This window comes from Pan paniscus, chromosome 1 (assembly GCF_029289425.2).
Source record: "Pan paniscus chromosome 1, NHGRI_mPanPan1-v2.0_pri, whole genome shotgun sequence".
Taxonomy (NCBI): domain Eukaryota; kingdom Metazoa; phylum Chordata; class Mammalia; order Primates; family Hominidae; genus Pan; species Pan paniscus.
In genome coordinates this window covers 118,926,672-119,070,850 of record NC_073249.2, presented here as the reverse complement: position 1 = coordinate 119,070,850, position 144,179 = coordinate 118,926,672, and the positions used below count along the sequence as shown (strand labels likewise).

General features: G+C 39.8%; 1 protein-coding gene across 2 annotated transcripts; it reads right to left on the bottom strand.

Moving 5' to 3' along the window:
* Positions 1-61,824: 61,824 nt before the first annotated feature.
* Positions 61,825-128,071, bottom strand: LOC100990756 (mitochondrial adenyl nucleotide antiporter SLC25A24). 2 transcript variants are annotated; one of them, XM_003822238.5, is made up of 10 exons: positions 125,471-128,071; positions 111,335-111,461; positions 107,446-107,533; positions 86,645-86,756; positions 84,488-84,646; positions 82,018-82,170; positions 75,303-75,410; positions 70,565-70,732; positions 66,059-66,209; positions 61,825-63,839 (listed from the first exon to the last, which is right to left on the bottom strand). In XM_003822238.5, the coding sequence occupies exons 1-10, from the start codon at positions 125,651-125,653 to the stop codon at positions 63,655-63,657; spliced, it is 1,434 nt and encodes a 477-aa protein (XP_003822286.1). In that variant the 5' UTR covers positions 125,654-128,071; the 3' UTR covers positions 61,825-63,654. The 2 variants fall into 2 exon arrangements, with proteins under 2 accessions (XP_003822286.1, XP_054971282.1); XM_055115307.2 differs by lacking the exon at positions 125,471-128,071 and adding an exon at positions 118,001-118,432.
* Between the last annotated feature and the right edge of the window lie 16,108 nt (positions 128,072-144,179).

Genomic DNA, 144,179 nt, shown 5'->3' with positions numbered 1-144,179 from the left:
TACATTTCCTCAGTTCTAAGATGTCAAGTGCAAGACACATTTTTCATCTAAAAGTCATTTTAGAGGGTTTGGTGAGAAACCCAGCACACTGAAAGTACACCAAATTGTAAGGTGCATCTTTATTTCAGAGATATTAGCTTATTAACAACTACTCATCTTAAAATTGAGGAAATGTGATTTCCTTTTAACTTTGAATTTTTGTCACCTATAACAAAACTTCCCTTGTTGCAAACAAACCTGTAGAAGGGATAGTGTTACTGATATGGCAAACAGACATGCCACAACTCTAAGATCCCAAACCTTCTAAATGATGATCAGATCGGTATGAGTACTTCAGTCATGTTGTGGATAAGAGAAACTTCTGTGGACCTTTCTAAGATCCCTATCTGATTCTCTATCAGTCATGTTGTGGACAAGAGAAACTTATGTGGACCTTACTAAGATCCCTATCTATTCTCTATTTATAAAGCGTTGTTTGAGTGAAAAAAATTGTTTCCAGGCAAAGAGAAAATAACCTTCTTTCCTGATCCTCTAGAACTCTCTTTGTTACTTTGGTGACAGTGTCTGGAGTATATGAAAGAAGGGAATTCATGATACAGAGAGGATTTCACTCCCATCTGTTAGATTGGTGGTTCTCTAGTGCATCAGAATTACCTGGAGGGGATGTTATCCCACACATTTTGGACCCCACTCCAGAGTTCCAGAAGTGGTTAAGGTAGAGATGGGACCCCAGCATTTGCATTTCTAACAAGTTTCCAGGTGATGCTAAGGCAGCCAGTCCTGGAACTACACTTTGAGAATCACTGCTGTGGAGGCTTATTGGCCACAGGCCACATGGTTTGCAAGAGGATAGAACTCCCTCTCTTGGGGACATCTGTCTTTTAGATTTGGTGATAAGCATAGGTTGACCTTTGTATGGATAAGGCATTTATAAGTCAGATTTTTCCATCCTTAAGGACCCATGCTTATCTATCCTATAGTTTTAACACAGTTTACCTATTTGCTTGTTTTGTTGTTGTTGTCGTTGTTGTTTTTAAAGAATGAGTTTTAGATGATCGTCTTCCATTACTAAACTTCAGAGGAATAAAGTATAGGTTGCTTTTATCCAAGGGAAGAGAGGATGCTTAGCCAATTATTTCTTCTAATAGCTTTTGTTTTTATTATCTTGTCATTCAATAATCAATAGCCAGTGAAGAAAAATGAAAATTGTTGACTTCTGGAAGTCAGGAGTATTTTTATTATTACATACTGTTCATGACAGTTTTTAAAACAAATCTCATACAGTAACAAATGATCCCACTAGCTGTGTATAACCCCTAAATTGTAGGAAGAAATAGGCAACCACAGGAGATTTGGAACCCACACGTTTCCCTCACCTCCTCTCCACAGGGCTTTGCCTTCCAGTGTCTACTTGGCCTTCCAGTGTCAGACAGCTTCTTGCACCTGACCCACCCAGCTGAGGACACAGATGTCAAAAAAAAAACCATAAATACAGAATCCCAGAAAATTTTACCAATATGTTATATTTGCTGTGGTTGCTTTATAGATTTTTTAAAATTATTGGTCCAGTAACAGGTCTGAAATTTAACCCTTCTCCTGGTTTTGAAGCATTTTTTAGGTAAGTAGTTTTCATGCTTTGATGTATATCATCAGAATTACCTGGGTGGTGGATCTGGAAATGTGTATTTTTAAAGTTGCTGTTTTTATTAATAGACTTTATTTTTTAGAACAGTTTTAGACTTACAGAAAATTAAGGCAATAATACAGAAGGTTATCCACACACACACATAGAGTTTCCCCTATTAACATCTTACATTAGTATGGTACCTTTGTTGCAATTAAGGAACCGATATTAATATATTATTATTAACAAAAGGCAATAGTTTACTTCAATTTCCTTAGATTTTACCTAATGCCTTTTTTCTGTTCTAGAATCCAATTCAGGATCCCATATTGTGTGTTTAGTTATTATGTCTCCTTATGCTGCTCTTGGCTGTGACCATTTCTCAGACTTCCCTTGTTTTTGGTGATCTTGACAGTTTTAAGGAGTACTGTAATATTCAACTGTTTTGTAGAATTGCCCTATATTGGAATTTGTCTGATGTATTAGTCTCGGGTTATGAGTTTGGGGAAGGAGGATCACAGAGGTAAAGAACCACTGTCATCATAGTCTATAAAGGGTACATGTTGTCACATGACTTATGGGTGTGGTTGACCTTGAGCATTTGGCTTCAGTAGTATTAGACAGATTTCTACGTCGTAACGTTACTCTTTCATTTCCCCTTTTCATAACGTATTCATTGGAAGGAAGTCACTATATGCAGCCCACACCTAAGGAATGGGGAGTTATGCTCCCCCTCCATTAGGATGTAATCTACATAATTTGGAGTTTTCCTGCATAGGAGATTTATCTCCTCTCTATAATTTATTGATTTATTCAATAATTTCTTTATGTCAGTATGGACTCATAGATATTTATTTTATACTTTGGGTTATACTCTAAAGTGACTTTATTTATGTTGTTTCTCAAAATATGCTAGCTTTGGCCAGTGGGAGCTCTTTCAGTTAGCTCATGTACACTTTTGACGTACCCCATCTGTGTCTGTGTGTGTGTGTGTGTGTGTGTGTGTGTGTGTGTTGAGTATTTACTTACCTTCTGGCACTACAAAATGCTCTAGAGTCATTTCATGTAGTCACTGCCCCAGTCCTAGAATCAACCATTTCTCCAAATAGCCCTGGTGCCTTTTATTGAAGAATAGTATAAGAAACCAAGATTTGAGTGCTTGGTGTGCTCCTTACTACTGGATGTCATTTCTTTTACACCTTGTCAGCTCACAGAGCAAAGAAATACATGTGCATATAAGAAGCTGTGTGTGTAAATATACAGCTTGGAAACACCTGTATCTACTTTAAGTTAAACATGAGTTCTTACCGATGTCATTAACTCTACTCCATTACCACATGGATCATTCTCTCACTTACCTATCATCTCCCACTCAAACAGTAAGAAACCTGGCTCCCACCATCTGCAAATTCTTTTACAAAAAATTAATTGTTCAATTCCAGCAGACATGTATAGCAGTATCAGAATTGTTAATACTTCCATGAGAAACAACTTTTTAAAATAAAATACACTACTTAATGTGCCTTTAGCCTTATACACCCCATTCATTTCCAAAGTTACCTATGTCAGTGCCTTTTCTCCCTTCAGGGAATGAAATATTATTATGATATATATAATTATAATAAAAATATTATATATATAATTATAATAAAAATATTATTATTATTTGTTTTTTGAGATGGATTCTCACTCTGTCTCCCAGGCTGGAGTGCAGTGGCACAGTCTCGGCTCACTGCAATCTTCGCCACCTGGGTTCAAGCAATTCTCCTGCCTCAGCCTCCCAAGTAACTGGGATTGCAGGTGGCTGCCACCACGCCCAGCTAATTTTTGTAGTTTTAGTAGACACGGGTTTCATCACATTGGCCGGGCTGGTCTTGAAGTCCTGACCTCAGGTGATCCACCTGCCTAGGTCTCTCAAAGTGCTGGAAGTGAGGACGTTTTATACATTTATAATACAATTAGATTCTCTTGCCACAGTCTGCATTTTCTCCTGGGATCCCTGACCTCCTAAATTATTTATTAAATTTGCATACATTAAGGCTTATTCTTTATGTTGTAAAGTCATATGGGTTTTGACAAATGCATAATATCATGTATACATTGTCACAGTATCATACAAGATAGTTTTACTGCCCTAAAACGTCCCTGTACTTCATGTATTCATGCTTTCTCCCACCCCAAGCCCCGGACAAACCACTGATCTTTTTATCGTCTATACAGATTTGTCCTTTCCAGAATGTCATACAGTTGGAATGAGAAAGTAGCCTTTTTAGACTGGCATCTTTCACTTACCTGTATGCATTTAAGCTTCCTCCATGTTCTTTTGTAGTTTGATAGCTAATTTCTTTTTATTGCTAAATGATATTCCATTGTATGGATCTACCACAGTTTGGTTATCCACCCATCCATTAAAGGACATCTTTATTATTTCTAGGTTTTTACAATTATAAGTAAAGCTGCTATAAACATCTGCGTGCAGGTTTGTGAACATAAGCTTTCAACTCAATTGAGTAAATACCCAGGAGTATGATTGCTTAATAGTATGATAAGATTATGTTTAGCTTTGTAAGAAACTGCCTGTCTTCCAAAGTGGCTGTACCATTTTGCATTCCCACTAGCAATCAATAAGAGTTTCTGTTGCTCTGCATCCTCACGAGCATTTAGTGTTATTGGGTTTGTTTTTTAAAAGATATTAGTCACTCTAACATATGTGTAGTGATATACCATTGTTTTAATTTGCAATTCCCTAATGATGCATGATGTTAGAGCATCTTTTTATGTACTTCTTTGCATATATCCACTTTTGTAGTGTCTGGAAATTTGTATTTTTTAACGATTCTTCTGAATGATTCTGATGAAGACCAAAATTAAAGGGCCATTATTCCAGACTCATCATTTGCCACTCACCTCAACTTAGCCACTTGCCTCCAATTATAGCATCTTAGATACCAATAGGGACTCTTTCCCCTTTACCTCACTTCACAGCGCAACATTTTGGTCTTTAAATTTTCACCACTTATAATGAGCAATCTATTTGACTAGGAGGGTGATCTATTCCCAAAGGCCTAAAAGGGAGGTAAACATGAGGATGCCTATATCTGAGGATGGGCTAAAGTTTATACTTTCAGCTTATGGACTCACTAATTTTTACAATTTGATGAATTCTTACTCACTGAAGTTTGATTCTATGGGCCATGGTCATCTGGCCCACCTATCCAGGATCTCTCCATGTGAGGATAGCGGGTGCCATAGCTTTTGATTCACAATTCAGAACACATGATTTTTCTATGAAATTATAGATCTTTAATAAATGAGAATGTTTAAGTCCATTTGTAAACAGCATAGCACACAATCTAGAATAAGGCTTAAAACTGGAGTAGAAAACAGGTAGTTTCACTATAAACATCAATCGTTGGACATTGACCACTGAATCCAATGCTGTTTCTCTTTTTTCTTCTAAGAAGAAACTTTCTACTTTCCTTCATGCTTCAGATGTTTGAAATCTCAGGGCCTGTGCAACCCACAACTTCCTGGAGACATCACTTCCTACACTCTTCTCAGGAGCTTCAGAGCATTTTATTGTTTTCATAAAGAAGGGGTCCTTTACCTTCTTAACTCTCCTGATCACACAACCTGGTGCTCTGATATGTACCCAGGTCCTTCTGGAGGGGATTAGTAGTTCTATTTGCCTCATGTTTCCTGTTTACTCTCTTTGAAAGTTCAGAACAGACAATCTTCATCATCATTATCACCTGGTTATACCATGTATACCTAAACATCTGCAGGTATCATTAACTGCCTTTTTCCTGCCCCCGAAAAAGACAGGGTTTGTATCCTTGGCAATCAAGTTCCTACTCTCTCACTTACCATCTCCCATGTTTGGCAGCTCTGGGGAGCTGTGATAATTTTCACATTAATTCCTTAAAATCACCTAGTAATTGGCCCTCCCCTAAAACCACCTCTGGGTCGTTGTTTTTATTCCAGGTTTTGACCAGTAATTTCTAAAAAAAAAAAAAAACTGTTTTTAACCTCTCCAAAATTTTAAATAGGTTTACAATAGAAACATTCTATGGGTTATAATGTAGTTTCTTCACAAGGTCTTAAAGAATCCAGCAAAGGAAAGCAAGGTTATACCTACTGCCTTTCCCTAAGGAAGATAACCAATCTTCTTTCTTTTCTGTCTTCGGCCTTGGTTTATGTGGAAATCCATTTGAATGGGGACTATATTTATCTATATGATCTGTCTTATGTATTCAGTTTGGGCTCACTGTGAGAGATGTATATACACCTGTCAAATTATGGCAATTGGTTATTCTTGGCTGCAATGCTGACTTAAGTGATGACCTTCCTCAAGTCTCATAGATTTCTCACCTTGTAAAAATACTAGCCTACTTAAATAGAAACACTGTGAGGATTAACTAATAGGTTGTTCTGAAAATGTCAATGTCTATAAACATTATTATTAATGAGTTAAATTATAAATATACATGTTGAAGTAAGCAAGCCCTTGATTTTAAACTCCAGAAGAATGCTAGTTTGAATAGTTTAATGTTGTTACTCCAGTATAACACTAGATTTTTAAAAATCTAGGACTACATTTTGCCCAAGACTATGGCCAATACACACCAAATTGGTTTTTTGTTGTTTTGTTTTAATTACCTTTAATATTCACATTAAAGAATTTTCTAGAATCCAAGACTAGGCAATCTTAAAGATCATCATACTTTTACCCGGAGTGGGGTTATAATTGTATAACCACTTAAAAATCTGGTCATTCAACCTCCCATTAAACTCTAGAATAGCATTCTACTTCATATGAAGACCCTTTGAAGTGTTCAGTGAAAACTAATTGTTAGAAATGTCTTTCTGTAAACTGAGATGAATTCCATTGAATTCCTAACCTTTGGTCTGTGTTCTGGAGCTAAATCTTATCAATCTTCTCCATGACAGCCTTTTAACTATTTGATGACAGTCGTCAGAGCCACACGAGTGTTTTTTTTTTCTCACAGCCCCTAGCTCCTTTTTTCATCCTTAATGTGACATGGTTTCCTGAACTCAGCCTTCATCCTGTTTGCCCTCTCAAGACAGGCTGCAATTTCTCATGGTCCCTTTCAAGCATGGTGCAGAGGACTGATGACAGAACCCTAGAAGTAGCCTCCGAGTGGGAACTAACACTGGGGCCCGCCTCCCTTCCTGTCCCCCTCCCACCTGCACAGGAGCCCAGCTGCAGGCAATGATAAGATGCTCTGCTTCTGGGCCCCGCTTCATTTCCTGCCTTCCAGCCAAGGGCTTCAACTGCAGACAATCAGAACTGTTCAGATCCTGGGGCCCCACTGTACATCCTTCCCCCTAAATCCCTGGGTGCCAAAGGTAGGTGCCAGTCAACACCCACCCCCTCACCCCCAGCAACTGGAGGCCCATGTCAGCTTCAGCATAAAAATCTCCTTATGCCCAAGGGCTCCTTGTTCACCAGTAGTTCACCATCCTGACTGCACATTAGAAATCCCTGGGGTCCTTTTAAAAATATCAATACTGCTATACTACCCACAGATTCTGATAGAATTGGGCTGCTGTAGGACCCAGGCATGATACTTTTGAAAAGCTCCTGGGGAGTTCTAACGGACAGTCAGGGTTAAAATCCAGTGAGGAAACCCGGATTCCTCCTGAGGCTATGAAAATGTTTTATCTCCCCTGCCCGACTTATCACCAAGTCAGTGGTGATTTCTCAGTCATCCAGGTCATTACTGTAGGCACTTAATATCAAATATTGAATGAATAAGTAGCCTCATGTTCCTTTGAGACCCACACCCTCTGTGAATGATAAGCTGTCTGCTTCGTCAACCTCGTCATTTGGTGATCTCTTGTCAATTCTCTCATATTCATCATGAACTTTGGCTTGCCATCCTTCTCCTCCATCTTTTCATCACCTGCTTGGGGACCAGCACCCACACAGACTGTGTTTCCACATCCTGGCCTCCACTTCCTTGATCTCAACTCCAGTGACCTTCATCACCACCCCACCACAGACACCTACACCCAAGACCACACTCACACTTTGTCATCATTCAGAACATCTTCCCCTCTGAAATATTAAATCCCACTGTTCCATTCTAACCATTCTCTGTCAAGCTCTCACTCTTTTTACTCCATCTCAATCATTCTTTTTTACCCCCTGGTCAAGCTTTAAGAAAGAGTGCTTTTCACTTTTTCCAATGCTTTCACTCTTTTCGGTGCTTTCCAATGCCCATTTTGCTATCTTCCACCTACTCCTCAACTCACTTCACTCTGTCTTCTCACCTCATCTTGTCACCAAAACTCCTTCTTCTAGGGATACTTCTAAATCTTCATTTACTGGAATGCTTTACAGCATTTAGTGCTGAATATAGTCACTCTCTCTTGAAACCATGTCCTCACCCAGTTCCTGGAGCCACACTCTCCTGCCTCACCTATCATCACCTATCTCACTTATCATTACTTTTCAGTGTCCTCTGCAGGCTTCTCTTCTTCCACCAGACTCCTAAATGTTGCTGGTCCCTAAGACTCCAGTGTGGTCCCATAATGACATTTACATTTTTAAAAATCATGCCCATAGCTTCAAATACTGCTTTTAACAGGCAACTTCCCCAAATAAATATCTAGCCCAGACCCCTTTCCTGATGTATGAATTGAATTTCAGTTCACTACATATCTCCAAAAGAATATCCCACAATTCTTCTCAAATCCAGTGTATTCAAAACGGAACTCATCATCTTCTCTGATAGGAATTCTAAATCCAAAAGGGACGGCAAAGTCTATTTGGTTCAATTTTTATCCTACAGCTTCAAGAACTCTCTAAGAACACAAGCATTGCTGCCCAAGAGCTACCTTGTGGTCCATTTAACTCAATATCTTCCTGATGAGACTTTTTGGATTAATCTCTCTCCTGAATTCCCTTTCTGAGCATATGACACCATCTTCACCCACTTGCCAAAGCAAAGAACTTGAGAGTCCTACTAATTTCACCTTTCTTTTAAGTCTACATCCAATCACCAAGTCCTATTACTTCTACCTCCTAAAAATCTCCCATTGTTCAAAAATATTTCTTGAGCATCTACTATCTTCCAGGTACTGTTCTAGACTCTGGACAGAGTGGTAAATAAGAAAGTGAAACCTTGCCCTCACCATGTTCGTACTCAATATCGATCAGGGTTTGATCAAAAAAGCAGAACCACTCAGAGTGATAAGAGGTTTGGCATATGGATTTGACCTTATACAATCGTGGGAGCTGGTTAACAAGTTTATGTACAGCTGTTGCTTCTTCATTTGGTGCTGGCCTGAAGTCATCAGGGTAGGCAGTCAGGAAGGAAAGATGGACAGGAAGTGGGGGAGAGCAAGGACAAGCTGGAACCCAAGAGGACAAACTGGAATGAGTGTCGGTCTCTCATCGCCTCCAAGCTTTCAATTTCAATGATGTGGGTGACCTGCCAAAGATGCTGGCACCGTTTGTCAGGAATCTAAACCCACGGCTGGCCCAGGAGTTGGACACACTGAAAGAGGAGAGCTGGCAGTGGTCACAGTAGCTGCAAGCCCAGCGGCTGCCTCATGCCAAGAAGGTGAGCCAGCAGATCCTGGACTATGCATGTGAGCTGCAGTAGCTCCTGATCCTATGCTGACTTCCTGTGACAATGTGGCTGCTGCCTCACTTCCCCCTTCCCAATCCTAACCATAGCCATCCAGGGAAAGGAATTCTGGGAAATCTGTTTTCAGTTAGCTAAGCTGACCTAGTGCAAAGCCACTCCCTGCATCGTCTCTCCCCTGAATCATGTGGCTCTACCTGCTGGTAATTGGTCCCACTCTAATCAGTCTTTCCCAGTGTCTTCAGGAGATGGTTCTAACACGCAACTCTGATCATGGTGCTGCCCATGATCAAATTCTCCACCACCTGTCCATCAGCAACAGCATGAAATCTAAACTCCTTTGCTTAATGCATTAAAATTAGATATATCTGTAAGAGACAGAAAACTCAAAATAACAGTTGTTTAAACAAAACAGAAATTTTTCTCTCTTGGGTAGAAATCTGGGTAGTGATTTATGGCTGCAAAGTTTTTCATGGCTTCAGGAACCCAGGATCTTTCTATCTTGTTTTGTATAGCCAACACTATTTGCTTTCCAGAATTTAGATGGAAATGGGGACAAAGACAAAGACGAGTAGAGAGAGAGAAAGAGGGAGAGATGCTGTCTTGCTGTCTGTCTTTAAGGGCAGACTCCCTGGAGCTGCTATGTGACACTTCCCTTTACAGAATTTAGTCAACTGGCCATGCCTATGTTCAAGGGAGCTTGGGAAATGTAGTGTTTAATGCAGGCAGCCTTGTGCCCAGCTAACCTGTCTATCACCAATTGAAGAGGGGAGAAAACAAATAATGGAGACAATTAACAGTCTCTCCCACACATGACATATAAGATTCCTCATCTCCTGTTCCTGCCAACGCCTCTAACCTCATTTCCTGCCCATCTACCTTTCCTGTTTTAATAGCAAAACTAGAATACTTGATGTTTCACCCTACACTCCATAAACTAGTATAGTTTCCTGACTTTGCACATGCTGTTTTCTTGCCTAGAATCCCCTCCACTCACATGCTGGGCAAACACCTACTTATCCTCCAAGAGCTCATTGGCTATTTGCCTCAGATGTTCCATCCCCCTACACACCTCCTGTTTTTGAACAAATACCTATTAAAATTATTACATCATCCTATGACAATTGTTTGCCGCCATATCTCTCTCCCTTCTGCCTGAGTTTCTAGAGTGTAGGGACTGTCTTTTTAGCCCTGAATCTTAACATGTGGCCCAGTGTCCACTGCGTAATACATAGGAAATGTTTGCAGAATGAAGATATGCAGAGTACAATGGGATTGTACTTTAATCAGTCCATATGTTGTATTTCTATGAATGTAGTCTGAAGCCAGCCACAGTCTTCTATGGCTGTGGAATTGCTACATATCTTTTTCTGTTTACTGAGACAGGATCAAGACAGAGACTTCCTGACAAACAAAAGAGCTTGCCTGAGGAGAGAAGTAATTGCTTATTTATCTCTTAAACACAGTACTGAGGGCAAGCACAGATGGCTCCCTAACTCTCCCTGTGCCTTTAGGAAAGAAGACAAAATGTCACAAGTCTAGAGCCAAAATACCATAGGATGCTTTAAGAAGGTTAAAAAAAAAAGGGTCCCAGGTAATAACCAAAAAATCAAAATGACAAACATCTCTCATGGGTAAGACACAGAATTCTTCTTAAGGATGTGATAATGTTGGGAAAATGACCCTACGTCCCCTGGTAAATAATTTCTAACCTCTCTATAGCATCTCCTCTGAAACAGGAGGGCCTTTGAGATACAACTCTGTCCCCACCCTCACCCCACCATATTTACTGTTCTTTTGAAAGGATATAAAAGCTCTTCCTTTGACCTCCAAATACTCAGAGGATTAGGGAAAACCCTTCCTGGCAATTATTAGTATTATAGCTATCATTATGTTTTGCTGAAAAGGAAATATGAAAAATATATTTAATAAAAGACATTTTAAGAGAAAACAAAAAACAGTTCAGAAAACTAAACTGTCCTATCTAATGTGACATTCAGGGGCTCAAAAGTAGAGTGTTCAAGCAATTCTAAGCCTTGATTGTGTTCTCTTACAGACCATTTAAAAGAACAGCCACAGGAGAACATCTTCTGAATTATTTTAGGTAACTATTGACAACTCTTTGCAAAGCCGCAGAGGCTGCTGGTGTTGGTGTAAACCAGAGGGCCCTTTAAACCAGTAAATGCCACTTGTAGGCAATTACCCTACAGAAATCATCACTCTACACAAAGCTGCTTATAATAAGATATTCACCTCATCATTATTCATGATAGTGGCAAAACTGGAAATAAATATCTCATAATAGAGAATCAGCAACATATACCATGCAGCTATGAAATGATGCCATAAAATATTTATTGTTATAAAAAGATGTTCGTGATGTTAAGGAAAAACATGAAGGTTATAAAAGAGATGATTTAGTATGATCCGAATTTTATTTTTAAATGAATTATTACCATAGAGAACAAAATGCTTTCCTGGGCAAGTGCTGGCCCTGATTCAGGAGGCTGGTGGATGTGCAGGCCCCTCACCATGTACCTATTTGCATTTCAGCTTGAGAATTACAGAGTCTCTGGCCACAGTATTTATGCGCCCTAAATCGAGAAAGAGAGAAAAGACTTAGAAAATCCCAAATACTTGTGAGATTCAAAGTTTTTGTAAATTGTCTGAAGGATTGGGGTGAGAGGGCAGACCAAAAGAGTAGTGAGAATTCTGAATGGAAATCCCCCTGTGGGGAGGAGGAATCAGGAGTAGTAGACGGGTCCTGGCCTCAGGGTTAAGGATCAAAGGGAGCCTGGTTCTAGGTCAGGATGGTGGCCTCTCTCAGAACTCTCCCCAACTCAGCTGTCCTGGAGACAGATTTGTATCAGAAGAGCTTTGGCCCTCAGGGGCCAGGGCCTATTTCTGTGAAGCTCAGAAAGTAAGTCAGACAAGTACTCCTTCATTCTAGATGTCCCACCACTGTCGCCTGCCCCAGCAATGGTGGTCGATGGAGCAAGTAATAGGGCCAGCAGGAGGTGAGGTCCAGCTGTCCAGATCCCTGAGGGGATGCCAGGGCCTCTGCAAAGTTGGCAGTGATACCAGCTTGTCCCAGTGGTCAGGGCAAGGGCCACTTCGCCATTGACACCAGACTCACTGGAGCACAAACAGCTTTGCTTTCGAGAAAGAGCCACTCTCACCCTGTGAGAGTGACATTTGAATCTCGGAATTAATAGGCAACATCAACATTATTGTTCTGCAACTTCAGAGCCAGCTATTCCCAGCTAGTGATAAACTCTCCGGGGAACTGGCCCCGTGACCAGTGGTGGCCTCCAGAAGGTGTCTGAGTTCCAACACTGCCTACAGATACAAAGATCAGGACAACTGTTAGGAATAAACGAGTGGCCTCTGTAATTCTCAGAAACACCAGTGGAAGAAAGAGGCTGGGAAAAGCTGGCCTTCCTGCTAATTTGGCTAAAGAGAGGTCTGGAAGTCATAAGTGTCAATGTAAGCATGGCCAAGTCTAGGGAAACTTGCCTATCTACACTACTTATACTTGCATGGGGGATGGTGCAGGGGGAAGGGGAGAAATAGTGGACAGCCTGTCCAGAATGATGATGAATCTTTCTCCAGTACACACTTGCCCCACAGACTACGTACTATATCTAGAACAAAAAGTATCTGATGTTTGGCCTGCACTGTTATTGTACAGAAAAAAGTATGGATGCACTCAGAAATGGGTGCCAGTGAAACTGAAATTCAAGGGACATTACAAACTGCTTTGAAATTTTTACTTATAAGAGTTCCAAAAGAAACAAAAAGGCAAATTTAGCCTGGTATTCTGGAGGGCTTAATTGTGACAAGCGACCATAATTCCGAAATCATCTTATGATAGTCCCCTGAGCCCCTCCCCTTGTAAGCATTACGTGGACTGGGATTCCATGCCCAAGTCCAAATGCTTCTGTCTACTTGGGGTATGGGAAGGTGGAATCTCCTGAAGAAGGGGTAGGGATAAGGAAGAGATGGTTACGGCAGCAATTGCATGCCTGGATTGGGGATGGATGTGTAAGGGGTGGCCCACGAATGGAGTACAACCTCAGCCCATCTAAAGTACTTGCTCAATACTGCAGGTGAGAGGCTAGGGACTTTCTGGATTTTTTTTTCTTGTCCTCTTCCTGAGTGCAGATCCTGCCAAAAGACAGAACCTGCTTCCTCTCCTAAAGCTGTCACAACTGGAACACCTTGTTTAAATCTTGGAAACTTTTATTTTGAAGTGTGGGAAAAGAAACTGAGGAAGAAGATCAAAGCAAGGAGTAACATTATGCTCTTCTGAAGTGTAATACAGTCTGTGTCAGGGAAAAGGCATAAAATAGAGAGATAGGAAACTTCACCCTGAAAATAACACCATAGAAAGAGTACTCTGCTTAACGTTAACAGCTGATTAGAGCTAATGATTAAGTGTATCATCTCTAGGGTGACCATGTGCTTTATTGTTCAAACCAAGATAACTTAGGCATGAAATGGAGTCCTACTAATTAATATTTACACCTGAATAATAGGCATAAAGCCAGGACTGTCCCAGACCAACCAAAATGCATAGTCACCTAATCATCTCTAAATCCTATAGTTCGTATGCTTCTTCTATTGGGTTATGGAAGAAAAACAAGGCAAAATTTAGATGTAATATGAACTATGGCATTCTGAATAGATGCACCAAAATAGATCTGTGTAAAAAAGAAAAAAAGCTACAAGTCAAGGATATTCCCGACTAAATGCTAGGAAGCCAGGTGTTTTAGGTGACTGTTTTAAGACATGGGTATTATCAAATGCATATAGGACTAACCAAGATAAAGAAAAGATGGCATTCTTCTGTCTTGTAGGGGTCCAATTTAAAAGTATGGCCCCAGGGATCCTGGGGCCACTGTTATATTTTAGAAATCAATGGGAAAATGATTAATGGCATAAATTGTATGAAAATGCTAGTTTGTCTATATGACCTAATTTTATTTGGCAAGACCTTGGAGGATCATGAACATAAAATTGCTCCCCATTTGGGAGAAACAGGCTTCCTGTTACACCTTGACAAACAGCAACCCTATTAGATCCTTAGTTCAAAAACATGTAGGACAGACAGAATTGCAGCAGGGGCAAAAGTATCTCTGCCACTGTTGTCAGCCCAGTTTCATCAATGGCAGAGGATCCAAAACCTTCTTCAAGTTCAGGAGTCTGAACTGAAGTATTCAGGTGAGAACCATGGCATTACTGCAGAAAGGAAGACAAAAGGGACAGCCCGTGGACAGAAAATCCTACAGGAACCCTGTCACCCCAGACCTCCTGGAAACTCTGTGGGGAATATTTCTGAATATTCATTCATGTCCTTGGCAAACTCCTAAATCTGAGTTCACGAGCAGGCATCTGTTGACACATCTCCTTCAAGCTCTTTATTTTACACCCTAACCTAGCTCCAGAGGTTAGGAGCCACGCTCTGCCTTTGCCAACTATTCTATCCAGGATTGAAACTCAATACATTCATCAGAATTAAACTTCCTGCTGCCAAAGTACAAGTACACACAGCTGAGAGTCAACAATGTGTTTATGGAGTTCTTCTCTGAGTATGGACTAATAACAGGCCCTTAGGGTACAAACATATTACCAGCATCGACGTAATATTACTGGGAGATGGCAGAACAAATCACAGGCAAAAGGTGAAATAGCTGCTTTCACAAACACAAAGGGAAGATAGAGTCCTAAAATTGCTTTAGGACTCACCCAAGAGCATATTACACCACAGTCCGTGAAGCAATTCTGCCTACTTCATCTTAGACAAGATGAACAGATGCCTTATCGAGGACACTGGCACATGAGGGGCTATGGCCCAACAAAACATGGTCACAAGGAGATAGACCACCATCAGTGGGAGAGAACTCCACAGCAGAGGGAAATACCTGCCCAGGACTTGCTGGTCAGCTGCAACCTTTGCAGCACACAGCGCCTGAGAAGTTAGCTCCAGAGCAGCAGAAGAAAATGGCATATGGGATGAGATAGCTGAAGCTGCCGGGTTCCCAAGCACCTAGGAGACATCCCAAGGGCTCTGCAAACACATGTAAGCTTCTTTCAAACAAGCTGGAGATTCAGAAAGTGCAAGAAGGGTAGAATATTCTGCTGATGTGGCTTAGAAAAGACAGGTTCCACAAATAAGACACTGTTTTCTTTGTTTTTCCTCCAACTTGTGTGATTTTATGAATGATGTTTTTAGCTACAATTATATTCAACAAAAGAATTATTTTTGATTATAGTACTTGTTCTTTTATCTCCTATTGCCAAAACAAAGGCAGAATACAAAACAGTATGTGCACTGTTATTAAAATGATCTAAAAATACGCAAGCAGAAGGACAAAGAACACAAGGTAAAAGATATTATTTTTAGAAAACTTAGAGACATCTGATATTTAAAACCAAGATTTGTTGTTTTTATACATTTCTAGTCATGATAACTCTTAGTCACTGATATTTCAGAATGTTTTATTCAGAAATATTTTTTCTTATTTTTTAAAAAATTATTTTTGGTAGAGACAGGGTCTCACTATGTTGCCCAGGCTGGTCTCAAACTCCTGGACTCAAGCAATCCTCCTGCCTCAGCCTCCCAAAGTGCTGGATTACAGGCGTGAGCCACCATGCTCAGCTAATTCAGAAATACTTTATCAAAAGAGTTTAGAAAGAAATAAGGTTATTTTTCTACCTAAAATAATGTCAGATTTGGCAAGTAATAATATGCTAATATCTCAGTGAGTCTCCCCTATTCTCAAAATGTTGCATACTAGTTTCATATGTGTTAGGAAATAGGTTGTATATCTGAGTGGCAAAGCGACAGTTCTTAGAGAAAGAAAAACTTTTCTCTTGGAATGTCATCTGTTCAATATTGGCAGTTACAAAAGTATTATCCAGAAGTGGGTTGAAAAATGTGGCTCAGAGTCAGTCAGTTATTAAATGAAAAGGAAAAGCTACCACTCTGGTCTCCTATCTCCTAACCCAGTGTCCTTACAAACCCTTCCACTTCTTTGAAGCACAGCTAAAACCTATGCTGTATGTATAATCTGAGAGCAGAAAGATGCTTATTGCAAAAGATGTATACATTCCTCATTGGACCATGCCCAAATAATATTTAACAGCCAAATATTTCAGAGGAAGTTCTTGTACCTTTCACAATAAGAGATGGATAGAAATGAAATACACTCATTCACTCTTAGTAGACCAACTAAAATGAGAATGAATGGACAATTTTGGATATTGGCATACTGGGATATATGGGAAATCCTCCAGAGATGATGCAGTGGCAGGAAGATGTTCACAGAAAACACAGCTGTTTTCAATATTAGAAACCCAGTGCACTGACCTCATGAGAAACAACTTGCACCACTTTTTTTTTTTTTTTTTTTTTTTTTTTGCTTTAACAAATAGTAAGGCCCAAAGGTTGGATCAACAAATGGGATTCCAAGGAACTGTTTTACATCAGTGTAGGGTCTGGGCCTGATGACAAGAAGTCATCAAATGGTTTTTGCACTTGGAAGTCTAGGATGTAAGACAGCATGAGCCCCGATTCCCTTGCCAAATAGGATTACATGCTCCTTCCCTGATAGTCTAGGTTCCTCAATATCCTTTTGAATATGGGATTCAAGAGATTCCAAAAATTCAAGAATTTAGGACAAAATATATTACTTGATCAATGAACTATATTTGATTGTATTCAACTCCTGTTACAAACATTTAACTTTAAGGAAATGAGAAAATATTCCTTAGGAAGAGAATACAAGATTGGAGTGAAATCAAAGCTATTTTCAGAACAGTGAGTGGCAAGGCACCCATCCTTTCATCAGGTAGATACGCAGTGATCCAAGGAAGCAGGCTGGGAGGATGGGAAAAACAAAATATTTTTATATTTATGTATAAATTAATCCCAAACCATATCTCCATCTAACTCCTCCTTCCCTCCCCATCCTTGCATCATATACCTACCGATAGAAAAATAAACAGTGGAAGGGAGTTAAAATTAATCTTCACTGAACACCTACCAAGTACCAGAAATCCTAATAAGTGCTTATTCATGCATTCATTTACTAAAAATAAAATATTTTAAGCATATTCCAAATGTGAGGCTCTGTGTTAGATGCTAGGGATACAACCCTGAATAACATATAATCACTGACCTCTTCCCAAGACACTTGGGAAGGCTAATAGGCAAATACGCAATTACAATACAATTAAGGCTTGCTTTCTTGGAGGTATATACAAAATATGGTGGGGGCTTAGTGGAGGCAGTGCCTGAAGCTGCCCATGAGCAGTCAGGCAAGACTTCTCAAAGGAGGTAGAATTTGAGCTGATATTTAAAGAGTGAGTAGAAGTTTTATAGGAGTTGACAGTATTTATTAATATTTCTAAATTTAATCCTTATAATTCTATGAAATACATGTTTATCTTCCCCATTCTTCAAGTGAGAGAACTGAGACTCAGAGATATTGTCCAAGTTCACCCAAGAAGGTAGCAGAGCTGGGATTTGAAGCCATATTCATATGACTTCAAAGTACACATTACTTCCACCAGGGAAACTACCTCTCTTTCTTCAAAAATATGTTTTCAGGCCAGGCTTGATGGTGCACACCTGTAATCCCAGCTCCTTGGGAAGCTGAGGCAGGAGGATAGCTTGAACCCGGGAAGTGGAGATTGCAGTGTGAGCCAAGATTACGCCACTGCACTGCAACCTGGGTGACAGAGCAAAACTGTGTCTTAAAAAAAAAATATATATATATATATATGTATGTATGTGTGTGTGTGTATATATATATATGTTTTCAATTATATACCCTTGTTTTTTGTTTTTGTTTTTTTTCCTCTACCACTGCTATTAATATTCATTTTAATCTAATTTTACTTTATACAGAATAGAGGAGTAGATCATCATGAGAAAATGTATTGTATGTTTTATCCAAGCTATATATACTAAAGATGACCCAGGACTCTCTATCAACCAAAGTAGGAAGGTCTTGAATGAAATATCCCATCTCACAAAACAAAAAAATATCCGACAGTGTCAAGGAAAATTTTACTTGCTCCATTTCTCTACCTGGGTACCCCATGTCTAAAAGTTGACTTCACATAACTCTTGCCTAAAATCAACAAAAATGTAGGACATAAACTCTAGCCAATTTTCCCACTTCCCAAAAAAGCAACTATTTAAATTTCCTCTTATATCATGAGGTCAATAACATAAGATATTTAATATAACAAGTTAAAAAAAGAGGTAGTGGTGATATGCCTTCTGTTCTCCCAATAATTGCTCACGTAACTTCTACTTTGAGGTTTATGTTGCCTTCATATTATTTTCAAGTAATTTTTTCTAACCCCACATGTCTAAGATTTTTGTCAGCTGATCAGGACCTTCACTTTGTCACATGGATCAAGAACTACTCTAGTGACCTCTTAATTTGGAAAATGAAACTAACCAAACATGCAAGAGACAGGCATGGTCCTAAATTATCACACAACTCTTAGGATAATGAATTTCAAGTCTTGATCACATGGGTGTTACTAAAACTCCTACCCAAGGATTGCTTTAAACTGTTTTATAATGATATGCATTTTCTTTGCACTTAATGTGAAAATCCAATATGTAGAAAGTAAAGACAACTCTTTTCTACTCATTTATCCAGGACAGCTAGCCACACGTTAAAGTGGGCAGCTAGAGGCAGGCATAGAGTGAGAAAGAAGAAACGGCAGACTAATACTGGACATTCCCCCACCTTCCTCCTTCTCCTCCTCTTTCTCCTGCTCCTTTTCCTCCTCCTTTTTTCTTCCTTTTCCTCCTTTTCCTCTTCCTCTTCCTCCTGCTCCTTCCTCTTCATCTATTAATCCCAGCTGTCGCATAAGTCAAGATTGATGTCAACTTGTAGGGAGGCTTCCTGTAGTACGGCTTAGTACTCATGCCCACAAAACTTGTCCCTCTTTAGTCTAATTTTAAGAGTAATTTCTAACCTGAAAATACCTGCATATACCCTGACTCCTCTTCCATGCCTATCTCCACACAAATAAGAATCCTGGATTCCACCAAGCCCTTCCCCAAATAAATGGAGAGAATACTGGCAAATGGTTACTTCCTCCAATTCACTCTATGCCTCTCAGCTACCTCGGGCACCCATGATTCCATTTGAAATAGTGTTGCAATGACCAGCTAATCCTTCCCCTTAATCATCTGGGATACCGAAAGACATCTCATCAACAAAGACTGCTCTTTGCTAACATGAAACCTGTGTTACCCTTTCAATCTCAGCTGCTCATGCCAAACCCCTAGTCTAGTCTATTTTAGTCCAGTATAGATATAGTATAGTATCTATTGTATAGATATGCCTAGGATAGAATAGACAACCCATGACTCCCATCTCATTCTTAGGCATCCTCCACCAGCAATCAGTTCTCATGCTCTAAGAGCACCCATACTGTTGAATCTTCTCCACATCCACCTACACACTCCAGCTTTTCTCATTACCTTGTCATTTAATTCCCATACCTCATATTCCACAGAATACTTTTCTGTCTCTCAGCTGCAACATCCATACAGTTCCCTTTCTACTATCTTCCCCAAACTTTTTCTTCCAGGATATACATGCCGGCTGTACTGCATTCTATTCCTCTCACTACTTACTGCCTTTTACTGTTGCCAGGATCACCAACCCACCGTTTCATATTGAGAACTTTGGAATTTTGTCATCCTCATGAATAATGTTAACCTCCCTGTGATCATACATTAGATTCAAAATTTATTAAGATTCTGGATGGTAAGAGCCTTCATTCACACTCTACTTCAACAACTCACTCGTAAGAATAAGAATATTCTAAATGCACATTTGATTCTGAAGCTCTAGCAAAATAAAATTCTCGTTCCTAGCCTACCTCTGTCCTATCTTTACCAAGAACTACATGGGGGTACAAGATGACAGATCAACCAAGGAGTCAGGGCCTTGGCCCTAACAACAATCTTCCTTCTGTTAAACCATATAAATAATCCCTTCAAGAAGAGGCTTTCCTCTTACCAACATAATTTAATCAGTCATCAAAGTCCTGCTGGCTTTACTGCCCAAATATTTCTTTAAAATTTTTCTTGCTCACTATCCCTACTTCCATACAGTCAATTTAAGACTTCATTATCTGTTCACCTACACTACTTTAATAATCTCCTAATTTATGTCCTGCCTGCATTATGTCCCCTTAAATCTATTCTCCAGTTAGCTAAAATGGTGTATCTAAATTGTAAATCTGACCATGTCACTTCCTTGCTTCAGTGTTGATATGGAAAACCTAACCCTCACAAGACAAAAAAAGAATAATTGTAAATATTAGCAGGAAAAAGTTACCGTGACTTTCAAAGTATCACAGTTGTCTATCAAGAAAATAGAATCAACTGATGAACTATTATAACTAATAAGAAGAGTGACAATTTGGCCAGTTAAAAGCATAATATATAGGAACTGATAATTTTCTTACATACAAGTAGTAGCCAGATATAAAAAATAATAATGAAAGGGTGGTACTATTCACACTAGCAAAATAAAATATAAAATATCAAGAAATAAATTTTAAAACAAATGTGCCTAATGTGCATGAGAAAATAAAAACACAAAACTGCTTGAAAAAATATAAAGACCCAAAGAAATGAAGATTCAAGCCACATTCCGGGGTAGAGAGATCTGATACATAACAATATTAACTGTCCTCAAATTCATCTGTAAACTGAATGTAGTTCCATCAAAACTCCAGTAGGATGGAAGGAGGAGGAATAGACAAAAGCTCAATAGAATAAAATTTAGAGCCTACACACAGAGCTACAGATATACGGGGATTTCGTATATGAAAAAGTAAACATCTTCAAGACAGTGGGACAAGAAAAAATAATCCAATGGGAAAGCAAGTAAATAAATATCACTAAATCCCCATCTCACATCATATACAAGAATTTATTCCAGATTGATAAAAAACAACTTAAAAAAAAGTGACTACAAGAAAATATATAATATTTTATATTGTGAGATGTGGAAGGGCTCTTTCCACAAAATATAAAACCCAAAAGTCATTAAAAATATATATATATAGAGAGAGAGAGAGAGAGAGAGAGAGAGATTTCACTATGTAACTAGAATTCTATATGGCAGAAGACACTATAAGCAAAGTTAAAAGGCAAAAGTACAGATTGAAAGTAAAGATTTTCAACAAGTTTAACAAGCAAATAATTGGTATCCATAATATATAGGAGCTCTTGTAAATAATAGGAAAAAATTTAAATTGAAAAATACACAGTACATAAATATGAAATTTATAAATAATTATGGTGAATAAATATTTGAAAAAACAATCATTCTCACTATATTAAGCAACATTATAACTGAATGTGAGTTTTGCCTTTATATAGGTAAATATTCTTTAAAAATTTATAGTACCCTGGAGAAATCAGTAATCACATACTATTGATAGGAAGACAAATTGATAATCTTTTTGAAGAGCAATTTGATTTTTCCTTTTAAAAAGTTCATATTTTACTTATATAAATTTATTTGTATTCCCACAACTACCCCCCAAAACACACATTTTAAAATCTTCTTTACAACATTATTTGTAACTGCAAAACTTGGAAGCCCGACTAATATTCATCAGTATGGAAGTGGTTAAATACACTTCAGTACATCCACATCATGGAACACCAGGCGGTTTTTCAAAAAGTAGAACCATGTGTTGTAATGCAGAAAGATACTCAAGAATTATTACTTAATTCAAAAAGAAAGCTGAAGAACAATGTATATGTAACATAATCCCATTGTGATAAAATTATAGCATGTACAGAAAGTAATTGGAGGAATGGGAGCTGAAGTGTTGACAGTAGTTATTCTGGAGTTGGATTTGGTGGAATTTATTTTGATATTATATTTTGCTAATGTTTGGATACCACCAACCTATGTATTATATTTATAATCAGCAAAAAAACAATTGGCATCATGACTTAGGAAATCCTTCATGATCTAGAAACTCTCTAGCTTTCCAATCATCTTCACTTCTACCTGCCTGTCAATTTATTCTCTCACCACATGGAATTATATGTTGATTCTTGTTTACAACTTGCATATATTGCCTTGGTGATGCAGTGACGACCATCCCCCAGGCCATGAAGCCTCAGACACAAAAACACACCCAACTCTTATTCATCACTCCACACTCACCTGAGCTATCTCCATCTCCAGAAAACCTCACTTACTCCCCAACTCCCCACTCTGCTGGCTTAGGTGCTCCTCATCAAAGCAATCCCAGCATATTTCTTTTCTTACATTCAATGCTGTATTATAATTACCATTGAGTGTGTCAATCTCTCCCACTAGACTAGAGCTCCATGAAGGTTTATCTACACAGTGCTTGGGGCTCTGAGTTATAAACTTCATGAAGGCATAGGCCATAGCACCATTATGCACTGCTGCTTTCCTGGTAACTCCCCAGTTATCTAGTAGACAGTAAGCAAATTGATGAATGAATGATAGATTGTGAATGAATGAGCTTCCCACCTGGCTGCAACTTTGCAGTCATTTCTTTGGTGGACCTAATTCAATGCCCAACCCATATTTAAGAATCTTAGTTTCAAGAATTTATATTCTAGGCCTCATTCAGCAGAGACAAAGAAAAACAGATGCACAAAGATGTTCATAGCAATATTTTAAACAATAAGGAAGAAAAGTGTAGGTAATCCTCCAACAAAAATGTCTAACTTTAGACATGGATCTCTACTAAACACACATTTATTAAATATCTATTCTGTAGTAAAAGATAAACGAGAGGTAATTTCAGTAATTGGTTGAATTGTGCCCTCCAAAAAGAGATGTTAAAGTCCTAACTCCCAGTATGTCAGAATGTGGCCTTACTCAAAACTAGGGTGGCTGCAGATGTAATCAGTTAAGATGAGATCATGTCGGAGTAGGGTGAACCCCTAATCTAATCTGACTGATGTCCTGATGAGAAGATAAGAGAGACACACAGGAAGAACACCATGTGATGATAGAGGAGAGACTGGAGAGATGCAGGCACAAACCAAGGGACACCAAGGATTGGCAGCCACTACCAGAAGCTAGGAAGAAGCAAGGAAGGATTCCCCTACACATTCCAGAGGGAGCGTGTTTGCAGACTGATAAGACTCCAGAGCTGCAGAACAATAATTTCTATTGCTTTCAAGCTACCCAGTTTGTGGTACTTTTGATAGGACAGTCCCAGGAAATTAATACAGTCCCTAACTTCAGAAACTTATAGTCCAATAAGAGACAAACATACAACATGGAGTAATAAGACCAAAAAATAAAATCATGCATAACATTCAAGGGTAGTACAGAGCAGTGGTTAACTCTACTGGGGATCCAGGTGGGGAGAATTTGGGTAAAACTTCACAGATAGAGCAATGTTGATTTTGAGCATCCAGGATAGCTGCATGAAGACCATTGAACAAGGTGGGGGGTGGAGGATGAGAAGATATTCTTCCGGCATAGGAACCAGCCTCTGCAAATCCTGGAAGGTGTGAAAGGTGCTTTGGGTCCGAGAACGGCAAAGAAATAATTCATTACTGCTGTAGGCAAGTGCAAGTGAAATGGGGTGAAAAAAATCCTAACAGTCCCACACCCCCTCAAAGACAATGCAAGAAGAAAGAACAAGATCCCGCAACACCTTATATGCTGTGCCAAGGAAGCTGGGATTTATCCATTCCATGATAGGGAGCACTGACATTTTGAGGGGAGCAGCTTGGTCAGAGTAGAAAGGTCACTCTATGGGCAGAGTGAAGAAGGAATCAGGACAAAATAGCAGATGTCACAAGCCTGAGGGAAAGACAAACTGAGAGGCTGACTTTTTTCTTTTATCCCTCATGACTCCCTTTCTTTCTACCCACATCCTCTACCTCTCCCCCACACCCAGTCCAGACATCAAGTTTTATGAAAAATGGAGATTAGTCATTCTTCTCTGTGACACAGGGTTATAATTAATACTAATTGGTATAAATGTGAGAAAAGAAACAAAAACAACATTTCACTCATTATTAAGAGTTCTATAATTATTGCAGCATTTTCCCAAATATATCCTCAGAAAAAAAATATATATATATATATATATATATCCTCAGAGCACTTCTGTGGAGGGGAAAAATGTCCCATAATCAAATGCTTGGAAAACTCTGGGTTAAACAAAATAGAAAAATTCCCCTGCCCCATGCTTTTTCAGAGCTCTTATTATGCTCATTTACACAGTGGCTCTTCAAGAGGATACAGTTTTGTAAAATATTTCCCTAATGTATCTGACCTCAGAAACTTTTTCTGCAAATGATCACTTTCCAAACTGGAGCACACTTTGGAAAATGTTGAGTTGAATTAGAATTTTCTAATGAAGTAGTGATTTCTCTCAACCCCCTTTTCTGGAATGTTTAGTGAGAGATCAGCCCTCTTAAGAGTGATATGAGATTTCTCTATTGAGTGGTATAGATTAAACTACCTCTGAGGTCACTTTCAACTCAACATGTCATTACTCTGCGGCTATTGATGATTTCCTCATGCCTGCAATCTGATTGTTCTATCTTCAATATTTCATTTTATTATTGATTTTTTAAAAGGGGGAGGAAGTTTTCCCATTAATTAAATGGTAAACATAACTGGGCAATAAGGATTGGATTTTTTTCCCCCCAACCTACATAAGGTCATTCACTCCCAGGATCAGACTACAAAGAGTTTTCTTAGTCGAGAAATGCAATCTTTGGCCCCACAGGGAACTTCCCGCTCCAACACCGCACTCAATTGTGTGGCTCCCTTTCAGACATGCACCTATGGGACTCATAGTACTTTATGCTACTCCTGATTTCTTCCAAAAATGAGAATCAAATATTTTCAAAGGAATGCTGTCACCGATGATGCTTGGAGGAATAGGGGGAATGGTGACAAAGACAGTCATTGTGTAAGGGCATGCTGGGGGGACACACCTGTTGCCACTAGAGTAGCCAAGAGGATCTGTTGTGGAGCGGACTCATTCAGAACTGAGGATGAGGGGCAGGAGGAAACCAAGGGAGAAAAATAATTCACTCCTGCTCTATGGCAAAAGAGGGGGGAAATACACAACATTTTCTGATCATTTGACAGTTTGTAAAGAATGTTTATGGAGATCGTGCCACTGCACTCCAGCCTGGGCGACAGAGCAAGACTCTGTCTCCATAAAAAAAAAAAAAAAAAAAAAAAAGAATGTTTATCCATTTCTTATTTAATTTTTAAAGCAATCCTACATGGTAGATAATATTCATCTCATTTTACAGATGGAGAGGTAAGTGGCTTACCCAAGGTCCTAAAAATCAGTGTAAGAGTTGTCATTTGGACTGAAATCTTTTGATTACAATTCCAGTGTTCTTTCTACTATATTTTAATATCCCGATAAGACTTCTTGTATCAGGTTAAAGTTCACTGTATACAACAGGACACACTCTAGCCAATTTAAACTGAAAGATAGCCATTTCCAAGTATTAGCGTGTCTTACAAAATCCTAAATATGGGTGGATTGAAGACCTGAGACACCAGAAAAAACTCCCAACTCCAGAAGCATGCTGCCTCTGCAACAATCTCCAGAAAGCTTCCCCTTCCAATGGAAGAAACTTGCCAAAGGAGTAGACCGCTGACCAAAGACCCCTGGTACTCCATCACCGTCCCTTTCCACCCAAGAGATGCTGGGCAGAGTTCTGCATCACTCAACTGCACCTGATGGGAAAAACCTACATTACAACCAGAACCCTTAGCCATAAGGGAGTGATAGAAATGTGGTTTTCAGGTTTCTAGGCTCTGCTGTACAGGAAGGCATACTAAAAGGACATTAGAGTGGATGTGGAGGGGTATCTGCCATGCCATGCATAGATAAAATACTTAGAGAAACATGTATTTTTTAAAAACAAACAAAATACAAAATAAAAGAGCTAACTGGGGTTCAATGACAAGTTATAAGTGAAATGAAAGCTCCTGGTAGTCCACTGACCCTACCAGTCATTAATACCCAGTTACATGTAGGATGAGTCTAAGTGAGGATGGAAGACATAGAGTGTGCATCCTTCTACCTTCCCTTCCCAGTCCTGTAGCAGGCATTAGTAATCAATCACATCACTTTTGTGCTATACCTGGATCCGACCTCAGATTCCTTTTCAGGACAACGCATCCTGCAGGTAGGAACATCAACCAGAATGATGGTAAAATTGAAGTTGAAGTTGAAAATCATTCCTTTAGAGACTTCACAACATCTGCTGGTCTCAGACAGTTATTACCACAAAAATTATATTTAAAAAAAACACAAAATTCAGTGGTTTAAAGCAACCCTCATTTGTTATTGTTAACACATCTACAAGTGGGCTGACCTAGACTAGGTATGGCTGAGCAGCTGTGCTCCCCATGTCTCTCATCCTCCTTGGATCAATAGGCTAATCCAGGCATGTCCTTCTCATGGTGATGGCAGAGGCACAAGACGGCCTGTGGAAATGTACAAGGCCTCTTATGGCCTACGTTTGGAATCAGTACGCTGTCACTTCTACACACATGACATTAGCAAGAATAGATCACAAAGCTGAGCCCAAAGTCATGGAGTAGGGAAATACATTTCAGCCACAATGAAGCCATGGCAAGAGTATAGAAGCAGGGAGCAGCAAAGAACTGGATAATGCAATCCATTAATGCAATCTACCATAAGGCCCTCATGAAAGATCATTGTCAGCTTGTAATAAAATCTCTAATTTTCGGTGCCAACAACCTTGAAAAATTCTGCCTTATTTCATAAGGCATTTACCCATGTCAGCTAACAATAGAAGTGAACAATTGACCCTAGGAGCATTGAGGTGAGCATGAAATCCACTGGTTGCGGAAGTGTTACCCTTGGGACTCTAAGCCAACACATAGAACTATAGCAAGAGTGGTGGTTATGTTAAAGTGGCTAAGATCATCATCCTAACTGAATTAATACAGGAACAGAAAACCAAATACCACATGTTCTCACTTATAAGTGGGAGTTAAACATTGGGTACATCTGGACACAAAGATAAGAACAATAGAGACTGGGGACTACTTAAAGTGGGAGAGGGGAGGGGAGCAAGGGCTGAAAAACTACCCATTGGTACTATGCTCACTACCTGGGTGATGAGATCATTTGTACCCCAAACCTCAGCATCATGCAATATCGCCATGTAACAAACCTATATGTATACCCCCTGAAATCTAAAATAAAACTTGAAATTGTTTTTAAAAAATTACTATCCAAAGGAAAATATCAGTGCTATGCATCTGAAACCTAAGAACAATGTTTTATTAAAATTACAATGACAAAAATAACTATCTATTCAGTTATTTGCTCTATTTGCTCCCTGAGAGGCACTTACTATAATCTCACAGGCATTCAGTGACAGTCACTTTCATTTAAAGGCTCCGATTTGCTTCTGTTACTCAGTTCTATTTATGAAAGAGGCTACTATGTTTACTACGTGAGTTTGATAGTCTTAAAAACACAAATATAACTTAATGGTAATCATAAGTACTAAAGAATTTACGGTGCTGTAAATTTTTGATTTATTGATGCAATAAAAGAATTTCTAAGAAAGAATGTTTCAGCCATACAATACTGTGAAAGCATGCCATTTTAACTACAAATCTTCACAATGTGAACAGCAATTGTATAATTTGATGGTATATATTGTATTCATAAGCAACATTTTAACACCAGTTAGAAGAAAAATATGAATACATTTGCTGGCTTCACCAATCCTATAAATGACTTTGAATAATTTTTCTACCAAGAAAGCCAAATTTCTTGAACTGTTGTTAAACACCATCAGCATATACAATTTGTATTTGTCCATTTAAGAATAAATTTTTAAAAAGATAGCTAAATTTCAAAATACTTGTATTCCTGATTCCTTCCAATACAGCTTAGTCTCAGAACTTCCAATAAAGATTTTTGTGCCTTGCTCTTTCTTCATGCTCTCATCTACAATCACTAAAGACCACATGGGGAGGAGTGGAGGGAGAAGAAAGATCGTTTTAAAAACTAGGTGGCAGAATCCTTTTAAAACAGAAGGATCATTTGTAACATATTGGCTTTTGATTGTAAAAAGATCCCCCTTAAGATGGGTTCAGGATAGGCCACGGATGAAGTAGAGATAACTAAATTGTTCTACATAATAAATAAGTTTTTGTGGAAGAGGTAGAGGGAATCTGAGAACAGTGTAGAAACTAAGGGAGAAGATAAGATAGAGAGACAAGGCAAGTACAGTGGCAGGAGGTTGATACCAGAGAAGAGATCGCTATGGAGAAATTCAAAGTTGTGGGCATGGTGGTCCATCTTGATGAACAGGGACAGCTAATATTCTATTTCATATTACTCTCTGGGCTCTGCTGCAGTGTCACACAAACCTGACATCAACCTCCAAACCATCATCATCTTATTTCATTGAAATAAGAAAAAGAAACTGTTCCCTTTAGGTTGACCAAGAGCAAAGTAAGAAAAATATTCATGAAAGATGAAATACCTCAAGGAAGAACTTGGTGGAAGCAGAAAATGTGAGCAAGAGATGACTAGGAGAAATGCAAATAGGATTGCCAGATAAAGGATCCTTAGTTAAGTTTTAATTTCAGATAATATTTTTTATAAAAATAAAGTACATCCCAAATATTACCTGATAAGTTTTTATGCTAAATACAATTATATTTTTATTTGCTAAATCTGGAACTCTAAATGCCAGCCTCCTCCTCCCAAGAACCTTCTGCTCTACTGAAGGGAGTGTATATTTCTCTTTTTAATTTCAGGTGGGGCTTCAAGCCAGTTGTATTTAAATTCGTTAAATATACCTTCTACCTTTCAGCAGACAGGAGGACCTGAGAAATTTTGGACAACTGATAAATAGGTAAGTGTATCAAATTACCTTGTTATTAGCTAGTAATCAAAACTAACCCAGTCATCCACAACTAAGCACATTTTCTATTGCCCATGTCTTTTTGGTGGTGTTGCAGCACTTTAAAAAGAGGACTATTGTCCCAGTGAGTTTTGCTCCTGTGCTACAGAAAGAACAAAAAGTAAACTAGATATAGTCTTCCTTTTGACATTATGGACAACTTAGATATCCTAAACAACTCTCTCAACTGAATCAACTAGAATTCAGAAAAAAAATGTGGTTTAAAAAATACTTTAAATGCATCACTGAGCAGGTATAAAAGAATCTGTAGAATCCAAAAATGAGATGAAAGCAGGAACCCTGAGTGGTAAGCAAGTACCAAACCCTGCAGCGAGAGTTTGTGCTGAAACCTGGAGACCTGGAGACACATTTAGAAAAACTGCACAGTACACAGGCAGGAAAGATAAAAGCACAGGTACTATGCAAAGCAGAGAATCAAATGGGAGACCCCTTTATAGAGCTGAATTTGCAATGGTCTATACTCTGAGAATAAAGGTAATGAAATATAAATGCCTCCATGCATGCAGAAAGAGACAATCTGCCTCCACCTTAATGATGCATGAAAGGGAAAAACAGTATTTTTATTGAGATCTCATAGCCACACAGGGCTCTCAGGGGGTTCACAGACTAAATTCATATCAACTATGCAGCCCAGAAATTCAAGCAGAAAATTTTAAGTAGCCCCAGGGGACTCTCTGGAAAAGAATGATGGCAGCAACCAGGTGGACATGGGCAGTTCCAACTACTTTGGAGGTTGAAACAGGAGGATTACTTGAGGCCAGGAGCTTGAGGCTGCAGTGAGCTATGACTCCATCTATGAATAGCCACTGCACTCCAGCCTGGGCAACATTGCGAGACCCTATCTCTTTAAAAAAAAAAAAAGGTGCTAAAAGAAAAATAATGACAGCAATCTGAAGTTATTGAAGCTTCCCAAAACTCATCCTGAAAACCAAATATAACAGCCTAAAAATGATGGCAAATGCTTGCTACCAAAAGAAGAGCCCACCCAAGTGGCAGCCCAGGAAGCACACCTGAGAACAACTGGTGAAACTGAGAGAAGTCTTCATAGGCATCAAGTCATAGAGCAAAAACTACACGGGGGAATGAGAGAACATCCACAGTATGACAGTCATCAAGTCATAGAGCAAAAACTACACGGGGGAATGAGAGAACATCCACAGTATGACAGTCATCCCAGTCATGACAAATCTCAGAAATTGTCAATAATTTCCAACCAGTACCTCCTATTAGCAAACCCACCAAAAGCCAGCTGACATGGAAACCTGTGAAACAAGGTGTCAATTTCCTACATTACAGAATAAGGCAAGGGAGAGACAAAAAACAGATCCATGAGCAAAAAGCCAAATGACCAGCACAGCCATCCTTTTCCTTACCACTACGCTCATGGAAGCACTTGTCAAGGAGTAACAATTAGCAGAGCCTCTGCAGACCTAAATTGGACTTGTATTGTGTTAAGCCATGGAGATTTTGAAGTCATTTGGTTCTGCAGCACGACTTAGGCTTACCTTCACAGGAACAAAAATTGGTATCAGAAGTGGGATTCTGCTATAACAAAAAAAACCCCTCAATATGTGACATTGCCTTAGTGGTCCATTGGTCAGGAGCAGATAAACTGTAATTAGAGGCTAGAGTGGCCATTCATTTTATGCTTTGTGGGAAGCATTTGATAAAGCTGTCATTATAGCAACCTGGAAGGCAGATCATATGTCTAGTGAATTTATAACCCTAGGGGAAGAGTTCAGAAAACAAAATGTTATTTATATGTTTTGGTTACGATTGTCTACATTCAACAAGGAGCCATAGGGATGGTGTGAGTTCACAGCAGATTTGGCTGGTTTGCAGAAAGGAGGAAAAGAGAATTCTGGGACTTATACAGTACAGAAGGCAATCTTCTCAATCTTAAACAGTAAAAGATAACATTGAAGAAGTTTGGGCACAATAAGGGCCAATTAAAATTCAGTTTGGGGGCAAAAATCCAGACAAAGGTATGGACAGCAGAATTCAGGGATAAATACCTTCAAATCGACTAAAGGCTGGGAGTAAAGGTTGAATTAGCAGTGTGGTAACCAAGAAATGCTTCACTGGAATAATGGCTCAGGGGAAAAGATACTGTATCTGTCTAGGATTTGAGGCTGTTTTTTAAATGCAAGTTATACATATTTGCTCATGTTTGCAAAAAGAAGGATAAACCAAAAAGTTTTTTTAAGTAGTTAATTATTGGAAGGAGAAGGGGACAGTGTTGGAAGCAAGATTTATCTCAACATACTATATTATATGGTTTTATTTTTGAATCATATAGTTGTTTTATATATTGTAAAATACATAATTAAGTTAAAGAGCAATCCTTAGAAATTGAATAGAAACAGAAATGAACTTAATTGTATGTCAGTTGGTTACATAACATAGAGAAAAGTATTTCAAGTGACTTTAGAATACACTGATTTGATTGTAATTATTTAGTAGAATATATTCTAAGGATAAATAAGGATGCAAAGAAATCTTTAACCTCATCCAATAGTCTTATGGTTAATATAATATTTGCTATTATTATTTTGAAACAAATTAATATCTTCTATAGGATAAATCAAATAAAGACATATTAATATTATGAGGAACCAGAATTTTCACTGTGAGATTTTAAATATACAATTTAAAAAGTCAAAGAAGTAAAAATACTGGGTGTTAAGTTGGAATTAAAATCATCAGTTTGAACTCAGAATTTTTGCAGTGTTTTCAAAAAACACATTTTTCTTAGCTGTGTCCCTGAAATTGCTTAAAGGCAATAACATTTTAGTACCAATAAACACTGCTTGCACCTTGATTATGGTGTCTCCTTGGAAGAACAGTTGATTTCAGGCCTGAGACAGGAAACATAAAGATGCTAGAGGATATTGTGAACAATTTTTTTTTGTAAATTTGAAAGCCATTTGAAACATATCAACCCCCAGGGAGAAAAGTCCTTGCCAGCAATAACCAAAGAAATAGAAAATCTGAATATTTCTATAACCATTAAACAAATTTAATCAACATTGTAAAACCTCCCCACAAAGAAAACTAGACCCAGAGAGCTTTATAGGCAAATTCTAGCAAACATTTAATAAATAATTATTCTAATCTTACATAAACTCTTCCAGAGAACATTTTTAAAAAATTCAACTCAAATTATGGGCTACTGTTACAATTGCACACCCAAACCAAATGAAGACAGCACAACGAAGGAGATTTATCACCAAAGTCAGGCTCTACTCAGGAACACAACTGTAAATATCTTAAGGAAAATATTAGCACCCTGAATCTCAAAGCATGTAAAATGATAATACAACATGATTGAGTTGTTTTTCATTCTCGGGAATGAAAGTTTTATTTAAAATTAAGCGCTAATTACTATAAATTAATCTAAATTTTTTTATCTCATTTGACATAAGAAAAGCATTTAATAAAATTCAATATTTATTCACGATTAAAAAGAATAAAACTCAGCATACTAAAAATAGAAAGTCTCTAACTTATTAAAGGACATCTGAAAACAACTAATAGCAAACTTCATGCTTAAAAGGAGTGCTTTCAGCTTGTACTATCAGGCACCTTTGACACAAATCATGAATGTCCATTTACCACTATTTCTATTTAACATTGTACTAGAGATCCTAGCCTGTACAATAAGATAAGAAAAATATGAAATAAAATAAAGTAAAATGAAGACTTGAAAGGGAGACACTTGTCAATATTTGCACGTTATATGACTGTTTGCATACAAATCCAAAACCAGTACAAAAAATTAGAGTAAATAACAAATTTTAGCATTGCTATTTACCAAGTCCATATAAAGATGTCAATTATATTGCTCTATACTCTCAGCAGTCAGAAACCAAAATTTAAAAGATATATTTGTTACATGTTTTTAAGAAAAGATACATTTATCTAGGAGGAAAAGCTAACAAAAGATGTAAAAACCTTTTACAGAAAAAAATATAAACCTTTATTTCAAGACCTTGTGAAAGATCTAAACAAAGGAGAGATCTGTCATATTCTTGGATGGAAAGAGTTAATATTATAATGAAGTTAATAAAATGATCTTTAGATTCACTTATGTACTTTAAGATTTCCAAAATATTGTCCAGAGAAACATACAAAAGGAAACAGCCATAGGAAGAGAATAGCTAACAGAAATTTCAGGGGAGTTATGTTTGGGTGGGGGCTGGGAAATGAATTAAACTGGGACAGGGGTCCCAGGAGACTTCTGAAGTTTAGTAATATTCTGTTTCTAAGCTGAGACATAGCTATTCAGGTATTTGTTTTATGATTTTTTATTAAACTGTATGCTTGAGTTTTAGACACCTTTGACTGCATATTTCAAAAATAGTGATTTTTTAAAATAAAAATATTAGTAATTTAATTTGCCCAAACTGCCAACTAGCTACGGTTGTCTACAAAATACCAATAATGTTAGTCCATTAGACTTGGAAGTACCAAAAGGGTAGGCAGTTGATCTTGTTCTTCATCCCATTTTCCATTGTCTAGTACAGCACCTGGATGGAGAAATAGCTCCATAAATATTTTGTAATGAGTGTATAAACAAAGCCTCATTAATTCTCTATAATGGCATACATCCAAGCCAAAGCCAATTATTCTCATCCTCAGAACTCTGCTTTTCTTGTTCATTTATCTCTAAGCCGTGCTGGTGCTCCTATTATTTCCTGCCCACTGTCTCCTGGATTTCCTTTCTGCTGAAACGCTTAACTCACTTCCTTATATATATTTAATGAAGTTGTCAGCAAAGCCCTTTTTCATCAGTCAGCCTGGCTTGTTTGACTTAAGGTCTTATTAGCATGCCTAATTCCATTTCCAGAAAACACAGTTAATTAAGCTACCAAATCTGTGAGTATGGCCCAGCATCACTCTTGGCATTTAATTTATATTTATACACCAAGGGAAAATAGTGAACCCAATCCTCTTCCTAGGACTTGAGTAATATGGCAAGAGAACCAGGACTTTCTTGGGAGTCCATGAAAAAGAAATGGAGGTGGTAAACAGAGCACAAAGGAAAATTAGGCTCTGGCATGAGTAGCAAGAGTGCTAGGAGCCCCTTCACCACAGCCCCCAGCAAAAAAACCTCATGAGCCCATCCTGAGACTCAGGGCCCCCGGATCAGTCTCCCTGAAAAGCTTCCATAGCACAAATTATTATAGCTCAGGAGGTTACTACATTTTTTTAAAAAATTATTATTTTTTAAAACTTTTGTGGGTACATAGTAGGTATATATATTTTTGTGGTATATGATGTGTTTCATCAGAATATATAAGGGACTCAAATAACTCTATAGGAAAAAATCCAATTATCCAATCAAAAAATGGGCAAAAGATTTGAATAGACATTTCTCAAAAGAAGACATACAAGTGGCAAACAGGTTATTACATTTCTAAAAACAGCCTTACAGTGTCATCCAGCCTCCCAGGGACTTATGCTCCTGAATGATTTTGGGATGAGGTGTCTTCTGGTGACTTTGAGAGTAGCACTAAGTGACTTGGGGATTTCCATGCTGTTCTGAGAGGAATCAAGAGTCTGGAGAATATGACACAGAACTGACGCACAGCCAGGCTAGGCCACTCCCAGGAAGCCCAGGGACCACAGGACTCCATCTGAGGCACCTCCTGCAACTCCTCCCTATCTTACCCTCCAGGGTCCGGGGCTACATGTGGAAGTGAATTTCTGCAATAGGCCCAGAATTCCCCAAGGAAGACATACAAATTAAACTCTACATGTGGCTCTGGGTTAATTCGATATATTAATGTAACAAATTCAAAGTAGGAAAATAAGCTAATAAAATTATAGTTCTGGAGTCTCAACTGCTTCCCAAGGCAGTTTTTTTTTGACAGAATTACAATGTTGAAGCAACTTCTGGTTCTAAGAGCATGTCCCTCTCTAAACAGCACCAGCAATTTGTGGCCCTGGTAAGAAGGAAATCAGGTGATCTTACTTTGCCTGGCAATCAGGCTGCTTTCTGGACTTTGGAGATGTGTGGCTAAGAGAATTTCATGCAACTTCTCTCAGCCTTACTTTTTCCATCTGTAAAATGGGGGTCACACAGCCCTCCTAGAGTTGTTGAGAGGGTTAATAATATGATATATATAAGATGGGCTTGTAGGAGATCAAAATATGCCTCTCCAAAATATGTCACTTTGGCATAAGAATTATTTTGAGCTAAAGGCAGCTGAGAAGAAACAGACACAAGAAAAGCTCTCTGCCCTCCTCCTATTTGCCACAAAGCAGGACATAAATTTACAAAGGTATCCCTCCTCCCCTCTCTCCCAGGGAGGGCAAATTTAAACTTTTATCAGCCTAGGGATGGCACCAGAGGAATCTATACAACAAATTTTAGTAACAAGCCTTCATCTGCTATTAGTTTACCATATATTTGCCATCCCACAATTTGCTTCCCCTAGAGACTCAAGATCCTTTTCCTTTGTCTATCACTAAAAATGAGTTGTCCTTTTGCTAAGATTTTGTAAAAACTCAAGTTCTAACCAAACCTTTGAGTTACTCATCTCTGGGTACTCCTATGGGTTACATATGTGATATACATGTTAATAAACTGCTGTTTTTCTCTTATCAATCTGTCCTTTGTTACAGGGGCCCAGCTGAGAATTTAGAAAGGTAGAGGGAAAATTATTTTTCTTCTCCTATAGGTTGCAAAGAGTAGGTACCCAATATACTATAGCTATCTGTATACTAATAATAATTTATAACATTAATGTGTCTTTATTATTCCATCCCACTCTCACCAGATTCTGGGTCTTCCTCCCCCTGCACCACACCACCAGCCCTATTTTTCCAGACGTGTTCCATAAAACTAAAGCATCAACTCTGGAATCAGAACATCCTGGGTTCCAATTCCAACTCTGCCAACTAATAGGGGTACAACTTTAAGCAGTCATGTCCTTCCTCTAAATACCATGGAATAGTAATAGGACCTCCTCAATTCCTCAACTCAAATTCCTGTTATCCCAATGCTGATTATCTTCTCCAGGACTTGGAAAGAGATTACCTTTCAAAACCTGCAATTTACCCTAAACAAATAAATTGCTAACAGCTTTAACCCTAATAATAGGTTGTTAACAAGACAAATCTCTAATTACTGGAGATACTGTAAAAATATTCTTGAACACGGGGTTCTCCCTGGCTCTTTGGTCCCTCTTTCCACACTCTTGTGTTGTAGAGTTGCTCAATAACTGCTCCAGACTTCTGAGAGGAGTCCAACACCCGCTCCAAACTCTCAAAGACCGAAAACAGTGTTTCTGTTCATATTCTTAAAAGAATAGGACAGTGTGGGGTTATTCAGCAATTATTTCCTTGATGCAATTTCTTTTTTAATTTTTCTTTGGCAGTTGTTCCCTCATCTCTTAATTTTGACAATTTAACATATCTCATTAAAGATATTTCTGTAACCGAGAATCACTATTAGCCTATCTCCTTTGTGACGAAGGATATTGCTCAGACTCACTTTGCACGCGTACCCTAGGCCTTGTGGGAAATGGGGTGTGGGAAGGCTATATGACAGCAGGGTAATCTGGCTGAGTAGCAACAATGACTCTTGTAGCACTTTTCCTCCATGGTAAAATTCTTTAACATTTGTAATGAATTAATTGGGGAATCGCCTGCTACCAACTCCCCTCCTCCCCCACCACCAGCACCACCACCACGCACACACACACACAAACGCTGGACTATTACCTCCATAATGCTGGATTTGATCACCACAATATATCCAGCACCTAGAGCCATACTATCCACTTAGTATTCACCAATAAATATTCGTTAAGCAAATTTAAACTTTCCTATAGGAAAAGATTCTATTTCTCTTTCCTTGGAAATGAATCCCATTTTAGGTTGGGATTTTGATAACCAGGGGCCAATAGTTTAGAACATTGAGAAAAAAAGGAATCAGATAGCTTTATTACAATAATAATAAAGGGAGGCCTCCCTGACTGGTCAGGCCGTATTGTACACAGCAAAAAGCAAATCAAAATAAGTCTGTCTTGTGGACAGGTGGCTCTCAAAGAAAGTGTATTAGTTCATTCTCTCGTTGCTATAAAGAAATACGTGAAACTTGTGTAATTTATGAAGAAAAGAGATTTAATTGCTCACGGTCTTGCAGTCTATACAGAAAGCATAACTTTCTGTATAGACTGGCATCTGCTTCTGAAGAGACCTCAGGAAGCCTCTAATTATGGCAGAAGGTGAAGATGGAGCAGGAGCAAGGGAGGGGGACGGTGTCACACTCTTTTAGACAACCATATTTCGTGAGAACAGCACCAAGGGGATGGTGCTAAACCATTCATAAGAAATCCACTCCAATGACCCAACCACCTCCCACCAGGCCCCACCTCTAACACTGGGGATTACAGTTCAATATGAGATTTGGGCAGGGATATATACCCAAGCCATATCAGAGAGTGAAAAGAGGAGAGTGGGCTGGGTGTGGTGGCTCACACCTGTAATCCCAGCACTTTGGGAGGCCGAGGCTGGTGGATTGCCTGAGGTCAGGAGTTCGACACCACCATGGCTAACATGGTGAAACCTTGTCTCTACTAAAAATACAAAAAAAGTAGCCAGGTACAGTGGCACACACCTGCAGTCCCAGCACTTTGGGAGGCCGAGGAGGGCAGATCATGAGGTCAGGAGATCCAGACCATCCTGGCCAACATGGTGAAACCCCATCACTACTAAAAATGCAAACATTAGCTTGGCATGGTGGTGCATGCCTGTAATCCCAACTACTCAGGATGCTGAGACAGGAGAATCACTTGAACCAGGGAGTCGGAGGTTGCAGTGAGCCAAGATCGCGCCACTGAACTCCAGCCTGGGCAAGAGGGTGAGACTCTGTCTCAAAAAAAAAAAAAAAAAAAAAAAAAGAGTAGGGTGATGGCTGAGTCACACAGGCTCAGCTCCTCCCCAAGTAAATCAAGTTGCCACCTCCCACCCTCCACACTTGGGGAGAAATGAGCTAAGGGATGGATTAAGAACAAGGCCAGAAGTGCTAACTGAGGTAAAGTCTTCCCACTGGGAAACATGAGGCTGTGAAATGGAGGTTCCCCTAACAAAAATTAACAGTATGTCCTTTCAGAGACTGTACAATATCCCTCAGCTGTGGCCAGCCTCTCCTTTTGGCCTAATGGGTAAAGACACACCACTTTATCCTGGAAAGGCCCAGGCTCGTTTGGAACAGCAGTCAGTCAACCGGGAATCTAGTGAGCCCCAAACAAAGGTTATGATGCTCAGCCTCCGAAGAGCCAGCCAACTCAGTGTGACATGGGACCAAGAGAGAGTCCTCCAGACCTGGCCCTCCAGCCTGCTCCATCAGGGGATGGGGAGGATGTTGGCCTCCACGGCGCCATCAAAGTCGGAAAGGCATCCATGAGGGTGCTTGGGCACACACATATACACAGAGCACTAAAAAGTTGCTAGGCCTCTGCCCAGGCAGCTTGGGAAGTTTCCCCAGGTTCTGAGTGAATAGCAATGGAGCCTCTCACTGGAACCAGTGAGAAACCAGGCACATCCTGAAGGTCAAATAACAGCTTGAGCTTGTCTGGAAATGGGACTCGTCAAAAGGTTGCTGAGGGTCGGGGAGCAGGCAGGTCCTACACACTTTTTACAGCAGTCATTACTCAGCCTCTTTCTCCTGCTCCTCTCTCTCATTCTCCCCTTTCCTTCTGGCACCCTATTTCCCCACGTGAATTCCCAGTGCCCTTGTACCTCATGTTCTCTGGTGTCCCAGAACCCACCCAGACCTGCCTCCCCTGAAGTGTCTCAAAAATCACAAAATTAGGTCATTTTCCCCATGATTACTCACATTCCCAAAACTCAGTCTCCCTCAGGGAAGCCAAACTAGAAAGGAAGGAAACATCTTAGTGAATCAACACATACAAAGGTTCCCCTCTTTTTGTCCAAACCATAACTTAGTAGAATTTCACCAGGTGAGTAAATGGGGGCAGGAGAGCCTTTGCCATAGCTTTTAAGGCATAGTATTTGTTTCTCCCTTGAAATGGTAGGAGATAGGACCATCTGTGTGGTTTCTAGGTAACTTCTCTTCAAAAGAAAGAAACAGAACTTCCTGTATGTCCACCTTAGTCTTTACCTTTTAACTCTCATTGCACTGCCCTAAACTAACCATGGCCTTAGAACCCCCCAAGCCTGGTCTCCTCATGTGTCCCAACTTGAGGGCAAGGACATCTGTCACAGTGGAACACCTGGGCCAGGGTAGAATCCTGCCTGAGAACAGGAACTCCAGAAAGCTACAGGGCACCTCTTTGTCCTTTTCAGTTTATTTTTTCTCCTTCCTCTGATTGACACGGCAATTGGATCAGGTGAGTTCCTTGAATCCATTCTGCTGCCTTCTGAGCCCAGGACCAACCCTATACCTTCGTTCTCCTGAGATTGAATAATGACCTATGGGGTGCACCTGACCAAGGATCCCAGTCAAGCTGGAGTCAGACACAACCAGGAAAAACCACCTTTAGCCCCAGCCTGGTCCTCCATGGACCACACACACCAAGGGAGTTGGAAAAGCGGCTGATAATAATTTTTAACGAGTATCTACACAGTGGCATAGTAGAAGGAGCATGAAATTTGAAATTCTGCAAAATCTGGGCTTGAATAGCTGCTCAGTCACTTGTTAGCAGTTGGTTCTTTTTTTTTTTTTTTTTTTTTTTTTTTGAGATGGAGTCTTGCTCTGTCGCCAGGCCAGAGTGCGGTGGTGGGATCTCAGCTCACTGCAACCTCCGCCTCCAAGGTTCAAGTGATTCTCCTGCCTCAGCCTCTGGAGTAGCTGGGACTACAGGCGTGCACCACCACGCCCAGCTAATTTTTGTATTTTTAGCAGAGATGGGGTTTCACCATGTTGGCCAGGATGGTCTCCATCTCTTGATCTTGCGATCTGCCTGCCTTGGCCTCCCAAAGTGCTGGGATTACAGGCATGAGCCACCGCACCCGGTCAGCAGTTGGTTCTTAAATAAAGTCCATAATGATTTAAAGCCTATGTTTTTTATATTTAAAATAGAGTAGTGTACACTTTACAGAACTTCCAGGATTAAAAACGAAAATATGTGGAGTGACTTAAAACAGAGCAGGAGTTTAAGAAATCTTAACTCATTACAGTACTGAACGTCCAGGTGTCATATCACACAAGCCTTTCCACAATGCCATGAAATAAAGCACCAGTAGATGTGTCCCCCTTTAGGCTCTGGATGTGATCTCCTCTGGATGTAATTCCTGGGACCGATGCAGCGAGCTGCAATCCCACTGGGAGCCAGCCTGGGGCTGAAGCTGATACCGAGGATGATGGAACAGAAGATGAAAAGAATCTGTCTCTTGATGGTATCATCAAGCTCAGGATAGCAACATGCCTGGGGCCTGTATTTTTCTCCCTGTGGATTTCTTTTTATGGAATACAGTAATTCCTTATTGACTAAGCTGCTTGGCAGGACCAGGATTAGGGTGAGGCAAGTGAGGCAGGATTGTGCAAGTGCAGGACTGAATTCTGTCTTCATTTAAAATTTTAATATTTTGTTCATCATGGGTTTCTTGCAATGATTTTTATTTAAAAAGAATATTATATCAAAATAATACTTACCTTTCTTGTTAAGTTTGTTGGTGTCCCTCCTAAATTTTTCATCCAAGGCTGGTCCCTCATTCACCTCACCCTACTCTTTACCCAGTTACTTTCATTTGCAATTTTCTTTTTCTTTTCTTTTCTTTTTTTCTTTTTTCTTTTTTTTTTACTTGCAGCCAAAATCATCCCCAGGGTGAAAAAAACACGGTCAATTCAATAAAAAAATTTGGGGAAAACTAGTTATCCATGTGGGATAAATGTTAAAGTGAGAGTTTGACTTTAGAACAGGCCCAAGGAAGAGCCTATGGGCTAACACTTCATTGCAGCAAGAAGGAAGGGCAAATTACTGAGCTGGCCACAGCTTTGCCACCAACACAGCTCATTGCTTGCTCTCACAGCATGTCTTCGGGAAGGCCATAGGAAACCACTGCATCTTGGAACACCATGGGAAAAGGAAGCAATCTAAATGCTGGCTTTTCCCTTCTCCTCCTTGCTATCATTAGCAGAAGCCCACCTGCTGAGGCTTTAACTCCCTGGCACTTCCTGGTTATGTTTCCTGACCCCTTGGAGAGCTGCTGAGGAAGTTAGAGGCTTCACAGGTCCCATGTGGCCTGTGTGGCAAACTCTGCTTGTCAGTCAATGCTGCACAGGGGGCTCTTCGGTCTGTGGCACTGGGGGCCATAACTTTACGACTATGAATGAACCATTGCCAGGGTTGCTCTGGTCAGGAAACAAGGCAGGTGGCCAGGATCCAGGGCAGTTGGCAGACCCAGACATATCTGGGGTGGTGCATAAACTGAGTTTGCTACAGATCCCCACCTCCTACTTTATACAAAAATAAATTCTGGGGCATTAAAGACCTATTTTTTTCTAAAGAAAAATGAACAATTAAAATACTAGAAAAAATAAGATACCTTATTCGTGGGTAGGAAAGACTTTCCCAAACAAGACACAAAAAGCAAAATCATAAGGAAACACCTTATCAATTTGATTGCTCTAAGAATTACACTTTGTGTAAGTCAGTTGTTCTCAGCTGGGGCAATTTTGTAACTCAGAGGATATTTGACAATACCTGGAGACATTCGGGTTGCCACACTCAGAAGGGGAGGCAGGGTCTGACTGGCATCTAATGGATAGAGGCCAAGTATGCTTCCAAAAATCCTACAACACACAGGGCAGACCCCACCCCACCCAGTCAAAGAATTATTCAGCCCCAAAGTCAGTAGTGCCAAGGTTAAGAAACCCAATCATAACAGTTAATAAACAAGTTAAAGACTGAGAGAAGTTGTTTGGCATATATATCCCAGATAAAAGATCAGACTCTAATAGAGAGACTTACAAATCAATAAGAAAAAGTCTCAACAGAAAAATGAGTATCATTTTTCATCTTTTCAACTGGTAGCAAAAAAATAAATCCATTACTATCAAGTGATAAAGAGAACATAGAAGATTCTCATATTCTGCTGGCAACGGTGTTAACAAGTAGAGTTGCCCAGTATGGAAAGCTGTTTGACAGCGTCTATTAAGATATGAAATGTCCATGTCCCCCCAATAGCATATCAGGAAAAGCGCTGTGTACCTTTTTGGGGTCTGCTTCTGAGAACACCACCAACATGAGCTCCTCTATGCATTCCTCTTTACTTAGGATAGAATTTGGAACTACCTTCCACCTAGCTTCAACCCTGCAGACATGGCTAAAACATGATCTATGGCCATGTGAATGGAGCCAACGTTCCTCTTCAACTGCTCACATTGGGACTGTTCCATGAGAGAACATAAACTACTTTGTTTAATCAGCTATATTTGGGGGTCTCTTTGCTGAAATAGCTTGTTCCTTCCCTGTTAGTATTAGTACACAATTGTATTAGTACACAATTCAGTGACAAGTATACCTTGTGGTTAGAGAATTAGAACATTCCCCTCTGTGGAGGGCAGCGGAGCTAAAGGTTGAGTTCATCATCAATGGCCAGTGATTTAATCAATCAAACCTATGTAACAAAACTTCCACAAAGACCCAAAAGGGCAGGGTTTGGGGATCTTCCAGGTTGCTGACCTCACAGAGGTGCCTGGAAGGTGGCACTCCCTAAAAGGGCATGGAAGTGCCATACCCTTCCCACATACCATGCCCCGTGCTTCTCTTCCAACTGGCTGCTCATCTGTATGCTTTATCATATGTTTATTAATATAACATCTGGTAAACATAAGTGTTTCCCTGAGTTCCATGAGCCACACTAGCAAGTGAACAAACCTGAAGAGGGGGTTGTGGAAACCCCCAGTTTATAGCCAGTCAGTCAGATGTTCTAGAGGCTAGGAATTGCAGTTGGCATTTTCAAATGGCAGGTAGTCTCATAGGACTGAGCCCTTCACCTGTGGGATCTGACTCTGACTACAGGTAGACAGTGTCAGAATTAAATTGAATGACAGAACACCCCCTTGGAGTCCAGTGGAGAACTGCTTGGTGTGTGGGGAAACTTCACGCACATCCGGAGTGAGAAGTGAAGCAGGATGCACTGTGTTGAGTAGGATGTGTTGTGAGAGTAGGAAAAACACTGTCTTTTTTCTATCCCTTACAGTGGTCAAAGAACTCTCTGTGATGTTTTTCTTTTAAATAAGAGAAAGTATTCACACAGTGTGCAATTTTTTTAAATTTTACTTTAAGTTGTGGGATACATGTGTAGAACACGCAGATTTGTTATATAGGTATACATGTGCCATGGTGGTTTGCTGCACCTATCAACCCATCATCTAGGTTTTAAGCCCCACATGCATTAGGTATTTGTCCTAATGCTCTCCCTCCCCTTGTCCCCCATCCCCTGACAGGCCCTGGTGTGTGATGTTCCCCTCTCTGTGTCCATGTGTTCTCATTGTTCAACTCCCACTTATGAGTGAGAACATGTGGTGTTTGGTTTTCTATTCCTGTGTTAGTTTGCTGAGAATGATGGTTTCCAGCTTCACCCAGGTCCATGCAAAGGACATGAACCTATTCTTTTTTATGGCTGCATAGTATTCGATGGTGAATATGTGCCACATTTTCTTTATCTAGTCTATCGTTGATGGGCATTTGGGTTGGTTCCAAGTCTTTGCTACTGTAAATAGTGCTGCAATAAACATACATGTCCATTTGTCTTTAGAGTAGAATTATTTATAATCCTTTGGGTATATACCCAGTAATGGGATTGCTGGGTCAAATGGTATTTCTGGTTCTAGATCTTTGAGGAATCGCCACGCTGTCTTCCACAATGGTTGAACTAATTTACATTCCTACCAAGAGTGTAAAAGTGTTCCTGTTTCTCCACAGCCTCACCAGCATCTGTTGTTTCCTGACTTTTTAATAATCACCATTCTGACTGGTGTGAGATGGTATCTCATTGTGGTTTTGTGCAATTTTTAAAACTTCTTTAAAACAATTGATGAACATTTTGTTGCTAAAGTACATTCAAGAAATGGTAAGTACAATTAATAAGAGTCCCGTGCAAGACAACTAAGGCTGCACGCTCCTGGTGGGCCCAGGTCTGCAGGCCTGTTCCAGTGTCTATTTGCTGTGGGACTTTAGACCAATTGCATCGTCTCTGAGGTTAAGTTTCTTCAGGTAGATAACATAAGGGCAATCATGCCTCATTCACCTGGCTGTTGTGAGGAATAAAAGACATAATGTATGTGAAATTCTTAGAATGGTGCCTGGCATTTTGGAAGCACATAATACACAAAAGTAATTATTATTAGTAGTAATACTAGTATTAGTATTATTAAAATATGTGTAAAAATCTCTCTATTCTAATTAACATATTTTTCAAAATAGAAATGAAAAAGTTAGATAGCTGATGAGGGAAAGAATAAGACAAAACTCAGCTCCATTTAGTATGTATGTATTGAGTGCCTATTATATACTAGACATTAAGATACAAAGATGTGTAGGACCTAGTCCCCTGCCTTTAAAAAGCTCAGAGTCTAATTGTGATGATAGATTAAACTAAACCTCTAAATATGATGTAGAACCTCTAATCTGTGCAACAAGAGGAGTAGAACAAAGAAACTAGCAATTCCTTCTTCAGCTGGTTGGAGAAACTGGACTAGGAAGGCTTCAAAGGGAAGCTGACATTAACCATGAAGTTCTGGCAGCAGGAAAAGCCATGTACCAAGGACAGTTTAGGCAAAAATGGAGCCACCACATTTGTGGGGATCTATTAATAGATGTGAAAGTAAAAGGGATGACAGACCAGACTCCAGAAGCATCTGAGGCCAAAAACAGGAGGAACTTTGAATGCCAGGATGCAGAACTTCACCCTGGCAGCAGTGTGTGGATATGAAGGGAGTAGGCTGAAAGAGGAGGAGTCAGCTCATGAACACAGCAAGAGCAAGGGGTTACAGAAGACAGGCTGTGGAGGAGGCAAAATCCACAGTCATTGATGATGCATGGGACATGGGGGAAGAAAGAAAAAGAGGACTGAAGATGGTTGTCAGGCTTCCAGCTGGCGCAACTGGTTGTGCCTCTGAAATACAGAGTTCAGGAGAGAGCTGTGCAATGGGTGGGTTCATAAGGCTGATATTATAACAAGCCAGCCAATTCCTGTGCTGCCAGGCCTGAGGGTGTGAACGGTTGGTGGCGTTGCCAGATCCTGCAGGGTGATCTGATGGGCAAGATTAGGAAGAAGCTAGAGGTAGGGAAAGGCAACTGCTAGCCTTCTGCTCTCCACAGAACCCTGGAAAATGGCATCCACCAGCCAGTGATCACGTGCTTCAATATGCCCTAGAATGGCCCAGCCCCACATCTGACTCATCATCTTTCGCAAGCATTTCTATTTAAATCTTCCAGGCCACAAGTGCTGCAGACACAAAGGATGGAAGTATGTAATCCTGTATTAGAATCCCTGGTATCTGTGTGCTTAATCTTTCATATTTTCAATTAAATCATGAGGAAATAATTGTGCAAACCATAAATTCACCATCCACAGGGAAGTGATTCGTTTATTATCCTTGAGAGGTTTGTAGCAGGGCATCTAAAAGCTTTAGATAAGGAGCTAATTTAATTTTGGTTCTCCTTTTGCTAAGATTTCTTACTCTGGGGTAATATATACAAAATAGGAAAAACATGTGAGGTCTGTAGGTCAAGAATATTAGCATGATTATTAATAACCAGAAATGTGACTTTCATACTGTTTTACTTCTTCAGTCTCCAAAGTTCTTTCTCACCTACTACGTCAATTCTTCTTAAAGGTAATATAAATAAAGCAAAAATTCCAAAAATGAAGTAGCTAATTTATGAGGGAAGCAAACTGTACTTTGGGAAGAGTCTTACCTTCAAATGTAGATATTGCCAAGCTTACAATACTTTGAATCATAGAATTCTTTTGCTGAAGGAAATCATTCCAGAGAACTTGGCTTGTTTGGGAGGTGAAACAGCGAAGGCGCAGAGCAGATTGATAGCTTGAGGACACTCCCAGTTGGTCAGGAAAGGTGCAGGGACCAGAACCCGGGTTTCCTACCCTCAATCCAGCATTCTCCCCTCCACCCCTTACTGCTTCCCTAGCTGTCACTTACTCATTCTTTCAAAAATCAGATTTCAAACTTCAAACTAAAAACGGTATCTGAATTGTAATTATCTATATTTGAGTCCATCTCTCTTATTCCATCTCTCCCTAGTGACTTTAACCTCTTCCCTCGCTGTTTTTTTCTCAAATTCATAAGCCTACCGCCCTTGAAAAAAAGCATCCCTTTGATCACGCGTCCCTCTCAGGTTGCCTCCTCCCCTTCTTCCCTTCAAGCCCAGCTTTTGGAAAGAATGTCTACCCTCCTGAACGCCTCTTCCTTCCCTCCCCTTCACTCCTCAGCTCACTGCCATCTGGAGTCTGTAGCTGCCACTCCACCAAACTGTTCTCACTGAAGCCTCAGACCTGGCACAACTCAAGGACCTTGCTCTTTTTGGACATCTGTACTACATGGGACGGTGTTGATCACTCCTTTCTTTTGGAAACACTCATTCCCTAACTACTGTGATATCAGCTCTTTGGTGTTTCTTTCCTTCTCAGTCTCCCTAATTGACACTTCACTTTTATGAGCCAGTGAAACCATGAGGGTCATGGGTTGACAAATCTGGCAGGGGCAGAAGAGAGGCACAACTCTCCCAGATACGGCTCCCCCCAAAACCTTGCATCCACCACCCCAAATCAGAAATTTCATTTTCCTTCTTTCAGTTATTCAACTAACAAATATTTATCAAGTACCAACCGTGTGCCAAATAATGTACACAACGCATGGGGATACAGACATGAGAGAGGTAAGGGCTTACTTAGCCTCTGCCTTCAGTCCACACCTGCCTCCCATCCACTCCTCTCCAACCCATCCACCTTTCGGAAAGATGCAGCTAAGCATGCATTCCCCTTTGATTAAATCCTCCAGTGGTTCTCTTATCAAACCCAGTGCCTCAGCGTGGCATATAACTGGTACTAACCTATCTTTCTAACCAAAGCTCTCACCACTCTCCCCAGGGAGCACTCCAGCCTCACAGAACATCTTTGCAATTTCCCCAGATGTACCTATCCTGCCTGCCTGTATGCCTTTACATACGCCGTCTCCTTTCTCCAGAACATGTTTCACTTACCTTCTTTGTGTGGAAATATTCTCCATGTCCCCCAAAGACAGCAAAAATTTCATCTCACCTCTCACACCTTGTCGACTGCCCTGCCCATTGTTCTCATAAATCATTGAACACGCTTTTGCTGCAGCACTTAGCGCTCTGTACTATTTTCTCATGTCAGCCTTTCCAGCAGACTGTGAGCTCTAAGGAAAAACAGCATATTGTTTACCTTTGTACAAGCCTCCCGCCTAGCAAAGGCTCTGCTAGATGGTTAGCAGGCATCCGCAAGAACTTTCTGAATTAATTATTCTCAGTGGTACCACGAACACTTGGTGCTTGTGCATCCCCATCTGCATTTCATATTTTCTGGGTTGATTTCATGTTCTTTACAATTGACTACATGTCATTACTTCTTTCTATTCTGTTTATGCACTTCAAGTGGAAAAGACAAAACCCGACCTCTTTTCTTATCCCTCAGGCTCCTCTTTATTAAGTTGAAACCGAAAATATTAAACCACAAAAAAGACTTGGTTCAAGGCCTTCCTCCTGTAGACAGCAAAGAGGTCAGATTTCCTTTCAATGGATTTGATTTATTCCTTCATAATGGAATAAAAATTAACTTCAGGGAAACAGTACCTGCAGCCAGAGGTAATTCAATCACTAATGAATGAGATATTACATAACACAATAGGCTAATTGGCTATTCTTGATTTAAAAGGCACAGCCTCTGTATTTGATAATGTTTGGTTTCCTTCTTTTCTTTCCAACCTTGTCACTGTTGTAGTAATTACTGCATAGCCCTCTTAGGAAACCGTGCCTTCCGCTCATCCCATTCCTGCCCTTTTAGATGCGCCTCGCCCACCCACCCCGGACTTCTTTGGGACTGAATTGAAAAAATCACCGCACAAAAATGCCGGTACATGCCCGACCTCCAGGATACTCCCAGGCCCGCGCAGCCGGCCCTTCCAGCTACCTCTCCCACTCGGCTTTCCAGATTTCTCCTCGCTCCCGCTTGTGGTTTGTGCCGCGGGCCCCTCACTTTCTTAGTAACACGGATGATGACTCCATTGGGACTTAGTGACCAGCTGATCTTGGCATCCCGCCGGCAGGGGGCCTCCAGATCTGCCTTGCGCTCGTCCAGTGCAGCCAGAGGCCGGGCCTGCTCCTAGGAGAACTGCCTGGAGCAGGAGCCTCAGGAAGGGGAGGGGACTGGTGGGGCACCGGCACGGTCTCGTACCTGGCCTTTTTCTGGGTTTTAGAGACGGGGTCTCATTGTGTTACTCAGAGTGGATTCTAACTCCTGGGCTCAAGCGGCCCTCCTGCCTCAGCCTTCCGAGAGCAGCTGGGACTACAGGCGTGGCACCAGTCTTCACTGGACCCTCCTTCCTCAGCCCTCAAATCTCTGCATCATAAAGGTCCGCCCAGCCCTCGCCCAGGTGCCTCCTCCCAGCCTCCCTTCTCACTGAACCAAGGCCTCCGAGGAGGACGCCCCTCGCCCTCCTCAGAGTGGCAGGCAGCCTGTGTGTGCCCCTCACTGTCCCCCTCCTCTCCCTCACAGTTCTTCCACCCACCACCACAGACCGTCGTGTGAAACCCCTGCACCGTCGACGGTCCCGTGTCTGACCGCTTACCCACCCCTTGTTGTTACATTCCCCCGTGCTGCTCACCCCTCACCCCTTAAAGACTTTAAGGTAGCTGGGTCACTAGAAATTCTCATCACCCCAAACTGTTTCCTGTCAGCTTTATGATTCAAAATCTGTCTGGCCCAAGGCTTCCCTTCCAATTTATTTGCCAATCATTCCCAGCCCTTTGTTCGAATTCCTTGGGACCGCCCTGTCCATCGACCACTACACTTCTCTATGCCTCCACCTCCTCCTAACTCGGAGTCAATGGCTCTAACCAGAGTCCCTCCAAAGCACTCTCAGTCTCCCTCCCCTCTGCTCTCAGCACTTACCCGGTTCCACTCTGGGCCAATCAGGCACCCGGCTTTGTGCTCACACCTTGGATAATATCAGTGCTGCTGGAGAAAATCCAGTGTGGTGGAGCAGGACTCTCCTTCCTGCCACCGGCTTCTTTTCCTCCTCTCCTTCCCCTGGTGACCTCCGAGGAGGAGTGTGAGGCAGGTTCGGTTCTGGGTCCTCGTCTTACCTGATGTGGCCCCGGCCCATCCCATTCCCCATGTTTTCCTCCCACTTTGCTGGCTTCTGCTTCTCAGCACCTCCACGGCTCCGTCCTCATCTCTGGCCGTTTCCTAGAGGGGCCAGCCTTCATCCCCTCCTTATCTATCCTCATTCCTTAGAGAATCATCTGACCGCATGGCTTTCAACACCATCTAAATGCCGATAACTGTCAAACGTGTGTGTCTACTAGCCTGGACCCCTCCCTGGATTCCAGAACTTCCTACTTGAACTTTCAACCTGGATATTTCATGAGCATCTTAACGTTCATGTGTCCAAACCCAATTATCCATTTCCCACTCTGCCCACCTTGTTATTCATGCTACCTTCCCATCTCAAAAGCAACTTCGTCATTCTGTCTTTCTTGGGTCAAACAATTACAGTCATCCTTGACTCAACAGCTTTATTTTTCTTCTTCTTTTTTTTTTTTTTTTTTTTAAGACATCGTCTTGCTCTGTTGCCCAGGCTGGAGTGCAGCGGCACTATCTCGGCTCACTGCAACACCTGCCTCCCAGGTTCAAGCGATTCTCCTGCCTCAGCCTCCAGAGTAGCTGGGATTACAGACACCCACCACCACACCTGGCTGATTTTTGTATTTTTAGTAGAGATGGGGGTGTCACCATATTGGCCAGGCTGGCCTCGGACTCCTGACCTCAAGTGATCTGTCCGCCTCGGCCTAACAGCTTCTCTTAAACCTCTATCTAATTGGTCAGCAAATCCCGTCATCTCTCCCTCCTGGCCTCCTCCACTTGGGAGGGCACTGGGAAACACTGTCCTTGTATTTATAGTCCTTTAATCCCAACCATTACTAACATCATGTGTAGACAGTGGTCAGAATGAAGCCAGACTGCAGTGGTTCTCAAGCTTGGCAGCAGTTGGAATCACCTGGGGGACTTTTAAAAATACTGGTGTCTGTGTCCCACCCCAGAGATTCTGCTTTAATTGGTCTGGGATATGACCTGAGAGTTTTAAAAGCTAACCCCAGCTCCCGCCCAGGTGGTTCTAATGTTCAGCCAAGTTTTCAAACAGCTGTGCTAGGGCTTAAAAAAGACCCAGTGAAAATCATTAGCGTTAATCAGTGCTTAAATGTCAAGTAGATTTTGGTATCACACACTAAAAAACTTTCCAAAATATTAGTAAACAATACAGACAGTCCCCAACTTAGTGACTGTTTGATTTATGATTTTCAGCTTCATGATTGGTTTACTGGGGTATTAAATGCGTTTTTGGCTTATGCTATTTTCGACTTACTATGGGTTTATCAGGATGTGACATGACCCCATCATAAGTCATGAAACATCTTGCAGTTAAAACTGGGAGATTATATAAGTACACCCTCGTCTCTTTGAATGAGCCTTATAATTTTAATCTTCACTTTGATAATTTTTTCTCATTTTAATAAAATATTTTAGTTTTCAATATTGATCATTTAGTGAGAAAATCCCAGCACTGCCTAAAATATTGGGCAGAATATCACTATCTCAGCTCCATTTTACATCCTCTGTGTTTTTCTTTTCTTTTTGTGGGGAGGGGATGGGGTCTCACTCTGTTGCCCAGGCTGCAGTGCAGTGATGCCCTCTCAGCTCACTGTAACCTCTACCTCCTGGGCTCAAGTGATCCTCCTGCCTCTGCCTCCCAGCCTGTAGCTTGGGACTACAGGCATGCACCACCACACCTGGTTAATTTTTGTTCATTTTTTTGTAGAGATGAGGTCTTACTATCTTCCCAGGCTGGTCTCGAACTCCTAGGTTCAAGCAGTTCTCTGACCGTGGCCTTCTAAAGTGCTAGAGTCATAGGCATGAGCCACTGCGCCTGGCCCGCTGTGTTTTCTTTTCAAGCACAGTAATTTTTTCTGTGAATTTTGGGGAAACTGAGCTGAGAAGCTCACCTCTGTTTTTGGCAATGTTGAAGGAGTTTAACAGATTAATGAGGCCAGTTTTATCACCTTAATTTTCTTTTTAAATTTTCTAGCGCTTTTCCTCCAGAGGCATTCATGGGGGGTCATCACGTCACAGTTTTTTCATGATACGTTAACAAGCAGGGGAGAAAGAGACAACTGGTAAGTAAAGAATGATATCTAAAAGCAACTCACAGAGTGGGGGGTGAAAGGACAGGGGAGAGGAGAGGCACCAAAGGGCCTGCAGCGAGGGACGCCTCTTCTCAGTTCCTACCGCCGGGAGAGAGCTGGGAGAACAGACAGCTGGCTCATCATGAAGGGTCACCCACATCACCGCAGCAGAACCCAGCTTTTCCCTTCCACGTCCTGATTCCTACTTTTCTCAACTCAAAATTTCTATTTCCACCTGTTTACTAGAATTGAAGGAAATTCCTGATTAATCCAAAAACACAGTTTGGGTTGCCTGATTTTCCTATTAACTTCTTCCTCTGATGTGTATTGTTCCAGAGAGACAGCATGCAAACTGTGTTCATCTGAAACCCAAAGTTTATTTATTTTAAAACGTGTCAGCCGGGGTGTCACACAAATCAATAAAAATAACTCTTGTAAAAAAAGAAATCCCTAAAAGGGAATGGAGTCAGAAATTTTGTGGTGCGTTTTATTACTTGTTTATTTTTGCTCTCATTTTACCACTACTCTTGTATTTCAAGCTTGAATTATGATTATACTTCTGAAATTATTTTAAGCAAACAAAAATATTCATCACACTATGAAAACAAATATCCAAAAATATGCTCTATGGTCACAATTTTTGTATCTGAACATTTACCTACGACTCTGTATATGAACAGTGATACTTGTTTTTCAATCATTTCTTATTTGACTTGTAAAACAGAATTTTTCTATTTTTGGAAAATATCTTAAAAATTAAGAACAAGCCCTTCTCCTCAGTGCTACACATAAAGGACCTTCTTTGTCACCTTCTGTCCTGGAATGACAGGACAGGTTGACCCTAATTTCACTCCTCTAAACAAGGTAATGATGGCTTGTGCAGGAAATCTAAATCTGGCCTCAGAGGCAGCCCAGTGATTTTCCAGGTCAAGGGAAAGGGAGAAAGCAAAGATCTGAAGCTCTGCACTCCTCTCCTGGGTATCTGCCGTCCACAGAGCTGGGGAAAGTCTGCCATCTAGTGGAAAGTAGAGGGCACTGACAGTTACTTGCAATAGTGGTTTCCCAGGACCGCTTGAGCATCAAGCGTTTCTGATCCGGGGGCATAGCTTCCATCAGGGACAGGGTGGACTAGCAGAAGAATATTCAACAACAGCAAGTAACATTCAAACCCAATACACAAATGTTTCTTTATATATATAAACTACACATAGTGCCCTATACAAAGTGCTTCTTCATAAAGTAGTGCCAGGTGAAGTGCTAAGTGTTTTAGTTAATAAATCTCATCTCATTTCTACAGTGATTATCAATGTATTCTGCATGACTTTTCCTATACAATGGCAAAAACACAGGGTGGGAAGTATACTTAATCCCTAACACAGTGATTACCATTATACTTTTAAAATTGCTGTACAGAGAATATTTTCCATCTGTTCAGATCCATACAATAATCGATTTCAGTTTATGCTTGTCTTTTGACAACGATTGACATATTCAGGTAACAACATTAAGGGGGCTGGGGGACAGACCTCAGGCCAGGTCACTCAGATATATTTGTGCTCTCTCCTTTTGATTTCATTTGTTACACTGTTCCAATTTGCTTTAAGTGACTGTTTTTAATTATGTTAAAGTAGCACATGCCATGCATATATTTAAAAGCACGGTCTCCTCTTCCGCCCCTTCCCACCTCTAGTCTTGGTCCCTAGAGGTAATGACCTGTAGTTCTGTTAGTTGCTTCTTTTCATATTTTCCTCCATAATCTCTAAATAAAACGCTCTGCTTCTATTTCCTTGTCTGTCTGTGGTGGATTGACTGCCTTAGTTTGGGTTCTTTCAGAGGCAGACCCTGAAATGGATGATTCAAGGACAGGATGGGAAAGTAAGATGAGGAGAAGGCCATCAGTAAAGGGCAAATCATCACACCAGCTGCCACCATAGGCACCTGCACCAGACCCAGTGTTGAAATGGGAGCCAGTGCGAAACAGAGCTCACGACCACTGGTTTAGAGCTGCTCCTGTCACATGGGCAGCAAGTAAGCTCCAGCACCAAGAGCAACCCCAAAGCAGATGCTGGCAATTGCACACAGAGCTGCCTTGTGCAGCCGTGGTCAGGGCCAGGTGTGTGGGCAGGGAACTGCCAGTGTCTGCTACAGCCATCTCATCTGTCGGGTACCCAGGTAAGCAAGAGCCTTGCACACCCCCACCTTCCTCATCCTTCCCTTTTCACCCCACCTCCTCTCTCCTACTGCTCAGCTTCTGATTACATTTGCTTCCTTGTTTACATTCTTCTATAGCTATATTTAGGCCTACAGTTTGATTCTGAAAGCACATTGATGATGTGACTTTGCAGTATTTTTCACTGCCGAGCTAGTGTTCACTATAATTACATTTCTTTTTTTTTTTTTTTTTTTTTTTTGAGACAGGGTCTCGCTCTGTTGCCCAGGCTGGAGTGCAGTGGCACAATCACAGCTCACTGCAGCCTGACCTTCCAGGCTCAAGCAATCCTCCCACCTTAGCTGCTCTCCCCTCAATAACTGGGACTACAAGCACAGGCCACCATGCCCAGCTAATTTTTGTATTTTTCGTACAGATGGGGTTTTGCTACGTTACCAAGGCTGGTCTCAAACTCCTAGCCTCAAGCGATCTGCCCACTTCAGCTTCTCAAAGTGCTGGGATTATATAGGCATGAGCCGCCACACCCAGCCACATTTCTTTTATATTAGAGCTTTTTAATTTTTCCTGAAGTTATTAACTGCCTTTTAATTTTCTTGCACCTTTTGCCCTTGTTTCACATTAGTGTTTTTCCTTGACCTCTTCTGCCAATTAGGGATCAAGTGTTCCATGGAGACTCTTTCTTTTTTTATTATTATTATTTTTTTTTTAATTTTTTTTAAATGGAGTCTCACTCTGTTGCCCAGGCTGGCATGCAGTGGCGCAATCTCAGCTCACTGCAACCTCCACCTCCTGGGTTCAAGCGACTCTCGTGCCTCAGCCTCCCGAGTAGCTGGGATTCCAGGCATGTGCCACCACACCCAGCTAATTTTTGTGTTTTTATTAGAGATGGGGTTTCACCATGTTGGCCAGGATGGTCTCCATCTCCTGACCTTGTGATCCGCCCACCTCAGCCTCCCAAAGTGCTGGGATTACAGGTGTGAGCCACGGTGCCCAGCCCCATGGAGACCCTTTCTATGTAGAGTTTCTCTGCAGGGCCTTGTCTCATACTGTGGAATGTTCCTACAAGGGAATACTACTCTGCAAAACAAAGAATAAATTATTGAGACATGCAACAACACAGATAACTCTGATTAACTTTGCTGAGTGAAAAGCTAGACATTTACATAAAATTCTATGAAATACAAATGAATCTACAGTGATAGAAAGAAAGAAATCAGGCTGGGTGCGGTGGCTCACGCCTGTAATCCCAGCACTTTGGGAGGCTGAGGTGGACAGATCACGAGGTCAGGAGTTCGAGAGCAGCCTGGCCAATATGGTGAAACCCTGTCTCTACCAAAAATACAAAAATTAGCCGGGCATGGTGGCACGCTCCTGTAGTCCCAGCTACTCAGGAGGCTGAGACAGAAGAATCACTTGAACCCAGGTGGCTGAGGTTGCAGTGAGCCGAGATCGCACCACTGCACTCCAGCCTGGGCAACAGGGCGAGATTCCGTCTCAAAAAAAAAAAAAAAGAAAGAAAGCAATCAGTGGTTTCTTGATGTACTCAGAAACTGGTATGTTCACCATCTTTTGTTCATGGGTATGTACATATGTCAAAGCTTATGAAATTATATAATTTAAACATGTGCAGTTTATTGTGATTAATTATAATAAATCCAGTTACACTCAATAAAGTGTTGATGATGTCAATGGTACCATGAATAAAATAGAAAGATTATTAGTTCATGCTATGTGAATAAAATAGAAAGAACATTGTTGAACAAACCATTTGACCAATGAATGTTTCTCACTGCCTTATAAAAAGAGTAAGTGAATTATTAAGGCTTGGCAAAGTAAAGAAAGTCTCCCACAGTCTCTGATTGGAATTCCATAAAACAATAGTCGTACATTTTTACTAGACAAAGAAAACATACATATAAAATAGCTAACTTTTCAAACTCCAGCAAAAGTCTCCATTCATTTACTTTTTGTTCGCCTTAATATAGCTTTATTACCTTATAGAACATTTCCCTATATCTTAAGGGGGAACATCTTTACAAAGAGTAAAGCAGGAAGCGAATAAAATCAGGACAAAAACAAAGATCACTAAAGGATGAGCTTTAAACCATGTTCCTCATCTTCTGGTAGAATTCCACCAGATTCTTCTACTTAGAAACTCAAGCACCCAACTCATCAATTTCACCTCTAATTCTACACTTGCAACTTTATCAGCCATGTCTTCTGAGAGCTTGCACTCATATTCACCAACACATCCAAAACCAAAACAGATTTAGAAACAGCTCTAGACTCCTTGCAGAGAGGGAGTCTCACCTTATCATTCTTTTCAGCATTCCAAGTAATTGTACCCTCTCCCATCCTTCCCATCTCCTCCCCAGGCCATTGAAAAGTGTTGAATTTTAAGTACATAGTTGACCCTTCAACCTGGACACCGTTTATTGAACTGTCTGGTTGTGAAACTGCATTGCCACATATCAATATAGTTGTGGGAACTTGGAGATTCAATAGGTATAACAATCTGTTTATGTTAAAACAAACAAAACAGCCATCTCCTTTTATGTGCAGAGCCTACTGCTGTAAGGCACAAGGCTTACTCCTGAGACAGAGTACCAGGAGACAGGAGGCAATTTGAGAGGCTATAGCAAGATAACTGAGTAAAATACTAACTTGTATTTATTTCCCTATGTTTTCCCTTTTTTCTCATTTCAGGGCAGGAGTCAGGCCTTTAGCATTTCCTTCCCTTGGTGATTTTTTAAAGTAGAAATCAGAAGTCACTTTTGATCAAAGTCTCTTCTGTCTTTTGCAAACACTGAAGCTACCTGCAGAGAGGATGACAGGGGCCTCAGAGGGAAGAGGAGAGGGATAATTTTAAGAGCAAAGAGAAAAAGAGGTGGGTCGGAGGTTTGGAAGAAGACAAAGGTTAGTGGGTCCCAAGGCTAAGGGAGAGCCACATTCTACTCATCACCCTTTCAGCATGGAAAGGCCAGACCCCAGACACAGACGCTCCATGTCTTCCCAACTGCTCCCATCCCAAGCATGGCACAACTGCTGGAACCAAGGGACCATGCAGGCTAGAACAAAGGGCGCCTCAGCTGTGAGTGGTGTAGACCATGGCCAGTGTCCAAAGGGGCCAACATCCTAGATCATTGGCACAACACTGAGTGGTTAAGGAGCTGGACTTAAGTTGATTTAAATTAAAAAAGAAAAAACCACATTTTTACCATCCCATTTGCTGCAGTAAGATGGATGTGGGGACCCCCCGCAGTACAGCAAAGACTGGCTGGGTGACACATAGCTACAGAAGGCACTGATTACAGGTGCTGGGATTCAGGCCACTTCATCCTGAGCCCGTGGCTGAGATTGTGTGGTAGAATCGGTGTAATCAGATGAGTGTAAACTCATGCTGACTAGGGAAAACTGGGAGTCTGTAATAAGCTTAGGTTCGAAGCGTACTTTAGAAAGCTTTAAAATCCCTGGACAAACCAGCCTCTCTTTCTGGAGTAACAAAATACAAATCACTTGTTTGTTATGGTTATCTTGACTTTGTGGAAGTGAATTTAAAACAGGACATTATCAATGAACACAAAACAAAAAATCAAATAAAAGGATTGTTTCCAACATTGTCAAACTTGTGTAAATTAAAAACAAATAAACAAACAAACCAACCCTGGGCAGATACAAAGTGATCAGAGAAGGAAGTGAGGACAGTGGGAGCCTTGTTAGTTTGCTAAGATTAAAATCCTCTGTAATTCTCAGAAAATATCTAGAAAGATTTTAAGGTTTCTAAGTTAATTCTCTTTTTAAAAATTACAATTCTCCCTGGAGGAGGAGAGGCACAGAGAAGCCAATAGACATGCTATCTGGGGAATGGGCCCACGTGTCCAGGTAGCAGTAAGCTATTCTGTCTGTGATGGACATGACAGTTCCCAGAAACTGAGGTATTTTCCAACATTTCCAGTGATACTACCCCAAGTGGCCCCCACCCCCCGAGGAGAGACATTTGAATCTTATTTAGGGAACACCCTCAAGAAACTGCTGCTATTGCAGAACTAGAAAGCAAGAAATGGAGAAATGAATGATGATGTGGCTCCCTCAGAGTCCCCTCTGCTTCCTGGATTGCTGCCTCCCGGGGCTTCCTCTCCTGCAGCCACACGGGCCTCCTGCAGGTTCCTCCCTCCTGTGGCCACTGCTTCTGCTTCCCTCTGCTGCCTGGCTGCTCTTCCCAGACTCAGTATAGAGCATTCCTGCACCACCTTCAAACAGCACCTCCTCAGTAAGGCCTTCTCTATCAATCTCTGTACAACTGCAGCCCTGGCCACAGCCCCAGCTCTCCCTTCTGCACTTAGCACCATCTGACACACTACATGTTTTACTTAATAGTTTATCATCTGTCTCTCCCCACTAGACAAGAAGTACTGAGTCTTTTGTTCAATGTTGTGACCTCAGCCCACATTGGCTGCTGTATTAGTCCATTTTCACACTGCTGATAAAGACATACCTGAGACTGGGAAGAAAAAGAGGTTTCAATGGACTTACAGTTCCACATGGCAGGGGAGGCTTCAAAATCATGGAGGGAGGCAAAAGGCACTTTTTACATGGCAGCGGCAAGATAAAATGAGGAAGAATCAAAAGTGGAAACCCCTGATAAACCCATCAGGTCTTGTGAGACTTATTCACATCACGAGAAAAACATGGGAAAGACCTGCCTCCATGATTCAATTATCTCCCCCTGGGTACCTCCCACAACATGTGGGAATTCTGGGAGATACAATTCAAGTTGAGATTTTGGTGGGGACACAGCCAAACCATATCATTCCACCCCTGGCCCTCCAAATCTCATATCCTCACATTTCAAAACCAATCATGCCTCCACCAGTTCCCCAAAGTCTTAACTCATTTCATCATTAACCCCAAAAGTCCACAGTCCAAAGTCTCATCTGAGACAAAGGAAGTCCCTTCCACCTATGAGCCTGTAAAATCAAAAGCAAGCAGTTACTTCCTAGATACAGTGGGGGTACAGTTATTGGGTAAATACAGCCATTCCCAATGGGAGAAATTGGCCAAAACAAAGGGGTTACAGGGCCCATGCAAGTCCGAAATCCAGCAGGGCAGTCAAATTTTACAGTTCCAAAATGATTTCCTTTGACTCCAGGTCTCACATCCAGGTCATGCTGATGCAAGAGGTGGGTTCCCTTGATCTTGGGCAGCTCTGCCCCTGTGGCTTTGCAGGGTACAGCTTTTCTTCCGGCTGCTTTCATGGGCTGGTGTTGAGTGTCTGCAGCTTTTCCAGGCACACAGTACAAGCCGTCTGTGGATCTACCATTCTGGGGTCTGGAGGATGGTGGCCCTCTTCTCACAGCTCCACTGGGCAGTGTCCTAGTAGGGACACTGTATAGGGGCTCCAACCCCACGTTTCCCTTCTGCACTGCCCTAGCAGAGGTTCTCCATGAGGGCCCAGCCCCTGCAGCAAACTGTTGCCCGGGCATCCAGGCGTTTCCATACATCTTCTGAAATCTAGGTGAAGGTTCCCAAACCTCAGTGCTTGACCTCTTTACACCCACAGGCTCAACACCACATGGAAGCTGCCAAGGCTTGGGATTCCACCCTCTGAAGCCACAGCCTGAGCTGTACATTGACTCTTTTCAGCCACAGCTGGGACACAGGGCACCAAGTCCCTAGGCTGCACACAGCATGGGGACCCTGGGCCTGGCCCACAAAACCACTTTTTCCTCCTGGGCCTCTGGGCCTGTGATGGGAGGGGCTGCCATAAAGTCTCTGACATGGCCTGGAGACATTTTCTCCACGGTCTTAGGGATTAACATTAACAGCTCCTTGCTACTTAAGCAAATTTCTAAAGCCAGGTTGAATTTCTCCCCAGAAAATGGATTTTTCCTTTCTGTTGCATAGTCAGGCTGCAAATTTTCCAAACTTTTACACTGTGCTTCCCTTATAAAACTGAATGCCTTTAACAGTACCCAAGTCACCTCTTGAAGGCTTTGCTGCTTAGAAATTTCTTTCGCCAGATACCCTAAATTATCTCTCTCAAGTTCAAAGATCCACAAATCTCTAGGGCAGGGGCAAAACGCCCCCAGTCTCTTTGCTAAAACATAACAAGAGTCACCTTTGCTCCAGTTCCCAACAAGTTCCTCATCTCCATCCTAAATCACCTCAGCCTGGATTTTATTGTCCATATTGCTATCAGCATTTTGGGCTAAGCCATTCAACAACTCTCTAGGAAGTTCAGAACTTTCTCACATTTTCTTGCCTTCTTCTGAGCCCTCCAATCTGTTCCAATCTCTGCCTGTTACCCAGTTCCAAAGTCACTTCCACATTTTCAAGTATCTTTTCAGCAACGCCCCACTTTACGGGTACCAATTTACTGTATTAGTCCATTTTCACATTGCTGATAAAGACATATCCAAGACTGCACAATTTACAAAAGAAGCCTCATAATCATGGCAGAAGGCAAGGAGGAGCAAGTCACATCTTAGATGGATGGCAGCAGGCAAAGAGAGAAAGAGTTTTTGCAGGGAAACTCCTGTTTTTAAAACCATCAGATCTCATGAGACTCATTCACTATCATGAGAAGAGTGCAGGAAAGACCCACCCCCATAATTCATTCACCTCCCACCAGTTCCTTCCATGACATGTGGGAATTGTGGGAGTTACAATTCAAGATAGGATTTGGATGGGGATAAAGCCAAGCCATAACAGGTGCCTACTAAATGCACACTGCAAGAACAAATGAGTGAGTGAATGCTGGTGGAATAAATGCTGAAGTGGCCTGGGGTTAGTGGCTGTGGCTTAGTGTCTGGATATAGGACTCTGGGGCCCACTGACAATCATCTTTGTTTACACTGTGGTCAGAAAGCTGGTCAGCTTGGACTTGAGCACAGTGGAAGGGGCTAGGCTGGGAGAACATCATAGGATGTGCTCTCCCAGAGAGTGGCCTAAATGACTTCAGACTGCTCCACATGTCTCCCAGTGAGAGCATACGGCAAAGGAGGGTTGCTCCCTCCACAGTATTTTACTCCTTTGGTGCTCTTTTCAAAAAAGGAAGTTCCATGAGAACAAAAGGGCTGGCAAAGTTCCTATTGGGGGATGAGGAAGCCATGCCACATTTTTACAAATGCAACCTAATGCCAAGCTCAAAGACAAAATACTGTAAAGTACAATCTCTGCTTGCATAAATTTATTCTCTTGACTGGGAGACAAGACTAATAAGTGAGAAACAAATATGGCAGCATTTTTCTAACAAAGATTCCCTGAGAACAGAGGAGCAGATAGATGCTGGCAATTGCACACAGAGCTGCCTTGTGCAGCTGTGGACAGGGACAGGTGTGTGGGCAGGGAACTGCCAGTGTCTGCTACAGCCATCTCACCTGTCAGGTATCCAGGTAAGCAAGAAGCTTACAGAAATAACTGATAAGTTATTTCTGAAGTCTGGATAGTATTGGAGTTGAAATGCAGAATTTCTCTGCAGTCTTATGTTTTAATTTTTAAATCAAATTTTGGATGTAATCTGCATTATGAAATTTTAAAAAATTACTTACCAGTGAATTCAACTTAGAATTTTTTCCCACAATTTCAGGACAAACTGATACTCCACGGCAAAATGAGCCCGGCCAATCCTGAGGCTCTGGATTGTGAGGCTCTGAGCCTTGGTACTATGAACCCCAGGGCTGTAACTCTAATGGGTAAATGTAGAATTTTGAGATCACAAAAAATATCATCTTGTGTCAAAATGCATCATACAGACAATATCTACAAAGGCTGCTCAGGAAAGGCCAAAATGTTTGGAAAGACTACATGGAGCCAGCTGTAAAAAGCATGATTCAAACTGGTGCCAAACATCTAAGCTAGCTAAGCTGTAGGATACAATTTTTGCTTTATTTATAATTTTTTTTTCAATTAGGAAACTGAGACTTAAGAATTTTCTCTAAAAAAAATAAAAACTGGAAAACAAGTAATTTTAGAAACAAATATATATTTTTGATAGAAACTGTAAGTAAATATTCAGTACTACCAGAAATATACTATCTTCAACTCTCGGCTTTTTTCCAAAAGATACAGAATCATTTTTTGGAAAAGATACAAGATGTACAGACAAATCACATTCATACCTTACAATTTAAATTCATAATGAACAATGAATATTTTCATATTTTCCAGAAGTTTGAAATTTCAAAGTTGTTAGCAAAATTATTCATTTCCATAATTTTTACGAGTAAAAATAGAAAGAGCTGATCATGTACCTTAATATTGTCACTTTATATATTACTCAAAAGTACAAATAACCCTAAAAGTAGAATCCCAGGCTTATCATATTATAAAAATACTGAGACATTTATCAAACATAACTAATATAAATGAAACTACATTTTTAAAAATGTTTCACAAACACCAGTCCATCTTTCTCTTTGGTTCAGAAAATAAAAGAGGTAGGTTCAAATAAAGAAAATGCCTATTACATCATTAGATTTTCATTAAAATGCTGGCAATTTATAACAGAAATTATTACAAGTGAAATGAGTTTAAGAACTAAATTAAAAACTGATAATAACTTCAACTAGTAAATATTTTTCTAAGTTCTAATCACACAAATAAGAAAAGATAGTTGACTATAAAAATGGCTTTAGTAAAATAAAAAAATGCTCTCATTATTATAAATTAAGTCTCCTATATCCTAACATGTTCCTAAAACTTGGGGCAAGAGAGAATATGAATGTATATGTTTACAAATTGGGCCTTTCATTTAAATATAGGTATCTAATGTATAAGAGTAATACATACTACTATTAATATGTATCTCTCACCTTTGTGCTGCCCATATTGAAAACAGCAAGTTCAAAGATATTCAACAGTGAGGGAGAAATAAGCACATCATTTGCCCATGATCAATCCACTTCATGCAATTAAAAAAGAAATTTCAGGTTACTAAGAATGGTCCCAAGAAGTCTTCCTGACTAAAACGGAATCTGATTCAAAAGGTAGGAAACAAAGGACAAAGGAAAACAAAGATGCTCTTCAGAAGCTGATACAAGTCAAAGGATTTCATTTCCTGCTGCTTTTCAAAGCAATGGCAGGATAAACGGAATCTTTCAAATAAGTTGCCTTGTGTTGATAATTTAACAGTAATATACTGAAAATTAGTGTATAACTCCAGGAACCAAATAATGGTACAGTGGTAAAATGGAAAAGTGCCCACTGAAATAAATATAATTTCATCACTTCCCTTCAGAAATTCCACCACTGTGTTCATTCCTATTCCGCTGAAAGAAAAATAAGGACATAAACCCTACACTTATTTGGATGCTTTTGCTGTAAGGTATATTTTAAATGTAATGATTTTCTATTAATGGTTCTACAAGGAAATTTAAAGAAATCTATAAAGACATTCAAAATATATGAAACAAGACATTTAAATATAAAGGAACTGGCATAAACGTAAACCACCCGAAATAAAGATTAACGATTTATAACTCTAACACACAAAACAAATTTTGTTCAAGCCAGTACATTTTCAGATTTCGGATTCAGGGCAGAGATTTGCAGGATTATTAAGAAAAGATAAAGTATAATTGTGTGGCCTTTTCAAAACACATTAAAACTATGATTTTGAACATTTCTGTGTACATATAATTGAACCCAAAAGTTTGAAGTGACCATTGTTATCATCTTCCCTTTTGTGAAAAAAATGCAGCTTCTTTTGCCATAGACTTGTTTCAATTCGAGGAGAAAAAGTCACTCCAGGGATTGTTGAAAGTTTCAATTATCAGGCTGAAGCAAAAAATGCAACATCATTTCTGGGTTACTCCTAAAGTTTGCTTCATATTTTCATAAACCACATAACTGATGCCTACAGCAGGGAGCACCTTCATGAAGTTTGGGGTGATGCCTCTGTAAAGTCCTGGTATTCCTTCTTTGGAAATAATTCGTCGAAAGAGGCCAACCATATTCAGCTGTGGGGAACCTTCTAACATGGCTAAAAAATAAAAAAAGAGGGTAATTTAATATTCAAGTATGTTTCATTATTATGACAACAAACAATTATGACTCAGAATGATATTCTAAAATACAGTAAAAGGACAACATTTATTCCAAGAAGCCCAAGACAATATCCCTTTTATGATCCTCTTTGTATAGCACCTAACAGTGAGTGTCCTAACTATAGTAATGATGGTAATAATAGTTATTTATTAATTACTATGTTCTAAATACTGGGTTAATTACCTTCCATACCAATCTTGCAAGGTAAATATTATATCAATTTTGTAAGTGAGCAATTGGAGGCTTAGAAAGATAGAGAAATTTGTCCTAAAAAATCTAAGTAGAAAATGTTAGGGCTGAGATCCAATGGTCTGACTCCAAAGCTGGTACACTTTCCACCACCCCACAGTGCTGCTGCTGCCTCCTTCTTACTAGACAAGCGCTGAAGAGAGAACAGTTAAATCTCAGGAAGTAAGGGGAGTATGGAAGAAGCTCTGGGAAGCTTGGGAAAAAGCACAAAGACCTGGGCCTTGGAAATGACCTCAACAAGCAAGAAGAGACAGCGAAATCCAGTGTTGCTGGCACAACCAAGACAACGGGAGGAGTACCATGTGCTATGGAGATGCAGCCAATTGTTGTATGTGGTTATTACACAGAGAGTGAACAAAGTGGGGTAGATTATTAAAGGCTTTGAAATTCCCACTAACAACTTTGGAACTGACACCGAAAGGCTGCAAAGATGTCTGAACAGATGTAAAATGATCAGACTTTTAGGTCAGAAATGACAATCTATCAGCCATAGACAATCTATCAGCCATATCAGTCATGCAAAGTTCTGGATCAGAGCTGGCAGACAGGAGGGTTGGAATCAGACTGCATGTGTCTGAATTTCAGTCCCACTATTTACCACAGGTATAATCTTGTGGGAGTTACTTAAATTCTCTCTGCCCCAGTTGCTCATCTGAAAAATGGGGATAATGTTAGTATTCCCATCCCCAAGATGGTTATGATGGTGAAATGAGAGAATACACAAGAAACATGTAGTTCACTACTTTGTGTTTTTCTCTACAGCCATGACTGTCTCTCAGCTCCTCAAATACACCATGTTGGTGCCTGCCTCAGTGCCTTCACACATGCTTTCCCTCAGCTGGAATGTTTTCTGTTCCCACTCCACTGGCCTGTGCCCAGCTAACTCCCACTCATCTTTCCAGTCTCAGCTTCACTGACAGCATTCTGCAGCGCCCAAGTTAGGTTATAGCTCCTTGCTCTGTGCTCCCCTAACAAAAGAGGAGTTGGTTTAACCAGGTTGTTTACTTGCTGGACATAACGTCTTCTCTACTCTACACTGGCGGGGCCACATCTGACTTGTTGACTGCTCTACCCCTAGCATCTGGCAGTGTCTAGAATGGGACAATGGCTCAGGGAGTATTTGCCAATTAGTGACTGACTGCTTGGCTGGGCTTGCTGTGGCTGGCACTTGGAAGGGAGGTTGGGAATAGAGCTGTAGATGCCCAAGGTGTACTACTTAAGAAAACAATGGATAAGACTGACCAGGGAAAGCATCAAAGAGAAAAGAAAGGCATTTGAATGCATACTTTAATACAGTGGGGATAGCAATAAAAGCCAGCAAATGGTAAAAGTTATCAATGGGCTGGCAGAACAACCAGGATGGTACAGTGTAATCAAAGCCAACAATGGAGACAGTGTCACAGTGAGGAGGAATCACAGCTCAAAACTTGTAGGGTCTACGCAACACTAAAAAATGATTCCAACCACCATTTACCAAAAATTTAACAAACCCAAGATGCTTTATTTATATTGTTGGTAATTCTTACAACACTGTACAATTTTCATTCCCATTAAAAACCCCAAGAAGTCTGAGGCAAGGATCTGAACCCAAATCCATCAGATACTAAAGCTTATAATCTTAAAACGTGCATGTAACACAGTCAAAAAAATAGTACTCTGTTTATGTATAAGGCATATGTATGCATACAGTACATATGCAATGCTTCTGTCACATTAAAATTTCATGACGAGGGAGCATTTAGAAAAAGAATTTCTGAAAAGATTCCTTAAGGAGGCAATAATGAAAAAAAGGTTGAGAAATACTGTCTTAAAACTACAGTCTGCATCTTAGTAGAACTTGGAGTTCTAAAAGCACATTACTGGTGCAGCACTTTTATCGGTGTGGTTCTGTAATCAAAAATTCACCTTGAGCCTGCATGCGAGTTCTCACCAAAGCCAATGGGTAGCTGGCCAGCTGACCACAGGTGCTGGATAAGGCACCGCATCCCAGCAACACCATGACTCCAGGGTTTACAGAATCTTTTGCAAAATTATCCAGCCAATAGGACTTCAAGAGCTGCCAGAGAAATAAAGAAGAAAATAATTAACAAACTCTACAACTTCAACGTAAACATTTTCACAGCTATTCTCAACCTCATGAGAAGCCCCATTTCTGCAGGATGAGGCCACGCATTTGCAGAAGCAGCAGGCACTGCAGGAGGCAGTGACTCTGTGGAGAGGTGGGAGGCCACTGGGGATGCAGAACACATGAGGTTTGCACCGGTTACTGACATTCTTCTAAACAAACGTGAACTGTGTACCAAACGCTGCAGGATCTAAAGAACACCTCTTATGGTGAGTATTAATAAAATAATATAATTCTACTACTTGTATCCCATTTTACACGTTACATATATTTCATTTGAGCCTTACAAAAACTCTTACATAAATCTATTATTCTTATTTTAGAAATGAGAAAAATTCATCTCAGCGGAGTTTTTGTTTGTTTTTTTGAGATGGAGTCTCGCTCTTGTCACCCAGGCTGCAGTGCAGTGGCCCAATCTCGGCTCACTGCAACCTCTGCCTCCCAGGTTCAAGCGATTCTTCTGCCTCAGCCTCCTGAGTAGCTTGGATTACAGGCACCCACCACCATGCCCAGCTAATCTTTGTACTGTTAGTAGAGACAGGGTTTCACCATGCTGGCCAGGCTGATCTCAAACTCCTGACCTCAGGTGATCCGCCCGCCTCGGCCTCCCAAAGTGCTGAGATTATAGGCATGAGCCACCACACCAGGCCCAGAGTTTTTTAAGAAGGACTCAGAACCAGGCATGCTAATCAAAAGGCCATACTTTATCCCCTATTACTCTCGGTCCCTGTATTTCATTAGAAGGCAATAATTAGGAGAAACTGTATAAAATATATATGATAATCAACTTTTTAAACATAAGATACTTTAAGTATAAAATACATGTTACTATGTTATATAACTAGATTAATTTTTTAATTTTTTAATCCTGTAAGGCTAAAAATTTTACATCTTATGGGATTAAAAAATTATCTCAATGGATTAAAAAATCCATTGAGTGCATTTCTCAATGGAAATCTTGCAGGTTAGAAGGAAATGGAATGTTACATTCTATGTTTTGAAACTTAAAAAAACTGCCAAACAAAAATACCATACGGGCAAAACCGCCCTTCAAAAAAGGAGAAATTAAGACTGTCCCTGACAAACAAAAGCTGATACAGCTTATCACCACTAGACTGGCCCTACAAGAAAGGCTAAAAGGAGAAACAAAAGGATGATAAATAGCAACACAAAACCACAAAACATGAAACCCTATAGTAAAGGTCAATATTTAGAATATTATAAAATCCTATAGTATTGTAATGAAGGTATATAAATAACTTTGAAATCTAAATTTCAAAAACAAAATTTAAACAGAATTTAAAGAAGAAAAGCATAAAAAGTAACTATAAATTTATGTTAAGGATATACAATATCAAAAGACATAAAGTTGGTGGGGAGGAGGTGAAAGATGTATAGAAATAGAGTTTTATATACCACTGAAGTTAAGTTGTAAACAGCTTAAAGTAAGTTGCTATAACTTGAGTATGTTTTATGTAGTTGCAATGGTAACCACAAAAATAGCATCTATAGAATGCAAACAAAGGGAAATGAGAAAGGAATCAAAACATGTCACTACAAAAAAAAATTAACAAAACACAAAAGAAGCCAGGAAGAGAGGAAGGGAAAGACAGAAAAGCCACAGGACAAAGATAAAAAGGCAGCTAGCCAAATGACAACAGTAAGTCCTTCCCTATCAGTAATTGCTTTAAGTGTAAATGGATTAAATCCCCCAATTAAAAGATATAAATTGCTGAGTGAATAACACATACAGAATCAACTATACCTTATCTATGAGACTCACTTTAGATCTAAGGACACACATAAGCTGAAAGTGAAAGGATGGAAAAACATATTCCATAAAAACGGGAACCCAAAGAGAGCAGGGGTGGCCATAATTACATCAGACAAAATAGACTTTAAGACAAACTGTCACAAGAGACAAAGAGGGACATTACATAATGATAAATGGGTCACTTTACCAGGAAGAAATAATAATTATAACTATATATGGACCTAATATTAAGCTCCTAAATATATGAAGCAAACACTTATAGAACTGAAGGGAGGAATAAACAGCAACACAGCAATAGTAGTAGACTTCACCACCCCACTTAATGGTGTTGGGGAGGACATGGAGAAATTGGAATCTTGGTGTACATTGATAGAAATGTTAAAAAACAAAAAGGTCTACTTACTATGGAAAATGACATGGAGGTTCCTCAAAAACTTAAAAATAGAATTACCATTTGACCCAGAAATTCCACTTCTGAGTATATGTCAAAAAGAACTGAAAACAGTATCTTGAAGAGATATTTGCACAACCATGTTCACTGCAGCACTATTCACAATAGCCAAGATGTAGAAACAACCCAAATGTCCATCAACAGATGAATAAAGAGAATGTGATATACATACCCAACAAAATATTATTCAGGCTTAAAAACAAAAAAGTCCTGTCATATGCTATCATATGGATGAATCTTGAGGAAACTATGTTACATGAAATAAGCCAGTCACGGAAAGAGAAATACCACATGATTTCACTTATACAAGGTATTTAATGTAGTCAAACTCATAAAACGAGAAAGCAGGTTACACAGCGCTGGGGTGAAGGGGAAATTGGGAGCTGTTGTTTAATGAGTATAGAGTTTAAGTTCTGAGAAGTGAAAAAGTTCTAGAGACCTGTTGCACAACAAATCACAAACAGTTAACACTTAGTGTACTATATATTTAAAAATGGTTAAAATCGTAAACTTTATGTTATGTGTTTTTAATCACAATTTTTTAAAAAACTCAGCACAAGAAGTAAAGTCCTAAACCATGATACCACCTCACACCTAAGAGGATGGCTATAATAAAAATAAGCTTTTTTAAAATGGAAATTAAGTGTTAGTAAGGACGTGGAAAAACTGGAACCTTTGTATGTTGCTGGTGAGAATGTAAACGGTGCAGCCACTATGGAAAACAGTCTGAGAGTTCCTAAAAGCTAAACACAGAATGACCATATGGCTCAGCAATTCCATTCCGAGATATATACCCAAAGGAATTGAAGGCATAGACTCGAACAGATACGCAGATGCCAATTTCACTGCAGCATTATTCACAATATTGAAAAAGTAGAAATAATCCAAACGCTCTTCAACAGATGAAGGACTAAACAAAATGTGGTATATACACATAACGGAATATTACTCAGCCATGAAAAGAAATGAAGTTCTGATACATGCTACAACATGAACAAACCTTAGAGACATTATGCTAAGAGTAATAAATCAGACACAAAAAGAAAAATACTGTATGATTCTACTTATAAGATATCTTGAATGGGTAAATTCCTAGACATAGAAAGCAGATTAGAGGTTACCAAGGGTCTGAGTTACGGAGGGTAGGAAGTTATTGCTTAAAGGTTAAGGTGTTTCTGTTTGGAGTGAGGAAAAGGATTTGGAAATAGTGTTGATGGTTGCACAATATTGTGAATGTAATTAATGCCACTGAATTGTACACTTAAAATTAGTAAAATGGCAATTTTTATATTTTATAATAATTTTTAAAAATTATGTAAGAAGCCAAAAACCATTTGCTTGTACACTTCAAGTGAGTGAAATGTAAGGAATATGAACTAAATCTCAATAAAGCTCTTTAAAAAAAAAAGTCGACTCTTCTTTTCATTACACATTCCACTCTTCCTCTACGCTGTAGCTTAGGTCCCATCCTAACATGCACCCTGGCTCATGTCTATCGCAGCACAGATAACCACGCTGAGTTTTAGTCGTTTGTCTCCCCCACCAGACCTTCAGTTTCTTCAAGGCACACATTGAGTCCTTTGAATCCCCAGATCCAGTGTCTAACCTAGTGGTTTGTATAGTGTGTGCTCAATAATTGTTTGTGAGATTCATAAATTATTAAATGATTTAGATTGCAGGGTTGATCCAAGATTTGTATTCTTCCGTACAAGGAATGAAACTGTATTACTCATGTTAGTCACATTAGTCACTTGGCTTAATGTCAGATTTTTGCAAATCCAAAACAAAGGAAAAAATCTCTAGAAACACCTTTTAAGGTGAACAACTATACCTAACTTTGAGTCTACTCTTCATTAACAAAAGCAATTCCCAAGAAAATCTAATACAAAAGTGACCCCATGCATATTCACACTCAAGTTACTTGAAAGTTCAAATAACACATGCTTGAATTTACTTCTGGTCACACACTGTTTTCTGGTATATATCTACTTCTTCATATAAAGTCCAATTCTAACAAGATCTAACTGCATTTTCCAATTCAAAAGATGTCTATAAACTCACCTCATACACAGCAAGATCTATGCCTGCATAAGGTATGATACCTAATAAATTGGGAACATAGCCTTTGTAAAAAGCTCCCAAGCCTTCATGTTTCAAAATCTTCTTGGCACAATCATATATTCCAGAGTACTGCCCAGTTTTGCCTACAGCCAGCCTGGTTTTCATAACCTGGATATAAAAAACAACAAAATATGATTGTTCATATTAACTCTATCATCATGGAATTCAAATGAAGCAATTTTACATGGAACAAATACCTAGCACATATTGTCATTCAAAAGACTGTACGATTTGTTGATACATTCTCTTTCATGTATTACCTCTATTGGGGGGCTAAGACCAAAGCCAGAGAGACCCGTTTACTGCAAGGAGGATCTGATGAAGGAAGTGACCAAGGAAATGGAAGCAAGATAATCTATTGATGTCTTAACAAAACTGACTGGTGACCACCTGCATCTGGAAGGTGAGGGAAATGGTAGTATAAAGGATAACCCCAGTACTTCTAGCTTGGAACACAGGATGGGGCAGTGGGGAGTTGGGAAGGTGATACTATTAACTGATATGGAGGATATGAGAGGAAAAATAGGTATTAAGATTTTTTTGAGAGGTGTGTGGAGTAATATAAACAATCATATTAAGATGCTTTAAAAAAGCTGTATTAGCATGCATACCACATATCGGTGAAAATTGTATTTATCTTGCTTAAGTCATCAGTTACTAAAAACCCCTCTGCTATATCAATAAATTCCACATCTACAATATTATTTTTGCTATAAAGCAGTAGTTGGAAAACTTTTCCTGTAAAGACTAAATAGTAAAATATCTGTCGTTGCAAGCCTAAAATATTAGGTCTCGGTTGTATATTACTTTTCTTTTCTTTTGTTTTTGCCTACTTTTTAAAAATTGTACTTTAAGTTCTGGGATACATGTGCAGAACGTGCAGGTTTGTTACATAGGTATACACGTGCCATGGTGGTTTGCTGCACCCATCAACCTGTCACCTACATTAGGTATTTCTTCTAATGCTATTCCTCCCCTAGCCCCTCATCCCCAAAAAGGCCCCAGTGTGTGATGTTCCCCTCCCTGTGTCCATGTATTCTCATTGTTCAACTCCCACTTATGAGTGAGAACATGTGGTGTTTGGTTTTCTGTTCCTGTGTTAGGTTGCTGAGAATGATGGCTTCCAGCTTCATCCATGTCCCTACAAAGGACATGAACTCATCCTTTTTTATGGCTGCATAGTATTCCATGGTGCATATGTGCCATATTTTGTTTATCTAGTCTATCACTGATGGGCATTTGGGTTGGTTCCAAGTCTTTGCTATTGTGAATAGTGCTGCAATAAATATACGTGTGCATGTGTCTTTATAGTAGAAAAATCTATAATCCTTTGAGTATATAACTAGTAATGGGATTGCTGGGTCAAATGGTATTTCTGGTTCTAGATCCTTGAGGAATTGCCACACTGTCTTCCACAATGCTTGAACTAATTTACACTCCCACCAACAGTGTAAAAGCATTCCTATTTCTCCACATATTTGCCAGCATCTGTTGTTTCCTGACTTTTTAACTAACTGGCGTGAGATGGTATGCCATTGTGGTTTTGATTTGCATTTCTCTAACAACCAGGGATGATGAGCCTTTTCTCACGTTTGTTGGCTGCATAAATGTCTTCTTATGAGAAGTGTCTGTTCATATCCGTCACCCACTTTTTGGTGGGGTTTTTTTTTCTTGTAAATTTGCTTAAGTTCCTTATAGATTCTGGATATTAGCCCTTTGTCAGATGGATAGATTGCAAAATTTTTCTCCCATTCTGTAGGTTGCCGGTTCACTCTGATGATAGTTTCTTTTGCTGTGCAGAAGACCTTTAGTTTAATTAGATCCCATTTGTCAATTTTGGCTTTTGTTGCCATTGCTTTTGTGATTCAGTCATGAAGTCTTTGTCCATGCCTATGTCCTGAATGGTATTGCCTAGGTTTTTTTCTAGGGATTTTATAGTTTTAGGTCTATGTTTAAGACTTTAATCTATCTTGAGTTAATTTTTTTTATAAGGTGTAAGGAAGGGGTCCAGTTTCAGTTTTCTGCATATGGCTAGCCAGTTTTCCCAACACCATACATTAAATAAGGAATCCTTTCCCCATTGCTTGTTTTTGTCAAAGATCAGATGGTTGTAGATGTGTGGTGTTATTTCTGAGGCCTCTGTTCTGTTCCATTGGTCTATATATCTGTTTGGTACCAGTACCATGCTGTTTTGGTTACTGTAGCCTTGTAGTATGTTTGAAGTCAGGTAGTGTGATGCCTCCAGCTTCGTTCTTTTTGCTTAGGATTGTCTTGGCTATACAGGCTCTTTTTTAGTTTCATATGAAATTTAAGGTAGTTTTTTCTATTTCTGTGAAGAAATTCAATGTTAGCTTGATGGGGATATCACTGAATCTATAAATTACTTTGGGCAGTATGGCCACTGATTCTTCCTATGATATATTGATTCTTCCCTTCCATGAGCATGAAATGTTTTTCCATTTGTTTGTGTCCTCTCTTATTTCCTTGAGGAGTGGTTTGTAGTTCTCCTTGAACAGGTCCTTCACATCCCTTGTAAGTTGTATTCCGAGGTATTTTATTCTCTTTGTAGCAATTGTGGATGGGAGTTCACTCGTGATTTGGCTCTCTGTTTGTGTATTATTGGTTAATAGGAATGCTAGTGATTTTTGCACATTGATTTTGTACCCTGAGACTTTGCTTTAAGTTGCTTATCAGCTTAAGGAGATTTGGGGCTGAGACAAGGAGGTTTTCTAAATATACAATCATGTCATCTGCAAACAGAGACAATTTGACTTCCTCTTTTCCTATCTGAATACGCTTTATTTCTTTCTCCTGCCTGATTGCCCTGGCCAGAACTTCCAATACTACGTTGAATAGGAGTGCTGACAGAGGACATCCTTGTCTTGTGCCAGTTTTCAAAGGGAATGCTTCCAGCTTTTGCCCATTCAGTATGATATTGGCTGTGGGTTTGTCATAAACAGCTCTTATTATTTTGTTATACATTCCATCAATAACTAGTTTAGTGAGAGTTTTTAACATGAAGTGGTGTTGAATTTTATCGAAGGCCTTTTCTGCATCTATTGAGATAATCATGTGGTTTTTGTCACTGGTTCTATTTATTGATGAATTCCGTTATATTGATTTGCATATGTTGAACAGCCTTGCATCCCAGGGATGAAGCCAACTTGATCATGGTGGATAAACTTTTGGATGTCCTGCTGCATTCAGTTTGCCAGTATTTTATTGAGGATTTTCACATTGATGTTTATCAGGGATATTGGCCTGAAATTTTCTATTTTGGTTGTGTCTCTGCCAGGTTTTAGTATCAGAATGATGCTGCCCTCATAAAATGAGTTAGGGAGGAATCTCTCTTTTTCTATTGTTTGAATAATTTCAGAAGGAATGGTATCAGCTCCTCTTTGTACCTCTGGTAGAATTTGGCTATGAATCTGTCTGGTCCTGGGTTTTTTTTGGTTGGTAGGCTATTAATTACTGCCTCAATTTCAGAACATGTTATTGGTCTATACAGGGATTCAGCTTCTTCCTGATTTAGTCTTGGGAGCGTGTATGTGTCCAGGAATTTATCCATTTCTTCTAGATTTTCTAGTTTATTTGCATAGAGGTGTTTATAGTATTCCCTGATGGTAGTTTGTATTTCTGTGGGATTGGTGGTGATATCCCCTTTATCATTTTTTATTGTGTCTATTTGATTCTCCTCTCTTTTCTTCTTTACTATTCTGGCTAGTTGTCTATTTTGTTAAACTTTTCATAAAAACAGCTCCTGGATTCAATGATTTTTGGAAGGGTTTTTCGTGTCTCTATCTCCTTCAGTTCTGCTCTGACCTTAGCTACTTCTTGTCTTCTGCTGTCTTTTGAATTTGTTTGCTCTTGCTTCTCTAGTTCTTTTAATTGTGATCTTAGGGTGTCGATTTTAGATCTTTCTCGCTTTTTCCTGTGTTGCCCACTTTTTAAAAATGTAAAAGGCATTCTTAGGTCAAGGGCTGTATGAAACAGTCCGTAGGTCTGTGTTTTGCCAACCTATGCACTAATGAAAGGATGTCTAATTAGGATAATCACCATATAATCAAATCCTGAGATTCCATTATTAAATTTATGGTACAGAAACTCTTTGGACAGGAATGGCAGCCAGCCTCTAAAGTGGCAGCCAGCCTCTAAAGTGACCCCCAGTGATATTTGTCTCCGGTTATTAACACCATTATACCAGCCCCTCCTACACTCTACCAGGGTTGGTCTGTGTGATCAATGGAATACAGCAGAAGAGGCAAAAGATATCAGCTTTCATCTTAGGCACTCTCTCTCTCTCTCTCTCTCTGTTGGACCACTGACTCTAGGGAAGCCAGCTACTGTGTTTTGAGGATACTCAGGCAGCCTACAGAAAGGCTCACGTGATAAGGAACTGATGTTTCCAGCCAATAGCCAGTGAGGCCTGGCAGCAACATGAGTGAGCTTGGAATCCGCCTCCAGCTGATTCCAAGCTCTGACTACCATCTTGACTGTGGGCTATGAAAAACCCTGAGCCAGAGGCACCCAGCTAAGCTGCTTCCAGATTCCCGACCCAGAGAAACTGTGCGATGATAAATGCTTGTTTTAAACTGTTAATTTTGGGATAACTTGTTAGAGAGCAATAGACAACCAACACGAACACCATCACACAGTCAGACTTGACAATGGTACTCACCTCCATTGGATATATAAAAGTCTGTGCAGTTGCTCCAGCCATGGAACCAGAAATAAATCTCTCAAATGTTCCTATTTTTTGTCCTTCTTCAGTAAGTAACTTCTTGTACTGTATAAACAAGTTTTAAAATGCACATTACTACCTGCTGTGGACTGAGCTGCACCCCCACCAAATTCATATGTTGAAGCTGTAACCTCCCATGTGATGGTATTAGGAGATGAGGCTTCTGGAGGTAATTAGGGTTATGAGGTCATGAGGATGGAGCCCTCATGACAGGATCAGTGTTCTTATAAGAGCAGACACCAGAGAGCCCACTCTCTCTCTCCCCCTTCACATGTGCACCAAGAAAAGACCATGTGAGCACACACCAGCTGTCTACAAGCTGAGAAGAGAACGCTCACTAGAAATCAAACTGGCTTGGCCCTTGATCTTAGGCTTTCCCGCCTCTGAAACTGTTAGAAATAAATTTCCGTTGTTGATTCCACACACACTGTGGTATTTTATGGCAGCCCAAGCCAACTAGACAATCCTAGAATACAAATCAGCTCCTAGAAATCAATAAATTGACAAATGTGATGATGTGTCTCGAAATGTATACACTACATTAATAATACATAGCAGAAGAGCAAGGCCTAAATGCTAATACACGCAGTGACTGGACAGTGGTTTTCAAGTCAGATTTCCACAAAACACAGATGTCTCCCAGATTGGACCAAGTTGCTCCTTTGCTGAAACAGCATAACAGCATTCTTCCCCAGATGTACAGAAAATACAAGGTTAATCAAGTTTTCACAACGTTTGGATATTTTCCCCACAGTTTTTAAAAGATGAGTTTATTTTCACCAGTGCAAATAAAATGAATAAATAGGTGACAAACAAATATTAACAAAACAATTTATAAAAACAGTTTTTGTAGGTAATACATACAATTATACTAACCTATCAAGCCCAGCATCTCCCTGGCTATCAGTACTAAAGTGACCCAACATAGCTAACTGGACCAAGGGTATAAATATGACCCCAATACAGCCAAAATAGTGACTGGCCAGTATATTAATATCATGGGACTGAGAGTCAGGCAGACCTGAGCTGGAACTCCAGAGCCACGTGGCCTCGAGCAAGTTCATGAACAGGTCCACATTGTGGTTTCCTTGTCTGTGATAACAGTACTTACCTCACAGGGTTATGGAAAGGATTACAAAAAAATAATACTTGTAACACGGTTAGTGCAGGTCTGAACACCTAGCAAATGTTCAGTACATGTTATTATTATTATTAATATATGAATACACTATCTTCACACAACTTGCTAAGACATTCTGCCCAAACATAGGCCATGGGAATTAGCCAGGCAAGCCAGATTCCTTCTCTCAGAAATGTGAGGGGGTCTCCAGAGGTAAGCAGCTGCTGTCACCAGAGGGACAAGGGGAAAGTCAACAGAGAGAAGTGGACTCATGCATGGAGAAGGGAAGGGGGAAGTCTCACCTCCTGGACTTCTCCAGGGATCCTTCCCCTACATGATCCATCCCCACAGTGATGCCCATTCCTGTGCCAGCCAGTTTCTGTTCCCTGGGATCTGAAGTGCCCAATGCAACAACATACGATGACTTTCTCCTAGCAAATCTGTGTTTTGCTGCTCATGATAAAAATTAAGTATATTATCATTTCATGAGATTCCCAAATACCAGACATTCCTCCCCAGAGAGATCACTGCTTCCAAGGGCTCTGTTTCCTGAACTACAGAGTGTTACATAAAACTCCTCTTCTGCATAGGCCCTATTAATTTTCCTGCATGTCAGATTGTCAAAATCATTAAACATAATTTGCTTAAAAACCTTCCTGCACTTTAACAGTAACTTTGAAGGTACCTTTTATACCTTGGACCCCCACAGCACCTGTCAAAAGTACAGAGTAAACATTTAGTGACTGATGGAGGATAAATATTTAAAGGATAAGTGCTTGAGGCTCCTATTCCCCGAAACATACCATATACAAAGGGAAGACTTCAGGACAGAGCCAAAAAGTCAGGCACTGTGCCTGGTATGTAAAACTAAGTCACCAAGCTTAATCCCCATCTTAGAGATGAAGTAATAGTCACAGAGACTTTAAGTAACTTGCCAAGGCTACAGAACTGAACCTTCCTAAAGGAGATTTAACTGAGCCCTCAAAACCACCCTGAAATCCTTTTGTCTATCTCAGTTCTCTCCCATTTGTTAGACTAACCATTTTGATCTTCTCCATTCTTCTCCAGCTTCCAATACCACTTCCTTCCTCATTCTCAGATCACATCCTTTCTCAGGAGCTCAAGGAAGAGTAGAGAGGCCACCAGGCAGAATATCTTGGTATTCTGCCCACCTCCTGCAAAATTATCCACAGCTACTCACATATTTTTTCTTCCCAAACAGGTATAAGAAGAGTTCTTCTTGTAATCAAAGGCTAATCCTTTTAACAGTCTCTGGATAGAACCTGTCTCCCCCAGCCCCTTTCCACCTCCCACTCCCTTTCCCTACACAAAAACTCCCTTGAAACACCTACTGGGTTAATCAACCTCTCTTACCTATGTTTTCAACTTCTTTATTTGTATTGACATGCTTCCTTCAGCAACAGGCACATTAAAGTCAAATCAAAATCCTCCCTCCAGGCCAGGCACGGTGGCTCACTCCTGCAATCCCAGCATTTCGGGAGGCTGAGGCGGGAGGACCACTTGAGGTCAGGAGTTTGAAACCAACCTGGCCAATACGGTGAAACCCCACCTCTACTAAAAATACAAAAATTAGCTGGGTGTTGTGGTGCACTCCTGTAATCCTAACTACTCGGGAGGTTGAGGCAGAAGAATCACTCGAACCTAGGAGGCAGAGGTTGCAGTGAGATGATATTGCACCACTTTACTCCAGCCTGGGTGATAAAGTGAGACTCCATCTCAAAAACAAACAAACATACAAACAGAAAAAAAAACAAAAAAAAAACAAAAAAACAAATCCCCTCCACCCAACATCTTTCTTATCTATCACCCTCTCCCTCTTCTAGTTTCCTTCTCTTCACTGTCAAACTCCCTAAAAATGTGTCTCTACTGTCCAAGTTTCTTCACCTCCCATTCACTTTAAGCTCATTTCAGCATGGTTTCTCATTTCATTACTTCACGGAAGCATTTATACTAAGCTTACCTATCTCTGGGTTGAGAAATCCTAAAAGATACTCTTATTATATTCACTACCCAGTAGCACTGACCCCCATGAAACCGTTTTCTTCCACTGACTCCTATGCCATCCCTCTCTCTGGATTTTCTCCCATCCCTCGAGCTATTTCTTCTCAGTGTCCTTTGCAAGTTTCTTCTTTTACTTCTCCCTTTGGACTTATTCCTAGAATTCTTCTCATTTATAAGCTCTTCTTGAGTGATCCTGCCCATTCCAATGGCTCAACTCAGCAACAACCTCTCTATCAAAGATCTCTCTCTTAATGGCTAGCTGATATATCCAATTGCTTACTGGACAGCTCCCTGTACATGTCCCATACATCTCAAACTCAGCAGGCACAAAATGGAACCTGATATTGTATTCTCTTTGAATGCAGTCACTCAAGTTAGAAATTAGAATATCATTCTTGACTCTTCTCTTTCTCACCTCCATATCCAGTCAGTCAGTGAGTTCTGTTGATTCTACTTCCAAAATATTTCTCAGTTCATTCCCTTCTCCATTCCTCAAAGACATCACCTTATACTGGTGCTCATCATTTCTTACCTCAATTATTTAAATATTCTCCCTGCCTCTAGTCTACCTCACTCTCCCCCAACAATGTCTCCACTCTTTTTTCAGGTTGATATTCCTTAAATGTGAATGTACTCATTTCACTTCCCTATATAGGATGCTACAATAGCCCCTACCATATTCAGAATAAAATCCAGACTCCTATTACATTTGGCCCCTGTTATCTGTCCAGCTCTTTCATCATTATCTTTCTGGAAACACACTCCACCACTCTTGAGGCACAGTGAACCACTTTCAGTCTCTTCAGTGAGTGATGCCTTCTTGTGCCTACATTTCTGTCCACATGCTGCTCCTTCTGTTTCCAATCCTTATCTTCCCCTTTATTTATTTATTTTTTTTTTTTGAGACAAGGTCTCACTCTATCACCCAGGCTAGATTGCAATGGTGTGATCCCAGCTCACTGCAACCTCTGCCTCTCGAGCTCAAGTGATCCTCCCACCTCAGCATCCTGAGTACAGGCACACACCCCCACGCCCAACTCATTTTTATATTTTTTGTAGAAATGGGGTTTTGCCACATTGCCCAGGCTGGTCTTGAACTCCTGGGCTCAAGCAAACTACCTCCTAAAGTGCTGGGATTAGAGGCGTGAGCCACCACGCCTGGCTCCCCTTCATCTTAATGGCTTGAGATTGAGGCAAGCTTGAGCTCAAATTCCAGTCTGTCAGTTCTGTCTTTTCATTTACTTAATAAGGGTTTCCTGGCACTGGGCAAGGTGCTAAGAATACAAGTAGCTACTGCCTAAGGAAGCTCACAGTCTCACAAAGCAGATAAGTACAGAGAACGTCAGAATTCAACGTGAAAGTGCTGTAACAAAAGGAAACTAGAAGAGAAGGCTTCCCAGAGGAACTAACTCCTGAGTAAGTACTAAAGGGCATTCCCCACCATATGACATATAGAAAGAGGAAGGGTGTCTGTCTGTGTTGCTGGAGCAGGGTCAGGAGACAGGGAGTAGCAGAAAGATGACCATGCATGGTGGCCATATTGAGTGGGAGGCACTCCTGGGTCATGCAAGCAGAGATGCTGAAACACACAGTACACAGGTAGACCTACAGTGTTGAGATAAAGAGGAAGATGTTGGAGTGGAAAGCAGTCAGTACAGAGATGGCAGCTGAAACCACAAGAACACTACCCCACACTACTACACTGTCAATGATACAATGACACTACTATGGTAATGACAACCCACAGAGAACACAGGTTTACCCCATACTGATGATGTGTTTGACAGAGCTACATACCAGGTTGAAAAGATCTTTTTCTTAGTTTCCTAAAGTACTAGCTATTCAAGGAACAAAATCTATCTGAATCTAAAAGTGACCTAGTTACATACTCTGGGAAATTTGAGAATATATACAGCCTATTTACCCCGAAGTAATTTACAATCCACTGGGAAAACAATGGGTTTTCCATCATCCAATGAAAAATGGGATATTCTGCAATTCAGCACTCGAGGGAGGCTGCACAGGGGAGGAACTGGCTTTGGTTGAGATGCTTAGGATATGCTTGTCACAGGAAGGTGGCTTTTAGAGAGCCCCGAGGGATGAATGGTCCTTCAGCAGGAGGAGAGAAAACAGCACCATAGGTCCAGAGCCCATAAGAACACTACACCACACTGTGTAGACAGCTTTCTCTTCATGTCTAAGAAAGTTAGTGTGCAGAAATCACAATACTATAAAGAGGTCTCAGGAAGGAGCTTGGGTGGACAGAAGCAGAGGATGCCTGTTGGTGGTATCCAAGGTAAGAATCTGACAAATGACATAAAGCAAAATGTGCATATTTGCTTGCAATACCCATGGACTTTTTCAAAAATACCAAACTTCTTGCATATTGAAATAATTGCATTGAGTATTTATTTATTTTAGGCTGTGGCTTTCCTATCATAAAATCCAAGTATGTGGTCAGAATAACCTAAGGGTATCTCAAACATTAGCCCTTAATAATCATGATTTGAATCTTCAAACCTTCATATAAGGAAAATAGCCTTCCCAAGGATAGGTTCTAATTAAAATCCTGGAGACTAGATTTTCTTTAATTTTTTTTTTTTTTTTTTTTTTTTGCTTCTCTATTTCTTAGGCAAAGAAAAGGATACCACTGGACTTCGTAATCTTCTCAAGAGTATTCTGTTGCTCAAGAACAAAACACTCTCCAGAATTATCTAAAATCTACATGGAATAATACAAAAACTATGGGGGGGGGAGTTGAATTTCAAGGCCCTTACAGTCCTTGATAAACAATGATGGAATAAATAATGGAAAACATAATCTGTGGCTGCTCAACTAGACAGTTCTGCTAATGACCATAAAGAGAACCCAAACTCTAAAACTTACCTCTGTATTTCCCCTTTACATTGAGTTAGGCTGAAGCAATAGCTCAAATAATCCAAGTTAACAAAAGCCGACAGAGAAGTGATTCAGAGGTAAATGCATTTGTTCATTCATTGACTCATTCAACACTCGCTTGAAACTTATCACATGCCAAGCTCTGTCTAGGTGCTGGAGTACATGGGGAAGAAGCCACGCCCCTGCCTTCATGGAGCTGTCACTCCAAACTCAGCTCAATTTTACAGCAACGTCAAATTACACAAAGGACTTCAACTTATAAGTTTTCCTTCCAGAGGTTAGATTGTGACACTTTCATAAAACTTATGTTAGTGTGCTGCTTCTGCTCAGGATTCAGAATGAATAAACTAAAATTCTACCCTTCCTTTAAGAACTACTTAGAAAAAAAAAACTTTATAAATAATATGATGAATTAAGAATCCCATAACTTGGTCATGAGAAATCTCTGATTTTATTTAGTCTAATCTCCTATAAGTGATACTCCTTATAGAGTATATGTGAAAGATTATCATGTATTAAAACAAGAATCCCAAAAGCATTATACATTAACATTTATTGAATCCGTTTACTAACTCCTCTTTGTTAATAAATTCCACGGGTGATAACAATTACCTGTTCATATGCCCAGAATTTAACAGCTGTCTCAGGAGCAATTTTGATGACGTTTGTACCATTTCCCCTCCAAAGCGAGCGGATACCTCCTTCTTTTACCATCTGTCGAAAGCCACCAAATATGTTCATTTTGTCTGATTTTGAACCGTGAACCTAAAAATAAAAGCAGAATGATATAAAATGCTGGTGGCATATTACTATTACTTTTTCTAAAACAACCACACAATCTTTTTCAATACCGTTTCTAACTGCAAGAAGATATATTTGAAAATAAAATACAGAAAGGTTGAAAAATATATATAATGATGAGAGGGAGTATTGCCATGATTTTAGAGGCCTGTCTCTGACTCTAAAACTAAGAATAATTGGTATCTTCAGTGTGAGAAAGCAGAGAGAGAAGACAAGAAGAATATTAAAATTATGAACAACCTTCATAAGATAATATTAACTAAATTATGTATCAGGCAATGGATCACCCTTTGAAACATGAACAAGCTCAGTTAAAGAGAAATAAAAAAGGATACTGCAGATAATATTATATTATTACATATAATTTAATGTATGTATATTATTACATATAATTTAAAGTAATATGTTACTCCCTCTCCTCAAGAAGTAGTACAGACATGAACTGTAAATGGGTCTGAAATGGTTTGGATATTGTGTATATCAGGGCTACCAACACTGGAATGCATACAGCCTGAAACCAAAAATAAAAATTGCACCCTCTTTGGCATATTTTGAGGCCCTCTCTAGGCAATAAATTCATTACAACATGTACCCATCCTGTGAGTACTGATAAATTACTTGGCTTATACTACAGATGTGGTAGTCACTTAAAAATACTGTACCTTATGACCACCTACAGATAAAAACTGATTAAGTCCAATACACCAAAAATAATTAAACAAATCAGCTATTCTTCTGATTGTTTCAGCTCACATAAAAGGGGTGACTACCACTAAACACACACACACACACACACACACACTCACAGAACGGGTTGAATTCTGAAGGCCAGCCATGTGGCCAGTATGAAAACGGGCCCCAATAAGAACTCTGCACACCAAAGGCTCAGGTGAGCTTCCCTGGTTGGTCTGCAATATTCCATGCCTAGTGCCACACAACAGTGCCAGGAAAGTAAGACATGGAGACTCCACAGGGAGAGGACAACAGAAGCTCTGCCCTATGTGCTTCTTTACTTGACTGATTTTCATCCGCATCTTTTCCCCGTAGTAAACCATAACCAGGGGTAATAAGCTTTCAGTGAGTTATGTGAGTCTTTCTAGAGAAGTATCAAACCTGAAGGTTGACTTTGGAAACTCCTCAAATTTGCAGAAACTAAATTCCAGAGAAATCCATTTTATTTTAAATAAATAAACTTCACAATAAAATAGGACAAAGGAAAAAATAAATGCTTATTCAAGTTCTCTAAAAGTCAAGTTACTACTGTTCCTAAAGAAAAACACACACCAATCCCCTCTCCTTTTTCTTTAAAGCATTAGCTTTGCCCCTAAATAAATTTTGAGATTTGGGTACATTCTGAAGGAATGCTGGCTTAAAACAGCGTCAGAAAATCTTTTTGTACAGAAATCTACAGACAAATATAAAAAGTGTTGACCATAAGTATAACAAAGTTTTAAAAATATTTTGTAAACAACTACTATGTTCCAATAGGTTATTCCAGTGTACCAGACATTATCACATACCTGATATTGCTTGATTCTTAAACCATTCTTATTAGATATTCTTATCCCCATCCCAGAATGAAGGAAAATGAGACCTCAGAGGTTTCATGCAGCATGAGAACCAGGAGCACTGGAGGCAAAGATACTGCATTCCCCCTCTCATTTGTTGTAAAGGAAAAGTCAATTCTCTGGGCCTCAGATTCCCCCTGGAAAAATGATAAAATACCTACTTCACTGGGCTGCTGCAAGGATTAACTGGGTTACCACAGTGAGCAAATACATATTAATTCTTTTCCATTCTCTCTTTCCACTCTGGCCAGCCCAATGCTACACTGCTAGTAAATAGCAAAGTCAGTCTATAAAGCCAGATCTTTTTCTGCTAACCTCAGCTTTAGAATAATTTTCAAAATTACATTGCTGCTCTAAGATTCTAGATTTCAAAAATACTTTACTTTTGATAAAGTATATTAAAAAGAAGGAAACTATAAATAAGGAGAATCCTACAACAATAGCTAGAGATATTTTTTGAATTAAATGTTTGAATAGTCATAGAATGCCAAAGATTAAAAGTTCATTACACACATGTACTAACAATTTAAGGTTTGGTACACTGCCATACTTACATGGACTGAATTTAGAGTTAACAGCAACAAAATAGATTTATTTTTTAGGGTATAAAAGATTATTACTGAGAAATTTTAAAACTTCTTTTTCACAGCACCACATTTCTCATTGTTTTAGAATATTTAGGGCAAACCTGGACACACGATAATAAAGCTCACCTGCATCATGATTTTCAGACGGTCCAAAGGGGCAGTGCTTGTTCGAGAGACAGCACCAGCAATGCCTCCTGCCAAAAGCTGCCTCCACCATTGTCCGGATTTTTTTTCGTCTTCCGTGAATTCATCTGGAATAGTTAAGCTATCCCCTATGTCAATTCCCTGTTAAAATGAAAAAAAGATCCCCATGCGCCTTAGCTAAAAATAATCCCAGAAGACGTTTTGTTTTAGAGAAGAATCACGTTATTTCACAGTTAATATGAACTTCATTCCCTAGAATTTATACTAAACCAATTTGAGTACACAGATTATAAGTTGTCTACTCACAATGAACAAAGTACAGTATCAGTTCACAAGAAATGAAAATAAACAGTAATTACAAATATACAAAACCAACAGTTACAACTTTCTTTCATTCATCATAGATGCACAGTATGTTTTCTTCTCTTGGTCTAGGTTAGAATGAAAGGGCAGCATTTTATCATAGTCAATCTTTTTTATTGCAACCATAAGGCTAGAAAACCAACTGGTGATGACATCTTTTAAGAAATTAGTTCATCAATTCTTAAACAATACTTCCTTTATCTCAAATTTATATCCACATCATACTTTATACCATATGTTTTAAATATGTAAATAAAAATTAAAACTGTATGTGAATACCCCTAAACTCATTTCCTACTGTTTATAAAAATATTTTTATAAATCTGACTTATCATTTAAAACATGCAATAGATTCTATATAAAATTTAGCTAATGGAGAGGTATTGTTTCAAATCATCACCCCTTCAACCTATTCTACATTACTATAGCTTGAGAGAAACAATTCTATAATAATATTTTTACAATTCTGTTATCTAAATTGTTTTGGCAGAAAAATTTTTACAGGCAAGAGTGCAACGGGGAGGAGCTCTCCTATGGTAGTAACCCTCTCTTCCTTCATTTTACTATCAATAAAATGGAGATACAATTGTAGTCTCCACTGTTATCAACTACCTTAAAAAATACCGTAAGAATTATGTAAATAAAACTTCACATAGTGTACAATTTAGCTAGGCAACTGAACTACTAGTATAATATTATCTTATACTCATAGCTGAGAAGGCACTAATCACCAACAATTTTATAATGCTTTATGTAAGCTTAGGCATTGTTACTAGTGGCAATGTGAACTCCTGACTTCATTTAATGCATATTTAATTTAGTCAAATCTGAAGTGTAGAAGACAAGCCCATAAAGAAAAAAAAAAAAAAAAAGTCCGGGCACAGTGGCTCACGCCTGTAATCCCAGCACTTTGGGAGGCGAGGCGGACGGATTACAAGGTCAGGAGATCGAGACCATCCTGGCTAACACGGTGAAACCCCGTCTCTACTAAAAATACAAAAAAAATTAGCCAGGCGCAGTGGTGGGCGCCTGTAGTCCCAGATACTCCGGAGGCTGAGGCAGGAGAATGGCGTGAACCCCGGAGGCCGAGTTTGCAGAGAGCCGAGATCACACCACTGCACTCTAGCCTGGGCAACAGAGCAAGACTCCGTCTCAAAAAAAAACAAAAAACAAAAATAAAACTCCTTCAGAGAGTTCCCAAGGGTTTCAGGAGCAGATTGCACAATAATAGAACTTGGTTTACATCAGTATGCAGAATATTAATGAAACAATCAAAATTTGAAAGTTTTGTGGAAAACAAACTGGTATGAAATGCTAAGCAGATGAAGCAAAAAGATTCTGTAACCTTTAATGAATATTGTTAAGTGCCTTATGCCAGAGATAAACCTAGGCAATCTGACCAAACAAGGACACAGATCCTTAGCAACCATGAGGTGCTGAGATTATTTGGACAATATAGTACCTATAAAAAGTAAAAGCCTACAACTTTTACACTTCCCTATGGCAGAATACTTAAATGCCAATAAAAGCTAGACAGCTTATTCATCAAGGTGGTACTTCTTCCAAGTTTTCAGAATGGACATTTATGCAGTCTTGGGTTGTTTTTTTTTAATACTCTATAAATCTATGCCTAATAGAATAAATAGAACTCTACAGGTTAAGGAGCTACTGGGACTCAGGTATCCTGGCCCATAAGTGTTACAGAGTGTTCTTGGGTGATAACTGTACCTATGGTTTATAGCTCCAAATAAGTATAAATACATAAAGTAGACTTACTGTAGAATGTTTCCAGAAACGGATAATTTCCTCAATGTCTGTAACAGGATTAAATAAGAAGTAGTCTCTCCATTCATTCCAGTCCACTGTCATTGTCCCATCAACATCAATGCTGGAATTTTTAAAAAAGTGATCAAAGTACAAAACTAAATTGATAAATAAAACTAACATTATTGGCCACTTTACAGAATGACAGTTTCTTTTCTAACATAATATTTTTATTAAATTAAAAAACCCCATCCACAAATATAGGTTGTTGGAAATGGCAGCAAGCATTTTATGGTCCTGTCAGATAGTTTTAATTATCTAGATAAAAATGGGCCCAAAAATTACAGCCAGCTCACTAAAGACTACTTTCAGCACTCTGTCGAACTCTGCCAATGAGCTACAAAACACAAAAACTTGAAGATAAAATATTAAAAGGTGGTAATGAATAGATTCATTATCCATTTTTTTCATGCACTTAGTGGATCATGAAGATAATTCTTAATGTTCTATTGCAACATTTGAATGCACTTTTGAAATATACTCAAAACATGCTATCAATTTCCTCGAAGTTAGGAAAATTAACAGCTATTATAAAAAATCAAACTGTCAGTGACTGTGCCTTTGAGTCTTTTTTTTTTTAATTATACTTTAAGTTTTAGGGTACATGTGCACAACGTGCAGGTTAGTTACATATGTATACATGTGCCTTGCTGGTGCGCTGCAACCACTAACTCATCATCTAGCATTAGGTATATCTCCCAATGCCATCCCTCCCCCTCCCCCCACCCCACAACAGTCCCCAGAGTGTGATGTTCCCCTTCCTGTGTCCATGTGTTCTCATTGTTCAACTCCCACCTATGAGCGAGAATATGACGTGTTTGGTTTTTTGTTCTTGCGATAGTTTACTGAGAATGATGATTTCCAATTTCATCCACGTCCCTACAAAGGACATGAACTCATCATTTTTTATGGCTGCATAGTATTCCATGGTGTATATGTGCCACATTTTCTTAATCCAGTCTATCATTGTTGGACATTTGGGTTGGTTCCAAGTCTTTGCTATTGTGAATAGTGCCGCAATAAACATACGTGTGCATGTGTCTTTATAGCAGCATGATTTATAGTCCTTTGGGTATATACCCAGTAATGGGATGGCTGGGTCAAATGGTATTTCTAGTTCTAGATCCCTGAGGAATCGCCACACTGACTTCCACAATGGTTGAACTAGTTTACAGTCCCACCAACAGTGTAAAAGTGTTCCTATTTCTCCACATCCTCTCCAGCACCTGTTGTTTCCTGACTTTTTAATGATTGCCATTCTAACTGGTGTGAGATGGTATCTCATTGTGGTTTTGATTTGCATTTCTCTGATGGCCAGTGATGGTGAGCATTTTTTCATGTGTTTTTTGGCTGCATAAATGTCTTCTTTTGAGAAGTGTCTGTTCATGTCCTTCGCCCACTTTTTGATAGGGTTGTTTGTTTTTTTCTTGTAAATTTGTTTGAGTTGATTGTAGATTCTGGATATTAGCCCTTTGTCAGATGAGAAGGTTGCAAAAATTTTCTCCCATTTTGGAGGTTGCCTGTTCACTCTGATGGTAGTTTCTTTTGCTGTGCAGAAGTTCTTTAGTTTAATTAGATCCCATTTGTCAATTTTGGCTTTTGTTGCCATTGCTTTTGGTGTTTTAGACATGAAGTCCTTGCCCATGTCTATGTCCTGAATGGTAATGCCTAGGTTTTCTTCTAGGGGTTTTATGGTTTTAGGTCTAACGTTTAAGTCTTTAATCCATCTTGAATTGATTTTTGTATAAGGTGTAAGGAAGGGATCCAGTTTCAGCTTTCTGCATATGGCTTGCCAGTTTTCCCAGCACCATTTATTAAATAGGGAATCCTTTCCCCATTGCTTGTTTTTCTCAGGTTTGTCAAAGATCAGATAGTTGTAGATATGCGGTGTTATTTCTGAGGGCTCTGTTCTGTTCCATTGATCTATATCTCTGTTTTGGTACCAGTACCATCTGTTTTGGTTACTGTAGCCTTGTAGTATAGTTTGAAGTCAAGTAGTGTGGTGCCTCCAGCTTTGTTCTTTTGGCTTAGGATTGACTTGGCGATGCAGGCTCTTTTTTGGTTCCATATGAATTTGAAAGTAGTTTTTTCCAATTCTGTGAAGAAAGTCATTGGTAGCTTGATGGGGATGGCATTGAATCTGTAAATTGCCTTGGGCAGTATGGCCATTTTCACGATACTGATTCTTCCTACCCATGAGCATGGAATGTTCTTCCATTTGTTTGTATCCTCTTTTATTTCCTTGAGCAGTGGTTTGTAGTTCTCCTTGAAGAGGTCCTTCACATCCCTTGTAAGTTGGATTCCTAGGTATTTTATTCTCTTTGAAGCAATTGTGAATGGGAGTTCACTCATGATTTGGCTGTTTGTCTGTTGTTGGTGTATAAGAATGCTTGTGATTTTTGTACATTGATTTTGTATCCTGAGACGTTGCTGAAGTTGCTTATCAGCTTAAGGAGATTTTGGGCTGAGACAATGAGGTTTTCTAGATATACAATCAGGTCGTCTGCAAACAGGGACAATTTGACTTCCTCTTTTCCTAATTGAATACCCTTTATTTCCTTCTCCTGCCTAACTGCCCTGGCCAGAACTTCCAACACTATGTTGAATAGGAGGGTGAGAGAGGGCATCCCTGTCTTGTGCCAGTTTTCAAAGGGAATGCTTCCAGTTTTTACCCATTCAGTATGATATTGGCTGTGGATTTGTCGTAGATAGCTCTTATTACTTTGAAATACGTCCCATCAATACCTAATTTATTGAGAGTTTTTAGCTTGAAGCGTTGTTGAATTTTGTCAAAGGCCTTTTCTGCATCTATTGAGATAATCATGTGGTTTTTGTCTTTGGTTCTGTTTATGTGCTGGATTACATTTATTGATTTGCGTATATTGAACCAGCCTTGCATCCCAGGGATGAAGCCCACTTGATCATGGTGGATAAGCTTTTTGATGTGCTGCTGGATTCGGTTTGCCAGTATTTTATTGAGGATTTTTGCATCAATGTTCATTAAGGATATTGATCTAAAATTCTCTTTTTTGGTTGTGTCTCTGCCCGGCTTTGGTATCAGGATGATGCTGGCCTCATAAAATGAGTTAGGGAGGATTCCCTCTTTTTCTATTGATTGGAATAGTTTCAGAAGGAATGGTACCAGTTCCTCCTTGTACCTCTGGTAGACTTCGGCTGTGAATCCATCTGGTCCTGGACTCTTTTTGGTTGGTAAGCTATGGATTATTGCCACAATTTCAGAGCCTGTTATTGGTCTATTCAGAGATTCAACTTCTTCCTGGTTTAGTCTTGGGAGGGTGTATGTGTCAAGGAATTTATCCATTTCTTCTAGATTTTCTAGTTTATTTGCATAGAGGTGTTTGTAGTATTCTCTGATGGTAGTTTGTATTTCTGTGGGATCGGTGGTGATATCCCCTTTATCATTTTTTATTGCGTCTATTTGATTCTTCTTTTTTTCTTTATTAGTCTTGCTAGCGGTCTATCAATTTTGTTGATCCTTTCAAAAAAAACCAGCTCCTGGATTCATTAATTTTTTGAAGGGTTTTTTGTCTCTATTTCCTTCAGTTCTGCTCTGATTTTAGTTATTTCTTGCCTTCTGCTAGCTTTTGAATGTGTTTGCTCTTGCTTTTCTAGTTCTTTTAATTGTGGTGTTAGGGTGTCAATTTTGGATCTTTCCTACTTTCTCTTGTGGGCATTTAGTGCTATAAATTTCCCTCTACACACTGCTTTGAATGCGTCCCAGAGATTCTGGTATGTTGTGTCTTTGTTCTCGTTGGTTTCAAAGAACATCTTTATTTCTGCCTTCATTTCGTTATGTACCCAGTAGTCATTCAGGAGCATGTTGTTCAGTTTCCATGTAGTTGAGCGGTTTTGAGTGAGATTCTTAATCCTGAGTTCTAGTTTGATTGCACTGTGGTCTGAGAGATAGTTTGTTATAATTTCTGTTTTTTACATTTGCTGAGGAGTGCTTTACTTCCAAGTATGTGGTCAATTTTGGAATAGGTGTGGTGTGGTGCTGAAAAAAATGTACATTCTGTTGATTTGGGGTGGAGAGTTCTGTAGATGTCTATTAGGTCTGCTTGGTGCAGAGCTGAGTTCAATTCCTGGGTATCCTTGTTGACTTTCTGTCTCATTGATCTGTCTAATGTTGACAATGGGGTGTTAAAGTCTCCCATTATTAATGTGTGGGAGTCTAAGTCTCTTTGTAGGTCACTCAGGACTTGATTTATGAATCTGGGTGCTCCTGTATTGGGTGCATATATATTTAGGATAGTTAGCTCTTCTTGTTGAATTGATCCCTTTACCATTATGTAATGGCCTTCTTTGTCTCTTTTGATCTTTGCTGGTTTAAAGTCTCTTTTATCAGAGACTAGGATTGCAACCCCTGCCTTTTTTTGTTTTCCATTTGCTTGGTAGATCTTCCTCCATCCCTTTATTTTGAGCCTATGTGTGTCTCTGCATGTGAGATGGGTTTCCTGAATACAGCACACTGATGGGTCTTGACTCTTTATCCAATTTGCCAGTCTGTGTCTTTTAATTGGAGCATTTAGTCCATTTACATTTAAAGTTAATATTATTATGTGTGAATTTGATCCTGTCATTATGATGTTAGCTGGTTATTTTACTCGTTAGTTGATGCAGTTTCTTCCTAGTCTCGATGGTCTTTACATTTTGGCATGATTTTGCAGTGGCTGGTACTGGTTGTTCCTTTCCATGTTTGGCGCTTCCTTCAGGAGCTCTTTTAGGGCAGGCCTGGTGGTGACAAAATCTCTCAGCATTTGCTTGTCTGTAAAGGATTTTATTTCTCCTTCACTTATGAAGCTTAGTTTGGCTGGATATGAAATTCTGGGTTGAAAATTCTTTTCTTTAAGAATGTTGAATATTGGCCCCCACTCTCTTCTGGCTTGTAGAGTTTCTGCCGAGAGATCCGCTGTTAGTCTGATGGGCTTCCCTTCAAGGGTAACCCGACCTTTCTCTCTGGCTGCCCTTAACATTTTTTCCTTCATTTCAACTTTGGTGAATCTGACAATTATGTGTCTTGGAGTTGCTCTTCTCAAGGAGTATCTTTGTGGCGTTCTCTGTATTTCCTGAATCTGAATGTTGGCCTGCCTTGCTAGATTGGGGAAGTTCTCCTGGATAATATCCTGCAGAGTGTTTTCCAACTTGGTTCCATTCTCCCCATCACTTTCAGGTACACCAATCAGACGTAGATTTGGTCTTTTCACATAGTCCCATATTTCTTGGACGCTTTGCTCGTTTCTTTTTATTCTTTTTTCTCTAAACTTCCCTTCTCGCTTCATTTCATTCATTTCATCTTCCATTGCTGATACCCTTTCTTCCAGTTGATCGCATCAGCTCCTGAGGCTTCTGCATTCTTCACATAGTTCTCGAGCCTTGGTTTTCAGCTCCATCAGCTCCTTTAAGCACTTCTCTGTATTGGTTATTCTAGTTATACATTCTTCTAAATTTTTTTCAAAGTTTTCAACTTCTTTGCCTTTGGTTTGAATGTCCTCCCATAGCTCAGAGTAATTTGATCGTCTGAAGCCTTCTTCTCTCAGCTCATCAAAGTCATTCTCCGTCCAGCTTTGTTCCATTGTTGGTGAGGAACTGGGTTCCTTTGGAGGAGGAGAGGCGCTCTGCTTTTTAGAGTTTCCCGTTTTTCTGCTCTGTTTTTTCCCCATCTTTGTGGTTTTATCTACTTTTGGTCTTTGATGATGGTGATGTACAGATGGGTTTTTGGTGTGCATGTCCTTTCTGTTTCTTAGTTTTCCTTCTAACAGACAGGACCCTCAGCTGCAGGTCTGTTGGAGTACCCGGCCAGCCGTGTGAAGTGTCAGTCTGCCCCTGCTGGGGGGTGCCTCCCAGTTAGGCTGCTCGGGTGTCAGGGGTCAGGGACCCACTTGAGGAGGCAGTCTGCCCGTTCTCAGATCTCCAGCTGCATGCTGGGAGAACCACTGCTCTCTTCAAAGCTGTCAGACAGGGACATTTAAGACTGCAGAGGTTACTGCTGTCTTTTTGTTTGTCTGTGCCCAGCCCCCAGAGGTGGAGCCTACAGAGGCAGGCAGGCCTCCTTGAGCTGTGGTGGGCTCCACCCAGTTTGAGCTTCCCGGCTGCTTTGTTTACCTAAGCAAGCCTGGGCAATGGCGGGCACCCCTCCCCCAGCCTCACTGCTGCCTTGCAGTTTGATCTCAGACTGCTGTGCTAGCAATCAGCGAGACTCCGTGGGCATAGGACCCTCCGAGCCAGGTGCAGGATATAATCTCCTGGTGTGCCGTTTTTTAAGCCCGTCGGAAAAGCGCAGTATTCAGGTGGGAGTGACCCGATTTTCCAGGTGCTGTCTGTCACCCCTTTCTTTGACTTGGAAAGGGAACTCCCTGACCCCTTGCGCTTCCCAAGTGAGGCAATGCCTCACCCTGCTTTGGCTCGCGCACGGTGCACGCACCCACTGACCTGCGCCCACTGTCTGGCACTCCCTAGTGAGATGAACCCAGTACCTCAGATGGAAATGCAGAAATCACCCGTCTTCTGCATCGCTCACACTGGGAGCTGTAGACCGGAGCTGTTCCTATTCGGCCATCTTCGCCTTTGAGTCTTAAGAAATCCTGGCACCTCATTTTCAATCTTAAAATTAACATACCGTACTCAAATATTTATCATTAATATTTGGCTTGTTTTACAAGTTTCTTGGTAATTAATGCCATTTGTATCTGTTTTCTCCTAAGAGAAACTCTGAGTGTGCCAGGATTTTGACTGTTTTATTCCCTTCCTTGGGCCACCTCTTACAGCGGCTGGCACAAAGAAGGTGCTCATTTATTTATTGAATTAATGGATGTCTCTAAAAAAAGCTTTGGTGCATCCTACAAATTTTATTTTATAATTAGTATGAAAATGACGCAAAAGGATGGCAGTCAAATAAAATGCAATTTTCAGATATTCATTATTGTGTTTTCTAGTGTCACTTTTTATTTTGACTTGCATATGGGAAATTACACTTAAACTTTCATTTGTCCCAGCACAGAGGTATATCTGCATGAGAGTCCTAGTCACTACTTACATTTATAATATTACTCTGGGTTGCAATATTTATAGGTTTATTTATGTCACTATTTTCTATTTTAATGTAATTGTTGTTTGACCCCACCACCCAACTCCCCACACATAAGCATCCTCCACAAGGCAAGGATTTTTTTTTAATTTCATTCAAAGTTATAACCAAGGTTTCTAAAACAGTGCCTGCCACTGAGAATTTATTGAATAAATAAATGAATTACAAACTCTGTAGCTTAAAACCACAGAACATTTAGGGTATTGACAAACTTCCTAGATAAGATAGTCTTGCTGTGGGTATAACTTGCATTTCCCTTCAAATTACTAAACGTGTTGAGCATCTCTTACCACGTTCATTTGCTACTGCTGTTTCTTTCACGTGAAATATGCTGTTCATGTCTTTGCCCATTTTTCTAACCGGTTGTATGTCTTTTTCTTATTTACATAGTTCTTTATATCATTCATTCTAATCCTTCAAGTTATAAGCTGGCAAACACCTTCTCTTTGTCTTTCCACTCTATGCTGTCCAAGTACAGATGCTCTTGATTTTAACGCAGCTGAATTTAATCTTTTTAATGCAGCTGAATTCAATCTTTTCATTTCTATGTATGGCCTTTTGTGTCTTCTTTTTAAAATAAATTCTTCCCTACACTGAGATAAAGATATTTCTTCCCCACCACCTCAAGCTGTTATAGTTTAACTTTCACGTTTAGGTTGATGTTTGTGTACAGTAAGAGGCAGGTATCCCAATTTCCTTCTTGTCTGCATAAGCACGAGCATCATCTATTGCACACACTCTCCTTTTCCCAAAGTTTTGCAAAGCTACTTCTTTCACGTGACAAATCCAAAATATGGATGGGTCTGTTTCTGGGCTCTCTATTATGTTTCACTTATTAACTTGTCTGTTTCTGTAGAAACAGCACTGACTTGGTTATGGCTTAATAACAACCCTTGGTATCTGATAGGGCAGGCCCCTGGCTCCTTACAGTTCTTCAGGAATGTCCTGGATATTCTTAGGCCTTTGCTCTTTGATATAAATTTGAGACTCAGCTTGACAAGTTCCTCAAAAAAACCAGGTGGGTTTTTTTAATGGCATTGAATCTCTATCACCAATTTGGAGAGAAGGTACATCTTTTCTATACTGAGTCTTCTTTAATGCCTTCTAACAAATTTTGTTAAGCTGCTCTTATGAATGCATTGATTGTGGTATATTTTTTTAAATGGCTGATTCAGTTTGCTAATATTTTCTTTAAATTTTTACATATAAGTCATAGGTATCTTGGCCTCTAATTTCCCTGTTTCATATACTGTCTGCTTTTGGTGTTATAATGATCTCCTAGAAAGGATAGGATGGTGTACTTCTACACTCTGGAAATGTTTGTACATCTGTTCTTTAATCATTTGCAAGAACCATCTGGGGCTAACATTTTGTTTATGAGAAAATTTTAAATTACTGACCCAATCTCTTCAATTGCTTAGGTACTATCAGCTGTTTCTTCTTCATTCAGTCCCAGTAAGTTATATTTTTCTAGAAATTCATCTACTTTGTCTGTTTTCAAATTTATTGGCATTAATGATTCATATTATTTTATTAGTTTTTTAAAAGTCCTTATGTGCCTATTTATAACTGAACATGGTTTATTTACATCTCATTTCTCTTTTTTCTTCATCAATCTTTCCAGAGGCTTGTCTTTTCCAACAGTTTCTGGCTTTGTTGATCCTGTTACTGCATCTTTGCTATATATTCTTTATTATCTCCTTCCTCCTACCTTCTTCGAGATTATTCCATTTTTTCTCCCCTAACTTAGCACATTAATTTTCAGACTTAATTCTTTTCTAATAAAAGCTTTCAGACTATAAAATTCATACAAGTGCCATCTTAGAAATATTCCATAAGTTTTAATGTTTTCAAGTCAACGTGTCCTTGAATTTCGACTTACGATTTCCTTTGACCCATAAGTTGAGAAGTGTATATCACACTTTAAAATATTGGCATTTTTATAATTTATGTCTGTAATTAACTTCTACTTTAATGCATAGTGGTCAGAGAAAGTAGTTCTTGTGATACCAGTTCTTTGAAATGTGTTGAACCTGGCTTTATGGCCTACTACGAAATCAATTTTTATACATGTTCCATAAATACCTAAGAAAAAATATTTTTTCTAATTTTTTGATGCTAGGTCCTATTACATGCCCATTAAATCAAGCTTATGTATTTAGAAGTTTTTGTCTTCACTAAAGTTTTCCTCTGCTTGACCTATCAAATACAGGAAGAATTGTGTTAAAATCTCTCACCACTATGATGGATTTACCAATTAATCCCCAGAATTTTATCAACCAGCTTAAAAATTGTATATCCTCATACTGAATTTTAAAATGTAGTGACACTCTATTTTTATTAATGTTTTTACTATATAATCTATTATTAATAGATTATTAATAATTAACAGTTGATATTAACATAGCTATCCCCATAGCTGATATTAACATAGCTACCCCAGCTTTTTTTCAGTTAGTAAGACTTTTATTTTGCTTGTTCTTTCATCTGACAATCTCTGCCTTCTGATGAAATTTACATTAATTTTTATTAATTGAAGACTAAACTGAGAAAGTCCTAACTGATCAGAAGGTGATTATCTTCTAACTTACTCGTCACCCACCTCAAACCCCCAGGGAAACAGGATAAGAACTTTATTTAGGCTGCCCCATTTGAGAATGGGGATGAAGGGAAATCATGCCCCAACATTATTGCAGGGCACATTTTAGTGGAGTTTTACTGTACTTGAATTTATTTCTCACATCTTACCTATTGCTTTCTAATTATCTCATTCTTTCTATGTTTTTCCCTCTTCTCTCTACTCTTCATTGGATTGTTTCAATCTTATGTTTATGTATTTATTTTCTTATTCCATTTCTTTCCCCCCTGATTTGGAAGTTATATACTCAACTACTACAGTTTCAATGGTTTACCTTGAAATTTTACCACATATATATAACAAAGTCTAAAGTTAATGTCTGACCCCATCATCCTAAATAAGGTAAGAATTTTAGAACAGTTTAATACAAATCATCCCCTTCCCTCCTAACTTACATACTATTATTGTCTAGTATTGTAGTTGTCCTTTTTCTTAGAACCCACAAATGGGTCATTATTATCATATTCATGGATGTTTCCAACAGACTGCTGAAATAATCCATAGGCCACTAGCTAAGAGGTGGCCCACTATGGTCTAGAGAGTACCAAGAAACACTGTGTGACCCATTCCCCATATATGCTGCTTCCAGGGCTGTATATGTCCTTTCCCCTACCTACCTTCCACTCACCCTTTTCAGTAGCATAATTCTACTCATTATTTAACATATTCTTCAATATTTTCTGAGAGTCCATTATTGAAATGTGGTGGACATAGAACTGTTAACCAGATACACATGGTCTGTGCCCTCAGTGGGAACAACAGGCATGGCACTAAACAAAAGCAAGCAATACTCAATATTCATTGAGCATTTGCCAGGCATTGTTCTAAGTATTTCACATGTTAACTCATTTAATCCTTAAAACAAGCCCATGTATTTACTATACTCTCCATTTTACAGACAAAGAGAGGCTAAGAATTTTGTTATAGTCACAAGACTAGTAAGTAGAGTAGAATTAAGAGTTTCAACCCAGGCATTCTAACTCCAAACTGTACTCCTAACCACTGAGCTATACAAACAAGTCAAGGATTACAAACCATAAGTGCCATGAAGCACAGAAACAAATTGCATAGTCAAAGAATAACTGGAGTGAAGGGTTCCAAGCTTCTGAACAATTGTGGAGAAAGAAACGTAAAGATACGAAAATGAGAGTAAACAGGGGAAATGAGATGGAGACGAAAGCCTAAAAGAAAAATGAGAGCAGAAGATAATTATGACATATGTGAAACACATGTTTCAGAGGGAATGCCTGCTTCAGCTACTTCATATCTACAGCTTCTACTGAACAGGTGTAAGTAGGAGGCTATATTTCAACTCAGTGACTCCTCTCTTACACCCTGATGACCCAGTCACAGCTGTTTCAATCAACACTGTGTTAGTCTGTTTTGTGTTGTTTTAAACGAACACCTGAGACTTGGTAATTTATAAAGAAAAGAGGCTTATTTGGCTCACAGTTCTACAGACTGTACAAGCATGGCACCAACATCTGCTCAGTTTCTGGTGAGACCTCAGGAAGCTTTTACTCATGGCTGAAGAAAAAAGGTGAGCAAGTGTGTCAGATGGTGAGAGAAGGACAAGAGAAATGAGATGCCAGGCTCTTATCAACAACCAGCTTTCATGAACTAATAGAGTTCACCTATTACCAAGCCCTTAATGAAGGATCCACTCTCATGACCCAAGTAGTCCCTACTTCCAACACTGGAGGTCATATTTCAACATGAGATTTGGAGGGGACAAATATCCAAACCATATTAAGCACCATTCAGATGCTTTTCCCATGAATTCAGGTTTGGGACACAAAGAGACAGTGAAATGGAAGAAAACAAGTTGACATTTGGAGTGACATGAGTAACACTAATGGCTAAGCACTTGAGGGAAGGTCCATGATGGTTATATAACTACAGGAAACTCTGGTCACATTCTGCCTTTAAAAATTGTTTCTAACACTTTTACTGAAGAAGTATAAACACTAGTAATAATAATAATAATAATAATAACAATATCCCAAAAGTACAAAAAAAGTCACTAGCCATGAAAGAAATATAAATCAAAGCCATGAGATATCACTTCATACCAATTATATATTAGTCAGGGTTATCTAGAGAAGCAGAAACAATGGATGGTTAAAATCAAAAGAAATCAAAAGACAGTTCAGATATGGTGGCTCATGCCTGTAATCCCAGCACTTTGGTAGGGCAAGATGGGTGGATTGCTTGAGCCCAGGATTTCGATACCAGCCTAGATGATATGGTTTGGCTGTGTCCCCATCCAAATCTCATCTTGAGTTGTAGTTCCCATAATTTCCATGTGTCATGGGAGACAGCTGGTGGGAGGTAATTGAATTATGGGGGGTGGTCAACCCCATGCTGCTGTTCTCATGATAGTGAGTGAGTTCTCACGAGATACGATGGTTTTATAGGGCTTTTCCCTCTTTGCTCAGCACTTCTTCTTCCTGCCACCATGTGAAGGACATGTTTGCTTCCCTTTCTGCTATGGCTGTAAGTTATCTGAGGCCTCCCCAGCCATGCGAAACTGTGAGTCAATTAAACCTCTTTCTTTTATAAATTACTCATTCTCAGGCGGTTCTTTATAGCAGCGTGAGAATGAACTAATACAGTAAATTGGTACTAGGAGTTGGGTGCTACTATAAGGATACCCAAAAATATGGAAGTGACTTTGGAACTGGGTAACAGGCAGAGGTTGGAACAGTTAGGAAGGTTCAGAAGAAGACTGGGAAAGTTTGGAACTTCTTAGAAATTTGGAGAGCTCAGAAGACAAAAAGAGGTGGGAAAGTTTGTAAGTTCCCAGAGACTTGTTGAATTGCTTTGACCAAAATGCTGATAGTAATATGGGCAATGAAGTCCAGGCTGAGATGATCTCAGATGGAGATGAGGAACTTGTTGGGAACTGGAGCAAAGATGACTCTTGTTATGCTATAGCAAAGAGACTGGTGGCTTTTTGCCCCTGCCCTAGAGATCTGTGGAACTTTGAACCTAAGAGAGATGATTTGGGGTATCAGGCAGAAGAAATTTCTAAGTGGCAAAGCATTCCACAGGAAGCAGAGGACAAAAGTTTGTCAAATTTGCACCCTGATGATGTGACAGAAAAGAAAAATCTACTTTCTGAGGAAAAAATTCAAGCCAGCGGCAGAAATCTGCATAAGAAACAAGGAGTGAAATGTTAATCACTAAGACAATGGGGAAAATGCCTCCAGGGCATTTCAGAGGTCTTCAGGAAGGGCCCTCCCATCATAGGCCCAGAGGCCCAGGAGGAAAAAATGGTTTCCTGGGCCAGGCCCAGGGCCTTGCTGCTTTGTGCAGTCTCAGGACTTGGTGCCCTGCATCCCAGCCATGGCTAAAAGGAGCCAAGGTACAGCTCAGGCCATGGCTTCAGAAGGTGCAAGCCCCAAGCCCTGGCAGCTTCCACAAGGTGTTGAGTCTGCGGGTACACAGAAGATAAGAATTAAGGTTTGAGATCCTCTGCCTAGATTTCAGAGGATGTATGGAAATGCCTGGATGTCCAGACAGAAGTTTGCTGCAGGGGTGGAGCCCTTGAGGAGAACCTCTGCTAGGGCAGTGCGGAAGGGAAATGTGGGGTTGGAGCCTTCACACAGAGTCCCCACTGGAGCACTGCCTAGTGGAGCTGTGAAAAGAGGGCCACCATCCTCCAGTACCCAGAATAGTAGATCCACCGACGGCTTGCACCATGCACCTGGTAAAGCCACAGACACTCAACGCCAGCCTGTGAAAAGAGCCAGAAGGGGGTCTGTACCCTGAAAAGCCACAGGAGTGCAGATGCCCAAAGCCATGGGAGCCCACTTCTTGCATTAGCATGAGCTGGATGTGTGACGTGGAGTCAAAGGAGATCATTTTGGAGCTTTAAGATTTGACTATTCCACTAGATTTCGGACTTACTTGGGGCCTGTAGCCCCTTCATTTTGGCCAATTTCTCCCATTTGGAACAAGTATATTTAATCAATGCCTGTACCCTCATTGTATCTAGGAAGTATAATAACTACCTTGCTTTTGATTTTACAGGCTTATAGGCAGAAGGGACTTGCCTTGTCTCTGATGAAACCTTGGACTTTTAGGTTAACGCTGGAATGAGTTAAGACGCTGGGGGACTGCTGGAAAGGCATTATTGTGTTTTGCAATGTGAGAACATGGGATTTGGGAGGGACCAGGGCAAAAATGATATAGTTTGGCTGTGTCCTCACCCAAATCTCATTTTGAATTATAGTTCCAATAATCCCCACATGTCACGGGAGGGACCCAGTGGGAGGTAATTGAATCATGGAGGAGGCTACCCTCATTCTGATGTTCTCATGATAGTGAGTAACTTCTCATGAGATCTGATTATTTTATAAGGGTTTTTTTCCCTCTTTGCTAGGCACTGCTCTTCCTGCCATCATGTGAAGAAGGACGTGTTTGCTTCCCCTTCCACCATGATTGTAAGTTTCCTGAGGGCTCCTCAACCAAGCAAAAGTGTGAGTCAATTAAACCTCTTTCCTTTATAAATTACCCAGTCTCAGGCAGTTCTTTATAGCAGCATGAGAATGGACTAATACACTAGGCAACATGGCAAAACCACATCTCTACAAAAAATATAAAAATTAGCCAGGCATTGTGGTACAATGCCTGTAGTCCCAGGTACTCAGGAGGTGAGAGGATCAATTGAGCCAGGGAAGTCGAGGCTGCAATGAGCCATGATTGTGCCATTGCACTCCAGATGGGATGACAGAGCAAGACCCTTTCTCAAAAAAAAAAAAAAATCAAAAAATGAAAAGACGGACAGTAATGAGTATTCATATAGCTATGGAGAAACTGAAACCTTCATTCATTGCTGCTGGGATTATAAAATGGTGCAGCCACTTTAGAAACAATTTGGAAGTTCTTCAAAATATTAAAGATATTTAATTAAATATTAAAGAATCTCTAGACAGGCTGACTGTTGAAGGGCATTCTCAGACAAAGCCAGTCTGCAAAGACTGAAATAAGTGCCTACTTCTTCAAATGCACAGATGTAAACACAAGGCCACAAACATCAACAACAATCAGGAACAAATGACACCACTAAAGAAACAAAATAAAGTACCAGCGACCATCCCTAAAGAAACAGAGATGTATGAACTGACATAGAATTCAAAGAAAGCTCAGCAAACTTCAAGAAAATACAAAGAAACAATTCAATGAAATTAGGAAAATAATGAGTGACCACAAAGAGAAAGGTAATAAAGAGATGAAATAATAAAAGAAAAAATCAAACAGAAATCATGGGGCTGAAAAATACAATGAACAAAATTAAAATGCAATATGGGAGCATCAACTGCAGAAGTGATCAAGAAGAAGAAAGAAACTATGAACTCAAAGACAGGTTATTTGAAAATACACAGAGGAGAAAAAAGAATGAAAATGAACAAAGAAAGCTTACAAGATTTATGGAACAGCATCAAAAGAGCAAAGTTTTGAGTCACAGGAGTTGAAGAAGGAGAAAAGGAAGACAAAAGGGGTAAAAAGCTTAATTAAAGAAACAGTAACAGAAAATTTTCCAAACCTGGAGAAAGAGGTAAATATCTACATGCAGAAAAAGTCCAAGGTCTCTAATCAGATTCAATCCAAACAAGACTACCCCAAGACATATTACAATCAAACTATCAAAAATCAAAGACAATGAGAGGATCCTGAAAACAGCAAAAGATAAGAAGCAAATAACATATAAGAGAGTCCCAATATGGTTGGAAACAGACTTGTCAGCAGAGACCTAACAGGTCAGGAGAGAAAGGGATGATATATTTAAAGTGTTCAAGGAGAAAAATACCAACCAAGGGTAATGTACCCAGCAAAGTGTCCTTCAGAAATGAAGGAGAGATACTTTCCCAGACAAACAATAGCTGAGGGAGATAATCATGACCGCACCTATTTTATAAGAAACGTAAAAGGAGCTCCTCAAGCTGAAAGAAAAAGATGCTAATGAGTAACACAAAAACATCTGAAAGTATAAAACTGACTGATAAAAGAAAGTACACAGGTAAATTCAAAATACTCTAATACTGTAATGATGGTATGCAAATCACTTACATCTGTAGTAGGAAACAGAAAACTATTAAAAGTAATAATAGCTACAATAATTTAAGGGATACACAATATGAAAAGATGTAAACTGTGACATCAAAAATTCAAAATTTCAGGGGATTAAGTAAAAGTGTAGATTTTTTTTTGTTTTGGGGGGTTTTTGCAATAAAAATTAAGTTATCAAGTTAAAATAAACTATTATAACTCTTAAGATGTTTTTTGTAACCTCTTGGTAACCACAAACCAAAAACCAATAGGAGATACACAAAAAATAAAAAGCAAGAAATCAAAACATACCACTAGAGAAAATCACTTAACCACAAAAAAAAGACAGCAAGAGAGGAAGAAAAGAATAAAGGATCTATAAAAGAACCATGAAACAATAAGCAAAATGGCAGTACAAAGTCCTTACTTATCAATAATTACCTTGAACATGAATGGATTAAATTATCCAATCAAAAAACACAGTGTCTGAGTGGATAAAAAAAACTAGATCCAACTATATGCTGCCCATGACAGACTCATTTCATCTGTAAAAATACACACAGACTGATGGTGAAGGAATGGAAAAAGATATTCCATGGAAACAGAAACCAAAGGAGAGCAGGAGTAACTTTACTTATATCATATAAAACAAACTTTAAGTCAGAAATTGTAAAGGAGAAACAAAGTTCCTATATAATGATAAAAGGGTCAATTCAATAAGAGGATATAATAGTAAGTTATATGAAGGCACTTTTACTCCACTCCTCCCATTTAAAATTTTCAGTGTCACAATTTATATATTTTATATTGCATATCCCTTAATAAGTTATGTAGCTATTGTTTTTTATAAATATATATGAACCCAACATCAGAGCACCTAAAGATAAATACCAAACATTGGCCAGGGGTGGTGGCTCACACCTGTAATCCCAGCACTTTGGGAGGCCAAGGCGGGTGGATCAGGAAGTCAAGAGATCAAGACCATCCTGGCCAACATGGTGAAACCCCGTCTTTACTAAAAATACAAAAATCAGCTGGGCGTGGTGGCATGTGCCTGTAGTCCCAGCGACTCGGGAGGCTGAGGCAGGAGAATCGCTTGAACCGTGAGGCAGGGGCTGCAGTGAGCCGAGACCCTGCCACTGCACTCCAGCCTGGCGACAGAGTGAGACTCCGTCTCAAAAACAACAACAACAACAACAACAACAACAAATAAAATAAAATAAAATAAAATAAAAACCATTAATACGTCTGAAAGGAGAGATAGACTGCAATACAGCAATAGTAGGGGACTTCAACACCCTACCTTCAGCAATAGACAAATCATCTCAACAGAAAATCAGTAAGAAACATCAGACTTAAACTATACTCTAGAACAAATGGACAGATCAGGCATAAAACATTTCACCTAATGGCAAGAGAATACACATTCTTCTCAACTGCACATGGAACATGCACCAGGGGATATCATATGTTAGGCCACAAAACAAGTCTTAACAAATTTAAGCAGAATGAAATCATATCAAGTTTCTTTTCCGACCACAATAATAAAAAACTAGAAATCAGGCCAGGCGCGGTGGCTCACGCCTGTAATCCTAGCACTCTGGGAGGCCGAGGCGGGCAGATCACGAGGCCAGGAGATCAAGACCATCCTGGCTAACACAGTGAAACCCCGTCTCTACTCAACATACAAAAAATTAGCCGGGCGTGGTGGCGGGTGCCTGTAGTCCCAGCTACTCGGGAGGCTGAGGCAGGAGAATGACGGGAACCCGGGAGGTGGAGCTTGCAGTGAGCCAAGATCGGGCCACAGCCCTCCAGCTCGAGGACAGAGTGAGACTCCGTCTCAAAAAAAAAAACAACAACTAGAAATCAGTAACAGAGGTGCTTCAGCAAATTCACAAATACATGGAAATTAAACAACATGCTCCTGAATGATCAGTGGGTCAATGAAGAAACTGAAAGCAAAATTCAAAAATTTCCTGAGATGAAAAAAAATGGAAACACATAATACCAAAACCCATGGAACACAGTAAAAGCAGTTTTAAGAGCAAAGTTTATGGCAGTAAATGCCTACATAAAAACAAAAAACCTCAAATAAACAACCAAAAAACCCCAATAGACATTTTTCAAAGACATACAAATGGCCAAAAAGTACAAGAAAAAAAAAAAAAGCTCGATATCACTAATTATCACAGAAATGCAAATAAAAGCCACAATGAGATATCACCTCATACTACACTTAGAATGACTATTACCAAAGAGACAAAAGATAACAAGTGTTGGCAAGTATGTAGAGAAAAGGGAACTTTTGCACCCTGTTGGTGAGGAGTTAAACTAATACAGCCATTATGGAAAGCAGTATGGAGTTCCTTTAAAAATTAAATATAGAACTACCATATGATCCTGCAATCCCACCACTGTATGTATACATATATATATACATATATAAAATGAAATCAATATGTCAAAGAGCCATGTGCATTCCCATGTTCATTATAGCACTATTCACAATAGCCAAGATACGGAATCAACCTAAGTGTCCACCAATGCATGAAGAGAGAAAATGTGCTATACATATACAATAGAAAACTATTCGGCCATTAAAAAAAGAAGGAAATCCTGTTATCTGTAACAACATGAATGAAATAAGCCAGGTAAAGACAAATAAATACTGCATGATCTCACTCATGTGGAATCAGAAAAAGTTAATCTCATAGAAGCAGAGAGCAGAATACTTTGGGAGTCGGGTATGGTTTGTGTTAAAGGACACACAATTTCAGCTTGACATGAGGAATAAGTTCAAGAGCTCCACTATACAACATGAAGACTACAATTAATAATAATATATTATATTCTTGAAAAATACTAAGAGAATGGATGTAAAGTGTTCTCACCACAGAAATCATTAAGTATGAGATGTATCATGTTAATTAGCTAGACTTAGTCACTCCACAATGTACATATACTTCAAAACATCATGTTGTACATGATAAATACATATAATTCTGTCAATTTAAAAATAAATAAATGTTTTAAGTCACTGAATTGTATACTTTAGAAAAGTGAATTTATGGCATGTGAATTACATCTCAGTAAAGCTGCTGGCTGGGTGCGGTGGCTCACTTCTGTAATCCCAGCACTTTGGGAGGCCAAGATGGGTGGATCACCTGATGTCAGGAATTCGAGACAAGCCTGACCAATATGGTGCAAACCCGTCTCTAGTAAAAATAAAAAAAAATAGCCAGGCGTGGTGGCGCGTGCCTATAGTCCCAGCTACTCAGGAGGCTGAGGCAGGAGAATTGCTTGAACCTGGGAGGCGGAGGTTGCAGTGAGCTGAGATCGCACCATTGCACTCCAGCCTGGGCAACAGAGCTAGACTCCATCTCAAAAAAAAAAAAAAAGTTACCATAAAATATTTATATTAAAAATTGTGTCACTACTTTTAAATATCCAACCCTCTGCATTATCCTTTGCTATGGACTGAGCTGTGTCCCTCCCAAATCCAAATGTTGAGGCCCTAACCCACCGTGTGATTATATCTGGAGATAGCATCTTTAGGGGGTAAAGTCAAATAAAGTCATAAGAATGGAACCCTGATCCAACAGGACTATGGCCTTATAATAGAAATCAAGAGAAAGATCTCTCTCTCTCTCTCTCTCTCTTTCTCTCTCTCTCTCTCTCTCTGCCATATGACAATACAGTGAGAAGGGGTCTATCTGCAAGCCAGAAAGTGAGCCCTCACTACAACCCAACCATGCTGGCACTCTCATCTTAAACTTCCAGCTCCCAGACCTGTGAAAAACTAAATTTCCGTTGTTTAATGCATCCAGCCTATGGTATTTTGTCATGGCAGCTAAGCTAATACTTCTTAGTCTATTCTGAAGCTTGGGCTTAGAATTTGCATTATTCCTAAAGCTATCAAAGAAAATATAGGAATATCATTTCTGGCCTAACAGCCAGGGAAACGCCCTCACTTTCCTAGAAGAATATTACTTTAGAAGCAGAATATTATATGCCCTATATCTCACTGTCCAAATTCTGTTTATCTTCTTTTCATGTTTTAGGTTTTCATTTCCTCAGGAAAGCCCTTCTCATCTAGTACTAACAAAAGTCATTACGTGCTCAGCCTTGAGACTTTGAGCCTTCCTCTTGAGTAGCTGTTTGTAAAAGAAATTATGAAGAGAGAGAAAGGATGAAAATGCTACTGGCACAGATATAAAATGAGATAAATTCAATAACAAAGCCATTTAGAAAGTTTTTTTAGACAATGTGAGGACTGAAAATATTCACAACAATATTAATACAATGTAATTGTCCTTTTCTGTTTTACGTTATCATAAAAAATCAGTTCCTGCCCTGTGTTTATAGCAACAGAGTATTTGAGAGCACCTGGGCTGCAGAGATTACTGCTCTATCCCATGAAACAAAACATTAAGAGTATAAAAGTCTGACTTAAATAGTCAAACTGATTGCCCCAGACAATAAGGTTCAAATTTGCATTTCTGTTTTCTGAAAGTTTAAACAGGTATTTCTTTGTTAGCTTGGAGAGCTTAGTAATTTCCCTTTTTTCCAGTCACATGTAGGTTAAATAATGTGATGAATCTGCTAGTCTTCTTAGTTTGAATCAATGAGTTTTACTGTCACATTAGAAACCAAATGGAGAAAAAGCAACACCAAAACTCTTTAGCTCCTCATCTATGGAGTTAAAACCTTACTTCCTGCCATTCCACTATCCTTTGAGGCCTTGAAAGAAAGAGTCCAGTGTGAGCTTACACTTCCCATTCTTACACTTTAGATAAATGTACACATACAAAATGAATGAGAGGAAAAAAGACAAAATGATCTTGGATATACATAATGAAGACTAGGGAGGTGTTTTAAAGCCACACTTACAAACACAGAGTTCTAATGCAGGATATTAAAGTGAAAGTCAATTGTTGACCAACATGAAGAGCTTACCTTTGAAGAATCAACTCTGCTTGTTGTTCAGAAATAGTCAGACCCAGTGTCTGGAGAGACTGGACAATTTCTGAAGCCTCAATTTTTCCTTTAAAAAAATAAAAAGGGCAAAAAATAAAACTCAGAACTGATAAGAACCACAGAAATTATGAATTTCAAATCTCTCATTTAAGAGAAAGCTTTAAACTGATTAAGGCAAAATTATGCATGTAGGTGAGTTATAGACTTGCTTAAATGCCTATCCCAACATCAATACTAAAAATGTAACAAATACATTAAAAAATAAATACACATTTTTTAAAATTCAGTAATTATAACAGCCTTATAGATAAATAATATTCCTCCAAAGAGACTGACTTCTCAAGTGGCCTTACCAACTAATGTAATTAAGAAGTAGCAGAACTAAGATCCAAATCAAGATATTCTAACTCCAAGATAAATTCAATTAAAGTAGGATCTACTCATTTTAAAAGTACCTATTTCTACATTTTTAATAAATTACTAGACATTTACTATGCAAAACATCATATATGACTGAGTTAAAGAGAAGTAGTAAATGAGGAAATAGAGCTAAAGCACAGACTATTCTTTTAAAAATCTAGCAGTAAAAGGCCAAGCACAGTGACTCACACCTGCAATCCCAGCACTTTTGGAGGCTGAGGCGGGTGGTTCACCTGAGGTCAGCAGTTAGAGAGCAGTGTGGCCAACATGGTGAAACCCCGTCTCTACTAAAAATAGAAAAATCAGCCAGGCATGGTGGCAGGTGCCCATAATCCCAGCTACTTGGGAGGCTAAGAGAGGAAAATTGCTTGAAGCTGGGAGGCGGAGGTTTCGGTGAGCTGAGATCGCACCACTGCACCCCAGCCTGGGTGACAGAGTGAGACTCCATCTCAAAAATAAATAAATAAAAATAAAAATCTGGCAGTAAAAATAAGGGAGCAAGGATAAAAGAACAACAAAAGACAGAAAATTTTTAATACTAGGGAAATTAGAGCATGTTTGTGGACAGAAGGAGAACAATCAGAAGACAGGAAGAGAAAATAGAAAATAAAATAGAAGCAATAAATGTAAGCACTGCTGTATTTCCTTCTAGCAGCTCACAGGCTCATGAGAATCCTAAGACTACTGTACATGAAAAAGAATGAAACAAAACAAAGTAAGAGAGGGTCTGGTGCTGAAGCAGCATAAACAGCTGACTTCTCCAGAAAAAGAGGAAGACCAAAATTACTGTTAGTGGTGAAAGGATAGACTTTCTTGGAGAAAGGACCCTGGAGAGATGATAGGATTCTGAGAGAATCCTTCTGGGGAGAGGGAAGGAGCAGCATGAGAATCTGGACCATGTAAGGACAGTGAGAGGCAGCATCTGTTAGTAAAGAAATTATGCAAATACCCTTCTGAATATTCTCCTTTAGAAATGCACTCTTAAAGAGATATGGTTAATTCTCATTATTCACAGCAATCATCTTCCATAAAGTTCTATATTCATTGCAAACACTGAATTAGCAAATACCAAACCATTGTTCCTACAGGAAAAACAGGGTTAGGTTCCTGTGAGCCTCTGATTACAACACTTTCATCAACTGATTAATACATAACCATGTCTTATGTCTGTTTCTGTTTGAAGGCACCTCATTTAATGTGTGCTGTTGATTCACTAACATTGAATTTGGGGCAAAGCTTATCAAACGCATATATTTTCTCCATAAGGCATGCTATGGCTTTCTTGCACTTAGGAACACTAGACAGCACTTCAGCACTACCTTTGGGGAACATTTTAAAAAGGAAATTACCAACAAAAATACAAAAATGCAAAAACTGGCACAAAATAGACCTTGAAAGGGATACTTGCTAGTTAATAGTATGAGAGCTGAAACAAGAAGGCAGAATGTTGCCTTATTCTACTAGCTAGGAATGTACATGCTGAGCAACTCAAGTTTTTCACTGCTCTGTGCATGTCCATGAATGCCTGGGAAAGTACTGTGAGTATATATTTTGGGGTTACTTTGGGGATAAATTTTATTGAGTAGGCAAATTTGCAAATACAGAATCCCCAAATAATGAGGATCAACTGTATATGTTTTGCATTAAGGAAGTCTAAAAAATAAAAATATGAACCAATAATGCCACATTGTTTTAAAATACACAAACATGGGAAATTAGGGAAACATTGTGTAGATTTCCTACAAATATGCCATCAAAATTTCATCTTTAATTATTGCCTCTGGTTCATTTAGAATTTTATAAAATGAACAATTGATATGTACACTACTAATGCACTGGGATAATTGACCTCTGATTATCTGGCAATTGATCTTAAGGTAGCTCCATCTCTCAGCTACTGCCTGCCATAGCAGCACACAGACAATCTGACCTGCAAGACAATCTGAACTGCAGAGGGTCGATGTTGGAATGAAAGTTTGCAGAGAAGAAAGAAAACTGAGTTTTGCTAGAAGACTGGACTAAGGCTAGACTTAGGGGCATATATTGTAAGGCTTATGGGCAACAAATGTTCCAATAGTACTACTTTCCAACCCAAACTCAGCTCTTCCTGGCTGAGAGTCACAGATGTGAATAATCTTCAAAACCATCTAGAGTTTAGTTTGTTTGTTTGAAGGAACTTGCTTTGAATTAAACTTTAATATTCATTGTAAATCAGGGGATGGCAAACTATAACCCTCAAGCCAAATAAGGTGTATTAACTATCTTTGTAAATAAAGTTTTATTGGAAATCAGTCATCCCCATTCATTTACATATTATCCATGGCTGCTTTTGAGGTACAGCAGCAGAGACAAGTAGCTACAACTGAGACCACATGACCCACAAAGCTAAAATATTTATTATCTGGACTTCTGGACAAAAAATTTGCTGATCTCAGACATGAACCACATTTCCTCTCAATCTATTTGTTTAACCTGTTTCTTTAATAACAAGTCTGTAAATGAAATGACCTTGACTATTCACAAGTAGGGAGGGGTTTGGTGCTGCATTATAATTTTTGTAAATTCTCTCTTCCTGTTAAAGGTTACCTCTAGTGATGAGGGCTTCAAGACCCTATTTCCAATTAGAATTAGATAAGGTCTTCAGAGTAGGGCCCCCATGATGGGACTAGTGGCTTTTTAAGAAGAGGAAGAGAGATCTGAGGTAGTGCATTTGCTCTGTGATGCCTGCTAGCATGTTATGACATAGTAAGAGGCCCTCACCAGATTCGGCTCCTCAACTTTGAACTTCCCAGCCTCCAGAACTATAAGAAATAAATTTCATTTCTTCATAAATTACCCAGTCTGTGGTATTCCATTACAGCAACAGAAAACAGATTAAGACAAACTCCAACCTATTAATCGAAATATAGAAGTCATAATCTTAACCAGAAGGTACACACTTAAACGTTTATATGCTATTTTTCCCTAATTTCCAGGATCAGAGATATCTTCTCTAAATTAATTCTTCCAAAAAAACTAACAGATGCAAGATAATCTGAAAGTTTTTTAAATTTTAGATGACACAACTGTCATTCTTCTATACAAATAAAAAGAAATCTCATTTTACCCAGAGGACAAGAAAATATAATTATTATTTTTAACCTACAGGTTTAACTCAAATCAGCATAATGTTCCATAGTTAACATTTACAACAGGCCCTGCCCACAGTTTTTAATTCAGAAATGTAATTCATTACATTTCAAAGTAATGAAAAAGAAAAGCTATCTATAAGTTTTCTTCACTAAATAATATAAACTCTACATAAAAATCACATTACTAAAAAAAAGTATTAACACAAATAATAATTATCATCTAAAACCAGAGAGATTAAATAAGCATCCTTTTAGACTCTTGAAAGCATGATAAATGCTTCTTCATAGCTGGTGATAAATACAAAAGAAAGACACACCATCATTATTTTTGTCTAAACTCTTAAATGCCAATTTCATTTTCTTCTCATGGTCTTTAAGGTACTTCATAAATTCTTCAAAATCCAGCTTCCCATCTTTGTTGACATCTCCAGTAGTAAAAATTTTCTATAAAAAAAAATTAGAGAGAAGTTATTGCCAATATGGGCTGATGCACTAAATTATTTCTACACATATTTCAAGCAGATTAGCTGTTTTCCTAAAAGACTATAGTACCTATTTTTGGCCAGATGTATCATCATTCATTGTCGCAAAGATCTATAATAAAAGTAATTCCACTACTGCAAAAAGATTCTGAGTCTTGTGTTAAATTTTCAATCAGAAAAATGATGCATTGATTTTTATAAAACATGACATTTTTAAAGCTAATCTAACCACACCCTAAATTTCTTGACATGTACTTTATAAACCCCAAGATAGAAGACAACCACTTGACCTACCACAGGATTTAAAATATTGCAGCACTTTGGGAGGCTGATGGGGGAGGATCACTTGAGGTCAGGATTCAAGACCAGACTGGACAACATAGTGAGACCTCATCTCCATAAAAAATGTTTAAAATTAGCCAGATGTGTTGGTGCATGCCTGTAAATACTAGCTACTTGGAGGCTGAGGTAGGAGGATCACTTGAGCCCAGGAATTTGAGGTTACAGTGAGCAGTATTGCACCACTGCAGTCTAACCTGGTGACAGAGCAAGACCCTGTCTCTAAAAAAGAAAGAAAGAAGAAAGCCTAAAATAGTGTTTTCCCCTTTGATTTCAAAAATTAAATAATCTTTTACTAAGGATGATCCATACAAAAAGCTGTCATAGCAAACTGTAAGCCCTCTCCTACCACCACGCAAAATATAACCTATCTACCTATTATGACACTCATAGTCACCCACTCGAAGCTTACAAATTCTACTGTTCTGATGGTCATGCTCTTCTGGGTAAATAATGCCAAGTTGGGCTGGGCACAGTGGCTCATTCCTATAATCCCAGCACTTTGGGAGGCTGAGGCGGGCAGATCACCTGAGGTCGGGAGTTCAAGACCAACCTGACCAACATGGAGAACCCCCATCTCTACTAAAAATACAAAATTAGTTGGGCATGGTGGCGCATGCCTGTAATCCCAGCTACTTGGGAGGCTGAGGCAAAAGAATCGCTTGAACCTGGGAGGTGGAGGTTGCTGTGAGCCGAGATCGCACCATTGCACACCAGCCTAGGCAATAAGAGTGAAACTCTATCTCAAAAAAAAAAATTAAAAAAAATAATGCCACGTTGTGACTGGATGGTTTCATGGTCATGGTCAGATCTCCAACCTCCAGACTGAGAGACAGATCTGAAACTTGTGAGCTGCAACTAAAGCTACACTTAGAGAAAGATTTATGGTTTAAAATGCATAATTAGAAAAGAAGAAAGACTGGAAATCGGTGACCCATCATTGAGGCTTATCTCAATCTCAAGAAATTATTTTAAAATTAAGCAAAAAAGAAGTTGAAGGAAATAAAGAGCAAAAAGTAATGAGAAAGAAAACACACCATTGGGAGGATTAACAAAGCCAAAAGATGGTTCTTTGAAAAGACTAATAAAATTGATAAACTCCTAAAACTGGCAAATAACCAATGTCAGAAAGTAAAGATGGAAACTACTAGACACTATAGACATTAATGATATTATGAACAGCTTTATATCAAAAATATGAAAGTGAGATAACAAATGCCTACAAAAACAACTTATTAAAAACTGACATAAGACAGCAGAAAGTCTGAGTAGCCCTATACTCAGATTTTAAAGAAATTTAAAGTGTAATTTGAAAACATTTCCATGAAGAAAAATCGAGGCCCCCATGGTTTTAACAATAATGTCTACCAAACTTTAAGAAAAAAACACCAATTTTCCAGAGAACAGAAAGGGTGGGAACATTTTCCAACCCATTTTATGAGGCGGGTATACACTTGATTCTAAAACCTAACAGGGACATCACAAAAAAAGGAAAATTACAAGCAATGTCAACTAGTGAAAAAGATGCAAAACTCCTGTATAAAATATTAGCGAATCAAATCTAATAATACACAAATGGATAAGACATTATATATATATATACATATTCATGCACTGTATACATTTCAGTCAATGATAGACCATATATATGACAGTGATTTAGTAAGTTTATAGTACTATATTTTCACCATGGAATACTACACAGCCATAAAGAAGAATAAAATCATGTCCTCTGCAGCAACATGGATGCAGCTGAAGGCCATTATCCTAAGCAAATCAACGCAGAAATAGAAAACCAAACACCACAAGTTCTCACATACACATGGGAGCAAAACATGGCGTGCACACGGATATAAAGATGGGAAAAGCAGAAACTGGGGACTACAAGAATGGGGAGGGAATGGACAAGGGTTGAAAAATTATCGATTGGGTACTATGCTCACTACCTGGGTGACAGGGTTCAACTGTACCCCAAACCTCAGCATCATGCAATATACCCTTGTAACAAATGTGCACATACCCCCCAAATCTCAACTAAAAGTTGAAAAAAATTACCATATTTTTACTGTATCTTTTCTATGTTTAGATACACAAATACTTAGTGTGTTATAACTGCCTACAGTATTCAGTAAAGTAACCTGCTATAATCCAAGAGAAAAATATCACAGCATTCTGTGGCGCCATTTACGTACTGAAGTTTCATCTGAGAGGTTTATATTTTGGCCAATGGAAATATCAGCGAACAAGAATAGTCACCGACCAAAAGGGGCTTGCTGCCCGATGAACTAGAAGTCAATACTATAATACCAGGTTTTGAGAAAAGAAAAGCTTTTTATTGCAAGATGACCCACAAGAAGACAGGAGTCCAGCTCAAATCTGTCTCCCTATGCTGCTTTAAGGTAGTTATTAGAAAAGGTTTGGGGGCGGATTCTGGGATTAGTGGGTGATTGGTGGAAGGAAATGGGGAGGTCTCCCAAGTCCTTAGGCATGCATAGTTACCTCTTCATGCTACCTCACGGATCATGTGTGAAAATCCGGGGGGAGTTAGTATAAAATATGTGGTGGAAATTTGGGCTGTAACATCACCAAGTTAGTTCTGTGCAGACTTGAGTTGGCCATATTCATTCCAACCAGTTTTAGCCAGTTTTGTGTTATCTTACAAGTGGAGAGATTTTCAGTGTTTCAACAAGTTGCTTCTTTGTTAACCTGTCATTCTGAAAACAAGATTTTCTCTTAGTCATTGGTTCCTTTCACTCTTTGGGGCCACAGTTTTCACTAACATTTTGGAAGTAACAAGTTAAAGGACATCCCTGACCCTATTTTTGAACAGTTTTTTTTTTAACCCATATTTCTGCAGCATTTCTGATGGTAAATCAAGAGTTATGATTGCCTAATGAGTCTGACTTAACAATACAATAGTCCTCCCTTATCCACAGTTTCACTCTCCACAGTTTCAGTTACCTGCAGTCAATCATGGTCTGATCTATTAAATGGAAAACTCCAGAAACAAACAACTCATAAGTTTTAAATTGCACACCATTCTGAGTAGCATGACAAAATCTCTCAACATTCTGTGCCATCCTGCCCAGGAGGTGAATGTCCTTTTGTCCAGCATATCCACACTACAGATGCTACTTGCCTGTTAGTCACTTAGTAGCTGAACCAGTTATCAGATCAAAAATATATAGTCTATGGCTGGGCGCATGGTGGCTCACGCCTGTAATCCCAGCACTTTGGGAGGCCAAGGTGGGCGGATCACTTGAGGTCAGAAGTACGAGACCAGTCTGGCCAACTTGGTGAAATCCCGTTTCTACTAAAATTTAAAACAATTAGCCAGGAGTGGTGGCACATGCCTGTAGTCCCAGCTACTCCGGAGGTTGAGGCACAAGAATTGCTTGAACCCGGTAGACAGAGGTTGCAGTGAACCAAGACTGCACCCCTGCACTCAGCCTGGGTGACAGAGTGAGACTCCATCTCAAAAAAAAAAAAAAAAAAAAGAGCTAAAGCTAATTAAAGATAAAGTAAAAAAATACTAAAATATATATATATGTATATATAGAGAGAGTATATATAGGGTTCAATATTACCCACAGTTTCAGGTATTCAGTGGGGGTCTTGGAAAATATGCCCTGCAGATAAAAGGGGACTACTATAATATGAAAGATTAGGAATGGATTCCCCTTGAAATTTTCCTGTATGTTCCTTGTAGAAATAAAAGACCAATCAAATGAGAAAAGTAAAATCTACTTGGCCCAAGTTTGCTATAGCAAGGGAGTCAGACACCCTCACTTGTGTATTGACAGAGACTCAAAGGCAGGCAGAGGAGTGGGAAAGCTTTACAGTGGGAAAAAGGGAAGGCTTCAGGCGTTTCCTGATTGGGGGCTGCTGGCCTGGGGAAGCTGTAGGAGGGCTCATTAGAAACGCGGCACCCTATTTGATTAGTAGGTGGTGCATATTTAGCTTTCTCTGGTTCGTCCTAAGTTGGAAGTGAAGAAAAAAATTAGGGGGGCTGTCGGTTATTAATCAAATTCTGACCATTTGGGGCTGTTACAGCAGTTATTGCATAGCTTTGTGTATTGTCTCTAGAGATAGCAACCTGACTTCCTATAAGTCTGACATAACAGGCTGGTTTCCTGGTCTGTTTATTTTAGATAAAGGGCTGGTTTTCTGGGCAGACTGCTGTAAATTTTGAGTCAAAGTTCTATTTTTATTTATGGTCTGACCATTATCTCTTCGTATATTTAGTTTCTCAACTTTCACAGGAAAAAACAAAACAATATATTGTTCAAAAACAGACTATTTTCACAATAAAAAGTTATTGCTTTTGTATCTTAACACGATAGTGTAAGTACCATTTCTTTTTTTTTTTTTTTAATCAGTTGAGTTTTGTCTATATAAACAAATTTTCCTACTGGGGAGGTGGAGACGTGTGGGAAGAGACCTCACATCAAAACCTCCTAACGATGTGACTGCCACTTGAGGAAAAGTCACAATGGTGCTCCTCTGAAACAGAATGTTCTGTGTGGTTGGTGCAGAATTCTCTGGGGATACCCCTCCCTTGGGTTTTGACATGTGAACCCTCATCAGTCACCACTAGGTACACAAAGCGTCCTTGCCAAAAATGCAAGACAGATCTACAAACCTTTTGTTTCAATAAGGAAGAAATGTGTTTCAAAAGATTCGACTTGATAGCTAACCCAGAATTTCTTATGAAAGGCTAGTTTGTATCAAATAAACAAATACAAGTTACACTTGCAAATCTAAATATAAGAGTGTCTTTAAACAAATATGAAGAACACTTAACTTTTTTTTTTTTCTTTTTGAGATGGAGTCTCACTCTGTCACCCAGGTTGGAGTGCAGTGATGCAATCTCAGCTTGCTGCAACCTCTGCCTCCCAGGCTCAAGTGATTCTCCTGCCTCAGCCTCCTGGGACTACACACACCCACCACCACACCCGGTTAATTTTTGCATTTTTAGTAGAGATGGGGTTTTACCATATTGGCCAGGCTGGTCTTGAACTCCTGGCCCCAAGTGATCCACCTGCCTTGGCCTCCCAAAGTGCTGGAATTACAGGCATGAGCCACTGCACCTGAACAAGAACACTTAACTTTAAAAGGAGAAACACTGCTTTTTTCTAGGGATTAAAAATCCAGATAAGCTTTGCAGAAGTAACATTTTGGACTGAATTGGTCCACAGAAAGTACACAGTCCAGGCCTCTGATATAACAGATGAGGATACCAGGGTATGGGGCTTGGAATATAGAATGTGCTCAAACTAGAACTGACCCATGACTGAATGGATGCTTCAATATTCCCAAAGTTCACATGGCTAATAGAAAGAGTTTTACTAAATTTCAACATGACAGAACTCAACTGACAGTTTTTTGGGCACGAAGTACCAATTATCCAAAATAAATTCAATAGTCCACATGCTCATGATCTCCCAGTCTACCGGGTCAAACATCCAAAGAGCAAATATACTTATAAAGTAATTATTATATACAATAATAAATTCCAAATGAAAAATGACTTGGAAATACTGCAATAGGAGTATGTACGAAGCACAACGTGCTGAGAAGGAGCCTGTAGGTTAGCCTTCTGGGGAAGAGAAGGGTTAGCCTAAGCTCGGTACGGATAACTAGGGTCTATTAATTAAGGCATATTATGAGGAAACCTCAGCACTAGTGAAACCCAAGAGTAAAAGCCACTTCCACTGCCCCCTTCCAGGAACAGAAACCAAAACATAACATCAGAAAATTTCCAATCACCACCCCACTCCCAAATACACGTAGAGTGATGATCCCAGTTCTCTGAACTGGGGAGGGCGCATCTTTGGCCTAGACGCCCCTCTGGGTGACTAATGACAGGTGAGCACATTGAACAAGGTGACTCCTAAGACAGGGCTGTATGTAGCCAACATCTTGAGAGCAATCTGAAGTTGGAGATTTTACTACAGCCAGGGAGAAAACGGAGAAAAATACTTGAGAAATGTGTTAGCTGTGTTGTTATTCTTAATAAATGGTAACGCTGGTCAACCACCTGAACACTGCAGTGGGCCCAGGTCAAGCTTGACAACATGTAAATTTTGCCCTCTCTGCCCAATGCCTCTCCAGGGCTCCCAGCCCCAACGTCTCTCTGATTACAGCCCCAGTGAGACCCACCTTCGCTTCCTCTAGAGATTGAATGGCCCCTATATCCTCCAGGCCTTCCTGAAGCTCAAAAATGTCCAAGGTCCCATCCTTGTTATAGTCCAGGTACCAAAAGAGATCTCCGTAGAGGGAGTCCATCGAGGATGTCTCCCTCGCAGCTCCGCGGCCTGAGTGAGCCCCAGGGGGGTGGAAGTGCGACGGACCAACGGGATCTCTGCCCACCACACACGTCCAGTGGGAAGAGGCCTAAGACAGCATCCTCCTCAGGGGCGCCAAACACAAAGCACCTTCATCGGTTAAAGCTCTGGAAGGAGAGGGCTCATCCTAACGGCTTCAGCGCAAAGGCGCGAGCGCGCAGGACCCGGGACCTGCGTGGGACCGCACTCTGGGCTGCGCTGGGAGACCGCGGAGTTCCTGCCTCACTCACGTCTGATCAGAAGCCCCGGCTCCCACTCCAGGAAGAGTCCAGTCAGGGCAACTCACGCCCCTTTCCCCAGAAACTTCCAGGGAGAACCCAGCACAGGGCCATCTGAAAGTATAGCTTCTCTTTTGGAGAGAAGTAGGTTGGGAATGTTGGGACATGGGCTATTGCAGCATAAGTGACTGGCGGTGGCGGCCTGCCAACATTTAAAAAAAATTGTTTGGCTGCACCTGTCTAGGAATCCTTCTTTTTAAAAATCTTTATAATGATTGTTTAAAATAAAATAATTTTATTGTAGATTCAGCGGTTACACCATCAGCTTGTTACAAGGGTATACTGTGTGATACTGGGGTTTGAGCTCCTAATCGTGCCATCACCCAGGTTGTGAACAAAGTACCCAGTAGGAAGTTTTCCAGCCCTTGCCCTCCTCCCTCCCTCCCCCCTTTTGGAGTCCCTAGGGTCTACTGTTCCCATCTTTATGCCCCATTTACCCAAGGTTTAGCTCCCCCTGTAAATGAGAACACAGTATTTGTTTTTCTGTTTCTACAATAATTCGTTTAAGTTATTGGCTTCCAGCTGCATTCATGTTGCTGCAAAGGACATGATTTTGCTCCTTTTTTATGGCTGCATAGTATTCCATGGTGTGTATGTACCACATTTTCTTTATCCAATCTGCTGCTGATGGGTACCTACATTGTGTTGTAGGAATCCTTTTCTAAGGTTGCAGCACTGGAGAACTGCTGTAATAAAGACTAGGAATTGAATGAAAATCTGCCCACATGGGCCCTTTCTTCTGTGACACCTCCCCTCACAGTTTTTTATCTTTTATCTTCATCCAACCACTACAATGGCTCCAGGGCAAGCCCATCCTTCAGCTGTTAGTGGCTGGATTGGAAAGATGATCTCAAAATAGGCAAAAGTTCAGTGATCTTGGGTCCCAGAGAGAAGTCAGGAGATACTCATAAATACTATCTAAGGCTTCCTCTTAATCCTCACCCTCCGGAACCACAGAGGGCCCTGGCTTCCCCAGACCAACACCTGTGCTCCCTCATCCTGCACCACTGGGAATATGGAGGTGCAGTTTCACAATAAAAACTCTCCACTTTTTATGTAATTTATTTTCCTAAATATGGAGATTGGGTACCCTAAAAAGTTGAATATTAAAATTCAAAAAGAAAATTTAATTTAGCCATTATCTGTAAGCTCTTGCTCTACACTACCCATCATGTCAGATACTGGGGACAAAAACAGACCATCACATGTCCTTGAAATACTCCTAGGTTTCCCTCTGGGAGGAGGTTGCACCATGGTTAGTCAAAAAAACTACTGTACGCTTCTCAATAAACATTTTCCCCCAGAGCTGTTGAGCAGTGGCAAATGTCTAATGCTGTTTCACAAGATGTGCTGTGGCCCAATCAAGAATGAATTCTTTCAAAAAGAGAATTTTATGGTCCACGGGGAATGGTCCTTCCCTGTGCAACACAGAGAATGTAGGTAGTGGCAAAGAGCCACAGAAGGCAGATAGCCAGGCAGAGAATGAGCCTTGGGTTAGAGTCTACAGGACCAAGCAGAAAAGACAGAAGTCATGGCCAGGGTGATAAGGAAAACAGACTGACAGCATTTAACAGAATTGACAGGAGAGAACAAACCATAGAGTTGAGAGTTTCATCTAATAAAAGGCAGGTAGTTTTGTTGAATAGCTCTTTCTGCTTTTTGAAATTACCCTGTTCATTATTTGCTTATTATTTTTTATTCCCCATGCACCTACACACACAGACAGACCTACTTACTATAGGGAGGGTTTTGAGAATACAGTGAAGAACGCTGTCAGTGTTGTTCACCACTATATCCCCAGTTCATTAAACAATGTCTGGCACTGTTTGAAAACATGAAATGAACGAATTTACTATTTATGCTAAGTTACTGGGTAGGTCTTACCATTCCTAGTTAACATTTGAGGCCTCCAGGCATTAAATAACATGCCCAAGGCCACAGTCTAGCAAGCGGTGAAAACATTTGAATGCTGTTCTGATGCCACAGCCTATAATAATAACCATTATATCCACTAAAACAGTTAATGTGTAGTAAACACTATGATCCACGTTTCAGAGTTAGGCTTCAAACTTTCTCAACAAATCCTTTTGTTTTCATAAATCCTGTCAAATATAGATACCTTGGTGGACTCCATTTGATCCTTAAAAAGATAAGATTTTTGAACTCAGCAGGGTCAAAAGAAGTTAAGCAGTGTATTACAGAATGTTGTCTTGTGGAAGCTTCTTTCTAAATGTTTTTTATGGAATACCGATAAAGAAAGTGGGCTAGGAAAATTATAAAGGTGAGTTGGGGCCTTAAACAATGGGCAATCATATACCAGGCAGAGAAGGGGGAATGAGAGAAATCTCAGGCAGAGAGAAGAAAATAAAGGGATCAATGTACATGGTTGTGGCCTAGTCAGGGAATATGGCATGTTGAGAGTTTGGAAAGGTGACAAAAGGCTTAGAATGCTACAAAGATGGAAAGGGTGTTTTATACCTTACTAAAGAATTCTTCCATTTTTTTCATTCTTTCAGATACTTTATTTCTGCAGAGAAGGATAACATCAAATTTAGAATATAAATCAGGAGAGAACACAAAAGATACAGATTTTATATATTTTAGAACATTTGACAGAAATGTAGCTGGAATTCCATTGTTTTTCTTATACCATAATCTTTCTGTTGTGATGCCCTAAAATTCACCCTATGATTTCTATATCATGTCTTCTTAATATTGTGCCAGAAACCATAACATGTCTGACAATTAAAATATTAAGGAAATGGGCTGGCCATGGTAGCTCATGCCTGTAATCTTAGCACTTTCAGAGGCAGAGGCAGGCAGATCACTAGAGGCCAGGAATTCAAGACCAGCCTGACCAACATGGCAAAATCCCATCTCTACTAGAAAATACAAAAGTTAACCAGGTGTGGTGGCATGTGCCTGTAATCTCAGCTGCTTAGGAGGCTGAGGCACAAGAATCGCTTGAATCCAGGAAGCAGAGGCTGCAGTGAGCCGAGATCGCACCACTGCACTCCAGCCTTGGTGATAGAGCAAGATTCTGTCTCCAGAAAAAAAAAAAAAGCAATATTAATGAAATAAAAATGAAAAGAACCCTCCTTGTTAACAGAGGAATTACTTACTGGAGTGAAATCCTGATTCCATTCAATGCAATAAACATTTGCTAAGCTACTATTCTTCTATGTGACTCTATTTTTTCTGTGATTGTAAATGTAAAAACTTAAAGACAGAGAATTTTAAAAATCATAGAATGTAAGAGTTAGAATGGCCCTTAAATCAGGTTACCAGTCCACCCACTCCTCTAACATTGGGTGATCATTCAGCATACACTTCATACCCGTGGGCACAGAGGTTCCTCAAGAAGTTCACCAGCTAGTAAACGGGATACCACATTTTAAAGGGTTTTTTAACATGAACTTTCATATTCTGCAACATATGACCTTGTTAAAAGCTCTGTCCAGGATGCAGGCAAGATATCTGCATTTTAAGAATAAGAAAGAAAAGCTCCAGTAAGGCTCAAACTTGACAAGGGTTACACGGTCAATTTACACCAAGGACGGAACTCTCTTGTAGCTTGCTGCTTCCCTTCTTGCTCTTGGTAATTGTCCTAGTCCATCTGGGCTGCTATGACAAAAATACTATTGGCTTACTTAAACAATAAGCATTGATTTCTTGCAGTTCCAGACACTGGAAGTCCTAGATCGAAGTGCTAGGAGATTTAGTGTCTAGTGAGGACCCACTTTCTGGTTCCATGGACCACTGTTTTCTCACTGTGTCCTCACATGGTGGAAGGGGCAAGGAAGGTCTTCCAGGTCACTTTTATACAAGCACTAATCCCATTCATGAAGGCTCCACAGGAAGAAAGAAGATGGGGGTAGAAGGAGGAAGACAAGAGGGAGAAGGAGGTGCATAAAGAGAAAATAACTGAAGACTTTTAAAAGGAAATAGGATTACTAGACAAGTATAAGAGAATTAGTAATGGTTAAATACTGTATCTCCTTGTTCTCACACTACATTCTACTCTCAGTCTATACCCTTATACTACTGAGTCCTAGGAGAACTTAATGTGAATTTTCTCTAATTTTTAACTTTAATTTTTCACTAATTTCATAGTGAGGAGATTTGGAACATATAGAAAAGAAAGGTCATACCAGAAAAAAAAAAATGTAGCGCTTTTACTTCCAATTGGTTCTTAATTTTGTCTCAGGACTTGCCTTGAATCCTTTTCTCTTCCCTGGATAATTCTGGAACACTTAGTAATGGTTAGCTATTATATTCCTTATGCCTATTTCTACATTCTACTCTTATTTCTACATTCTTTCCATCTAAAATCTAAAGAAACTTAAACAGAAATTTGTTTTCTTCTAAATGCTCAATTCATTACAAATGCTTGGAAACAAGGAGATGAGATCAAATCAGATGAAAATTTATAGAGATTTTGCTTCAAGCTGAGTATTTGGCTTAGATACAAACTACTACCTTGAAACTTTCCACCGAAGAGTCACCCCACAGTTCTCACTTCTATGCTCAAGTAGCCAATGTCCTCACTCCTTGACATTACACAAACCCCTGACATGCCTCTGAAATTTTCTCCCATAAAGGTTGACTGTGTAATCCTAATTCTATCCCACGTGTGATGGTTAATTTTATGTATCAACTTGTCCGGACTAAGGGATGCCCAGATAGCTGGTAAAACATGATTTCTGGGTGTGTCTGTGAGGATGTCTCTGGAGGAGGGTAGCATTTGAATCAGTAAACCAATTAAAGAAGACTGCCCTCACCAAATGGGTAGGCATAATGCAATCCTGTGGAGGATGTGAATAGAACCAAAAGGCAAAGCAAGTGCTACGTTTTGTTTGTCCCCACAAAAACTCATGTTGAAGTCTGATCCCTGATGTGGCCGTGTTGGGAGGAGGGACCTAGCAGGAGGTGTCAGGGTTACGGAGGCAGATCCCTCATGAATGGCTTGGTGTCATTCTTGCAGTAGCGAGTGAGTTCTCTCTCTCATGAGACTGAATTAGTTCCCTCAGTAATGGATCAGTTCCCTCGAGGCTGGGTTGCTATAAAGCCAGGACACCCCTCGGATTTTGCTTCTTCACACATGTCCACTTCAACTTTGACTTTCCACCATGTTGTGACACAGCAGGAAAGCCCTCCCCAGGAGTCCAGCAGATGCCAGCACCACGCTTCTTAAACTTCCCAGCCTGCAGAACTGTGAGCTAAATAAATGTCTTTTCTTTATAAATTACCCAGTCTCAGATATTCCACTACAGCAACACTAAATGGACTAAGACAGGAAATGAAAAGGAATTTCACCTGCAGAATAGCAGACTTTACAAAGACTGATACCCTGAATGAGCGAGGATGTGGAGAAGCAAGCACTGTCAGTCAAAAGAGTGAAAATGGGTCCAAGGTTTCCGAAAGGCAATACGTATCCCAGTTTAAAATGTGTGTTACCTTCAGACTCAGCAATGTCCACTCCTCAAAATTTATCCTATGAAAGTAACTGGACCAGAATGAGAAAATGAATACAAAGGACATCCATTGCAATTTCACTTACAATCGTTTTTAAACTATCAATAAAGTAAAAGGTGATTTAAAAAGAATTGGTAACGTATACTATGACACAAACATATAACAGAATATGATGCAGTTACGTAAAAATGGTGATACAGCAGCAATTCTCAAGCTTTTTGATCTCAGGATCCCTTTACAATCTTAAAAATCATTGAGCACTCCAAAGAGCTTTCGTATATTGTAGGGACCATGGAGTTGTACCACTGAGATCTCCCTTCAAAGGCACCTACTGTGAGGAACACAGTTGACTTCCACTCTCTAGCCTCTAACCCTGGCATCTGCTGATGCACTGCAGCAAGGCCGTCCCTTTCCTGGGCTGCTTCCAGCCAATGATTGGACATGGTGGGGAACTCCAACTGGGCCACTTCTGGGACAATCGGCACAAAGTACCAAAAGTTGGTTCCTTCAAAGTATGAATAAAATACACAAAACTTTGGCAAGATTGAAGGGGAGAAAAGGATAGATATCAGGAATGAAATAGAGAACCTACCTACAGATTCAGTCAGAAGTGTTATAAAATCATCGGTGAGTATTATGAACCTTGGACAGAACGGGCAGTTTCAAAAAAAATTGTAACTTACTAAATCTGACTCTAGAAGAAACAGTAAACTGAAGAGGCCTATAACTACCAAAGACATTAAAAGAGAAGTTAAATATAACTATATAACAGTTGTTGGCCCTCATAGTAACCTAATCACTTTCCCTCTTTGGATAAGAGAATGCCAGTGTCAGGGAACGCTTCAACAGGGTTGGAGAAGTTCCACATATCTCCACCCTACTAAAGGGGCAGAAGTTCAGGGGCACAGTTAAGATGACTCAGAGAAAATGAAATTGCTCAGTCGCAGGTCAGGTCAACCCTTCAGATCAATTTATGTACCTAGGGCATTAACCTAGGAATGTCTTAAACAATGGAATGCCGCCATTCCTTCTCAACAGGAAGTGGGGGAAACACGCGATTGGTTTTCAAACAGTTTTGAAACAGTAGACAACACACATAGCTGCTGTAACAAAGCAGCTTCGAAAGAGATCGAATGTGTGCGCCTTTTTACAAAACTTGGGACCCACTGAAGTCTGACAGCTAAAACGGATTACGTGTCTGCAAGGTATTAAAAAAAAAAACAAAGAACCTGGGATGGATTCAGGACAAAAGTGTCTTAAAAATTTAACAATGCCCGTGGGCCAGAGTGTCCACAACACTCATTTTATCTGGACAAATACCAGTAGACTTTGGTATTATGACCCACTTCTGTTACCGGGGTCGCCGGTCGCGGCCCCACGCCCGAGTTTCTGAAGCCACCGGAGCGCTGAGCACCACAGTTCCTCCTTCCTCTCCTGGCAACGCCTCAGGCCGCCGCCCTCCTCGGTCCTCGCAGTGTCCCCAGCGCCCGCAGCCCTCCCTACGCTCAGGCGGCGCCCCGGCGGCGACCCACCTCCTCGGCGTCCTGGCCCAGAGGGATGCCCAGGTTCCTGAGCCCCTCCTGCAGCTCGCCGATGTCCACCACTCCGTCCCCATTGCGGTCCAGTGCCTGGAAGAGGGTCTCGTAGCGCGTCGGCGGCTCCGCGTCCTGGCAGGCCGCGGTGGGCAGCACGAAGCCCCGCAGCCAGCGCAACATGGTCCCTGAGGCGCGGGCGGCCTGGCCGAGGAAGTCACGGGAGATCGAGGGCTGCGGGGCGAGACCGGGACCAGCGCGAGGCCGGGCTGGGCGGGGCGCGCCGCGCAACAGCGTTTGGGGCGCCGTCGGGGGTGCGGCTGCGGCGCGCAGGGCGCAGGAGCGGAGACCCCACCCGAGCCCGCGCGACGCGCAGGGTGTGGCCGTCCCGCCGCTGCTGGGGAGGAGCTCGCCGCGCTGGCCTCGGCGGCACTGGCCGGGCCCGCCTCCAGAGAGCAGGAAGTGAGGGAGCTGCGAGCTGGGTCTCGGGAGGGGCTGTGCGGACCCGGGGTCGACCTCCGCCCAGTTGCCAGTCCCGCTGTCAGCAGTGCGGGTCCGAGGAAGAGGCCCCCAGCAGGTCCAGGGCTGCAGCGTCAGCGCGTCGGTGGCTTGGGAGCGGGGTCTTGAAGACTGGTTACTCCACTTAAAGACCCCCTCGGGCCGGAGCCTTGGCGGTCAGCCCAGAGCTGCTTCTCTCTGCCTGGAAACTGGGCCATGGAGGGCATTGTCTCTCACGAATGTCTAACTTTTTCGTGGTTGCACACCTGGGATGGCGATTCTGCTTTAAAAAGCAGAGAGTTAAATCCTAAAGCATCTATTGGAGCAATTATAAAACAAAAAGGAGAAACTCCTGGATTTGTTGCAGAAAAGATCAACAGCCATCTGCGTGGGCAGCGGGGAAAAGAAGGACTAGTTTGGTAGGCAGCTTAGCTAGGATTTACCCGTGATTAAGCGTATAGAGTGTCTGCCAGCTGCACTTATCAGAAAAAACCACAGCGCCCTCCTCCTTCTCAAGATGGGTGCAGTTCCGAGGTTTGGAGCTTATTACTCAGGCAAGACAGAACTTATTACTGCCTAGCATGGAATAACGGAAGGAACATTGGACTTAACAGAGAAAGTACCTAATCCTTCAGATGTGACATAGCGTCTCCGGGTAGTCTCTCATCAGTAAAATGAGAATATAAATATCTGCCTTCACAACAAAGTTGTATATTAGGTGTGAAAGGTCTTAATTCTCTAAGGCGCCAATCAAATGAGATATCATTAATTGTAATAATTCTGTTCATTCACAGCTGCGTAAGAGAAACTATTGTTGTACTGCTGTTTGCAGAAAAGAAGATACCTCTGTACTTGTAAATTAGGGTGTCTCACATCTTCTGAATCACTACACAGAAATCAGTTGTTCCAACAACAGCCAGGAACTCAGACCCTGAACTTACCTCCTCTCATATCATTTTGTATGTTTAAGATATATATGAATCTAGAATTTGTAAATTAAGGGCTGCCTGCTTAGTAAAATCATCTTGAAACTGATTTATCTTTTTATATTACTTCCAACTTCCAGTCTTATTAAGAATCATTGCCTTCCTTTGGAACTGCCTTCAAACTTCAAATTTTCTCTGTCCTTGAAAACCTCTTTTAATCTCTACTCTGAATACTCTGTACTTGAAGAGAGGTTGCTTGAACTAGTCATCTTACACTTACATGCTTTCATTTTACTTTTTATTTATTTCTTTTTTTTTTTTCTTTGAGACAGTCTAGCTCTGTCGCCCAGGCTGGAATGCAGTGGCGCAATCTCAACTCACTGCAACCTCCGCCTCCTCGGTTCAAGCGATTCTCCTGACTCAGCCTCCTGAGTAGCTGGGGCTACAGGCTATTTTACTTTTTTAAAAAAGTAATACTTAGAAAAATTACCTGTCAGCGTTTTTGCTGAGAAAATTATCTTCACACCGAAACTTTTACTGGAGGGTTTATAGCAGTTCTATTCATAACTGTCAAGCGCAGAAACAAAATGTTCTTTAAAGGGTGAACTGGTAAACAACCTGTGTTGCATTCATACAGTGAGATAGTAATTAGCAATAAAAAGGAATGAATTACTGATACCTGTCAACAATGACATTCTGGAAAAGGCAAAACTGTAGGGACAGAAAACAAATCAGTAGTTACCAGGGGTTGCGACTCACGGGAAGGGAATTGATGACAAAAGAGCATCAGAAAGCTTGTGGGGATGATGGAGCTATTTTACATCTTGCTTATGGTGGTAGTGGTTACACAACTGCATGTGTGTGCCAGCAGAACTGCACACTAACATGGGTTAATTTACTCTGGGATATCAATAAATCTGACTTAAACATGAGTAAAATGGAATAAAAATTCTCAAAAGATCAATGTGAACATCCAAACAGTTTATGAATAGTTACGAAGTATGGGCCACACACCAGCAGCATTGGTGTCACATCAGTGTTACTGTGAAAATCAAAGCGTTTATGAAGTGTGGGCCACAGACCTGCAGCATCAGTGTCACTTGGGAGCTTGTCAGAAATAATCTCAGACCTGCCCAAGCCCACTAAGTAAGAATTGCACTTAAACAAGAACCCTGGATGAGCATTTTATAAAGTTTGAGAAGCACAGCTAGTATGAAGCAAACCACTCGAAGTGCAACCTGTTACCTGTCTGCAATGAGTCAGACATTGAGAGGAAGGATTTAGAAACTTTATAGCAATTTGATAAAGTAATTTTGTTATATCTAATAATAAAACTCAGAGCTTGTCTTTTTAATTTCAATTTTCTAGTATTGCATTTTTACTGTATTTTACGACACTATGTCTGCAAGGAATCGAGATAACACCATGAAGATAAAAGGTGTAATTAACACTAGCAACTTCCTGCATAAGAGAAGAAACCTTTACATGGACATTTAAACATCTGGACGAAAGAAGGCACCCCTGCTTAATTCTACTGGCAATTCCCAAAGACCAGTGGTTCCTAGAGGGCAGTAGTAGAAACCCAGAATTCACACTTCCTTAATTCATTTCCTTGGTCAGAACAGAAGTCTAGGGTTCAGCCCAATTTAGCTACTTCTATTGTCCCCAACTTCTGGCCTTCTAATGTACTACCATTTTCCACTGGAATAACCTTCAGACTTGACCAGTTTCAGTCCTTGAAGACCTCTTTCAGCACCTACTTTGGAATCTTTTAATAATCATTCTGGATTTGGCTAGTTTTAGTTGATAAACACATTTCTTCTTTCTATCCACTGAATCACTTACTTATTGTGTAGTGCTAATAAGACCAAAGAATCTGCCTCTCCACAAGGAACAATTCTATTTCAAAATCCTTCAAGAATATTCAGAAAGGAAAAAAAGATCCTGGTCATTGATCCCTCAAATTTGAGTAATCACAGCATAGGCTCTGTAAGAGAATTTGATTGGTTCAGTGTAAAGCCATAACCATTACTGGAAGGATAATTTTTTTTTCATGGTACTTTAAGTTCTGGGATACATGTGCAGAATGTGCAGGTTTGTTACATAGGTATAAATGTGCCATGGTGGTTTGCTGCACCCATCAACCCGTCACCTACATTAGGTATGTCTCCTAATGCTATCCCTCCCCTCCCCACTCCCTCCCCTTCCCACCCCCAACGGGCACCAGCGTGTGATGTTCTCCCTGTGTCCATGTGTTCTCATTGTTCAACTCCCACTTATGACTGAGAACATGCAGTGTTTGGTTTTCTGTTCCTGTGTTAGTTTGCTGAGAATGATGGCTTTCAGCATCATCCATGTCCCTACAAAGGACATGAACTCATCCTTTTTTATGGCTGCATACTATTCCATGGTATATATGTGCCACATTTTCTTTCTCCATTCTATCACTGATGGGCATTTGGGTTGGGTCCAAGTCTTTGCTGTTGTGAATAGTGGTGCAATAAACGTGCATGTGAATGATTTATAATCCTTTGGATAGATACAACCAGTAATGGGATTGCTGGGTCAAATGGTATTTCTGGTTCTAGATCCTTGAGGAATCACCACACTGTCTTCCACAACGGTTGAACTAATTTACATTCCCACCACCAGTGTAAAAGCGTTCCTATTTCTCCACATCCTCTCCAGCATCTGTTGTTTCCTGACTTTTTAATGTTCGCCATTCTGAGTGGTGTGAGATGGTATCTCATTGTGGTTTTGATTTGCATTTCTCTAATGAACAGTGATGATGAGATTTTCTTCGTATGTTTCTTGGTTGCATAAATGTCTTCTTTTGAGAAGTATCTATTCATATCCTTTGCCCAGTTTTTGATGGGGTTGTTTGTTTTTTTCTTGTAGATTTGTTTAAGTTCCTTGTAGATTCTGGATATTAGCCCTTTGTCAGATGGATAGATTGTAAAAATTTTCTCCCATTCTGTAGGTTGCCTGGTCACTCTGATGATAGTTTCTTTTGCTGTGCAGAAGCTCTTTAGTTTAATTAGATCCCATTTGTCAATTTTGGCTTGTGTTACAATTGCTTTTGGTGTTTTAGTCATGAAGCCTTTGCCCATGCCTATGTCCTGAATGGTATTGCCTAGGTTTTCTTCTAGGGTTTTTATGGTTTTAGGTCTTATGTTTAAGTCTTTAATCCATCTTGAATTAATTTTTGTATAAGGTGTAAGGAAGGGGTCCTGTTTCAGTTTTCTGCATATGGCTAGCCAGTTTTCCCAACACCATCTATTAAATAGGGAATCCTTTCCCCATTGCTTGTTTTTATCAGGTTTGTCAAAGCTCAGATGGTTGTAGATGTGTGGCATTATTTCTGTGGCCTCTGTTCTGTTCCATTGGTCTATATCTCTGTTTTGGTACCAGTGCCATGCTGTTTTGGTTACTGTAGCCTTGTAGTGTAGTTAAAACTCAGGTAAAGTGATGCCTCCAGCTTTTCTCTTTTTACTTAAGATTTTCTTGGCTATATGGGCTCTTTTTTGGTTCCATATCAAATTTAAAATAGTTTTTTCTAATTCTGTGAAGAAAGTCAATGGTAGCTTGATGGGACTAGCATTGAATCTATAAATTACTTTGGGCAGTATGGCCATTTTCATGATATTGATTCTTCCTATCCATGAGCATGGAATGTTTTTCCATTTGTTTGTGTTGTCTCTTATTTCCTTGGCATTGGTGTAATTCTCCTTGAAGATATCTTTCACATCCCTTGTAAGTTGTATTCCTAGGTTTTTTATTCTGTTGGTAGCAGTTGTGAATGGGAGTTCACTCATGATTTGGCTCTCTGTTTCTTATTGGTGTATAGAAATGCTAGTGATTTTTGCACATTGATTTTGTACCCTGAGACTTTGCTTGAAGTTGCTTATCAGCTTAAGGAGTTTTTGGGCTGAGACAATGGGGTTTTCTAAATATACAGTCATGTCATCTGCAAACAGAGACAATTTGACTTCCCCTCTTCCTATTTGAATATCCTTTATTTCTTTCTCTTGCCTGATTGCCCTGGCCAGAACTTCCAATACTATGTTGAATAGGAGTGGTGAGAAAGGGCATCCTTGTCTTGTGCCAGTTGTCAAAGGGAATGCTTTCAGCTTTTGCCCATTCAGTATGATACTGGCTGTGGGTTTCTCATAAATAGCTCTTATTATTTTGAGATACGTTTCATCAGTACCTAGTTTATTGAGAGTTTTTAGCATGAATTGGCTGTTGAATTTTATCAAAGGCCTTTTCTGCATCTATTGAAATAATCATGTGGCTTTTGTCATTGGTTCTGTTTATGTGATGAATTACGTTTATTGATTTCTGTATGTGGAACCAGCCTTGCATCCCAGGGATGAAGCCAACTTGATCATGGTGGATAAGCTTTTTGATGTGCTGCTGGATTCAGTTTGCCAATATTTTATTGAGGATTTTTTCATCGAAGTTCATCAGGGATATTGACCTGAAATTTTCTTTCTGTGTTGTATCTCTGCCAGGTTTTGGTATCAGTATGATGCTGGCCTCATAAAATGAGTTAGAGAAGAGTCTCCTTTTTTCCATTGTTTGGAATAGTTTCTGAAGGAATGGTACCAGTTCCTCTTTCTACCTCTGGTAGAATTTGGTTGTGAATCCATCTGGTTCTGTGTTTTTTTTTTTTTTTTTAGTTTGTAGGCTATTAATTATTGCCTCAATTTCAGAACTTGTTATTGGTAGTATTCAGGGAATCGACTTCTTCCTGGCTTAGTCTTGGGAGAGAGTATGTGTCCAGGAATTTACCCATTTCTTCTAGATTTTCTAGTTTATTTGCATAGAGGTGTTTATAGTATTCTCTTAAGGTAGTTTGTATTTCTGTGGGATCAGTGGTAATGTCCCCTTTATCATTTTTATTGTGTCTATTTGATCCTTCTCTCTTTTCTTCTTTTTTAATCTGGCTAGCAGTCTATTTTGTTAATCTTCTCAAAAAACCAGCTCCTGGATTCATTGATTTTTTTTAAGGGTTTTTCGTGTCTCTATCTCCTTCAGTCCTGCTCTGATCTTAGTTATTTCTTGTCTTCTGTTAGCGTTTGAATTTTTTTGCTGTTGCTTCTCTGGTTTTTTTAATTGTGAAGTTAGGGTGTTGATTTTAGATCTTTCCCACTTTCTCATGGGGGCATTTAGTGCTTTAAATTTCCCTCTACACACTGCTTTAGCTGTGTCCCAGATATTCTGGTATGTTGTGTCTTTGTTCCCATTGGTTTCAAAGTGTTATTTATTTCTACCTCAATTTTGTTATTTACCCAGTAGTCATTCAGGAGCAGGTTGTTCAGTTTCCAGGTAGTTGTAAGGTTTTGAATGAGTTTCTTAATCCTGAGTTTCAATTTGCACTGTGGTCTGAGAGACTGTTTTTTATGATTTTCGTTCTTTTGCATTTGGCGAGGAGTCTTTTACTTCCAATTGTGTGGCCAATTTTAGAATAAGTGCTATGTGGTGCTGAGAAGAATGTATATTCTGTTGATTTGGGGTGGAGAGTTCCGTAGATGTTTATTAGGTCTGCTTGGTCCAGAGCTGAGATCAAGTCCTAAATATCCTTGTTAATTTTCGGTCTCATTGATCAGTCTTGTATTAACAGTGGGGTGTTAAAGTCTCCCACTATTATTGTGTGGGAGTCTGAGTCTTTTTGTAGGTCTCTAAGAAGTTGCTTTATGAATCTGGGTGCTTCTGTGTTCAGTGCATATATATTTAGGATAGTTAGTGCTTCTTGTTGCATCGATCCCTTTACCATTATGTAATGCCCTTCTTTGTCTTTTTTGATCTTTGTTGGTTTAAAGTTTGTTTTATCAGAGACTGGGATTGCAACCTCTGCTTTTTTTTTTCTTTTGCTTTCAATTTTCTTGGTAAATATTCCTCCATCCCATTATTTTGAGCGGATGTGTGTCTTTGCACATGAGAAGAGTCTCCTGAAAACTGCACACTGATGGGTCTTGAATCTTTATCCAATTTGTCATTGTGTCTTTTAATTGGGGCATTTAGCCCATTTACATTTAAGGTTAATATTGTTATTTGTGAATTTGATCCTCTCATTGTGATGCTAGCTGGTTATTTTGCACATTATTTGATGCAGTTTCTTCATAGTGTCAATGGTCTTTACATTTTGGTATGTTTTTGCAGTGGCTGGTACCAGTTTTTCCTTTCCATATTTAGTGATTCCTTCAGGAGCTCTTGTAAGACAAGCCTGCTGGTGACAAAATCCTTCAGCATTTGCTTGTCTGTAAAGGATTTTATTTCTCCTTTGCTTATGAAGCTTAGTTTGGCTGGATATGAAATTCTGGGTTGAAAATTCTTTTCTGTAAGAATGCTGAATATTGGCCCCCACATTCTTCTGGCTTGTGGAGTATCTGCAGAGAGATCCATTGTAGTCTGATGGGCTTCCCTTTGTGGGTAACCTGACCTTTCTCTTTCGCTGCCCATAACATTTTTTCCTTCATTTCAACCTTGGTGATCTGACAATTATGTGTCTTGGGGTTGCTTTTCTCAAGGAGTGTCTTAGTGGTATTCTCTTTATTTCCTGAATTTGAATGTTGGCCTGTCTTGCTAGTTTTGGAAAGTTCTTCTGGATAATATCCTGAAGTGTGTTTTCCAAATGGTTCCATTCTCTTCATCACTTTCAGGTACACCAATCAAATGTAGGTTTGGTCTTTTCACATAGTCCCATATTTTTTGGAGGTTTTGTTCATTTCATTCTTTTTTCTCTAATCTTGTGTTCATGCTTTATTTAATTAAGTTGATCTTCAATCCCTGATATCCTTTCTTCCACTTGATCTATTCAGCTATTGATACTTGTGTATGCTTCATGAAGTTCTCATGCTGTGTTTTTCAGCTCCATCAGGTCATTTATGTTCTTCTCTAAACTGGTTATTCTAGTTAGCAGTTCCTGTAACCTTTTATCATGGTTCTTAGCTTCCTTACATTGGGTTAGAACATGCTCCTTCTGCTCAGAGGAGTTTGTTATTACCCACCTTCTGAAGCCTACTTCTGTCAATTCATCAAACTCATTCTCCATACAGTTTTGTTCCCTTGCTGGCGAGGAGTTGTGATCCTTTGGGGGAGAAGAGGCATTCTGGTTTTTGGAATTTTCAGCATTTTTGTCCTGGTTTTTCCTCATCTTCATGGATTTATCTACCTTTGATCTTTGATGTTGGTGACCTTTGGATGGTGGTGACCTTTGGATGGTGTTTTTGCATGGGCTTCCTTTTTGTTGATGTTGATGTTATTGCTTTCTGTTTGTTAGTTTGCCTTGTAACAGTCAGGCGCCTCTTCTGCAGGTTTGCTGGAGTTTGCTGTAGGTCCATTCCAGAGCCTGTTTGCCTGGGTATCCCCAGCAGAGGCTGCAGAACAACAAAGATTGCTGCCTGCTCCTTCCTCTGAAAGTTTCGTCCCAGAGGGGCACCTGCCAGATGCCAGCAGGAACTCTTCTCTATGAGGTGTCTGTCAATCCCTGGTGGGAGGTGTCTCCCCGTTAGGAGGCTTGGGGGCCAGGGACTCACTTGAGGAGGCAGTCTGTTCCTTAGCAGAGCCCCAGCGCTGTGCTGGGAGATCCGCTGCTCTCTTTAGAGCTGGCAGGCAGGAATGTTTAAGTCTGCTGAAGCTGCACCCACAGCAGCCCCTTCCCCCAAGTGCTCTGTCCCAGGGAGATGGGAGTTTTATCTATAAGCCCTTGACTGGGGCTCCTGCCTTTCTTTCAGAGATGCCCTGCCCCGAGAGGAGTAATCTAGAAAGGCAGTCTGGCTACAGCTGCTTTGCCGCACTCTGGTGGGCTCCACCCCGTTCAAACTGCCTGGGGGCTCTGTTTACACTGTGAGGGGAAAACCGCCTACTCAAGCCCCAGTAATGGTCGATACCCCTCCCTGCACCAAGCTCGAGTTCCAGGTTGGCTTCAGAGTACTGAGCTTGCAGTGAGAATTTCAAGCCAGTGGTTCTTAGCTTGCTGGGCTGCTTGGAAGTGGGATCTGCTGAGTAAGATCACTGGCTCCCTGGCTTCAGCCCCCTTTCCAGGGAAGGAAACAGTTCTGTCTCGTTAGTGTTCCAGGCGCCACTGGGTTACGAAAATAAACTCCTGCAGCTAGCTTGGTGCTTGCCCAAATGGTCGCCCAGTTTTGTGCTTCAAACCCAGGCTCTGGTGGCGTAGGCACCCCAGGGAATCTCCTGATCTGTGGGTTTTGAAGACCGTGGGAAAAGCGTAGTATCAGGGCCAGACAGCACCGTCCCTCAGGTCACAATCCCTCAAGGCTTCCCTTGGCTAGGTGAGGGAGTTCCCCCGCCCCTGGCACTTCCTGGGTAAAGCGACACCCCACCGTGCTTCTGCTAGCCCTCCGTGTGCTGCACACACTGTATAACCAGTCCCAGTGAGATGAGCTGGGTACCTCAGTTGGTAATTCAGAAATCACCCACCTTCTGTGTTGGTCTCTCTGGGAGCTACAGACCAGAGCTGTTCCTATTCAGCCATCTTGCCCCACAAAAGATCTCTGGGAGGATAATTTTATTGTGCAATAAATTTTGAATTTGGGTGTCCTGCTAGTCTTTAGTGAAACAATCATTTTAAGTTTTTGGCTCACTTACATCACGTTAAACTAATTGGAAATTTCATCAGGTTTTCCAAGTCATTTAGGAGATGGAATTCGAAGTAAAACAAATTCCATCTCTTGTTCTGCCTATCTCCTAACCCCATTCCATCCTCCAAAATAAATGCAAACAATTCTCAATCATAAAAATATGGCTCTTAGTTACCAGAAAATTGCCATCCTCACTAAAATATGTAAATACTTCTCATTTCAAAATAGTTGTGTTAAATTAAAACTGCCTTAAAAACCACATACCTCAGTATTTTGAAATGATTAAAAAGACTATATTAAGACTGTTTCTAGATTTTCAGAATTTATTTAAATTAAAAGAATACTTTGTACTTCCAAGAATCAATAATCATGGAACTTGAATTGATATTTTACACTTATTTTTTATATGTAAAGCCCCCACCTCCCTCCTTTCCCTCCTTCCTTCCTTCCTTCCTCCTTCCTTCCTCGTCAGATTAAAGTCATCAGGCAGGCTAGAATGAGGAAAGCTGCACAACCAGAGTCAGAACTCAGGAAGGAAGGTGCTGAGAAGGGCAATAGCCTAATGAGGCTGAGGGATTGGTTATACACAAGGAGACTAAGCAAATAAATATGTTGAGGATAATGAGAGCTAAGTCAGAGAAGTGAGTTACAAATATGAAAAGAGTTAAGCTAGAATGAACCCTATAGTGTTGGATTATAATTAGTAGTAGTGGTGTGAGTTCATGGTTTTAAATATTTTTAGATATAGAAATATAAAGGGATGTGTATGTGTGTAATGTGCGTGTATGTATGTCTGTATGCACGTACATACATATATTTTCTACCTCTGTCCACTGACAGGGCCTAGTAGCAATGAGAACATACAGTACCCAGATCTTTCTTTCTAAATATCACTCTCTGAAAGAAACTAGGGGACCTTGGAGAAATAGCTGATTGCAGGGTAGCGACAACAAAGGTCCAAAATAAGCACAGAACATCTCGTTTCACCAGATAGTAAGTGCTCAAAGAACGGAGTAGTGTCAAAAGGACACAGAGTCAGCTTGAAGGGGCTCTCCCTGGAAAAGGCTAAGACAATTTGGGCATCAAAATAAATAGTGTTAGCAGATTAGATCACATTAGATGAAACAGGAATCCATCAATCCACATGGATGTCATACCAAGGAGACAACAGAAATTCCTTCTCTAAAGTTGAATGCCAACTAATAAATGTTAGTGGAATGATGGAATTAGGATATCACTGTCTGGTGATCATCATGGTAAAAGTAATTAATTCAGGCAAGAAATATCAAAAAATGCTAGCACTCAGTGTGTAAGAGTTGGATAAGAAATGTGATATTTACCTTGTTTCAAACTGTGTCTCAATAAAATATTGTATATTACAAATGGAACAATGAATTTATAGTGACGAAGCTTAGCAAATACTAGCTTATGCAAATGACCAAACTTAACGTCACCAGTAACAGGAAATAAGATCATGGGTCATGTGGTAGAGATAACATCACTTCTGTGATAGTCCCAACACAATGCATAACCTGAATCTCATCATAAGGAAACATCAGAGAAAACAAAATTGAGGATATTCTACAGAATAGCCAGCCTGTAACCTTCAAATACGTAAAGTCCGGAAAGATCAGGAATGACTGTATTGTTCTGAGTTGAAGGAAACTAAAGAAATCTGACAAGTAAGTGTAACATGTGATCCCAAAGGATGTTGTTGGGACATTTGGTGTGAAACTTGGATGGAATCTCTGGGTAAACATATGTAGGCATTCCTTAAAGTGTGCTTGCAAATTTTTTGTCAATTAATTTCTTTTAACGTACAAACTTCTAACGCCCTTTAAAAAGCCCTCCCTAACTTCCTCAGATTGTACCACTCCTCAGGTTTGCCTGTGATATATTTTCCCTTGCAAACTGCCTCTGTGTGATCTATACAAAACCAACCTATAATACTGTATCAGATCAGCAGCGCAGTATAGCAAAAGCAGTCAAAGTGATGCTAGACTGATGGAATACCTGTCGTTGTTGCCTAGTTTCATGGCCATGAATGAAGCTACAGCAGATAATTTACCTTCCTGCAATCTCTCCACTTGTGATGCTGTCTCTGATGCTACTAGCATCACGGAGAAGGGGTTAGAAAGCTGGCATGCAGAGGGCTGCAAAGGTGAGTGGAAGCAGTGATTATTCCATACCCACAAAGGTCGCTAAGGAAAAAGGGAATTGCATACTAGGTGCATAGCGTATGATCCATCCTTAACCCGAGAGAATCCCAAGTTAAGATTACGCTGGCATTCGTTCCAAAAATTCCCTCTAGAATACCTTCCTCCTGCTTATTTTGGGGCCAAATGTCTAAAAGAAAGGGTGAATGAAGAATAAACCAAATTCCCCTGATACCCACATTTCTTCCTACTTGTGTAGGAGACATTTCAAATAAGCACTGGCAAGATGCAATGTATGTAATGGGCACTGAGCATAATTGATGTTGTTTCTTATGTACTTTTATAATACATTCTACAAAAAAGTTCATAAAGACTCCAAACTTTCCCAGCTTTCATTTTAAGATATCATGAGCCAGGAGAAAAATTTGTTCTATTTGTTGGGTGGTACATGGGGATAACACCTCATTCATATGAAGATGGAATTCTCAACCCCGCACAGAGGCTGTGCACTGAAACTGTGATTTTTGGTCCTTATTCGGAGACATATCCAATTTTATTTAATATCTGGCTCTTGTCATATTTGCTTAATTGCTTTCCAGCAGAAGAGCAGATTCAAAGCAGGAAAGTGTAAAGGGTAGCTGGGGAGTGGTCAGGAATGTGTGAGCCAGGCACAGTGACAGAAGAGACTAGTGGGTGGAGGAAGAGCTAACATCCAAGCTAGAATTTCATTACAACGCAAGGCAATCAGAAATATTAAAACAAACACAAGGGAAGCATAACTCCAAAAAAGGCTAATTATTATCTACATTCTTCGCTTGAGAAGACAGAGGAATTGCTACCATATTAATAAAACGTTTACATAGAATTATTTAAAGAGAAGGCCAGTTACATGAATTATCTTATGTAAACTGCTTCCCCCCACTCATCTTACGTATATAAAGTTTTACAAGAAGAGATCCAAACACTGAAGAGTTCGGTACCATATTATAATAATGGTGATCAAAGTTCTAAGAAGAAAAGGGCTGGAAGTAAGATGGAAATAAAAGGACTAATCACAAGTGGTTCCGTAATAAAGTCTTTTGTGCTTTTAAAGTGCAAAGCAGGTGTGAATAGACATTTCTTCCCACATACTTTGTTCATTCAACTATTAAATATTTATTGAGTGTCTGCTATGTGCCATACACAGATCTTCATATAGGGGATGCAGCAGTAAAGAAAACCAACAAAATTCTCAGTCTTCCTACAGCATATCATCTAGTCAGGGGATACAGGAAATAATTTTATCACACTTAAAGGGTTTTATAGCTAGAAGAAATTGGGGTCATATCAATAACAATTAACCTAAGAATCTCTAAAAATTGCTCCCCTAACATTCATTTTAACAGCTAACACACTCTGCAGAGAAAAATTTTTAAATGCACATTTCTTATTTTAAAGTGTCTATTACTCATTTTTAAAGTAAAACTTTTTGCTATTTTCTTTCGTGCTTCTCTGCTAAATATACCCAAAAACTGAATGTCCTTTACATTAAAGTCTGATTGTATCTTCAAACTCATGACTACTTGTATCTTTGCAGTAATGTGGCTGTAAATGTATAATTGTAATAAGTTTCAAATAGTTTGAAAGCAATTGGATTTGCAGAGAGTTCATCTCTGTAGTGCATTTTCAAAATATTATTTTGAAAATTATATTTTGCTTCTGAAAGAAAGGCAACCACTAATGGAAAAACTTAATGTCTTAAGTAAGTGCTTAATTTGGAATACAGAAACCAGTATAATTTTAAAAAGAAAAATATTCTTTGTAGAAACTGTAAATTCTCCCATTATAACAGTGAACAGAGCTCCAGGTAATAATGCATAGGCATGTCAGGTTGCATCTGTATATTTGACTACATTAGTATTAGTGACATCGGCGGATATACAAGAAAACCCTTGGAAAGAGAAGTGCCTTAGCCATGATTTCAGAGAGAAACCATTAGTAGACCTATTTATGATTCTATTACAGTTTTCAGATAGGATGTGAACATGGAATTTAAAATAGTTTAATTTTTTATATAAAAGGTTTTGTATATAATGTGTATCAGTGACTATTTTCAAAATCATTTTCATCAAGACACCTTTTTTCTAAAATGGGCATTGCCTACACACATGCACACACATGTACATGCACGTGCACACATTATTTTTTATAGTGTTGGGTTTGATTATTAAAATGTTGTCAAATCTGTTTTATTTATCTGCATATAGCAGTGATTGGCTTTTTTGAATTGAAATTTTTGCACATTGATGCTTTGAAATAAGGAAAATTATTTATCTCTGAGCACTAAACTTACTTTTGCATATTTCTGTAATATTGCAATCCCCAGATCCAGATCGTGGGAGGTAAGGGAAAATGTGTGATTTTGTGTTTTGAATTACTGTCAGAATTACATACACAATTACAACAAACTTTATTTAAAGGACATTTCATTGTACTGTAAAAATCTCAATATTTATATTTCTTGTTTTTCTCTTTATATATTTTGCATTTTAATATGTTGAGCCACTGGAAATTTGTAACAGATTAATTTGTTATAGGAGATTAAATGTGTTGTCATTGTCTCCATTGTCTTTGTCCAGAGCCTATTATTATGGAAACAATAAAATTTATTGTGTCAAAAAAAAAAAAAAGAAAAAGAAAAACGGCCACAATGTAATGTTGCTAACAGCTCAGTAGAGGGTGCTGTAACTTAAAGCTGAAGAATGGCTCTCGGATAGATTATGAAAGCTGAAAGGTGAATGCAGGCAGGAGGAGGTAAGAGAAAAGAAAAATAAGTGGATCTTTACTTTTTGAAAGTACATCACTACAGTTATAGATCCTTGAAGTACACCAACAAATGATACAGAACTAAAATATGATTTAAAACCTGAGTGTAACACGTTTTTTGTTTTAAAAAATATTCTCTGTCCATATTCACTCACTGTGCACCACAATATAACGAAAAAACAACAACAACAAAAGAAATGTAATACATTTATCTTTTAAAATTATATTATATGTTGCAAAATTGATTGCATCAGCATCCTTCCACCAATAATAAAATTAAAGGTTCATATTGAGTCAGGACTTTTATGATTCCTGTGAATGATTTATCCATGACTCAGTCATCTATTTAAGCCTGAAGTGTATAATGTGACTTTAAGCTGTAAAAATGGACTGAGATGGTTAAAGTTAGTTTTCTTTTCTTTTCTTGCTTTATTTTATTGAGACGGGGTTGCCCAGGTTGAAGTGCAATGGCATAATCATGGCTCACTGCAGCCTCAAACTCCTGGGCTCAAGTGATCCTCCTGCCTCAGCCTCCTGAGTAGCTAGGACTACAGATATACACCACGATGCTCAACTAATTTTTAACTTTTTTTTGTAAACACTGGGTCTCACTATTTTGCCCCGTCTGATCTCAAACTCCTGGGTTCAAGGAATCCTCCCTCCTTGGGTTTCCAAACTGCCTGGATTACAGGCATGAGCCACCATGCCTGGCCTTATTTCTTAATTGTGGTAAAATGCACATAACATAATATTTACCGTCTTAACCGTTTTTAAGTGTACAGTTCAGTGGCATAAAGTACATTCAAACCAGTGCAACCAAACTCCAGAACTCTTCATCTTACAAAATGGAAACTTTGTACCCATTAAGAGTAACTTCTTATTCCTCCCTCCTGGAAGCCCCTGGCAACCACCATTCTACTCTATTTATGAATTTCACTACTCTAAGTACCTCATATAAGTAAATCATACATTGGTCCTTTTGTGACAGGCATATTTTATTTAGCATAATGTCTTCAAGTTTCATTCATTTGTAACATGTCAGAATTCCTTTCTTTTTAAAAGCGGAATCATATTCTATTGCATGTATACACCTCATTTCTTATCCCCTCTTCATGACAGACACAAAGTTTGACGCAAGTGTCATGGGTTTTGAGGACACAGCAAATATAATTAAGAAATGTCAGCTAACAGTTCTCACAATAAAGTGAAAGAGAAGCTGCTGCCTTGGGCAAGTTACTTGCTCAGAGTTTGTTGAAACAAAGAATATGTGAATTTTTCTCCTGTACCAGATGCGAGCTGTGCAAGACAGCCAGGGTGGGGTTGTCTTAGATTTTTTTCTGAAAGGGATTTCTGGAAGAAATACAGATTTCAGCAGGGGAAAAAATGTTGAGGCACCATCAGATGTCTAGCACCTGAAAAAGGAGACGTAAGTGACCAGCCAGGGGGAGAGTACATGATCCCCACTAAGCAACTACATGAGAGATCCATAGTAACAGGTGGGGTAGGGAGTCTCCACATAACTCACAAAACAGACCCATAAGAGAAAGAGAGGGCTTTAAAAGCTCTCAGGGCAGAGAACATAGGGCTACTCACAACTGTATTAGTGTCAAGTAAGAACCTGCTAACTGCCCGCTTCCTCTCCTCGCTATCCTATTGTGACTCTGATGTGGTTAGCGAGCTAGAGAAGGAAGAATCCTAGACGGAGAAAAAAGAAAAAGGCAAACACATCCACTTTCTCCACTGCAGGCTTTTGGTCTGAGCTGGCCTGAGTGCAGGGAGAAGAAGTTTTAGCTTGAAATTGAGGTTAAAGTTTTGATGACCACCCTGGGTCTAACATATGAATTCCTTTTTGGAAGAAGCTTTCATTAACTGGAAGTGGTAAGTTGTAGGAGTTGCCCTTTCATCTAGAGCAAGGGAAGAATTTATCCCACAGAAGAAATTCAAAGTGACCCGGGGAATCACAGTTAAAATTGTCTATAATTGCATCTGCCAGTCATGCTTGTTTCCAGACTTAAAATATTCAGCTACAACTGTCTCCTAAACATAAAGATATTTAAGAGAAATGAACGGAGATAGCTGTTAAAGAAACATCCTAAATTCTAGATGCTTAACATGTATTATTCTTATTTAAGTCTTATAACATTTCCTCAAAGTTGGACTTAATACCTTTTTTTACGTATGTGAAAAGTGATTATCAGTGAGATTGAGTGACTTTCCCAAATGACAGAATCATGACTCATATCCCTGTTTGTCTGGTTCCAACCACCTTGTCCTTTCTAAATATCATCTTAGTTCACATTTCCTTCTCTTAGACATCTTCATCTTCTAGCAAATTAACTGAAAATCTCTAAGTTCCAGTTTCCTTATGTACAAGACCAAATTCATAATGCCTGCTCTGCCATCCTCCAAAGAATATTGAAAGAATCATGAGATACACACACTACACTCTAAAGCACTCCATTAACTCAAGAATACTATTATTGGTGGAAGAGAGCAATACCTTTTGTCCTCACTCTTCTGCAGACAGAAGAATTATACTGGAAGTAATAACATGTGTTTGAGGATCAAAAATCATCATCATAAATTGTTTAGAATATACTATCACACTAAATGCCATTATGTCTTCTCTTAAGAAAAAATGTTTAAAAATAAGCATAAGCTGGCCAGATTTGGTGGCATATGCCTGGTAGTCCCAGCTACTCAGGAGGCTGACGTGACAGGATCATTTGAGCCCAGGAGTTTGAGGCTGCAGTGAGTCACGATCACATCTCTGCATTCCAGGCTGGGTGACAGAGTGAGACACCGACTCTAAAACAATCTTTTTTAATTTAAAAAAAGGTATATTGGCCTAAAAACAAGAACAGTGCTACCAAAAATAGAAGTAGAGAAATGAAGACCATTGTTCTTCATTTGTATCGCTCAATCTGAAAAACAATTTGGATTATCAGTATTATTTTTTTCAAGACAGAATCTTGCTCTGTCGCCCAGGCTGGAGTGCGATGGAGCAATCTTGGCACATTGCCACCTCTGCCTCCTGGACTCAAGTGATTCTCATGCCTCAGCCTCCCAAGTAGTGGGAATTACAGGTATGCATCACCGCGCCCAGTTAATTTTTGTATTTTTAGTAGAGACTGGGTTTCACTATGTTGGCCAGGCTGGTCTCGAACTCCTGTCCTGAAGTGATCCGCCCGCCTTGGCTTCCCAAAATGCTGGGATTACAGGTGTGAGCCACCAGCCCATTCAATTATTTGGTTTATTAAGTCATTACCACCCTAATTATGACGTGGCTGCAGTAATCCAGAATGCACATGAATGAATTGGAGTACTGGCTACTATGTGCACCCATCAGAATTTTATTTAGCCATATTTATTTGTTAAACCTCACAACTTCCTGCTACCCACCAAACATCTTTCACAAACTTCCAGGTAGCCTTTTGCGACCCGACAGGATGCATCAATGAACAGCATTATAAACAACATTTTGCTTGCATGGAAATATTAACCATGCTCCACCTTGAAGAACAAAGGTTATTTATGAAAGTAGTGGTGACTAAGAAAATCAACTATTATAAAATTACTAAATTTTAAAAATAGATTAAAATACACCTGTTTTATTCTGATTACATGCTGTCTAAGCAATTAATCTTAAAAACAAAGAAACTACATTAGCTAACTGGGTTATAGTAGAATGATTTTTTTCAGCGACCTTAAATTTATC

Bases quoted from the DNA above. Each gene is read 5' to 3' on its own strand.
- LOC100990756 (XM_003822238.5), bottom strand. From the start codon at position 125,653: ATGTTGCGCTGGCTGCGGGGCTTCGTGCTGCCCACCGCGGCCTGCCAG. The intron at 82,171-84,487 runs GTGAGCTTTATT...TTTTATTTTTAG, and splicing joins GTCTGAAAATCATGATGCAG to GTTCACGGTTCAAAATCAGA. The intron at 63,840-66,058 runs GTGAATTTTTGA...TTTATTTTTTAG, and splicing joins AACTCGCATGCAGGCTCAAG to CCATGTTAGAAGGTTCCCCA.